General features: G+C 40.3%; 5 protein-coding genes across 5 annotated transcripts; all 5 read left to right on the top strand.

Moving 5' to 3' along the window:
- Window positions 1-39,796: 39,796 nt before the first annotated feature.
- Window positions 39,797-41,431, top strand: JUN (Jun proto-oncogene, AP-1 transcription factor subunit). The gene has a single exon (XM_009813739.2). The coding sequence runs from the start codon at window positions 39,884-39,886 to the stop codon at window positions 40,826-40,828; it is 945 nt and encodes a 314-aa protein (XP_009812041.2). The 5' UTR covers window positions 39,797-39,883; the 3' UTR covers window positions 40,829-41,431.
- Window positions 41,432-62,519: 21,088 nt separating this feature from the next.
- On the top strand, window positions 62,520-64,781 carry LOC104258595 (CARD- and ANK-domain containing inflammasome adapter protein). Its single transcript, XM_009813740.2, has one exon. The coding sequence runs from the start codon at window positions 62,520-62,522 to the stop codon at window positions 64,779-64,781; it is 2,262 nt and encodes a 753-aa protein (XP_009812042.2).
- A 2,091-nt stretch (window positions 64,782-66,872) lies between these two features.
- MYSM1 (Myb like, SWIRM and MPN domains 1) lies at window positions 66,873-83,941 on the top strand. The gene is made up of 20 exons (XM_059821678.1): window positions 66,873-66,946; window positions 68,603-68,678; window positions 68,881-68,951; window positions 69,969-70,046; window positions 70,181-70,207; window positions 70,717-70,795; window positions 71,499-71,597; window positions 72,215-72,978; window positions 74,173-74,303; window positions 75,528-75,631; window positions 76,586-76,663; window positions 77,798-77,886; window positions 78,210-78,264; window positions 78,349-78,399; window positions 79,137-79,211; window positions 79,498-79,686; window positions 79,933-80,065; window positions 82,103-82,208; window positions 82,328-82,385; window positions 83,226-83,941. Exons 1-20 carry the CDS (start codon window positions 66,873-66,875, stop codon window positions 83,388-83,390), a joined length of 2,502 nt encoding a protein of 833 aa, XP_059677661.1. The 3' UTR covers window positions 83,391-83,941.
- A 7,100-nt stretch (window positions 83,942-91,041) lies between these two features.
- Window positions 91,042-91,977, top strand: TACSTD2 (tumor associated calcium signal transducer 2). The gene has a single exon (XM_009809689.1). It carries the CDS (start codon window positions 91,042-91,044, stop codon window positions 91,975-91,977), a length of 936 nt encoding a protein of 311 aa, XP_009807991.1.
- A 9,898-nt stretch (window positions 91,978-101,875) lies between these two features.
- OMA1 (OMA1 zinc metallopeptidase) lies at window positions 101,876-123,746 on the top strand. Its single transcript, XM_059822108.1, has 8 exons — window positions 101,876-102,395; window positions 102,816-103,044; window positions 104,118-104,291; window positions 104,387-104,494; window positions 106,720-106,848; window positions 111,293-111,367; window positions 113,268-113,417; window positions 120,899-123,746. The coding sequence occupies exons 1-8, from the start codon at window positions 101,887-101,889 to the stop codon at window positions 121,118-121,120; spliced, it is 1,596 nt and encodes a 531-aa protein (XP_059678091.1). The 5' UTR covers window positions 101,876-101,886; the 3' UTR covers window positions 121,121-123,746.
- Window positions 123,747-144,179: the final 20,433 nt, after the last annotated feature.

Below are 144,179 nucleotides of genomic sequence, written 5' to 3'. Positions count from 1 at the left end.
CAATAGCAAATGACCAAATGCTGCTGCTGTCACACATTTCATTTGGGTCATTGCTGCAGCCTCAAACTTATCATTTGTGCTGGGCAAAGACCTCCTGATGCAATTAATTCCTTTTAAAGAATTGTAAGGACAAGTAATGTTCATGAGGTTGAGTGCAGAGTTTCACCTTGTCGCCTGTGTGGGCGTCCAGGAAGGCTGCACAAAGCAGTCATTCAGAGAACAGGAGGGCTCTCATTGACAGAAACACTTTCCAAAACATTCTTAACTGGAATTTTGGTGGAAGGTGTTACACAGCTCCAGATATTTGTTTCTTTGTTTCCATAGGAACAACAGCACAGTGGTTTAATAATAAAACAACATCGATCCTCTGAGTTTGAGAGAGTTCCTTGATTTTTGTTTTGAGTTAAAAGATTTAGTTTTCCATGGGTTTCCCCTCTCCCCAACAAACAAGCTGCACAGTTTAATGCCCTTTCAATACTTTGGGGGGGATCCAAAACATTAAAGACAAGTCTTGCAAAACTTGTATTAGCCTGCTGCATGTTATAAGCCAAGCACTGCATTAAATACATTCTAAGAAGTCCATAGACTTAGGTTATTTCATATCAGATCCTTAACATACGCAATTCTTCAATAACCCTTTCACTGTATTATGGAGACTTGACATAATGTCATTGGAGGGAACGGAGCCCAGAAGTTAGGGTGTAAAATGTTGTCAGCACTTGAACTTCTAATCCTAGTTGCAAAAAGAAGGGAGGAAGTAAAAAGGTGGTTATTCACACAGCTTTATTTTAAAATTTTATTCTACCTAATTCAGACCTCCTTTCCAGTCTGTAGGAAGAGCAAAACTCTTCCAGAGGGTGATTCAGAGCAGAAGTTTACTTGAAAAACTTCTGCAAAAGGCAGCTTAGAGTCATCTGTTCATTAACTACACAGAGAACCCAGAGACAGTGCCCTCTTATGTTAGGCACCTAAATTTATGTTTAAAGTTGGACTGCATTTACATTCCCCAGGGATTGCGTGTAATTTTGCTCAAGTTACTGTACCTGAAAGTGGTAGGTTTGTTGTGTAAAAACCTGAAATTGTGACCCTCATTTCACCAGTGGTTTTGAGACTAAAGGAATTCTCTTCCTAATGTGACACCAATGTATGCTCATACCTTAATCCCAAACCTGCTGTACGTATTTCAATATGTAAAATTCTTATTAAAATATCTGTCACCAGCCGGAAGTAGAGATTCTCAAAATACATAAAGGATTTCTTGCCTCTCAGTGGGATGTGGATGTTTCGGTACATTCTATGCCTTTCCTTCTCCTAAGCATTAGTATCACTAATATTATTAAAAAAAACATGGAAATTGTGGCCTAGGTAGCCGCTCTGCTAGAAGTGAATCTTGTATGATAGACTATGGAAGAGTATAAGGAGAATCTCAGCACTAGTAAATACTAATCATGCCACTGGAAAATAAATAGAGACTGACAAATTATTGTTGACGTAATCCCTGTGAGAGTGTCTAGACTAAGGGAGTCAAACCTACTGTCCGTAGGCTGAAGCTGGCTCCCTGGAGTCTTTCCACCAGCCTACAGTTTCTTGTGCAATATCCACTGCAATTCAGCCGACAGGCACCTGCTTGCTCGTAGTCCGAGAAGGCCAGAGAATGTAGACAGAGAGACGGGGATGAATTCTGCTCCCCCCAACAGCTGTCTTGTCTTTCACTTCTGCTCCTCCAGCCCAGAAGCAATGCAGGAATCCCCCAAACATCTACTACATCTCCATCTCTACACCAGGCGCATCATCTCCAGATTTGGAGAGCATCTGATTCTCTCAGCCTCACTTTTGTGTTCACAGGTCTGAAAGCAGTTACTTTTCCACAAGCAGTGCCTTCCTTTTGTCTCCTGCCAAGGGAAAAGAGAGTCAAGATGCAAAGGAAAGATCTTTTTTTCAAGTGGAGATGAAGAGAAGGGTACTGGAAGAAACCCAAGCAAAAGCCAGAAATAACTAACATGGAGAGAAAGGCCCAGAACAATCAAAAGTTGGAGGAAAAGCTGGCACAGAGATTCCTTGAGGAAGCAACCCCTGAGGAGTGAGAACTAAGAGACACAGAAATGTTTCATTAAGGCATCTTCTTCTTTAAGCAAAAAAAGTCTTTTTTACTTCAAATGAAATCTGTAACATTCAAAAATAAATAAATCTCTCAGCAGTGTGACGGGAGTGCAAAATGTGGCTCTTCACTCGTCACCCACAGACTTGAACTGAAATAGTAATTTGGCCCTTGCCAAGGTGTACAACCACTTAAATAGCAGTGCTGTAAATCAAAAGGTCCCCACAGTCTCCGCACAAGCAAGAGTTTGAAGGTCACTAAGCATGATGCAACAGTCAGGCATGAAATATCTCTAACCAGACCTGGTCCTTGTACCTTATCATCAATACTGGTGGTGGTGGGGGGAAATCTATGATCCACCTGTGCTCCTTCACATCTGTCAGGATGGGGTGAGATAAGGCAAGCAGAAGATAACAAATTGCTGCAGTACAGTCAGGTACAGCCACCCTGCTAAAACATAACAAAAACAGCTTCCCCAACCAGGGTGGAAATAATGATAACTTCCCTGAGATTTGGCAGATCAAATAGTTGTGGGCAGTTTTGACATTTCCTTAACATTTAAATCTCTCATCAGGCAGGTGACTTCATTCTTTATGCCAAATAAACAATCCAACGCTTGCTCACAGTAAGGAGGCTCTCGTAGTCATCTCTATGCCATCACATCACCAACATCAAAGAGTAAGAACACCCCCTTCCCAGTAATGAAAACACCCCAGTACCTGCGGTAATTCAAGGCCTGATCCACCTCCCATTTTGTGAGAGGTGGCACAACATGAACGTCAACTGATGCGTGAGCTGCCAGAGACAGTGATTCCCAACAGAACCTGCTTTGCTCTCAGCGATTGCACAGGGCCTCGATGGCCAGCTGTGTACACCACCATCGTGGAATGAACGGTCTTGCTGTTTTCCAGGCAAGTGACTATTGCTGCCAGTTTGATTAAACTACAGATGCTTTGAGAGGCTTAAGTAAATCATCAAAATGAGCAGAGCAAGCAAAACTATCAAACACAAGAAATCATTAGCTGTCCTTCGGCTCAGGAGGGAAGAGGCTCCGCAGCTAGTTTGAGTCTTGGGAGAAAAGCACTTGACTACTCGGGGAGAGAATCCAAATAAATGCCCTTTCCTTGGGGAACTTATGGCTCATTCTCAGCCTGCCTTTCAGATCAGCCTCTATTTAAGCTCTTTCACCGAAGTTTTGGCTGAAGCCCACCACCTGAGTGTTGCTTTCCCAACAGAGAAAAAGCAGCTGCTTTCCCAAGGCCTGAGAAGACCTGTCTGGCACGTTACACTGTAGTACCCAGGGCAGAACAGGCAACCTATAAAACAGGTAGGGAACCCTCTTGACTCGTGTTGATATTACAACTCATCTACACAAGCAGACCTAATCTTCAGGTTTTCTTCCAGCCAAACAGTGCTTTTATTTTTTTAGTTGCTTCCACCATCTCTATGTTACCAGTGACTAAGACCAAAGAGAAAACAAAAGTACAGAGAAGGAAAACAAAAAAACCCTCTGTCAAGAAAACATTCCCCATGCCAGAAGTATTAGTTAACAGTCTGATTACTGGAAGGCAGTCTAAAGCCCTGCTTAATTAGAAGAAAAAAAACCCAAAAGCTAACAACAATATGTGAATTAACTCCTCCTCAACCTTTATTGGGGGCTGTAACCTTTCTGCAGAGGGAACCGTCCTCTTGGTTAACGTATCCCCACTACACGGACCGCATGCATCCTCCCTGGCGCCAAGAAGGACTAACCGTGCTCTGAGAGACAGGCTGAAGACCCATGAGACCCAGAGACCCCTACTGCCAAGGTAAACCCTCTTTTTTCATCTAGATATCAATCAACAAGGAAATTCAGCCCTTTTGAGCTATTCTCAGATTTTGTCTCCTGTTTACTTATATCTCAAATGGCTCCCAAAATGTCTCAAATTCTCCCAACTCCAAGTAGACATGGTGAGGCTCCAACTTTTTGCTTTGAGTTCTCCAGACGAAAGGCCATACTCAAGTGCCAAATACCACAGGTTTCTAGTGGCCTCCAATATCCTGAAAATATGTTATTTTTAGTATGTGGTTGGCAGAGAAAGGAAGTGTTAAATCTTGGACCAGTATCAACTCTGAAAATTAGCAGCTAGGAGCATCCTCTTTGATTATTTATTCCACTTTTCCATATTCGAATAGCCCCAGAGGAGCAGTAATGATGACAATCACTGGGAAAACACCTGATGATAGCAGGTTAGTACAGAGCATTTGCCCTGCTCTCCCAATAAAAACATCCTAGAGTTTGTTTCCTCATTTTTGATGAGCAGACTCCTGGAGCAAGCAGGATGGTCTGTCAGAAAAGGGCCCCTCATGCTTCACTGCAACTCCTCCACTGCAACACTTGTAAAAGAGCAGAAGGAGACAAGAAGAAAACCCCAGACAATCCACTTCCAGATGCCTTTATTATTGTCTCAGAGGTCCTTACAGTGAGAGAACAGCCTGTGGAGTGCGGAGTCAAATTGCTTGTGTTTACAAACACAGCATGAGAAGTGCATTACAATTTGTCAGTGCTTGTAGAGGTTTCAAGGCCTTTCCTCTCAATATCTGCTAGCTTCTTTCTAAATTAAGAAACGTGATCTGCTGCAGTTTTAACAGCATTTTGATCTCGATTACATTTGGCATGGTGCTGGGCCAGCCCCATTTAAATCACTGGAGTGTCTACAGGCACCAGTCAGCATAAAATCGGAATTCACGCCACTTGCCCGAGGGCTGGACACAACCTAAGAGAAGGATGGCTGAACAGGACACAGTTCTAGCATCATATTTCTCATTTATTTGATACTAAATCAAAATTCAGATGTCAACACCGGTCTTGAAGCACTCTGGGTTTGCCCACGCTGTCAGACAGTAGCTGAGTCAATGGCTGTGAGGTCTTCAGCACCATCCTCAACAACCAGCACATCTCCTGCACTGCCCGACAGTCTCACACATCTGCTTCCTGCCCATTGTGTCCAAATCTTGTCCGCCCGCAGCGCCACGCTGGGGTCTCTCTCTGTCATGCTCCCTGCCCATTAAAGGCAGCAGGAAAGCTTGATCTGTGAGACATCAACCAGCTGCATCTGCACAGGGAGTCGCAGAGCAGGAGGGAACCCATGGTGCTGCACTGCAGCTAGCATACGCATGCTTGCTCCCGAGGTGCAGAATGTATGTTGACATCCTTTAAAGAAGTTGTTTTCTTAGTGGCAATCAGTGCAAAGCCATTGGGAACCTCTTCCCTTTGCAAGCCATGAGGCTTGGCTTCCATCTCCTCTCACCTACCAAACCCGCCGGGCTTATCATCGCCATCAACCCGCTCCTAGCAGCAGAGGTTTGGGTTTTGATTCTGATTTTGGTTGCCTTGCTGTAGCAGGGATGAAGACTTAGCTCCAACACGCATGGAACAGCCTCTGCTAAACTACAAAGCAGCATTCAAACACTGCTCCTCATCCCCCAAGCTCCTGGCGTGACCCCAGAGCATACTATGAGGTCTGGAAAGGGCAGGCGCACCAGGGCAGGGCATTTCCTCCAGTCAAGGACAGCACAGACAACTGTCACACATGCACTGCACCAGAGGCGGTACACAAATAGCTACAAAACGCAAAGGGAAGCCTGCAGTGTTGCTAACTAATAAGGTCAATACAAACGACATCAACTCCTTTAGGTCAGAACGAATGACAACTGGGACATGCCACAGAAGGCTGCATGGAGAATTCACAGATGGACAGGCAATCTCAATTAAACTGTCCTCCCCTCTCATTCTCCTCTGAATTACTGCTCTAAAACCCCTTAATTATCTAAACTCAATTAGTCTTAGAATATTTGAAGCTTCCTGTTCAGACTAATTTCTCTCTCTTTCCTCATTTGGAGTGCTTGACTTGCATTAAAGAACACTTAGTGCCTGTGGTAAGGAGAACTTTACAAAGGCAGGTCAGGACTTCGGGGTATTCACAACCTCCCCTCTGTCTTTCCAGTGCCTGAGAAGATCATGCACTCAGTCTACACATACATCTATCCAGATGAAATTTCAGCATCTCTGACATGCTTTTTTTTGTTTTTATACCTTAAGCCAAACATTTTCATTGCTAGTAGCAACTATCACCCATTGCAGCTATTTTCAGTCCTAAAGATTTCCATATGTACTTTCCAAAATTATTTGCAAAGCAGTAGTATTCTGTTACTGCTATTATTATTCCTGGGAACAAAAAACATGGTGTTAATTCCAACAAAAAAGAACATCGGTGGCAAAGCTGATAGTAAGACAAGACAATAGAAGGAAGCAGTTAAAAGATTCCCTTTCATTTCAGTGATGCGACTTCTTTGTGCAGACTGAACCTGCACATTTTCATTCAAAGGGCAGCAATAAAATTACTGAATTTGGAGACTCCTACTGTTTTATCCTCTGCAATGATGGAGACCAATGTCAAGATTTCTCTCACTGCATCTCCTTCTGCTAGAGCCTTGTAAGAAACCTCAATCATAAGGTTTTCTGCCCCTCCTGAAGTCCAAGTATCTCATTCTCCATCCAAAATATATATGAACATAGGGCCTTTTCAGGCGGGGGAGCACACAGGACAAGGGCCCCAACTAGTAGGGTTATTGGTAGACTCACACCTTCAGGATTGCCTAAAAACTATTTGATCATTTGTGTAGGGAGATGGACAAAAGGTACCTTGTGTCCCTCCAGACAAGGTTTAGAGAAAAAAAAAATATTTTTAGCTGCAAGGACATGTGCACATGGACCTTTCAGCTTCATTATCTTGATTCAATCAGATTTTTAGATGCACCTGTGCAAAATATGTACTCTGATTTGAAAATTAACTACTTTAGTTTAGTTTAAACCAATTCAAAAAAAAGCTTAAACTTACCTTAAAATGGTTATCTTGCTTAACAGGTTGCACTAAATTTACATCACATCTGTACTTAAAGCAGTTCACTGATGCCTCATGCCTCTCACGAATAGGAAACTGAAGCACAGACAGATTAAATGCATTGCTCAAGATTAAATAAGAAATCTCTGGGCAAGCCAGAACTGAAGCTAGTCTGAGTCCCGATTCAGCACATTAACCACAAAGCTGTCTCCATTAATGTACTTACTGCCTATGCTATGGTTGCTGTGTGGGATCGAATGCAAACTGCTTCACGGCAAACTATTGGGGAACCAGACATCTCCTCTAACTAAGGTGCGGTAGCAGGATTACACTTTTCCTGTTTAAGAGGAAATCTCTCTCTCCAGCCCTCCACAAACAGAATTGTTCTGGCCGCGAAATGGCTGGAAAACAAGAATTCCATTTTGCAACCATTTTTGAGGTTTTAGTTTTATTCTTGCATTGGGATAATACCAAAATTGAAAAGTAGACTTTTTTTCACCAAAGCCAAAGAGAAAAGTCAGGTAAAAAAAAAAAAGGCAGAGATGCAAAGCTTTCTCTCCCACGTCCCTTAGAAGTGTTCTTATTGAGAATACCATCCATCCCCTGTACTCTTAGATCCTCATATCCTGCAGTCTCTTCCCTCCAAAACGTTTATCTCCGAGTGAAGGTTTCCAAGAGACCAGTTTCTTTGAAACTAATACTTTTCTACTTAAAGTTCTGTTATTAGCAAGGCATTTTTTTCCCAGCATTAGCGTGACATTTTCTTTAGGCATATAACTACAGAAGGAGGAAGCCATAAACCACATGTTAGTCCTGAGCCTCAAGATGCAGATCATAATGCAAAGAATCATTTTGTGCAGTCTATAGTTGAAAATGTTTTGCAGGCTTGCTGTTGTGGGATGGCCCATTTATCTTTTCAGGTCATGTTTGGGTTTGGGTTTTTGTTGTTTTGTTTTCTCTTCATAGCTGTTGATGCACAGGGAAATGATTAAGCTTTTAATTTGTTTTTTAAGTTTTTATGCTTCAATCTAAAATACACACTTCATATGAACCAGGCAATAGTGTAGCTCCTCTTTCAGGGGAGCATCAATTTATTGTTGTACCTATTTCACCTTTTACAGGGGATCCGTGTACAGACTTTGGAAGTATGTAACTTAGGTTGGCAGCACAGGTATGTTCCCACCTTCCAAAAGCCCAGCTGGGCTCCAGCGGCTGTTGCTGAAAATGCCAGGTTGTCATTTTATCAGAGAAATTTCTGCAATGTTAGATTCATATAAACTTAAAGCCTGGCCCTACAGGTATGAGAAACACTTTAGCTGAAATACTATCATTCATGCAAATTATAAAAACCTGTGAATACTGATTATTTCAGCACCCAGACAGGGATAAGAAACCCTTTGGCTTTGACTTGGGTAAAAGCCTCCTTCTTTTGCCAATAAAACATTGTGGAAAAGACTAAAGTAAAGCTAAAACTATATAAACCAAAGTTATTCTAACAGCTTGTAAAGACAGATGAGAGTCATTATATTATTTATGCACACGAGGGTACTGGAATAGCATTAGATGATTTACCCAGGATCAAACAATGAGTCAGTGACACACTTTTCTGCTGTCCAGTGAAAACACGGATGTACAGTAAGCTGAAAAGAATTCATTTATTCCCCATATCAAAAGGATAAAGGAGAGAGCATTCCCCCTGCTATCCGAGCTCGTGGTTCCAATAAGTGTTGATAGAACTGAATTTGGCAAGCAGGAAATTAGCTGCACTAGTCACATATGCAAAGCATTTGCTGAAAACAAAAATCTTGAGTTACTCAATTAACAACAGTTTTCACTTGCTGAAGCCACAGACCTATCTATCACAGCAGCAATTTACTCCTTGCTACTTTCTTGAGAAGTTAGAAGGATACAACCCATTCAGTGTCCAAGGCACAGCATAATCAGTCAGGACATTGTGCAATGCCAGAGTCTCGCCTCATGTCTGCATTCAAATTGCACGAACTGAGTGACTTGGTTTCAGTCAACACCAATTTGGATGGTGGGATTTTGAATTGTTCATGGATCAGATTTTAGTGGGCTGATAGGATCAACACGAAGAAGGAACAATTCAGCTGAAGGCTTGTCAACCCTCAGAATGCCCTGAAGTGGGCCATATCCTGCCATAAATATTTGCACAAAAATCCTGCTGACCTCAGTGGTGGTTCTCAGAACAAAATGATGGCAGGATGTGGTCACAGTGATCTTTCTAATAATAGGTTTTCCATTGAGATCAATGGTCATTGGGCCTCATTTCATTGCCAAAGCTTGGTTCGGAGCTCTAAAGAGAGACATTGTTTTCCTGCAGCAGGGAGTACACAATTGCCAAATTTACTTCTGGCAAAGGCAGAGGTTTATTTTTAATGCTGAATAACACCAAAAAAGTCTGATATTAATTAAAAGAGTGTCTTCCTTCTGCATATCTCAAAAAAAAATATTCCAATGTTGCTGTTGGAAAGACAAACAGAAAACATGAATATATCCATATTTAAAGTCAGACATAAAATAAGCAAAACCCACTTTTCTGTTACCTGAATGCAATTCTAAAGTGAGTTTTGCATGCATGGAAGTAGCAGGTGCTCAGCTCTTCAGGTAAGTCAAGTCAACTTAATATAGGTGTTGGAAGACCCAGGCCCCCAAATCAGTTCCTCACAGGCACATTCCTAAGTCTGTAGGCAGCACCCTTCACTCCATTTTTCCTGAGCCTATCCTTCCCTTGATGTTCATTACAGCTTTGATGCCTATATGTAGAAATCCTTATCTTCAGGATGCTAAAGGATGACTAAATGTTTTCCAGTGTTTTATTCATTATCTCAGTTCAACTTTAACTGATTTTAATCTTGTGGTTCTCCTATAAAGATAAGAAGCAGCCTGCCAGGGAAATAAGCATTTCACAGGTTAACAGCACAACTCTTCTGAAGAGGAAGCAGGTTTGTTTTCTGCCTTATTTTCTGGAAAATGTTAAAACAATAAAATGAATGAGAAGCAGTGGAGAACAAGTTGTAAAGGAGCTAATTTCCTGCTCGCAGCAGCTCTGATAAATTTCAATCTTGGATGACAGGGGCTGTGGAGAGCACGGGGAGGGGCAGCTCTCTTCCTGGAAAGCCAGACAGGATAGGATTGATTTGAGACATCTTCATTGCCAGAACAGCCGGTATTGGCTAATCATCAGAAAACAGAGACTTCAACCTACAGGAAGCGGAGAGCAAGGAAGACGGCTGAATCAAACCTTCAGGTTCCAAATGTGTAAACTAACAAAATAATAACAAAAAAAAAAAAAGCCCCTACTCACACACAAGCCTTCCTGGAGACTGACAAATGCCAAAGGAAGTGCCAGTGCCCTGACTAACAAAAGAATCCTAAAACGCTGCAGGCTCCGGTGCCAGCAGCAGCAGCGCCGGCACCCAGTTAAAAGTGGGTGGCTGCCTGACACGGCTGCTGCCGGATGGAGCGGACAGCTCAGCATGAATCATGGGGCAAAGGATTCCTTCAGTCCGGGAGGAATCGGTACAATACACAGCCTGCCTGCTGCTTTTTTTTTTTTCTTTTTCTTTCTAAATACTCCTGACTTTGAGAGACCAGCCGTTTCCTTCCTGATGTGCTCTGTGGGCGTGCAACCGGCGGATGACTACTCATTGATGGCACTGTGTGTATGTGAGCGAGCGCATGAACGCGGCAGTGAGAGGTGCCAGACTGAAAACCCCCAGGGACTGAACTCTCCTGGGTAGCCGACACAACCACTGCTTTGACGGACTACTAACAGAGCAGATCTCCCATCATTGCCCTCTCAAGGGGACCGGTTCACCCAGGTCATGTGCTTTAGACACACACACATGAGATTAGTACGAGTCAAACCTACAGCAGATTTAAGACTTTTGGAAATGCTTCCCGGAAGAAGGAATGTCACCATCTCCCTGGCCACAAGGCTGGAAGCAGGGCAGAGGGTAACAAAGTTTTCTTACACCCCTCCGAAAATCTACAGGAGCTCCTTAATTAGGGTCACAGGCAAAGCTGGCTTTGGTTTACTGACTCCTCTTGCCCCAGAATGGGGAGGGAAAATGCTTCCATTAGGCTAGGCTGACCATGGTATCTTCACGCTCATCTCTGTACGTCTGGGAACTATTTGAACCAAGCTATCTTGAGTCTGGAGAACCACCTGAAATTATTCTCGCTGGCCATTCAGACTTTTGGTCTCTCTATACACCCCAGGTCTGTTTTCAAAGGTAAGGTTAACATGGTAACAAGCTATCTTCTGTAGATACTTCGAAAGGTAGAACTTTGATCACAGTCTCCAGATATGAGACCAGCACTGTGGAAGCTGTTAAGTCCAAAAGACTCACTCAACATTTCAGCTCTATTCACTGCTATTACCTCTTGACATGTTCCTTTAGATAAATTTTGATTTGTGCTTTTCATAGTGTAACTCTACTAAACATGTGAGAGAAAGAGATTGAAAACACAGCCAAAGGAAAAGTGGTTTTTAATCAGATATATACTGATCCGATACTACTGACATCAGTTGGAGTCTTTGCATTTATTTCAGCAGACCCTGCATCAGCTCTATCACTGACTGGCAGGCCACTCTGAGAAGCAACTGTTTGAAAAGGTAGTCTCTTATGTGTGCTACAGAACTGTCTACACGGAGAGAAAAAAATGAGACTAAACGTATCAGAACACACAATGCAAGAGAGAAGGTCTTGTCAAGTTGGCACCCAGCATTCAAAGAGCAGGAAGGCCACACTTCAGCCAGACCCTATGGCTTGACAAGGGTGACAGTGACATGCATCTCTGCTCACATCAGAAGGAAGTAGCTGCAGCAGCACTCTGACACCCTGACCTGACTTCATGGAAGCTTTTTGTACCTTCCACCGCTCTGCTGCTGAGCTTCCAAGTTCAGTTATTACCAAAGTCTCTTGCAGCATTGCTTGACAGTGATCTTGCATCTGCTCTTTCCCATCAGCATTAGCAACATCTTGTCCAGCTTCAATCTTTCTCCCTACTTTTATCTGCTGTTTCTCCCATCAAGCTTGATTCTCTCCATGTTTTATCCTTCTCCATTAATCCTCTTTTTTCTTTTCCTGTACTTGCCTCTCCCCTGCTTTTGCAGAGGAAATTGCCTAGTGAAAGTCTACCCCTGAAGACTGATTTCCATCCCTTTCTGTCCCGCCACCCTTCTACCACTAGAAATTCACCTCTGTAATTTAGCTATAACCCACACTCATGATCTTAGCAGTCTTTTCAGCTCCTTTGATCAGCCCTCAAAACTGTTGCTGCCCAAATACTCTCTTTCTTCTATCCCCACTTTTCTCTCTGCGTTGGACCTGGCTTATCACTTCCAAGAGAAACTGATAATGCACATTGTGTTCTTTTTCTTCTCTGCCAATAAGGCCCTCTCACATCCCATAAAGAAACCTCTTATCTGCTTTCCCTCTAGCCTCTCCACTGATCCACAAATCACCTTTGTTTTCCTTTTGCTCACCCTTACATCTTTTCTTCTGCTCCAGTGCTTATTTTCTTTCTCTCTACAGCACATGCTTGCACTTGTTTAAATTTCTGCCAACTTAAAAGAACCCAAATCCATTCTTTGCCCAGCTTTGCCTTTTTCAGTACCACCCACTGCGTCCCCCATCTCCCACCTCTTTGTTTTATTTCTAAGATCACTGGGCTCACCATTTGCAACAACATCTGGATTTCTCCTCCTCCAGGTTCATGCCAGACTCTGCTCAGTCTACCTCCTGCTCCTTCATTCCACCAAAATCGTTCTTCTCCAAGTTTCAAAAGGCACTTGCCAAAGTTTTAAATCACTACTCCATCTTTTCTCTCCATGGCTTGTCAGCCAACTTCAGCACTTCTAATCAAGCTTTTGTGGAAGTCCTGTCATCCCTTGGCTTAGACGGTTCCTTCCTCTAATGATTCCCCTCCTCCCACTCCCATCACTCTGTGCACATGTTCTAATGAGGACCATCCACTGGCTTTCCGTTACCCATCTTTTATGGGCTTCTCAGTTTCATTCTCTACACAGAGAGCGCAAGAAGCAAAGAAGAAATCTCATCCACAGCCATGCAAAAAAAATACAGCATCTCTATGCAGACAGAAGTCCTCTGCACTCCAGACCTTCACCTCAAATTCAAGTTCCATCAAATACATGCAAACGGCACCGGGAGGTTAGAGTTCGACTTTAAAACAAGAGAAGGGAATGTGACGTTCAAAGAATAGAGCATATCACCAGCTTGAAAACAACTACGAACATGCTCACTGCATATTATTGGCCGTATTCTTAACTGATTAAATCTTTATCAGCTGAGAAACGTTTCAGATGTACCTAGTACCCTAAGAGTGGCTGCAGAGGCAGTCGGTGTCCCTCTCTACCCTCAGTCTCACCTTTTCCCACTCACTTAATGAACCAGCTTGCAACTCAGACTGCTCTTTGTACTTGTGTTTATCATGAAAATCAAGGCCAGCAACAGCAGCAAGTTAATGTATTTACTTTGGGAAAGGGTGAAAGGAACAAGTTCTGGTTATGGTATCCCACATTTGGTCAGGATCCTGCTTGGCTGACGAAGTGTGAATACTGATAAACTTCCTGGTTGTGCCTATTTAGCCATTCTCTGCCATGGCTCCTGAATCAATCCAGCGTGGGTGAGCTGTGGGTAGGGGAAAGTTCACGGTTAATTGCTCACTGCTAACAGAAAAATGGTTTGCAAATGAGTTGCTATAATCCCAAAGAAGTGTGCCTCCAGTGCCTATAATTTGTAATGGTTCCATTGTACTCTTTTAACAGGGGTTTCATTTCCACTAAATAGTTTTGATTTTGTTGACAGCAGAGTAGGATGCATCTTTGTGGCGTGACAATATATCATCCTTTCTACCCACATTATTTTTCCTTCTGCCCAAATCATACACAGATATTGATTGATCAAGGATCCATCCGTCACTTATCAATTAGAAAAACCTGGAATGGGAAGTTAAATGCAACAGACTAAACAAATTGAAGTAAAAAGTAAATTCTTCACATCTGTACTTCCACTATGTCTGAAAATTACCTGCTGCAGGAGATAAGTCCTTATATAACAACATCATATAAACAATTCTCATCCCGTTTCTGTGGTTTCAAGAGTATAATACTCATATCCTCAAAAGTAACACTTAACTTTATCTCCACATCCTAAAGTGATTCAGTCTTTGAAAAAAGAGTTCTGATCTGAGTTCATCTGACATTTCCAAATCTCATACAAGAGGCTGAAATAGCGTATTGGCATTTACAACAAAACCACAGCATGGTTGTTCCATAAACCACTCCTCCCGCTTCTAAGACCCAGTTGCCTTCAGTGGACCACCACTTCAAACCTGAACTTTGCTGACTGGCTTAACAATTTGTTCCTGGTATCATGTGATAAGTTTTTGAAGCTCACATGCCTAATGGGGCATTTGCTGCTATTACAAAAAGAAGAAAAAAAATTAAAAGATGTAGTAGAACATGAGGTTCCAATTGTCTGAAAAACAGAAACATCTGTTGGAGTCATGAGCAGTTGATTAGTGGAGTTCATTTCCAGGGTAAGGCTTCGGTAGATCAGCTCTAAGTATATCATTGTAGTCACTGGAAACGTTACAGAAAGCTACAAAGAATAGGCAGGAGAGAGATAAACAGTTTCTTAGGGTGCTAGTATCCTTAAAAGCCAACTATAATGCATCGGTCTTCAGCACTTCTTTACATGATACCAGCAAGTGAAATTAATAGCTGTACTTAAACCTTGCTTTTATCCACAACAGCTAAACATCTGCCAGTCTTTCAGTTATAACCTACACTATTTTTGAAGCTTGTAACTACAGACTGTAAAAATTCTTTCGGAAGATAAAACACAACGTACAAGCTGTCAGCCTGAGCACATTTCTTACTTGCAAAATAATCAGACCAAGTTGGGTTCAATCTACCAGTCAAGACAATGACAGAAACATTAGTTGTTTTTTAAAGATGCTGCTTTTCCAGCTCATTACACTAACATAAGGATTAACATCCTGAAACATCTGCACAAAAAACAGAGGTTAATTAAAAATGCTAATTCAGACCGTGTGCACTCTAAAGCTCCAGTGATATTGGACAGATAGCTGAGCTGTATATACTACTTTCATTAAGGCTGCTGTTGCAGATCTCTGCTCATAACACCACCTTGGTGGTGGCACCCAGGAGCACAAGAAGCCACCAGGAAGAGGATGCCTTTAAGGTTAAGCCTCTCTTTCATTAGCTTGAATATCTAATTGAAGGTTTACTAGAAATCTTAGCCCTAGCTCTTGTTCAATTCCTGGTGTCAGTGGCCTGACCTAACCTCCCAGTTTCCTAGTGCTCCATCTGCATCCACCTGTCACCTCATGCGTATTCCCCATCCAGGAATGGGGTACTGTTACATTAAAAATAGCAACTAAAACTTGGTAGCAAGCAATTTCACTTCCCCTCCTGACTTTACTGACTATTTTGTCTTTAACAAAAACATAAAATAACAAATACAAAATAACTTGTAAGATTGGTGGGGTTTGCATTCAGGTATGTAGTTTGATTCAACATACTGTGCAACCCTACCATGACTTTGGGAAGACTGTTTTATTATACAGAAGTTAAAAGGTGTCCCCCCTTTTATCACAAAGGATGAACTTCCAGGATGCTATAGCTACCTAAACAAATGGCAGTTAACTGAGGGACAGTCAAGGTTTTGAGTTCCTTTCTGTCTACCCTAAAGCAGAAGACTCTCTTCACACTTTTTAAAGTAAAAATTGTATTTTATTGTGGAAATTATTATCAGATGTCCCTAAAAAAAATTGTTTCCATCTGAATAAATCCAATTTTTGCAAGCATTATTCTACCTTTCAGAAGATATTGCACACCCACCCCTGAAATCCCTTCCATGCTTTTCAGGTCTCTGTAAGATTCTTCTTTTAATCTTCCTGTCATTAAGATCCTACTGTGTGCCTGTTTTCTCTTACCTAAGCTTATAGACAGGTGGGGAATTCACCTGAAAGCACTGTTCTTGAGATGCTAGTGAAAGCAGAGATGATCATTGTTCCTAGACAACAGATCTGATCGTCCTTCCCTATTTGAACATGTAATTGATTTCCGAACCCACATGGTACAACGTGTGGCGAGCCTCCGTGGAGTGAGCAAAGTCCAAGCATCAACCTAGCTTGGCTTTTCTAAGCACACAGTGTGGATCCTCTTTCCAGTGCTCCTTCCTGAGAATTACAGTCCAGCTGTTTCATCCAGGGGCGTTCTGTTGACCCTGATGATTCCCCCGTAACTTGCATGCACTCTTCCCCGTAACTCCAGCTGGAGAAGGAGCCCAGCTCACTGTGTGGGCTGTATGATAGTGAAAACACAGCAAAGCAGACCAACTGTGAGTTTAGAAATATGTGCAAAGATTCTCTTGAAAACCCAGAAGTCAACTGTGTGCAGATTACCTTGTCTCAGCTTCCTCACAGCTCTAGCAGATTCTCTGGGTTTTATTAGGTCCTCTGTGAGGGTACAGGATCCAGGCAGATGCAAGGAGTTTCTTATGAACCACAGAGCTTCTTCAAACCAGCTTGCTTTCTATGAATTAGACTGGCCCTTTGGCTAAACCTAACTTCTGTGGAAAATGAATGAACTTCATTTATTCTCCCCTCCCACATAGCATGAGACTTCCTATGTGAGGGTTCCCCCTTTGTTTCTTCAACAAATCTTTTTACAACCCCTTCACGGTATACATGAACTGACTTTTACAAACTAAACTGAACTCACTGGATGCAAATCAGATGGAACATGAAATCCAAAAACCTACACAGGCACAGCTGTATGCCTAATAAGCTAATTATTGACCTAATAAACTCAGGCCCTTAGCAGGGGTTATTGTTTCAGGCCACAAGCTACTTTAACACGAACACTTAACTTTTCTCTAATAGAAATAGTTTACACCTGGCTATCTTGACATATGAGCAGGCAAAGCTGAAGTCCATCCACAAAAGACCAATAGACCTGCCCTAGGTCACTCCTATCAGGTCTAGAGACTTTCACTCCCTTGTTAACTTTACTAGGTAAGTGCCACCTTTTGTCCAAAACTGCAAGCGCTTTCACGGATTGCCATTAAGATTTAATGACAGACTTTGTTGCTGCAAAGACATCTGTTGATACAAAAATTCCATTGCATCAGCTTCCTAATATCATAAAATTAACTCAAATTTATATCAAAGACCTAAGTTCCCAAAAATATTGGTGATGCTGCACCTCTAGCTCCATGATTAAGATGACAAGTTCTTAGCAAGAAATAAGGGCTGAGATGAAAGATCTTTGGTGAGCCACATTACCAGAAGCCTTGGGGACTCAGATGTTAGCTTTCTCTCTGCCATGATTTATGAACAATAGAAACCTCTAAATGATCTGCTCATCGGTGAGTGAGCTGTGGTACAGCTCTGTGCACTTTTACATCACAGATGGAAGATGCACTTAATCAGTGCAGAAAGAGGCAGAAGTGGAAGACACAGCTCTGTCCCTTCTCCACATCATCCACTGTGCACACTCACTGTCTCTCAAAGTGCAAACAGCAGACTTGTGCTACTGATGCAGAGTCATTGCTAGTACTGCTACAGAAAACACACATAAGCCTTGGATGAAGAGTGGTTCGGGGATTTATCTCATTATTGGGCTTAGGAAGGGTAAATAACAGCAACACCCAACTGCCAGGATCTGTCTCATTTCTGCCTTCTCTTCCTGAGAACAGACGGAAACAGCTCCTATAGGAGGCTTCGGACTAGACAGAACAAAGTGAAGGGGCACGTTCCTTCCAGCACTGAAAAAGCCTCTAGGAGCCACAGACCACACAGAGAGGAGGAGGGACTGCTTGGTGTCGATGTCTGTATCCGTTATGAGTAAGTCAGTGGTGACCTGACAAGAAGGCCTGAAGAAACTGGGGTGTGGCAGCTCTTCAACACAGCAAGAGGTCCCAGAAGCCTACACAGCAGGTTTCCTCTGGGATAGGCTGGAGTATGAGCCAGGGCAGAAGGTTCCTGTGCCACTTTGAGATGGGCTCCAGTCTCTGCCAGAGCCATGTGACTCATGGGGGGGCATGGAAAGGCAAGACTTGGCAACCTGGGCTGTCTCACACAGTAGTAGGTTTTGTTCTCCACAGGATAACCCAAGGCCTGTGTGGCACGTGGTCAAACTCTTCAGTAAAGGACTGCAGTCCTTGTCACTCTCTGGTCATCTTCTTAATAGCAATGGACCATATCACTTAATTCATGTGGCATACAGGGCTGGACGCGTCCCGATTCTCCCCTGCTCCAGCTGCCCAAACGATGGTTAGCAGGCCGCAGAGGAGTGATGCTGGTGGGACTGCGAGTCTCCTGCTCTTTTTCCCCCTGCGGCAGTTAGACCTGCCAGGCCCCAGAAGCCGGCAATATCCGCCTGGGACAGGACGCCACTCCCACGCAGCACGGCGAAACCAGGACTGTGATTCACGAGTGGAACCACTTCCCTTGGGACAGCTGTAATGGCTCCCATTTCCTGCTCTCTACCCTACCCAATTTTTAAGGTTCCCATCCTCACCACAAGAATCACACAGCTTGCACAACAGCTGTTGGTCTGCTGTAGTTTACAGCCCAGCACTTCAAGGTGTTTCTGGTTAGTACCTTTAAAAGCTGGGCTGTACCCTCTTGTGATGAGAGCCCTAGAAAATGCCACCTTCCTTTTGGTAAACTCCTTTAGTATCACTGTATGTTGCTCTTAGGGCCCATGAAAAAAACTCAGGCCCCGTGAGTTGTATTAAGCACCCTGACACTATTTTACTACTTTGCCTTTTGCAATGCAAATGGCATATAATTGTACAACCTGGAGAATACAGAGAAGACATCTCACATGCCTGGAGATGACATATTATATTTTCCCTCTCAAAAAGAAACCTGAAGCCATGATATTTAAAAAAGCCTAATCATACGTTGCGAAGTTTTTGGCAGGCCAGATCAACTATTCTTACTGAAATCTTTTTAGAAGTGGATAATACATACATGGTCTAGCTCCTGCAACACACTGAACACCCTGACCTGTGGCTAGCACAACCTTGTGTGCAAAGTGGCATACTTGGTTGAGTAACCATGTTGAAAGGATAACATGACATCTGCTTACCATTTCACTTCAGTGGGACTGATGGCATGATTAAGGGTTAAGCAGGTGACAGTGGTCAGTATTATAGCCTTTTCTGAAAAGCAACCATCTCAAAAAGGTTCAAAGTATGATACCCCAAAAGGAGATACAAAAATAGCATTAATCATTTTTACAAATCAGAAGATCATAGGATAATTCATGTTGAAAGGGACCTCAGAAGGACATCTAGTTCAACCTCCTGCTCAAAGCAGGGTCAGCTATGAGGTCAGACCAGGTTACTCAGGGCTTTAACTAGTCCATTTGCCTTTAGGATGTCTATTGCAGGCATTGAAGAGTTCTGAGTTTTGTATTAAAACAGAAGGATTTGCACTTAGTGAAAAAGAAATGGTAACAGCCTTAGAAATATCAATGAATATGATCCACAGGCTACCAGGAGTCAATTAACAATAAATGTTTTCCCAGTACTAACTCCTCTGTTCTGATTTCCAACATACTATGTTAAAGCAACAAGAAGTAAGCTGAGCTGTGACAGTTGATTCTCTAAATTCTCCAAGTTTGATTTTCACAAGTGGCAATGACATCGACAGCTTTGAACACAGCAGCTTGTACTGTTTACATTGAAATACACTTACTATGAAAGTGTATTTGCTTACTGACCAAATACACTAACACTAAGATATTAGCTTTATATAAACTACCTACAGAGCCCATCCCTGGAAGTAATAAGCTATTTGTTAAAGATTCCTTAGATTCTTCGTGACGTTTCCTGATAATGGTCCCATTTATAAGCACAGATTACATTTAATATGCATGGTTTTAACAACATTAGCTGATTCTAAAGTGTGCTTTAACCCATGTTATCAGAATTGTAGTTTAATTCCTCATATGGTTAAAGGGCAAATTCAGATACCTTTAGTCAGCTTTTTCCACAACAAGTCTCACTGAATTAACTGGAGATTGATGATTAGAGAATGAACAAGGGGCTGAGACTGCACACACGGCTAACATGAGTGTTACCATTAGACAGTGGGACTTCAGACCACCTCTGTGATTGAAAGGGCCCCAGTTTTTCTAAAGCTCACCTTCAAAACATTCACAAGTTTTCAGTGTTTTATCAGTATGGTTAAAGCAGTGAAACCTTCTGAAGTAGGTAGGTTTATATTTTCTGATATGTGACTCTACAATTCAACTGAATTCACATACCGAAAGGAGAATATGTCCTTGATTTCCCTATAACTGTGTTCAGACAAAGGAACGCAGTTGGAATAGTCTATAAAAAATATTAACATCACTAAAGCTGACAGAGTTGCTCTGCTACAAATCTGTACATAAACAAGGACTAGTGAGAGCCCCATGCAGAGCTGCTGCATTTTGTACTAAGAAAAGCAATACAATCACAGGTTGAGAACGGCACTACTAAGCATGAGATGGGGGTTGTTAATTCAAATTGACTGTAGTTCGCGTGCATTCAAGTGCTTTGTGTACATAGATAACTTTTCTAACAGTCAAAAAAATTCTCAATTTTTCTAAAATTTCTAAAAGACCTAGACAGTTTAGTCTGCTTTAATGATACATTATAGAAGACAGGACACTTTGCAGGAAAGTTGCTTTTCACTTTAAAAACTGCATGTGCGCCATGTGCACACTTTCTGAGTTCAGAATAACTACTGTGCTTCTGGCAGTCCTCCCACTATCATTTCATGCGTGTGTCTTCTCAACAACATACACCCTCCAAAGCTCTGGGTCACAAAACGTGACACATGGCGTATGTTGGAACCACTACCAGCAGCCAGCCAAAAATGCTAAGGAGAAGAATTTCTTTAGTAAGCAGTATTTCCCATATTCCAGCACAAGCTTTTCTGACTACCCCCTACCTTGTTTGGCAGAGGCAAGAGCATCCCTTTGCCAACCAGGATTTTGGTAAATGTTCCTCTGCTATATTTGGTGTCCAAAACCTATAGCTGTAAATAGTTTTTCCTCCCGAATTATCAAATTCCATAGCTGTTGGTCAGACAGGCCATCTCCTGCCTCATCATACCAGAGCTGCTATCACCCTCTTCCTTATTGCCTGATCAACGTTTCTCTCTAATCACCCTCTTCCTTATTGTCCGATCTCTGTTTCTTCCTAAATATCTCCTTTACTACCATTCAAACATGTGAATAACTTGTTTTAACATGTTTTACATGACAGACATATTTAAGGAACCAACAGTATAAAAACAACATTAGAAAACACACAACAGATCTCAGCTAACAATGTGCATTAAAGAATGCATGGCATTCTCTCTCTTTTTTTTTTAAACCTATACCATCTTAACCCCACCTACTAAATCCACAGGCACACACCTAACACTGGTACAAAAGGAAAATGAGCTAGAAAACACCTTAAGATCTCAGAAAAAGAGAAGATGGGGATAGTATGACAGATTCATAAAGAAAAGCAGTATTTCATCCTTGTAACCGTGGAATCCAGTTTTGTAATAATAATTGTTTGTGCTGCTGACTTCCTTCAACACCTGTGACCCTGTTTGTCACGGTCTCATTGCCTGCTGGAAACTTGGCAAAAGACAAGAGAAGAGATATTAGGGAACCAATGCTACATCCTGAGAGAGGCCATAAAGTCCAAAGGTTGAACAGAATTGCCAGGAGCAGTCCGATAAACTAAGGAAGTATGTGCCTCTGAAGAGACAAACTGCTGTGCCTGAGTACAACATGTTCAAACTCTGTGAGCTGCACCCCAACGTCTCGCACGCTCGAAAGAGCACACCATCCAGGGACTTCTCCCAAATAGCCCCCTTGAAAAAGAACTATTTTAAGCCCCTTTCTGAAACGAGTATGTGACCAGTCGGTGCACTGCACATGCCAGAATTTCACAGATCTTAAATTTGAAAAACACTCCTCTTTATTTTTTTCAAATTAAGCTAGGATGATTTGTTGATTTAATAAAAGGAAAAAATCCCATGTAAAAACCCTTCTGAATTAACATATTCAAGCCATTCCAAAATCTGGCTCCAGTAAAGAACTTGTCCTTAAAAATCTATCAGACTGTAACTAAGCTTGTAACTTGGCATGTGAAATAAATAAGCCAATAATCAGATCCTTCAGAAATTTTCAATTAAACCTGTAAAAATATCTAATAAAATATTCAGCATTTGAAGAGTTTGTATTCAGGAGGAGAGTACAGCAGCTTCAGTTTCATGTTAGGAAGAGCATGGGGCATTAATAACTAAGGGGGTTTTTCCCCCCTCTTCCCTGCCCACCACTCACTCAGTTACACTAGCACAACTTTTTATGAAGGCACACTGTAAATCTGAGCAGAAAACTCTTTTCTGGCTTTCAGAACAAATCAAACCAAGAACACAGCATGGCCCCACAAAGAACTGAGCAAGCACAAGCAAAGAGGCAGCACAGGAATGGCAGCCAGGGGAGGGAGGAAAAAGGACGTGAATTGCTTTGAGCTCATATTGCTGCTGAGTATTTTCTATTATAAAACCATAACCTAATATGCTTTCAAGACTATGGCTCTGAACCGCTTCACACGATGCACCTCCTTCCCTACGCAGGACCCTACAGGGATCTATACCGTTGCAGAAATGTGCCTGCATGGAGAGGCTTGCAGGCTCAGACACTGCACTCTATTATACTTTTCATTATTCACTGCTTATTCACTAAACAAGAGGATAACCCCAGCAGTGCTTGTAAACACAACGGCTTCCTTGAGAAGCAACAGCAAAATCCATAAGTACGGCTCTCCTTGTAAGTAAAATGCCTGACTTGGGAGGGCTGTCCTCCCTGGGGAGCTCAGCTGTGGGAAGCGGGAGCAAGGAACTGCCTTTTTAGGACTGTGGCTGAGCAGAGCTGGGAAGCGCTGGGGCAGGAGCAGGGCTCCGGCAGCAGCTCGCTGGCCTTATAAGGAGAAAGCCAGGTATTTCCCCAGCCCCGTACTAGTTGCTGCACAGCCAGTGCAGCAAGGTAAGGCGAGGCAGGGCTCCCCAGCGAGGCCTGGCCCGCCACCGGCCAGGGGACCCTTGGCCACGGCCACACTCCTGCTCGGTTCAGACCTACAGCCCTGCCGTCTCCAGCCTCCAAGCATTTCAAATAGGCCTTATTAGGAAGCAGAGAAGCTTAATTAATTAGAAAGATCATTTTCAGATCTGTAAAGCCAGATGGTTTGTGGGTGAACCGTACTCGATTTTAATGTGACATTTTAAAGGCATTCAAGGCAATGTTTTGGAGCGCGAGTCTCTAATGTCAGGCATCTTTTTAGCTACCTACATAAGAAGGCAGGTTTTCAGAGGTGATGAGCAACTGGATTTTCTGAAGGCTTTAACAAAAGGGGCAGGCCACTCAAAGCCTCAGACACTCAGCAATTTGTTTAAGCAAGCTTTAGGAACACACATGATTAAGACTCCTCTCCAGTTGCCTAAAAATTAAGGCTGCTTGACAGAAAAGCAAAAAGATTTTAGTTTCATTCAGTTTGAGTTACATTCCTTTTTATTACCTGTTTTATTTTTCTGGGGAGCAAAACAAACTAAACCACTTCAGGCCAAATCCATCTATATAGGATATACGTGTAAGCACCGCTGACTGTGAACTGTCCCATATAGTTGCTCTTTTTACTTTCCTGATTCTAGTTTTTAGAAGTAAAAAGAGGAGGCTGTGAGTAAAATAGGAAAAAAGTACAGTTTTCCCCCAATAATGTCCATTTTTAAATTTCATGTTTAAATCCTTCTCAGAAAATGGCAACAAAAATGGAGTGTCCTTGAATATTTTTCTTTGGCCAAAAAAAAGTAATTTTCCTTTAGATATGGTTAAAAAAATAATTTACAGTATAACATTAAAATGAGACACTACCCATCCAGGAATAATACAGCATCCCAGTTCTGAATATGAAATGGCATACTGAAATTCCAAGAATTACCCATACAATTTGCCATCTTTGTTTCTTGAGGTTAAACTTTGATAACTTCCTGCCCTGAGATGCTGAATAGTACAGGTTTAACTGAAAGCCACAACTTTTAACCTAGAGATATGAGAATGGCCTGATAGTTTTGATCTGTACTACTTTTTAAACCCACAGACAAGTGTCTGCTCTACATCACAAAGTACTGCCATCATTAGTGCCTTCAGGTAATAATTGCAGCAGGAAGACCAAAACTTTGATTAATCTTGCCACATCCCACTTGCAACATATTAGCAAGAAAACATGAGGGAAGTACTAATTACCCATGGATAATCACAGGGCATCCATTTCTAGGATTCCTTATGAGAGGCCCATCAGGAGAAACGAGGCCACAGACAACATGAAAAATTACATTAAACAACAGAAAAATATCTAGAAACATGACAAACTTATTCAGTATGAGCTCAGACATTGCGTAGGACTTTCTCTAATTGTTGATTGGGCTGGGATTGCATTTCTATAGCTCCAAAGCAGCACTAGGGTAAGACTACTTTCATAAAAGGAATAAAAGTTTTGACACCAGGTTTCATATTGTAAATTTCTCCCTTAAAATAACTTGCTTGCCAAAGCAGTTCAGCTGCCAGAAAGGGAGAAAAGCAGGCAAATTATTCCCTTAAAAGCAATGACTGTGCTATGCTGCTCAGGTACACGAGGCATCGCTCCAGAACTAGGGAACGCTGGCTCATTAAAAGCGATTAAAAAAACTCTGAGGGGATTTTAAAAACAACAACTTCCAAAAACAAAACATGCATATATACCACATGCATTTGTTTATGCAGCTGTAATGAGTGATGAAATCCATTTATGAGCTGAAGTCACAAGATTCTAAGCAGGTCTTTGTTTAATCTCAGTAAGTCATGACATTTCCCTACTACTTATAATAATGTGATTTGGAGCAACATTTTCAAACTTATGCACCTGGTTTTTAACTGTGCTTACCAGTTGCACTTCTCCTCTGCTTCGCTGGAAACTGAGCAGTCTACTTCTGAGCCACCGCTTTGATTAAGCATCCTAAAGACAGATATAGAAACCTTGCTTTAGTTTAACATACGCCTGTAGTTCTTGAATTCAGCATATATTCTGCAATTCTTACTCAAACTGAGACTCTGTGCAACCTGCAAAGAGTGTAAATAAAAATCAATGAGACCATTAGTGGAATGAATACTTACAGCATTAGCCCTTCTATAACCACAAAGTCTATCCAGATGGATGCCCTTAAAAGACTTAAGAAGGTTTGCTATAGACAATGGCTTTTGTTCCAGCATGTTGCTGTGACTTGGAAGAATAAAATGAAGATAAATGCAGCTGTTTGCTGCTTACATGAATGCAGCATTAGTGCCCCAAGTAACAAAGGTAGGACAGAGTACGCAGGGGAAAAAAAAAAAAGATTCAGCACAAATAACTATTAAATTACATATGTTTTATATATTTATAAACTATACTAGACTTTAGATGTATCATTATATAGCTTGAGCAGTATACGAATCAGTAATCCTGCATATAAATCAAGACCACATTTTTAGCTTTGAAATTAAGGAGAAAAAAAAAAGGAAAGAAAAAAGGTATTTGCCACTGCTGCTCTTGCCATTACACTTCCATTAGCTTTGCAAACAGATCTGATGTTTTGTGAGAATCGGATCAAAACTAAGTGAATCTAGGTCCACTGTTAATATAATCAGACTGACTTTTTTACATTTCTTTTAAGAAGGGAAAAAAGATTAGACTCCTGATCTGAACAAAAAGTCAATCTACCTAATGCACAAGAGCAGGACATCCCAGACGTAGAAAATATTCTCTTAGCCTTTAAGGTCTGAAGGAAAGTGTTGCTGTCTACACCCATTCTCCACTCTGTTTCTCATGTTTGGCTCATCCAAGCTCTGCAGAGTCCCAAATGAGCCAGGATAACAGGTGGATTTTACAGCATGTCACCAAACCAAGATGGTAGAAGGATATAAGGAAAACGCAAAGATCTTTCACCTAGAACGTTTTGTTCCAAGCAACCTCTTGTTTATATGCAAAAGCATAAAGTATAAGACAATTTCTTCAGCAGCTTGGACCCAAACTTGGGAAGTCTCTAAAAAGACCAAAGCCAAATATGCATAACCAGCGAAGTCAGTGTATCACCCAACTGGCACAGAGTATGTTCCTATACCTTGCATTTTTTACCATTATTTTTGTTGATGTAGGAAAATAATATGTACTATTGCCAGTGTCTTTCCTGATGTGAAAAAAAGTCCTAAAATGATCATCAACATGAAGCAGCCAGGGAAGCACTGCAACTCCTGAGATAGGAAGTGGGACTTTTTCTGCCATTTTCAGATACACGCACCTATTGGATGTGGTTTTGTGTTACACACAAGTACTACATGGACTTGAGAAAAGAGATGACATTCTCAGTAGGACAGTATAAACACTTTTTTGCCTTCCGTTTTCTTAGGATGGCCGCGTCACTCAAATAAAAAAGTCACACAACATATACAAGCCCTATCAAAAAAGAATCTGTAATATTCTTAATGCCACATCAATTTATATATGCTAAATATATTCATGGGAAAATAAACTCAGATGTAATCTTCCTACCTAAATTCTAAGTCTATAGGGATTATATTTTATATTCCCCCATTTCCAAAGTCCTGTTCAGTTATTCTCCTTTAGCTTTTTGGGATCTACTATACCAGTGTGCCAGAAAGAAAATTACTGTAACTACTGAAGTCAGAGTAACAACTGAAAAACACGTATCAGTAGAAAACTTTATTTAATATGCTAGTCCACATGAACTAAACCCACTGAAAAGCTCTGAAAAGGCACATTAAAAAAAAATAACTGTGAGAGCGTTAAGTAAACGGTTCCCTTACTGGATTTGCTATAACCGACTAAAACCTTTCTTCCCCTTTCCACATTAAAGGAGAGCCCTAAAACCACATTTTGCATATTTTATTAGTTCAAACCTTTTCTAACACGGTTCCCAGGGCAGACCAAGTCTAACAAACTTTAAAAAATGAATCTAACATTGTTCTGAAATAACAGTATTAGAATCTGGTGGAGTGTGAACAACAGGACTATCAATAAATGTCTACTCTTATTCCCAGACCCAGAATGGAATTCTAAACAATTTTCAGCCCCTAAGATTCACAATTTATTGAACCTGAACCTGCACACCAGCTTTAGTAATCAATGTTACCCATCTCATGCCTCTGACTGCTTTCATCAGAGAGAATAATTGCACATTTGGAGAAAGAAAAACATTTTTGTGACTGTTTTAAAAATCGTAGTTGAAAGTTTCTTGAAAGGTCAGAAAGTTAAGAGTTACCCTGCTAGAAACAGATTAGCAGGCAGAGGGTAGGCAAGGTGGTCTGGGGTGTATGGGAAGTATAATCTATCAGATTGATAGCACCACTATGTATACGGTACAATTATATCTTATCTTCCCAGCCCTGCAACCAAAATAAACCACATCGAAGTCTTGGAGTCTGATTCTGTTGTCTTTAAGTACACACCCCTTAGGGTGGCGACCCAGGACACACCACACATCTTTTACTTCATGTAAGACAAAATCAAAACAAATATAATCAGTATTTTTCCTTTTAGGACTCTCACTGAGACTCTTTGATGTGTTTTCCCTAATCATTTTTTCTTTTTAATCATCACACTCAGGGGTTTCTCTGAGCTTATAATGGTCTAGTTTTTATGTAACCTCTTCCACGCGGGCGCCTTCCCAAGCTCCCAACACAGCAACTGCTGTAACAGTACACAGCAACATTACACCAAAGAATACCTTGTCCAAATGAAACCAAAAGGGAAATTTAGATGAGTACATTCTGCTTCGGTTGGAATTTTGGCTCAGACACAAGAGTCAACACTCCTGGTCTTGCAAAAAGAAGCTCTAATGGAGATACTGAAAATGAAAGTATCTCTTCTACTTCAAAGCTGAAAATCTGGCCACTTCTATAACATGTTTTTCTGCTCTGGGAAATTTTACTTATCTATACCCATTCATGAAGGGGAAATCCTTGGTCCTACAAGTGAGCTGTGTGTTTGCCGTTCACTTGACTAGACCTGAGACTCCACCAGCGTGATTTAGTACCAGTGGTATTAAACCAGTTAAATTTCTAATTTCTATACAGCTGCTTGCCAATTTTTCTTTGTCTTAGGAGCAATTATTCACATTTACATTTTATTTTGATTCTCCTTAGCAATATCCCTTAAACAGATTACCATGTTCTTTTCAGTGTTACCCAAGAGATGCACTGGTGTATGACAGTTCTAAAATTTTCCAGATCCACTATTAATAAAATGCCTAAACTTAAAATAGGCACCACACAAAACTCGCATAACTGGAACACCTATAAAATGCCCTGTAAACAGCTGCCCTGCATCTAAGCTGCCAGTAGATTCATGAGGTTCTAGAGTTAATTTCCATTTATCAGCTAAGATTTACTGATACCGCTGATACTCGTTTCTGTTGTTCTCTGCTGTGCCTTGTCAAGACACTGCACATGAAGGAAGCAGGAGCTAAGACAAGAACTGGAAACATTTTCTTCACGTGGGAAGGTGCCCTGCTAAGAAACTGCTTATTGAACCTGACAGCAAGCGTATAAACAACATTAGAGGGACTGCTCACACATGTACTCCCAATAAAGGGGAGGACAAGGCGGTGAAAGTCAGAGCTATTACAAGACAAATACACATTAAAGACACTGTTTTTAATCTCCAGGATACTAAAATATTTTTGAGAGCTCCCAGTGTTTGGGGGAGGAGGGAGGGAGAGAAGCGGGTAGGGGGAGCGGTAAGCTCTACTGAGACTTTTCTTATGGTTTGTATCACCTTTGGTGGGAAAATCATTCTAGAAAAAAGCAACAGAGGATTTTGAAACTAACAGAAAAGCACTTGCTAAAAGGTAGCTTGGTCTTTGAAAAACTTCCCATGAGGCCTGAAAAAGCACCCTGGGCATGCACTTTACCAGACAGCTTTGCATATGAAATGCTGTTTGTTTCAAAAACAGTTGTATATTTTTACCAGGGGGGTTATTCCTGTCAATTGTCCCCTGATTACTGATCTGTGAGAAGCAAAAAAAGGAGTCAGAGCTACCACAAAGATATAAGCATAACTATTAAAGTTTATGGGATTTTTGACATTCCCCCTCCTTAACCCTTGAGTGAATGCTGCCGTATGTACCTCCTTTGTTTGGCTGTCTGGTGGGCCACCTGGAAAGCATCAGCACTCTAAGAAGAAAACTGCTATTGTTTATTCGGAATTTCCTTAAAACAAAATATTGCTGTCCATTACCATTTCCCAGAAAGGTATATTGTTCTATCACCACCCATATCAAATTCAAGTGCAGAGACATGTTTACGGTACGTGCAGCGGCTCAGATAGGCTGGGCTGTTGCAATCCTGTTGCAATCCTGTGCAGAAAACAGAATGTTAACGCTGGCATGCTGCTCCCACGCCCTCCCCTTTTCAGGCTTTACATTAACTCAGTGACACCCTGCTAGGCACAAGGTTTATTTACACAACACAAAGTCTTGAGACAAGCCTTTGTTCGACTGCAATGTTGACAGGCTTATGAAGCACTACCGGCTATAGCAAAGGTGTATTAAGAATCAACTGAGGACCACGTATGAATGAAATGTTTTGAAACTCGGTTGATTGAGTTTCCAGCTGCAGTGCAATTCTCTTTTAGCCAGAAGCTGTTGGGACAAACTAGCGAAGCGCCTCGCTTTCGTGGAGACCAGTGAGTTGCATTAACACAGTGGTTCCACAAGGACTTTAATCCGCGATATGCTGGTGACACCCTGAAAAGAAGCAAATGCCTCTTTCCCCAGCCATTCAGGTTTTTTGCTGGGATAGATTTAAACGGGATGTATTTCCCAACACACTTCACCTCAAGGCTGTGTCAGCGCAAGGGAGGGGACAGCGTGGGAGCAGGAAGAGGGCAGGAGTGCCTCTTTTGTCAGCAGTGCAGGCCGAAAGCACTTGGGGAACTAACAACATCATAAATTGTGCTGATTTACATCTGCTAAAAAGCCCTCCTTAGTTTTCCTTAAAAATGATTGCTAGATGTATAGCATTTTAAAACTTAACATATGTGTAAAAACAGGCAAGAAAGCTTAGGTGCAGATTTATTGGGTGAAAGTGTCCAAGGGGGCTGTAAGCTTCACCTCCCCAGGACTAGCAATACCCACTCCTGCGACGAGGGAGGGGCTGCTGCACTCACCCGCTTTCCCAAAGGGTGTATGATGCAGAAGAGTTCCTGTGTTTCACATTATTATCTTCCCATCAAAGTTTTGGACTAAGTATCAAGGCATTTTCTTCAAAGAAACTATCTGTGTGATTCTGGAGAGGTGCTGATCGCTGGGCCTGAGCTTCCCCCTTCTGGGAAGCTGACATGTAATACTTCCTCCAGCACAGCATTTTGACATTAACAACTCCAAATCATTGTCAGAGCCTCTTGCAGCAGAGACTTGAAACATAAAGAAAAAAAAAAAGAAAAAACCAACTCCAAAAAAAGCAGACCCATAGCAACGGGAAGATATTTGGTCAAAATGTCAGAGAGTGACCAGAGAGTGAAAATGGCATAATTCTAGGTGCCAGTATATGCTCTACACAGTCCTAGGTCAGATTCAAAACACATTACAAGGCTGACGAACCAGTAAAAATGTCAATGGTTGATATCCTAAAAGCAAATGGGGCCAGTAACAAATATTTTATACCAATAAGTTAATCCTAGATCTTCCAGATGAAATTCCATTCCTTTTCTGTGCCTTTTTTCCTTAATGCATTTGTTAAAATAAAAATAGTTCATACCACTTGTACAGCATTTGTTCCACACAGATCTGCATGCTTTACTAGAACTTCAGTTTCATTATGCCCATTTTACAGGTGGGGAAACCAAGCCACAGAGATGGAAAAAGTGATTAAGGGTCATTCAGCAGGGAGGCAAAACCAGGGAAGACTGCAGTTTTATCCCATTTGAGTTTATTCTGTTCTCCTGTTTTTCTCTACTGGTATACAGAAAATAACATTACTTCTCATTAAACTCATGAGGTTACATTAAAGAAGTGAACAAATTTTTTGCTTCACTTCGTACATTCTCTTGGTTGTCTTGAAAGGTTGCCTATTGGTTGTCTATTCCCCACCACTACTGCTACAGGGTAAGGTAGATACTTTGCAGACCAATAACATAAATGTGAAATACACCACTGTTCTTATTAATATTTATGTAATCATCTAGGGCTGAAATTGGCTATCATTGAATTGACCTCAGATCTTTGACATAAACGCCTATTTGAAGCACCTGGCAATAGGCTGTAAGCATCCACACCCAGAACTGCTTTGTCTGGGCTTGCAGATTTGCCAGCCACACACCTTTTCCTACACTGACTGTAAGGAACGCAGTAACTGGAAAACATCAGCACAAAACATGCTTATATAGAACAAGGCTATGTTGTACCATTAGCTCTTACAACACGGGTGCTTAACCGCTCTCACATGACTTACCTGAGTCTAGAGCCCAGTCTTAGCTGAACAGAAACCTCGGCAAATAGGTGCACACTGCAGCTGATACCCGGATCTCTGAATACCATACAGCCATTTTTGGAATGTCTTTCTAGTTGTGCTCCCTAAACAAAACAAAAAAGTAAAATTTAAAAAAATCTGAATTTCAGTTAGCAGCCATCAGAGCCCTTAGGCCTTTGCTTTAATATTGTCCTTTTATCCTAAAAATTTTCCTTGATCTCATGAATTTGTTTCTAATATATTCAAATGTTACGGCTTTTTATATGTTTCATATGTTCTCAAAAGACTGAGTAAACAGTCCTGTGAGCTGACCAATGCGTCTGCTAAGTGCACTGCCAGCTGTTCATGCAGTACTTCCTCTAGCATATATGTGAACAGTGCTCCTGAACCCATTGTAAAAAACAAGATCTCAGGTAGGGATTGATACTGATTCAGGACTAAATTTTCCATCTCTGCTTACTTCTGAAACAAGGGAACATATAGACACTGCAGTATTGGCAATTGCATACAATTTTTTGTGAAGAAAAGAGGAAAGAACAGCAATTTTGAGGGTTTCAAGTATCCTGGTTCTTCTCCTGTTGAAGTTCTAAGGGACTGCTGTGGACAAGACCAGGACGTTCCCATCCTGTGAGGGGACAGGGCTGCCCAGACCAGTGGGGAGCAGCTATGCAGTCGCTGTGTGATATGTCAGCTGTGATCAGAGATCAGGTTGTTTATTATTAATCAGATGGGATTGAGGATGAGTAGCAGTTTAGTAGCATCTTCTCCAAAACTGAAGTCCTTAACTCTGCTCGTGCTTTCGGGTACTGCCCTACCCAGGCCGTGCCCTTTCCTTCCTACAATGCCTTCCTTGGCTAATTGGCAACCCTAACTGCTCCCACACCATGACTCCAACACAAATGACTGTCATCCAGAGTGAATGTTTCCATTTGAATTACATGAGCAGGCACTCTGTAAACTTCCCCACAGGCTCTGCCACTGTAATCCCTCGGAAGGAGCAACCTGCAGGACCTACTTTCACTGTTCAATCCTTTCTCTGTTTATTGCTCCTACTGTCAGAAACATCACTCGAATTCAGACAGGTGTCCTTACATCTGTCAGCCACCAGCCGCTGGTGACATTCAGCAACAGAAACTCATTGTCCATGTCCAATCCTGAACCCACACCGTCGAGAAGGAAAGCGTGACTGCTCACTGGAAATCCCTAAACTCTATGGTGCTTTACACAAGGCATTTTTGGTCTCACGCAGACTCGCTTCCTCTCTTTCTCCTGTTGCAAGCACTGCTTTATCCCAGGTTGCCAGGAGCCTACTGTTCCAACAGCTGCTAAGACAGAGTGAGGTGTCAACTTTGACAGGATGCCAGATTGTTTATTAATTAAAAATCCAAGCATTTTGTATCTGTTCTGAGACCCTAATCAAAACTGAGCTATTTTACCAAGGGCTCTGAATGGTTAAATCCAGTTATTCTGAGGCTTTCAGTCACGATTGGCAAACATATATCAATGCATTTTGTTGCCACTACTTACTTTAATATGAGTTTATTGAAACATCAAAATGCCAGAAAGCTAACTTTGGTTCTCCACAGTGAAACCGCGCCTCAGTAAAACCTGAACGAACGCACACTTCCAGCGCGATCTTTGCCCCCAAACACAGTAAATATCTTTATATCTTTTCGAAGGTGTTCATCTGCCTCCCCACCTCTCAGCATTAGTATGCTTCTTTTTGTACGGTAAATTTTTTCATGCTGCCAGCTCACAATGCTGAGCACAGCCGTCTGCTTCCCATATGCCACACGTCCTCCAGTACCTCCTCTACTACTTACCTTCACTCTTTGGGCTCCCACTGTGGATCAACTGCTATTCTGCCAGCCTTCTTTGTGTATAGAGGATTTTTCCAACTGTAAGCTCCACAGGACGGCAGCTTTGCCCAATTTTCTATTTCTCAGCACACCGGCTGTGCTATGGTATAGAAATAATGAACAGAGACATTAATGGTGTGACATTTAGATCTGTAACACCCCAAAAAGCATGGGGAGCAAGGCCCTAGGGTTCCTCTCAGATTCATCTCTAGACAATGTAGTTAACTTCTATTTGGTCAGGTTTTTGATAAAAAAAGGTAAAATACGTGCAGTTGTTTGAATAAAAAAAAAATATAGTTCATTACTTATTTGAAAACATATTTCTGAGCACTTGCAGTGACCACTGAAATCCTCTATAAACCTAGCTGGGAATGGGAAAAATAATAGTGAGAAATCTAGTATAACTAACTACTGGGTAAAGAGGAGATCATCCTATCCACTTTAGAGACAATCATATCAAATCTTTCATTCATACATTGCTGCACATAAACATCCAGGGTTTGAATTGCTCAGGCAGCATTCTTAAGAAAATGGAAGATGTTTTTAGTGGTTCCTCCCTTACTTCTGCAGTCTTTCTCTGTGTTTACAGTCAGTGTTGCTGTCCTGCCCCAAAGGTAACCCAACAGGTCTTGCAAAGACTCCTAACTTTGCCCCACCTCCATCATTCACAATCTTGTCTCTCTAACCTACTCATTTTCCTCCATTCCACAAACTAGTAGTTTCAAAGAAATTCAGAGATTAATTAAAATGATTGGTGGGATGAGTAGGTGAGGGGGACAGGCTAAAGGGCTTGACAAGAAGAAAGATGAAAAGGACTAAACGTGTATAGCTTGGTTATGCGATGACTAATTGAGGGTGGAGGAGATGGACATGATATTCATTTACAAGTGCCTGTAGTTCTGAGAAGCATTTTTCATGTGCATACTGAAGTCTAGCTCAAGACTTGCGTTCAGTCTTGTTGTACAGATCTGGTTCCAGGGTCCTTCACTTCAAGCTGTGAGTCCCGTTCTTTCCCCGGCCTACGCATTCTCACCCCTCCCTTGTATCCTTGAATATTTCTTTTTTTTTCTTTTAGTTCAGCTCAACTTTCAGCCAGATTGAGTTCCTGGATCTCTACGTGGCCACACGAGCCCTACTGGGGGCAAAGAGTGAAAGGCGAGGCCACGGAAGCTGGGAGTGGATGCGGTGGCACCTCTTTGCCACACCTCTGCTGCGCTGCAGACTTAGGTGGACTTGAACCGATGACAAAAACACACCTTGAGGAACCGGGGAGGAATTGAGAGCGGGAGCACCTGTGAATTATTTTACTTCCACTTAGCCTAGGGGAACTCTGTGCCTTGTGCCCTTTCACTCCCAGCTTCTTTTACTATACTCTGACGTAGTAAATAAAAGAAAAATATTTGCTGCTTCTGACTCTTCAAACTCTTGCCTCCCCCAGTTGGGGAAACCTGCTCTATAGTAGCAAGTGAAAAGCAGTATGAGAAGATCCAGGAATTTGCACTCTTATTCACTTCAAGCATGAAGGGAGTAAAAAAAAAAAATAAAAAATCCCTATATAATAAAAATAATTCTCTATATAATAAAAATATTGTGGAAACATCTCTGATGTGGGGAAAAAGCAAGATGGTATAATACAGCAAAGTTTAAAGAAAAAAAAAACTGTATGGAAACAAGCATTTTCTTTCTGTGAGCACTGTTTCCAATATAAAAGAGCAGAAACTGTGATTTATCCTTTTTTCTTTTTTTTTTTTTTCAAATGGTCTAGAAATAAGCCAAAAGCATTTGTGATACAGGAGTGAAACAAAACAACAAACCCATTTATTCCTGGACACCAAATATAATTTAGACGGATGTGGTATGTATAAGAAATTTTAATTTGTCCCTGAAAAGCCATTTAATTATTCAGATTATCTGATTGCCTCAGTCAATCTTGTATTGATTGATTAGAGGACTTTATAAATCAAAATCTGCATTACTGCTGCTCAAAGCATCTGCCTCTCACAGCAGCAGAGATATATAGCTCATTTCCAATCCCTCCCCACAAGTTAGTTTATTGAGACATGTAAATGGCTACGGTTTATAAATGGGTTGGTAAGTGTTCTTTCATACTACTAAAGGACTATTTACTTAAGGACATCAGGAAAGGGGAAAAAAAGCCCTAAAGTAATAGCTGTTTAATAAATCAGGGCATAGTCACCAAAATTCCCAGCTCCTTGGCTAATGGCCACGAAGGATCACTGATCTGCTTCTGATCTGCGGCACCCAGCGAGTCTCAGGTGGCAAACCTGGGGCACTCGGCTGAAATCTAAGCCAAGACCTCCGTAAGCGCCCGCTCACCAGTCGGTCCCGAATGAGGTAGAAAATCCCCTTGGAGCAGCAAAGAGCATTTGTCTTTGATTTCGGAGTTCTCCTGCTATGCACAGCCTTTATGACCAGCTTGACTGTCTATTGCCAGCCTCGACCAAATAACCTCTAAGTGAGTAGCAATTAACATAATGAGTGGACTGATGGGTGTCCCCCATAGCTACAGGCCTCAGTAGCAACATGTCTCTGGCAAACTGGAATGTCTAGTCCTGAAACTCCACCTCTGTAAAAGGAAGGAAGTAGAAAACTAAAACGGGTGGGGGATTAAAAAAAGAAGAAATTGAATGACTTTACATTAATATGTCCAGCCTGATCCAACAGTCACTGAAGCTAATGAAAAACTTCTTCCATTGGTATCAGTGGGGCTGAACTGGACAGACTATAAAGGCAGTTTTTTAGGTTATACAAACATGTATTAAATAGAGTTGTTAAAGCTACACTGACCATGTTTCTTGTAGTCTGAACTTGGCTTTCTAGGACAAAAGAAACATGCAGAAAAAAACCCAAAAGATAAAACAAAACAACAAAACTATAACAAATTAAATGTGTCAACAAATAATCAGAACAAACTTAACCAGTATTATCTGTCTATACAAAAAACTGACTAAAGCAAAATATTTGCACGGCTTCCTATGTAACAGAAAGAAAAAAAAAACTTTTTAGCTTAATTTTAAAATAATTCTTATTTTACAATAAAAACTTCCACACAGCAAACTACTTAAAATTCATGTCTTATATTTCTCCAGAATTTCTTCCTTGCATAGACAAGCCCTTTATAAACATCAAAACCGCATGCTGACACAACAGAGACAGATCATTTATGGACTATCTCAGGGGAGTTTTAACGCAGCAAGGACCGCCGCATCAGGTCCGACTAGATACCCTATCGCTGACAGGAGCCAGGAGTGGAGACCTGGAGAGGCACACAAAACCAGGGCATGCACACAGCAGTTGTGCCTCGGGATGCTCTCCCGAGTACAAGCCATTTGCAGCTTTGGGATTTCCAGAGCCAGAAATGCACTGCATTCGATAGTCCTTAAGCGATTTCTCTTCTGTGAATTCATCTAATCACTTTAAAATCCCGCAGTCTGCACAGCACTCTTGCCAAGGAGTCCCACAATTTAACTACAATTCTGTGAAGACATTTCTCTCATTTGTTCCGAACCTGCCGGTTGCATTTGATGCCCCTTGGTTCATGTGCCAGAAGAGTCAGTCACCAGCCTCTGTTTATCTTGTATGTAAAGATTAAAAAGGAGTTCAACAACTGCTTCTAGCATTCACTGCATTAATGAATTTCAGAGATTTTCTTTTGCCTATGCAGTAACTTACTGCTGTTTGGCAAAACTGTTTGCAACTGAAGCTACAGCAGCAGTTGAGTAGTCTGAGCTACCTGCAACGCAGACAGATGCTGCCTACGCGAAGGTTGCGTCTGTACTGACAGCATACAGCGAGCCCCCCGTTCCCAGCCAAAACTTTGTATTTCGTGCCATGGACTATTCGCACAAATGTACAAAGAAGTCTGTGTATTATTTGCATAATTCCAGTTAGCATATAAAGTAACACCAGTGCCCACCATGTGGTCAAATGAATATAGTGGCCAGAGACAGGTGGGAACACGAGGGGGAAACGGGGAAGAAAAAAAATTAACAACTTCAAACAGGGGAGCTAGACCTTCACTTTTCTTTCACAGCTGCTTGTGTTTCTGTTTGCTTCATTGTTGCTTCCTATACTGTAACTAGTAATTATGTCATTACATCTAGGAAAAAATAGCACTGGAGAATTTGAAAGTGTATTTTCAAACCTAGATGTAAGTTTGTCAGCTTCACGTATCGTAAAAAGTGATTTAACCTGACAGACCAAGTTCTTCACCGACATAAAAAGCTGGACCACCCTACAACAGCAGATAACAGCTTGGTGTTGCAAGTGTAAGGAGCACTTGTTGCACTGTTGGCAACATGATACAACAGTACACCCCTTCAGTCCCTGTCCTACCCCGTATTGTCACTGCCTGTCTTTAAATAGCTGCTGCACTTTATTCCAGAGGTAGCTGCCTGTCAGCATTCACAAATTCACACCTCCCAGAGAGAAGGGTGTGTGCGGGGCAAGGTGAGGAGGGGGAAGGTAACAAAAATGAATCCAGGCAGTAGGGCACACCCTTTTATCAGAGATACGTACTCTACCGATGCATGCCACGTTCAGCACAGAGCAGCACAGCGCACCAGAGATCACCCATCTGTTGCTCTGAGGCGAACCTGCCAGCACAGACTTTTCCCATCAACGAGGATCCTTCAACTGCAGCCTTTATTGTCCCTCCCGACTAACCTGTACTTCCACAGTAATACTAGGGCACTCTTCCTAAAATTAGGCCGTCGCTGTCCCCTCCCCTTGGAGGACGAGTTTAGAGAAGCCCATCTGGAACCAGGCTTTTCCTGTCAGGTTTTATTCCCCCCCCGTTATCCTGGCACGCTTCTGAGACCGGGAATTGACACCGCCGGTCACTGCAACGGCAAAGCCGTGCCCCTGCGTACGCCCCCACAGCCATCAGGCGGTATCGGCCGAAACCCGCACCACCCAGCCCCGCGGCTCCCGCCGGGCTGCCGGGGGGGGGGGGCGGCCCACGGGGGCCCTCAGCCGCGCCGGAGAGCGGCCGAGCGCTCTCCGCACAGTCGGCGGCGCCCCGGGAGCCGGGACGCCCTTCCCGCACGGCGGGGCTCCCCCGAGAGCCGCCGGCCCCGGCCCGAAGGCGGGCGAGGGCGAGGCCTCGGCCGCCGCCAGCCGCAGGCACGCCCGGCCGGCGGGGAGGGGAGGGGAAGCGCTGGGCCCCTCGGCGGGGCGGGCGCGTCCTCGGCGGGGAGCGCCGCGGGCGCGTGGGCGGGGGCCGCCCCGCGGCGGTTGGTGCCCGCCCTGGCCCCGTGCGCGGCCGCCGCGGCCAGAGCACCACCCCCGGCCCTGCCTGGAAGCCGCACGGGCGGCGGGACCGCGGCGAGGAGGGGAAATCACGTGAGGCCTCCCCCGAAGCGCCACCTGAAGGGCCGTACCACCGGCGACGGGGGGGCAGGGGAGGACGGCGGGCCGCAGCCCGCCGGCGCCCGGCGGAGCGCGGCCCGCCTCCCGCCCGCCGCAAGGACCGGCCGAGAAACGCCCCAACGGCCGCGGGAACAAACAGGGGGAGGCGACGGGTTGCGGACGACGGCCGCAGCGGCGCGAGGGGGCAGAGCGGCGCCCCCGCCCCGCCGGCGGGCGGTTGGTACGTGGCCGTTAAGGAGGCGCCGCCGGCGGCCAACCCCGCTCGCGCTCTGGACGCGGTAACCAGATATTCAAAAACAATACGTCAGCCCACAATGCCCCGAGCGGCCGCCAGCATTACCTCATCCCACAAGGCCCCGCGCCGGCGCTGAGAAGCTTCTAGGGGCGGGGTGGCCATGGCGACCGGCTGATATGCACCGGGCCGGGCCAGCGGCCCGCCTCCCCCGGGAGAGGCGGCGGCAGCCAATGGGGAGCCCGCGGGGTGACATCATGGGCTATTTTTAGCGGGCTCCCGGTCGCTGATAAGTGAAGGGCTCCACGCCGGGAGCGGGCTCAGAGCGCGGGGCGGGCGGGCAGGCGGCAGCGCGACTCCGGCCGCCGGGTGGAGGCGAGCGGAGCAGGCACAGCGCGGCCGCGGCCGGTACACGGCGCGGAGCCGGCGTAGAGCGCGCAGGAAGGCGGGGAAAGTACTCGCGGCAACTTGTGGCGGCGGAGCAGCGTCCCGGCCCCGCGGCAGCAACAGCAGGAGGAGGGCGGCGAGGCGCCCCGCCGAAGCCCCGCGCCGCCCCGCCAGGCCGGGCGGACTCTCAGCGCGGCGGCGCCAGGGACCGCGGGCCCGGCCCGCGCCGGGAGGACCCTCCGCGCCCCGGCGAGAAGTAAGGCTCTGCTTTCCCCTTCCCCCCTCCCTGCGCGGCCGGGAGGGTTGGGGTGGCCGCGCGGAGCGGGGCGCAAGCGGCGGCCGGGCAGCTTCTCCGCGCTGCCGCAGCTCCCGGCGCCACTCCGCGGACTCTGTTCTATGAGTGCAAAGATGGAGCCTACTTTCTACGAGGATGCCCTGAACGCCAGCTTCGTGCCGCCGGAGAGCGGCGGGTATGGATATAATAACGCCAAAGTGCTGAAGCAGAACATGACGCTGAACCTGTCCGACCCATCCAGCAACCTGAAGCCGCACCTGAGGAACAAGAACGCCGACATCCTCACCTCCCCCGACGTGGGACTCCTCAAACTGGCCTCGCCTGAACTGGAGCGGCTCATCATCCAGTCCAGCAACGGGTTAATCACCACCACGCCGACCCCGACGCAGTTCCTCTGCCCCAAAAATGTTACCGACGAGCAAGAGGGGTTCGCGGAAGGCTTTGTGAGAGCCCTGGCGGAACTGCACAACCAGAACACCATGCCCAGCGTTACCTCCGCTGCTCAACCTGTTAACAGCGGCATGGCACCTGTGTCCTCTATGGCCGGCAACAGTAGTTTCAATACGAATTTGCACAGCGAGCCCCCGGTGTACGCCAATCTCAGCAACTTCAACCCCAACGCGCTCAACTCCGCACCTAACTACAATGCGAACAACATGGGCTATGCACCTCAGCATCACATAAACCCCCAGATGCCCGTGCAGCATCCCAGGCTTCAGGCTTTGAAAGAAGAGCCTCAGACTGTACCTGAAATGCCAGGGGAGACTCCTCCCCTGTCCCCTATTGACATGGAGTCACAGGAGAGAATCAAAGCCGAGAGAAAACGCATGAGAAACAGAATTGCGGCATCCAAATGCCGGAAAAGGAAGTTGGAAAGGATTGCCAGGTTGGAAGAAAAAGTGAAAACTTTGAAAGCCCAAAACTCAGAGCTGGCATCCACTGCCAACATGCTCAGAGAACAGGTTGCACAGCTTAAGCAGAAGGTCATGAACCATGTCAACAGCGGGTGCCAGCTAATGCTAACACAGCAGTTGCAAACATTTTGAAGAGACTGTCTTAAAAGAGAACTGTGATATTGTGGTATAACTAAAACAAAAAACCCAGAAGTGGCAGATGCGTAAAGCTAATGGTAAAAGCTGAGAGGCTGAGTCCTGCCTGTGCTCTGCAAAGTGCATGTCTGGAAAGACTGGCGAGCCTTCAGCTTGAGTTAGTAGTGAGGCGGCCAGCACCACTCCGAGAAGTGCTGTTCCTGCTCAGATGAGACGTCAGATCTTCGTTTAACATTGACCAAGACCTGCATGGACCTAACATTCGATGATCATTCAGTATTAAAGGTTAAACTGCAATAGAAACTGTAGATTGCTTTATGTAGTATTCCTTAAGAAAAAAAAAAAGTGGGAGGGAGGTTTGTGGGAGGCTGATAAACAAAAAAAGAACTATTCTGCCTGCCTTCAAGTAAATTGTGTATGTACATATCTTTTTTTATTTTATTTTATGAAAGTTGATTAATGTCAATAAACTACTTCATGACTTTGTAAGTTATTTTTATGTTGTTTATTTGGGCACTGCCCAGTATTGTTTGTAAATAAGAGGCTTTTTTTTTTAGCACTCTGAGTTTACCATTTGTAATAAAGTATAATTTTTTAATGTTTCTGTTTCTGGAAGAATTCTAGAAGGTTCTATTATATTTAAGAAAAATAAAATAATTAAAATGCATTTCCCCCTCACACTTTTTTTTGCTAGTACCTGAGTTGGGAAAATGCCCTTTATGCTGAACTCTAAAGGGTAGGGATTATGTTAAACTTACTCTGTAACTACAGGCATGTCATGGGGAACGTGTGCCGAGGAGAGGGAGAAACTAGAGCTGATCACTAAACTAACACGACTTTTTGAGTTGTCCTGAAGTTGTAGTTCCCGATCGTGACCTGACTAGCTTGCCTGCCATATTCTAGTGGCCCAGGTTAGCTAACTGCAAGCAGGTTGTAGAGGGGTAGAAAGCCACTGTATGAAACTGCTCCATGAGTGGAGCAACTGGCTACTTGATCTGACATGCCTTTTATTAAACTAATGCCCTCAAGACTTCAAAAATAGAAACATTCACCTTTATTCCTCTGTTGTTTCCTAGGTAGGAGGTAATCCTTGATTGTTAAGATTTATGACAACGCTGCTGTCAACAGTAAAATAATTTTATATTCCCTTCCCTATCTTGAAATCCTTTCCCTTTTGGGTGACACTATGGGTTCGAAACTTTTTAGCAATAGAAAAGCTGGAAAAACTGAACCTAGTGGGAAATGAAAAGAGCAACTTGCTGAAAAACAGCAACTCCTGTTGCTTGTTTTCAGCAACTTGCTGAAAAACAGCAACTCCTGTTGCTTGTTTTCAGCAACTTGCTGAAAATAGCAACTTCTCTGGCACTTCCCATGTATTTTTTATAAAATAATCTTGGTTTTTAGTATAATGACTATAAATATATACCTTAGAAACGTGCTACTTAACTCATCGGGGGTGGAAGGGGGAAACAATTACTATACCAGGATTTTCAACACTGTACCAAATTCATTTAGTTTAATGAGCATATATTTGAAGGGAGACCAGATGTTTTCCTGCTTGCTGTTTAAAGCCAAACAACTAAGAGGAAATAGATGCTATCAAAAGACAGCCAGATAATATTAGAAATTAGTTATTAGTGAATGCTAACTTTTTCGAGCAAGCAGTCTTAAAAATGTCTTTTTTTTCCTTAAAATAGGAATAAGCATAATTTTAATTGAAGTGACAGTCTTGTTTAAGGTCACTTTGCAAGACGACTAGATAATCGGATATATATGCCTTTACTGTTATCAAAATGATATCCTGAAACTTGCAACTAATGTAGTTAGTTCCTCACAGGAAGCATGGAAGTATCTTTCCTCTAACTTTTTTTTCCCCCCATATTATATGCATTTTATCATATGAAGGGTTGTTTTAATGTTTAAAATATGATAATATGGTACTCTCCTTCCACATCACAATCCAAGTGTCAAGGTAGGCACTGTTTAGATGGTGTTTGCTGCTGTCAGAGGAATACAATTGTAACAACACCAACCAAACAAAGGGTTACTAGGAGGATACTGTAGTTTGCCAAGAGTACATTTTGCTGATGTCAGCAACCCGGAAGGTAAGTTGATTTTGACCATATGTAGGAATAGACAGCAGAGGGATAATACACAGCACTGCTGGGTGTGGTTTTACAGGGATTTAGCAAGTGCCAACTAGCAAAATAAGCAGGGCAAGGAGATTAATTACCTGCAAAGGTGCATGTTTAACTCTCAACAGTGCTAGGTTATGGAATAGATGTTACTAGCAAGCATTTTGCTTAATCACCTAATTACGTAAAAAATAAATACATTATATAAAATACTATGTTAATTAAATACAGCTGAGTGACAGTCTACTCCACCCTATCCTAATACGCACGCACAGACATTTAGCATTGCAGTTATGTGTTTTTTCTCTCAAGTACGACGTTCCGTAGCACAGGCAAAAAAGTTACTGAGTAATAGCACTGCTCGTTAAGTGGGCATCGTCTGACGGGTTGGTTTCTGTGACATGAGTTACTTGACTTGGGCCAGCTCAGGAGGTACTGGTGTCCAGTCAGAGAATCTACCATTAAGCAAGGTGGTTTTTAGTGCCAGTTTCAGAAGGAGAAGAGGGGCAATTTAGATGAACCCCTTCTTTGGTCCCACATCTCATCTGAGGATCAGGCCCAGGACAGGGCAAAGTAAGTTTATATTCCCTCCACCTCCATCTGTTTCATAAACAGGGTGGTGGACTATGAGCCTGTTGCTATCTTCCTCACTTCAGCATAGATTAAAATTCAGCACAGATTAAAATTCAGCACTACTCTTAGTATATTACTAGATCACTTGGTGATCAATAAGCACAGCTGTAATGAAAGACGTGCGTGCATTTGTAGGTGGTGAAATGCAAAGTTTTAACACTTACTTAACTGCCGAGATTAAAATTGCCTAATGCATTATGTGCCTTACTTCTATAAGGAATAGTCAGTTCTCTGAGATTCACAGAGAAACTCTCTTTTTGTTGCCCCAGCTGTACTCACAAGGGAATATTTTGCAAATAACAGCATTGTGAACATGTATTTTGTTTGGCTGTGAGTGTTGTCAACGGATTCAGGAAGTGAAGTCAGAAAAAGGCAGGGTTTCAAACAGGGCAGGCACACAGAAATGCCTAGGCAAAGAGCCTCTAATCAGAACAACATGTTTGGGACACAGAAATATTAATTAGAATTTGGGTCTGTACTAAAACCAACAAAACCCTCACACTTCTATCCCATGAACAGAAGTGAGCTACAAGAGGGGTCTGACCATGATTACTCACTGAATAATTTTAAATCCAAAGTACTTGTCATTACAGAAATAACAGTAACAATCTAACTTACTCTACAGTGGGAGAGTTACATACCAGCCAGTTTCAATCTCAGAACACAGTAGCAGTTTCTAATAGATTCCCTATCCTTGAATTGCCTATGTCTCCGTATGTCTAAAAAATACTGACCTCAAAACATGGCACTTTAAATACCAGCCTAAGCCAGTGCATACCGACAAAGAGACACCTTAACTATCTTTCCATTTTACAGGAAGCTGTCAAGAAATACAGACAATATCCCTCCAAACCTATGTGAAAAATGACTGGCAGTTTTGTCCCATGCAGAAGCCTAAGAAATCCATTATAATAATTACTTTCTGAAAAAGTAAATAGGCCTTTCAGTAAATAGGCCACATTGCTGCCTATGCATTAATGATCTTATGCCCGCCAACTCTGCAGGAAGCAAAGAATCTTAACTTACAGGCACCCAGGTTACTGTAAAGCAGTTTTACATCATTTATCTAGTACCACGCAGCACGTATAGACACTGCACTGTGGAGCGTGGAGCCTGAACCAGAGGTGAAATCAGAAGTTATAAAGCTGGATCAGCACAGTGCTTTGCCTGAGTGAATAACCCTGACCGAGGCTCCGGGGTTATTAGCCCAGGCAGTGTTACTGAATAGACTGCGGAGGCAGATGGACCAGCTCAGGCTGGAACAAGCAAGCTTGGGCATCTGTGGAGTACACCATGGAGTGTGGTGTACCGTGCCCGTGAGAAGTACAAGGCAGAACTGAAAAAAAAAGAACACTTATCTTTAATATCAAGCCTAGCGCCTTCTCTGTTCTGCATCTCATCCTCTCTACCCCTGTTCCCGAGACTCAAGTATAACAGCGTATTGCTACCCACATCAAGAAACTAAAACCAGTTCAGGCAAAGTTTGCTGTGTAGAAAAAAAAAAAGTTGCAAACATCATAAGCAAACACAAAATATTGCTAACAGGCAGATGGACAGCAAGGAAATAATATTTGAAATTACCATATACACAAACCCATTACAAAACAAAATATACCTTAGTAACATCTAGCATTAACTTAGGGACAGGGAGAAGGAAAGTAGTATTAGCCTTATGACTAAAGAAAAGGAAAATTCAAAATGTAGGCGGTTTGCTTTTTGAGAAGGTAATTCTTCCAGAGGAGTGCTTGTTCTTCCGAATTACCCACACTGCCAACACCAGTGTCTGCACCCAAGGACTGAGGCAATCCTAATTCTACACATACACATTATTGTTGACATGAACATTATAATATATCCTCTGAACAGAGAATGGTGCTTCTCACAAAGAAAACTTGTAGAAAGTCATCATATAATTTACCGTGAAAGCCTCTGACTACTTAAACAGTTTTAGAGTGGTTTTGCACAGCAGGGCCCTCTTTTACAATTTTGCACATTATTCTTTGCAGTACATTTTTGTTAAGGAACAATGGAACTATTAACATCAAATTAGATGTTCATCATGGTCCCTTCTGTCCTTAAATATTCTGAAATACTAGAAACACAGTTACAATGGGGAAGAATGGCTTTTTTAAGAGTTAATTAAATATTGAAAACACTGCTAATTTTCTTAGTTATAGAGTAACAACAGACATTAGCAGAAAACAAAACAAAAACCTAATTCAGAAAAATGAGTAGAGTGAGTAACCTATTTTTGGAGTCTCATACAGAACTTGATAGGTTATGACTGACCTGATTAATCCAAATATCTGTAAAATACCTAGAAATGAACTCTGTAAACAGAAGTGGAGGAAGAACTAATGCTTCTGTTCCTCAGCCTCAAAATTATTTTGTGGTTTGAGCCTTGCATTCTCCAAGCAATCTTTAGGTTGATTCCTTAAACAAAAGGACCAGCAGCTTGCTAGAAATTCCTCTGAACTGTGAACTTTGTTCCTTATTCTCTTTTAAATTAAAACCAATTCCTGTGAAACCTGTGAGCATAATACCAAAGATGTGGGAAACAGGACTCAATTCCAGCAGATGGAGCTCAAAAGCAAACAGTCCTGGAACAAGCTGCACAGGTGCCTGCAACAGAAGCCTTTGCTCCGATGGCATAGTAGCCAGAAGAAGTCTTCAGATGAAGCCTCCTATCATGCAAACACACTAAAAAAAGATTAATTTTAACAGCTTCCCTGAATTCTTAAAAAAATCACTGCAACGAGTAGGGAGATCCTGCATGATTTTAATCACAGAATAACCACAGCTATTTCAGAGGACACTAGGGGTTCAGAACCGAGCGTCCATAGCTATTTTTCTCAATTCTCATCCATGATGATGAATTAGTGGACATGACTTTTAGATGTCTGCTGTTATCATGCCTTGTATGTCTCAGATAACAAGTCATGAAAACATGCACAATGCAGGCATAATCCAGTGAATGTTGCCATTCAAACTCACAAAGCCATTCATAAAGCACTCATATTGAAAAGAGATAACTTAAGAAGTTTTGAATCTGCACTGAATGGATTATTGGTAGGTTTAAAAGCATGGCCTTAGCACTACTAAAATTGGAGCCTACCTATTTCAAGAGATGGGATTCTTAAAGTTGCTGACCTCTGTTTGCTGCAAATCAAAGCACCTTGGCAACTGTAAAAAGTTCACATTCATTTGTGTCCAAAAGTATTTTTAGAACTTTTAACAGTAGCAAAAATTGTGAGCTGCTGCACCCACCTTGCAAGCTCTGGTTGTTTTTTTATTTGCATCCTGAGAAGTCGAACACAAAAAGTTCCTTTTTAAATGAAGCCATAACACTTTAAAGATACAGCTCAGGATTTATTCAGTTTAACTTCTGACACCTAATTAAGTTATCTAGGTTAGGAAGCACCACAGGTTCTCCTTATGGTTAACAGAAAAGCGCAGGCCTCTTCAGAGAGTGATTTGGGTAAATTAAATTGCTAATTGGAAGTGCCTATGCCCCAGCAGTCTACTTTTTTTAACTTAGAGCCTCTAGTCAGATAGGATGAAACCAGGATGCAATGATTACCTGATCAAAATCAGGAGACACTTCCTTTTACTAAACAGAAAAATTCTGCAAACATCTACCACGTGTTAGTGATGAACAAATTTTGGTATGCAAAGTTTTACTCTCCTGCATCATATACATAATGTACACTCTTTTTTCCCTATACAAGCACTAAGGTATCCCCAAACATTAACTGTTCAAAACTCCCTACAAGAAGTCATTAAAAACAAGACTTACTATGAACCCTCCAATGGTGTCTTAGGGCCCCAGTCAAGATATGAACTTTATAATGCTAAATAATCACCCAGTGTCTGACCCAAATACCTGACAGGGAGAAAAAGAACCCAAATTCTCAAGGCAAAATCCATCTCTAGTTTTCTTGTTTGGCTTACCTATCATACAGATTGTCTGTTCTCCCTGCTTCCTGACAGAACCAGATAAAGTATTTCTAAATATATATATTCTAATTAGTTAACATAGTGCTTTTATATGCAAAATTACATAAAAGCTATGTAAAGCTATATGGAAAGTATAGCTGACTTCAGGACTGACAGTACAAGAGTTTAGTTAGTCTGCAACGAGGTTACTGACCAAAGCTAACCCTTGAAAAGTTAACAGCGTTTCCTTCTTTAAATGATGGAATGTAAGCAGAATTTAGTGGTCTTTGCCCAAGTTCCCTCTCCTCGAAGCAGAGATTTCTAACCAGTATTTTTCCAGTGCAGCACTGCAGGTAGCAGCTCATCTTTCTCTAGTTTCCCACTACATCAGTTTTCAGGGCTTTGACCTGTGAAAAAGCAAGCTGCTTTTCTCCATGCAGATTTATCTGTGCTTTTAATATGTTAGCTTGGTTAGAGACTTCTGATTTTTATTTCCCACTTCTGCACTCCCAAAACCACCTAAGCTTAGTATATTTAGGGAAGTGCCCCTGACTAAGCTTCACAACTACTGACAGCTTTTGTTTCTGTGGAGTTTTGCAAAAGTAACAATAAAGTTGACCAATTTGATTCTTTCTGAAAATACTGATTGACAGTTACCAAAAAGCAGCTCAAGTCCTAAAGATGCTGGATATACCAGTTTTGGATATCAGGCCACTGATAAATATTGGAAAGAAAACATGTTTAAAAACCATAGTATTCTTACATTGGGAAACATGGATGTCAGAATTTCCAGAGCAGAAAGAAAGAAAGAAAGAAAGAAAATGAGCAAGGGCAAAACATTTTGTCCCAAGAGACTTTTTTTCTTATCAGGAATTTGCTTAGCCTCAGGTGAAACTTTTCATCAGAAAGTTACAGAGCCCTAGCTCTTTAAAACTGATTGTTTCAAACTGGTAGACAAGTATGCACAGTCTTACTTTTTTAGTGTAACCTGGGGTCTTGCTGCATGACCTCGAGTAGCTTTAGCGGTGGTGTTTTAAGAAGCTGCCAATAAAGCAGTTCAGGTTTATATGCCAGTTTGTGGACTGCAGTAGCTAAACAGTTGGCCACTATTGCTACAAGGGCTGCTGCTGCCAGACGAGCACTGACAGATCTGCCTCCTGGCCTTAGGGAGCCCAGCTTTGATGTGTGTAAGCACTTTTTTCACATTGGTGCCAGCCTGAGCAGCCACCTTTTCCCTCCTCCTTTGCCTCTTCTTTTTCACTCCCTCATTTGTGCCGGTAGTGCTTTTCGGAATATTGCAGGATACTTATTTTATTCTGTATTGCTTCCTTTATTCTGTTAACCATGCAGCTCTACAAACACCTGGAATGATGGGGGGCAGTAGGGGAGGTGCAACATAAATGCAGGTACAAGCAGTAGGGATGTGGCATCTTCTGAAAGCAATGCTCACCAGCGATCTTCAAATTACCACAGACTGAGTCAGAACTCTTAAATTCATTCTTCCCAATTTAAATTACACTACAAAAATGTCCAGGCAGATTTTGCACCAGTTTTACTAACTTAATTTGAATTCACACTTTTGGTTAAACAAGCTCAACTTCCCATATGGACAAACCTATAAAATGTGGTTTGACTTTCACAGTGAACATTTTGCATGCACCCATTAACTTGAACGAGAACTGTGAGTCCTTAGTATACCTGCTTATGAAACTGTTTTTGTTAGATGACTAACTTTATGCATATATATTTAAAATTATTTAAGAGGGCAGTGAGGTTATTATTCAAAGTCTTATACATGGAATTTCTTGCACATGTTCCTGATATTGGCTTCCACGTCTGTTTTGAATTTAGTTACAAAATACACTACCACACCCAAAATTAGTTTCAAGCTATTTTCTTGGCCCCCTCTGTTCACTGCATTATCATTCTGTGCAGAAATTGCTTCTGTGTTTTCACTGGACAGGAAATGCCAGATGGGCAATATGAGAAAGGCTTGGTTTTGAACTTAACGTCAATTGTTGTTGCTTCCATGGTTATGGGCCTGTGTGTTGAATGTGGCAACTTGGTTAATGAAATGCTCTCACAGTTGGTATCTGTAACATCTATTTGCTACTAACAAAGCCAGGTACATTTCCAATCAAACTCTAAAGGTAACAATGACAACGTATGGTGACAAAAGCAACAAAGTAATGAGCTCAGCCAAGGCAAGATCTTGGGAAGTTACTCTTACTCTGTTAGAAACAGCTCAATTCCCAAATCTGTTGCAAATTAGGAACACCAGCAGCTCAGTTGAAGAATAGTGCTGCCTGATTTTCTGTAGCCTTTCCAACAGTATTCTCTCCTGAAATTTAGTTCTAAGTGTTTTGACACATCCACAGTCCGATCTAAGAAGAAAAAGCCAACGTTACCCCTTTGGGAATACACTGCCCATCATAGCACAGAAGTGCAGGCCCATCAACCTGTGAAAGCACACTACTAACGATCTCACCCTTTCCCTGCCTCTTTAGGAGGGTTTAAGTTCTACGGTGGCAACAGTGAACTAAGGGCATTAAGAAGGAATAAAACTCCTCATCTTGTACAACTGTATAGAAAGAGGAAGAAGCAAGACCTAGCAATTAACATACAAAAATAAAACCAGATTCCTCAGTGTTTCTGGAGTTCTGCTGATACCACATCAGACAATAGCGCAATAAGTAATGAATTTGAGTTCAAATTCCACCTACAGCTTTACATGAGGAGCTGCTTCGTAGTCCCACACAAGGGAGATCTACAGTGCAGAAGAGAAGTACCGAACTTAATTCTCCTTTTTCCAGGCTGTCCAGGTCTTGGCTTAAAAAAAAAAAACGAAAAGCCCCAAACCAAAGAACTATGTCTTGGCCTAAATCCTCCCTCTGGCTTGGATCTTCAGAATAATACGGACTTCATGGAGATCTACACTCTGATTTAAATGACGTAATGACTCCATGAGTCTATGAGTTTAAAAAGAGAAGTTTTCTAAGTATAGGTTGAAAACAAACAGAAACTCCCCATGTAGCCAGGAAAAATTATCACTTTTGCCTATACAGCCAAAAATTATTATCTATAATGACGAAGCTCCAAAAATATATGAAAGGCTCTTTAAATTCATGAGAAGAGTCAGAATAGAAGTAGAGCTCTCAAGTACTAGAGAATTGTTACTGGCTTTCTATTTCTTCTATTGTCATTCATCAGTATTTGCATAATCTAAAGCCTCTCACCTATGAACAATTATATATTAAAATGTATTTTGATTCATGTATTAAACTATATTAAACTATATTTAAGCATTGCTGTATTTTGATCTAAAACTGGAGTACTATGATTCACCGCATTACAAAAAAGCTGTGATTCTCTAAGTTCATTTGCCTAATATATGCTTGCCATGCATAACATCACAAGCCTCATCCTAATCTTGAATTTAGCTATTATTTGATATTTTATGCGCTGTGATTCTTTCCTTAAGTCTGAAACCTTAATTTAAGCCAGCTGTTCCACAGTAACTCAACATGTGTGGGATTTTCCCACTAAATGAAAATGATAACTAGGTTGTTTTTTTTTTTAAAGAGATACAATGTCCGTTGTGGGATGGCTCCTTTTAAACAAAGACAAAGAAGCTATCAAAGTTGGTTCACCTGCACAATATGAAAATGATCCTGTGCAACATAGCTGTATGTTACTTTCATGCCTTGACCATGTTACAGTTTAATTTACAAAGTTATGTTGGCTTTTTTAGCTTTCCATTTTTACTGAGCTATACAGTTTGTTTGAAGCTGATAATTAACACGTGAATATTAATACATTTGCCCTCTCAGCATCATGGTACGAGTCTGTTCTTTAAGGTAGTAACATACTGCTGACACTGAAGTCCGTATCCAGTAAATCCTCCTCTGAGCACAGTGGTAGTCCCACCGCCATTCACAGACTCCTACCACAGTGCCTGAGGTGCATGTGAATTGCTGTCTGTGGTAACCTATTTTGCCTCACTTTTATCCAAAACAGTATGTATCTCAAGAACAGAGAAAGAATGTAAGCAGATACACCTAACTTAAAAAGTTACCTCCGCCAATTGCTTATTTCGTTGCTTGACAGCGATGGCCACCTTTCTAACAAAGGCTGCAGAAGAGGGTGGGTGATGAGTCTCTACTATCCCCTCCATAAGGTCACACAGTAATGGCAGCGTCCTGTGCCAGCACACTGTGCTGTGGACCGGCTGAGCTGGATATACATACCCCAGCCTACTGCCCCATCTCTGGGAGCCATAGGGGCAGAAGGGTGGGAAAAGTAATGGGTTAACCAGCGTAACTGCACACAGCAAAGCCTATTTATCAATCAAAGCTTTGTGTTTCTCTGAACAACATTTTTTTTTCACCAAATATTTTAAAATACTTATAATATATATAGTATTTTATGCAATATATTGGTATGAGAATTAACCATGCATATGCAGCTATAAAGAAATTCTACATCCTGATATTAGAAGCACTTGGTTCCCTTACATCCAACATAATTTATTCTAAAACAACATTTTTTCTTCAAGTTAATTTTCTTCTGAATAGCATACACTGAAGACTGTTGGTGTTCATGGGGGAGGGTGTATACATATACATATTATCTATTGAATGCTACTGGTATATTATTAACATACAGAAAATTTTAGCACTGAAATATATAGTTCTTCAATGCCATTTCGATCACTAGAATATGGGAAATGGGCTGTGGAAAAAAATGCACTGTCATACCAGATGCAATGGCATGTAAAGGGTTAAAAATCAACGCAGTATTTAAGAGTAACAGAATGTTTTCCTGTAAAATCCTTCTATGGTGTGATCTAGGGGAAGGTCCAACTTAAGTGCTGGATGTTCATACAGGATTTCCTATGACTAATGCTGTCAGCATTCAAAACTTTTAATTTAAAATGTGGGCGTTATACACAGATAGGAAATTTACCATTTAAAATTTCTTATTCAAAAATGAATGGAAATTACACTGATTTTCAGATTCATTTGCTGTACGTGGCATGATAGCATAAAATAAGGAAGTCACTAAGTGGCATATGCTGGGATCGTCTGCCAAGCTTTTACACAAGTCTTTTATATCTGGATAGGATTCACAGGAAGCTTGTACAGGAAGACCTTTTCCTTCCTTATTTTTGAAAAGCTTTGTTGGATGGAAATGATGCCAGTTAGTAAAAGAGGGGAAGGGGGAACAAATTACCATCCTGGTGGGTTTGGTGCCAATCCATGCAAAACTGAAAGTCACATCTAGATAACATTAATGCAACCTGTTGTAAACTAAACTAACAAAAAGCAAGCCTACAGAGCACAAAAGATATTTAATAGTTTTTGATTTAAAAGATTCAAAAAGAAAGTAATACAGGTACCAAGCCAAAACAATATGGAAAGTGCAAATCTGCGCTGTAATCTGCTACAATTAAGCAAATTTGTCAATATTTCTAGCAAGCATGCCATTGCCATGTATACTCACTCTCTAGTAGGTTTGCTCTGAATTCTATCGCAAGCTCTGGCTGCTTCAGATGAATTTTAAATAGTGATATTTTATTCAATTAAACATGAAGGTACTAATATAGCTTGAGCTGTCACTACAATATCCCTTCTTTCATTTCTTAATGTCGTGTTGATGCCATTTTCATGATACTATATTAACTTTTAGTTGAAACTAAGCTTTCCCTATGTCTTGTGACACAAGGGAAAAAGAAGGTTGATTCTCTAGCTCATCTCTTTACTTATTGTAGCTAATGCACCACACAAGCACTTGTTAAAAATCACTATTCTTTCCTTAATCTGGGTCTTCTAAAATCCCTAGCGGGTATATTACTATTCTGTGTACTATTATGCTATAGATATTGAGCCAAAGAGTTTGCTTCACTGAGAACGGTAACAGCAGAAAATATACCTACAGGTAGACTACAATGGGTGTAGATGTCTCTTCAGGATCTTCCATGTCACCTGGCAGGAGTCCCAGAAGTCTCAGAGAACACAATTTAACCCTGAGAGTTTTGTAAACCCAGAACTGCTGTTTAGGCAAGGGAAAAAAAAACAACAAAAATAAACCTTAAAAACTTTCTCAAATAGGGAATGCTTCTACTGCACCATAAAGGAGACAGAAGTTGTAAATGAGTGGCTTGATGATAGAGAAATAATGGTGGAAGAGGAGACTCAAAAGGGCATAAGGTAGTAATATTCAAAGGATGAAGAGGAAAGTAGTACAGGGGGCAATGGAAAACATCAAAAGCATTAGAAAGAATGACTGAAGAGCATGCGGCTCTTGTAAAGACTGTTGGTGGAGGTGTGCGATTCTCTCCAGCCAGACATCAGAACCAAACATTCAGAGTATGAAAGCTATTATTAAAAAAAAAGGATGCTAGTATAATGAGTCAAGCTTGTGCTTTGTCCACAGAGTAGCTACGGCACAGGTAACAACCATATGTATTCATCTGCTCTGAGAAAAGGCATTCCCAGGGGAAAGAAAACCTATGCTGATGTGTTTTCAATTCTCCTGTGACCAAAGCTAGTTTTAAAAAAAAAAGTTTCTTTATGCAGCAAACATTTCTCTCCTCACAGTGCGGACTTCAGGAGTTAGGAATAAAAGAATTAGTTCCAGGAACGGGAATAGAGAAGTCTGAAATGAAAGCTCCAGTTCAGATGAGACTGCACATGATTTGCAAAGCGATGGAAACTGAGGGGGCAGCTAGGTCATGCCTTTCCCCTGCTGCATGAATCACTCTCTGAATGGAAATTTGAGTAGGAAGACATAATGGCTTGGGAACAAAGAGAGCTGCTGGAACATCACAGGTGCAGCTGAACAGAGAAGGATGTTTTGGGATATGCCAAGGAAAGCAAACACCATGAATCTGGAGGAGTTGTCAGGACTTTGTGATTTAGGGAGCTATCCAAATCAGCAAGGGTATTTCTCACGGAGTCAGACAGACAGGAGAATAGCTGAGGTCCTGATTCAGTGTTCCAATTAATCAATTCCTTAATGCTAAGGCATAATTCAGAATTCAGAAGAAGATGGGAGGTGCTAATGTCCTACTAAAGTTTCTGGGAGTAAAACTTACACTCCGCTGAGGCACCTCTCTATAGTTAGTTGTATAATTACATACTTTGCTGAATTGGAACTAATGCGAGGTGCAGGAATCCAGATCCTGACAGACAAGAAGACGCATACATTCTGGGGGAACCAAGATAGTCAGTCAAAGCCAGCAGATTCAAACAGAAGACAGGAGAAGCTTTCAGAACTGGAAAGAGGAGGTAACATGTGAAAGAATCAACTCTACATGCCTCAGAAAACCCTCTAGAAATGAGAAATACTGTGAAACGGAACAAAAGCTACTCACCAAGTTACAGAATTGTGAACAGATTAAAACACTAATAAGAAAGAAACAATTACATGCCTATGATTTTCTAGCATTGCTACATTAGGAAAGTTAAATTCCATTTTGATGTACAACAAACATAAACTGAATGCAAGCAAAAATCCAAGATGATTTTAACTAGTTGATCAGGATGGAGTACAAATGAATGATCATAAAGGTAACCAGGAAAAAAAAAATAATTAAATGCTTCCATATCTTTTTCCAGAACAAGGAAGGAAAAAATACCAATTTAAAAAAAAAAAGTGGTTACAAGCAAGACCCTTGAGTAATTTGAATTGTCTAAAGACTATGAAAGTGCTATAGATAGGGAGACTTAGACAGAATAGTGAAGATGTACTGGTAATAGATATCTGAATAGTAAGAAAAGTAGAATTTAAATGACAGTTGTATTTTAGTCATTTAATACGAAATAACCAAAATCAACTTACTTCTTCTCTAAATATAAAATTCTAGACAAAGAAAAAGTAATGAAGACAAGCTAAACCAGCACTGCCAGGCAATCTTTCTCAATCCTGAGCTGCCTTGCTTTTCCATACAGCAGTGAACAATGCTATTGAAAAATTGAGAAGCAAAGAAGTAATGTAGGAATTACAGTCACTCAAGGGTCACAAATAAGCTTGCACAGGATTTTTTTAAATGGTGCTAATTGTTATCAGTCTTCTGTAAAACTACGGCAATAAGTAAAACCTGAAGGACTCGCAATGTAATAGCCACCTTTCCAAGCTCAGAGAGCAGGGAACACAGGAACCATTTTCAAGGTAAACAGACAGATAAACAAGAAACAAAGCTAGAATATTAAGGAAAAAAAGAAAAAAGTAAAGCTTATGGAGGCCTGAAGTGACAGCTGTGGAGAAGGCAACAGATGCAGGGAATCCTCCCTGTTGTATTACAAGAAGTCTATCAGGAAGACCAATTAGACTCAGTCAGGCCCAACTGTTTCAGTTGCCCTCTAGTAGATTTAAAGAGGGAATTAAGTGAGCCTCTACTCACTACTACCTGTTCTCCCACTTGCAAGACTACAGTATCTTTTTGCTGCTGGTGGTAAGCAAAAAGATGGTGGTAAGCTTTAGAAACTAAAGCTTATCATCATTCACTCAGAAGACATACTGCATTTTATTCAGTAATTATAACATAATTTTTCATAACAGAACAAAAAATACTGATATAGTTTTCCACACTGAATTGAAATAAGTTTTATATTTCTTCAAGTTCAGAAAAAAACAGCTGTGGAACTAAAATAAATAGACTCGAAAATTCTTTTGACGTAATAAATAAAATTTATACACACTTCACTGTAAATGGATTCCTCAGAGAGGGCAAAATTTCAAAGAGTGTGTGTGGAGACTTCATTAGCAAGACATTGTTTAGGTAAATGTCTGTACTATGTCTGATGCTTGACATCTAACTTAATAAATAACAGCAATGAAAACTGGTTTATGATGTGGCAGAACATTATTTCCTTTCAAAGTCACATTAGTCTATTCATATCTACAGCATTTTATAATCAGTAAGAACAAAATTCTGCTTGCGTACTGGTGTAAATTCAGAATAGTTTTTCACAATTTACTGTACATCTACAAAGCAAATTTGGCCAAAAGGCTTCTGTGGGAGATCTAGTGGCACCACTGTATTCACCTTCTGGGAGTAATGCTGCCAGTAAGGTTAGCCCGATGAGTACAGGGGATGTAACAAGGATCTTGGTCTTCAACAGTTAAGATTAGGTTCTGTAAAGTATTTCCTTCTGTAAGATTTCACTGACAGAGTGTATGTTCCTGACTCAAAACCACAAGGGCTTGTTTGGTTTAAAATGGAAAAAAAATCTGCCCATTTTGGAGAAAAACCCTGGCCCTCTCTCCATTTGGTTTTGCTGATCCTTGAAGCTGCCTCAGCATTTAGTAACTCAATACTTTTACATCATTTAGATTTTATGCTAATGATATGAGGGCTAGCATTTTGCCATAACTGCTTTCTATTAGCGTTGGTCTGAAAGGACACATTTAAACTTCTAAAATTATAATTATTACAAAAATCATGACGCTGATACAACTTTAAGGCAATGAACTGGAAAATGGTACCTCCTCATGAGTAAAATCAATATTAGTGTCAGTAGATTAATAGCAAAGTAGTTCTTAAATTTAAATAAAGCTTGTGACAGTAAACAATTCTGCAGAATAAGTATGTATAGAAACAAATAGCTAGTAATACTCACCACTTAGACACAAAAATGTTAATACCTTTTTTTACTTTGCACTATGAAAATGACAGTAACTAAATATGTATTATTTCATTATATCATTAGTAACATTTTTCTGTTTGTTTCAAACCAACATTTATTTTATTTATTATGCTCTGAAACAAGAACATTGCTTTTCCTTAGCTCTGTGAAACCAAACAAGAAAGCTTTCTTTCCTTCTACCTTCACTACGCAGCTTCTCAGAAAAATACCTGGCAAGTAATTCCATGAAGAACTTTGGAAAAATACTTAAATCTAATTATTCAAAAACCTGAATGGCAAAAAATGGTTTCTAAGCAGTTTGGTCACTCTTCTTAAACTTCACTAATACATGCATGGTAAACTGAAAAACATCTGAATCCTCACCTTGGCTGAGTTACATACGCTAAGCCTCGTTCCTTCGATCCAGATAGACAGCCTGCTCTCTCAGCGTTTACAGCCATCAGTGGCACTTCGCAGATGTGTATTATCCATTTACAATAACCCCAGGTTGGAAACTTCATGAAAGTACACACTAATCTGCGGAAAAAAGAACATTTCGCATTGTACGGGTGCAGCGCTTAATACGATGTTAATTTGTTTTTACTTGAGGAAATAGTACTATAGTGTTGGGATAACATTGTGACTTTTATCGGAAATTGAATAAAATACTTGAATTATTGTATCAGCTGTTGTACTATTACTTAGTATTTTGAAAGCATCCATGAATAGTGGACAAAGCTGTGAAGCTGTGCCTTTTGTGAGGTACCTCCTTCAAGAATAGGGCCTGGCACAGGATTCTGCAGGGGTGCTTATGCCCTGCCAACGCATAAGTTGCAGAGAGGGTAAGATGGGAGCCCAGTGTGCTAGTCTGAGATGCCAAACATGAGACTGGACAGTTCAGCTTTCCCCTCCCTGCAGCAGGCCCCTGATGATACGCATGTTCTATGTGTGCCACTACCACTCAGAGGACGGCACTGCTCTAGGGAACACCTCATATTTAAATACCAGCCAGGGTAGAGATTTCTCAGCACCGGGAAGGTCCCAAGACTACTCTCTCCAGAAATATGACTAACACAAACAAGATCACTCAGTGCTGAAGCTCCCCTTTTGACTTCCCTAATTCACTGCAGTTAATCTTTGGGCAAAACTAAGCACTACATTTTCTCTCTCTTGCAGACATTCTGACTAGTCAACTTCTCTTCCAGTGTTATAGTAAGTCAAGTACGCCCTAATCATCACCATGAACACTTCTAACACTGCTGTTTCTCAATCTAGCTATACCTAAATAAAGTTCAACCTCAACCAGCTAGGCCACACTTAGATTTCTGCTTATCCAAAACCAAGCTTTATTCCTGAGCCATGTTTATTAATGAGAATGCTTTGATTATCCAGATATATTTCTCCATTCCTTATGATGTTTAGACAATGATGTTGGCTTTATTATCTCTTACAGACTAGTTATTCTACAGTGAGATACATTCCCAATGAACAGTTGGCATTACTGCAAACAATTGTCTTAAATGAAATTAAAGTACACATTGGGAAACATAAAAATATCACGGTGAGTGAAACCATGTTATTAATGTTTGGCTTTCCATCAGTTTTATCAAGAAAATGCCCCAGAGAACATAAGAAGTTACTGGAAGTCATTCAGTTGCATTACATGGCGTTTCAGCAGAAGACGGTAACCACAGCTGCAGGCTCCAGGCGCCGAGTGGGAAAGCCTCGGTGGAGGACTGGTGACCTCTGCAGGTTCCTCACTCCCAGGGCCCCGGCACCTCACCTCTGCGTTTAGCAACAAGCAAGGTGCAGTTTGGGTTGCTTTCATCTCTGAGAAATTAAAAGAGAGAAAATTAAATGTATATGTGGTGATGACATAGCAACATAAAATAAGCTGGAAAACATGGGCACGTGTTAATTTAAGAAATAAATGTTCATCTTTGAGAACTCAGAAAACAATACTTCAAAGGACAAAAACTTCAAAGCACTCTGTAACTTCAAAGCACTGCACCAACGTTAATAAACACTTAGGACATGTCTGTGAGGTAGAAAAAAATTTCCTTTTTTAATGCTTGTGTAAACAGGGCACAGAGATTAAGTGATTCGCCCAAGGACACAAGTTAGTAGCAAAACTGAGATTGCATGTCAGAAATAACCGGCTCAAGCCTCCCAGCTACAGCTGGGTTAAAACAGTTCCCTATACGGACACTTAGTCAGCAGAGGCCCAAACAGGGATCTTTCCTATCAATAGCATCACCCGCCCTTTTTAAGGCCTGCTCTAAACTCTACCGTGTTGTTTTCAACTGATATCCTCCCACAAAGTCAGTGCCAAGTATACATAGATCTACCTGAATTAATGTCATCTTACATAAACGCAGTCTTACTTCTGCATTTAACAAGGATATTAGAGCTTAAGTGGTCTATGTGAACATTTTCAGTATTTCTATGTCATGACAATCTACTCACCACAGGCTTCTTGACAACACAATTAAAATACAATCAGCACACCTACAGCGTGAAGTTTCTCTCATGACACTGTTGAAGCTGAACCTGCAATAGTACCAATCAGAAATTTTTACTGAGACCTTCTAGAGTAAAACATAAAATTTCCTCAAAGCATATAAGCTGATCTGCTATACATCCATACTGCTGAACACAAAGATCCTTAAGTGCTATCTGACAAAGAAGACAGAAGCAAAACCCATCATTTTCTTTTCAAAATAACCTAATAAGGAACAGTGCTTGGATATGGGGAGCTAAAGAAGCCAGCAGAAATAAAAGTGGCCTGTGAAGTACTTAGCAAGAAAAAAAAAAATCACCTTACGCCCCTCAGACAACAAATAAATGCAAAAGAAACAAAGAAGGCCAAAGATTCGCCTCTTCTTCTCTCCAACTTATTTCTTTTCTTAGATCTTTAGTAATACTAAATTTTGCCATTCCTATTTTTAATGAAGAGCTTCCTGGTGATCCCACGTGTTTGTGGTCTCATGCACTTAATTAAAGGAGAAGAGGTGTGGAACCTTTATAATTTTCCCTTCTTTGTATGTCATTTATATGTCAAATAAATAGACTTAATAAGTTAAAAAGATATAAACAAAAAGCATGCTTCAAATAGCCAGTTCTGAATCTCTTCTCAACTGTTTGGGGTTTTAATCTTTTTGTGAAGTCATTGTTGGAACAAAGGCTTAATTCTAAAAGTAGTTAAAATACTAATTAAAAAATAAAGGCTTTAAAAACGTAATTTCTAAAAACAAATCCATACAACAAACTTCCAAAATTTTCTTGTCAAATGTGATTCTTGTTTTAATACAGAATTTTGTCATAAGTCACATACTTATAATGAAGCACTTTTTTTTTTAAATGCAAAATTATATTTTGAAGACTGTGATTTGCATCTAGTAACAAGTCATTTGCTGCGTAGTATTTCCCCAAAACCAAGTCCCACAGTGGCTCTGAAAGAGATGCTGCCTGCATATATTGTTCAAATGTTCCTCCTCAAGGCCAGTTAGGAGTACTGCACCCTTTCATTTGTACTGTTTACTAGTAAAATTTCTGTATTCAGAACACTAGGAAACTATCACCATACTAATAGACTCTTAAAGAATATCACAAATTCTGGTTTTAAATTTTCCAGGAGTTCCAAAATTCTTATGCTGCCTGTATCAATGATACTGCTCACGTAACATTTTCCGTTGCCAGGACTCAAAACTTTCCTGTGAAAGTAATCAAGTATCACTATCTCTGTTTTGCATGGGAACAATAATGATGACATAAAGATCCCATTTCACCAAACTTTAAGTAAGGGCTATTAATTTACTCGAGACAGGGATAGAGCTTCAGTACTTTGTTAAGGCAAATCTGAATACTAAATAATTTGCAGATCACAGACCGAGTCAACAGCAGATTTAGGAACACAATTCAGACCTCCTGACTCCCTACAATAAACCATAGTTTTCCATGTTATGCGTTAACAATCATTAACTAAATAACAAAGGTTTTGCTATTCTTGGTCTAGTGCCCTTCTTTGCATTTCAGAGGAATTATTGGGCTCTTAAATTCGCTGTCAAATTTGCTGACTTGGTAACTGGCTGCCTTTCAAAATATATATTAAAAGTCTTGCCTTTCCTGGCTATTTCTTCAATAAATCTTTTTTTTTTTTTTTTTAATAGACTAAGCTTTGCGATCTTACTTATAAAACTAAAGTCAACATAAAAAAATTAAAAATCTTATCAGTCACATTGTACATACTATTAAAGAAAATACGTGCAAGGGCAGCAGGACCCAACAGAAAGGGCACTGAACTAAGAAACAGATGGCAAAATTTCCCATTCGCTTAAATAAGGTCAAGCTGTCAGCTTTTCAGCTCATTTTACTTCTAGCTCTTGCAGAACTCTGTAATCTCAATTTCTCTCTCAATTGGTTTCAAAATGCATAGATGATTATTATTTTATTTCCTTCTCTCCATATGGAATTTTAACACCAATAAGTTAAGTTAATTACAGCTAGATCCAAAGGTCCTACACCCATATTGAAGACTATACATATTCACAGATTTGAAGCTCTATTTAATTATACTTTAAATGTTGCATACTGAATCACATGTCTTGATCCACCTCATGTAAAAGAATTAAGTTCCAGACAGACTCCAGGTTACAGCAGGAATGACAAGCTACATAGCCTTTAAGTTAAATATACCTCATAGAATGAAGTTGTAACTCATATTAGAAAGGCTGGATCACTTTTTATAACTAGCTGCTTATACAGTTCATTTTTATCTAGGTCTTTATGTTTTTATTTCATTACATTATAGGGCTTTCACCTACGTAGCTGGCACTGTGTACTCTTTCATTTAAGATCATACAAGGTATGTAATCATGGCAACAGTAACTATGCTGTGAATTTTCTTTTGTCATGTTTAATAGACTGGTCAATTAGGCACCTACAAAAAACAGCTTGGGCAGAGGAACAGAGGAACTCGATAAACAATATCTTCTATCCAAATATCAGACTCACAAAAACATTTTTTTCTCCCTAATCATGCGTAAAAAATCTGGAAGAAGTCTTCCAAGTGGAATACCTTTACATATCACAGATTTTTGGTTTGTTATTAAACTTCACTTGTTGCTAAGGAAGAACAGAGAAGATCAAAGGACTTCTAACAACTAGAAAACCAAAGGTGAGGGAGTTTTGAGTTCTTTCTCATTCTTTAAAGATTTATCACTGAACTACAACGGTTGTTGGTTCATAGTTCTATGACAAGAATGTGTGAAATGAGGTGAGCCTGCTTTGCTATTTCATATTTAACTTCAAGCATCAAACAATAGCTCAATTCACTTTGTGATTAGCAACATGATCATGCATTCAACCAGCCTGTTTACAAATCCATATGCAATTGAAGTGCTAAGGACTAAAAAAGAAGAGCTCGTGGAAGGTATAAACGACCCAGACCATCTTCTGAACTGGCTGATAGACAATGGTATTTTTACCCAAGAAAAAAAGATGGTCATGAGTTTCTACAGGACACGAACCGAAAAGAACTCTCGAGTTTTAGACATACTAATTTCTCAAGGTGAACGAGCCTGCAGGCTCTTTTTTTATCCATGTTTAAAGCAAGTGGAGCCAAAACTTTATAGCAAGATGAGAAAATACGTCAGTGAAGTCAATGAAAGCATTGGAGATGCTAGAAGACAACTGGTAGGATATTTACTTGAAAAAGACAAGGTTTGGTTTGAAAATAGCAGTGAACAGCACCAGGAAAAAAAAGACAGTCCTAGAAGAAAAAAACAAGAATGGGCTATTAAGAAGAAAGGAAAAGAAATGCAACTTTCAAGGGCAGCAAACCCTAGAAAAGATCATGCTGATGTTGGCATCTTTGATGCAGTCGCTAAAGGTGATCTTTCTGAGCTAGAGAAAACATTGAAAGATAATGATATTAATGCACTAAACTCTTCAAGTGAAACACTTCTGCATGTTGCAGCTGCTAAAGGACATCTAACGATAATGGAATATTTGATCAGCAAAGGTGCAAAGACAGATGTGAAGGACAAGAAAGGAAGAACACCACTGCACAGGGCTGCTGAGAAAGGCCATGGTGATACAGTGAAAGTGCTTCTCCGATGTGGTGCTTATGTGTACAGTTTGGACAGGGAAGGCGAGTCACCACTTCATTTGGCTGCGCGGAATAACCACAGTCACATACTGAAGATGTTCCTGAAAGAAGAGGCAAGAAGCTACAGGAACCAGCACAACTTTTTGCACATGGCAGCTCTTAAAGATGAGAGTGGACTGGCAAAAATGCTTTTGAAGGCTGGTGCCTCCACTGATGGAAAGGATGAAAGAGGACAGACTGCTCTCAGTTATGCTGTTTCTCAGGGGTCTGAAAATACTGCAAAAGTACTGCTAGAAGCCGGAGCCAGTGTTGATTCCAACATGGCCGAAAGAGCCTTCAACAGCAACCACCCATCCATCTTCAAAATACTACTAGAATATTCTAAAGATTTGTCGTTTGAGATAATGGAATCAGCTCTTTTTAGAGCTGTACAGAAAAATCTGCATGGTGTTGTAGCAGCTTTAATTGACAAAGGTACAGATATAAACGCCTACAATGAAATGCAGTACACTCCTTTACTCCTGGCGTGTGAAACAGGCAAAGCCGAATCAGCAGAAGTTCTAATCGAAAAGGGAGCAAGCTTTGGAATAAGGACTCCTGCTTCAGACACAGCTTTGCATTTGGCAGTTCAAGCTGGGGCTGCTTCCATCACAAATCTGCTTCTGCGCAATGGGATGGAAGTTAACCTTATGAACCAAGCCAATGAAACCCCGCTCCATGTCGCTGCATTTCATAATAAAGGAGCATTAGTTGGCCTTTTAGTTAATGCTGGGGCCAAAATTAATGCTGTCACTAAAGAGTTTGTTACTCCCCTGCATATTGCAAGTCAAAGAGGTAACACTGATGTTGCCCAACAGCTGTTGCACCATAAAGCCAATGTTAATGTTAAGGATAAGCAGTCAAAATCACCTTTACATTTTGCTGCTGAAAGGGGAGACATAATAATGGTAGAGATGCTTCTGAATGCTCATGCTGACCCCAACGCACAGGACAAGGAGAAAAAGACTCCCCTGCACACTGCAGCTGTGACAGGACATCTCAGTATCGTGAAAGTTCTGTTAGCTAAAAAAGGAAGATTTGGGGCTAAGGACATGGATGGGTGTACTCCGATGCACTACGCAGCCATCAAAGGAAACACAGAGATCGTAAAAATTCTTCTGACAGCAGGGAAAAATAAAAATATTGATGATAGAAACATTTGGAGAAAGACCGCACTGCATATTGCAGCGGAATATGGACACAGTGACCTGATAAATCTATTACTGAGCTATGGGGCAGGCATTAATGCCTTAGATAGCAGCAAGGATACTCCATTGCATTGTGCGTGCAAGGCTGGTCATTTTAATGCTGCAAATTCCCTTGTAAACTGGTCACAAGGAGAAAAAGCAAATTTACTAGCTGTTAATAGTCTCAGAAAGACTCCATTGCAAGTAGCAGAATTTAGTAAAACAGAAAATCAGGCTCAAATTGTAACACTTTTGAAAAGGAAAATGTTAATAACAAAATGAAGATGTAAACCAAAAATTTCTGAATTTAAATGCAGAATTCTCTTTTAATGCAATTTGGATGGTGCTGTTGCCCAGTATGATTGAGAACTATGTTAGGGCTGGCAGAATTAAGTTAGCAATCAAAGGTGGCCATGGAAAAAAAGGATCTTAAAGACACTGTTAAACTTGTAAGTATTGATGAGTCTTTTGCTTCTCTCACAAGTCTCATAGTTGGAACCTATTTAAAAGCACCAGTCTTAAACACATCGTGTATGACAACCTCTAGTATAAATCAAGACTTAAAAAAAAAAAAAGGTAGAAAATAACTTTTCATGTGTCTGTGAACATTAGCCTGTATGGATAGCTTAGTTAAGCATTGTTTGGTAAAATCACATTTTTAAAAAGCCATCTATTATGAAGAAGGAGACATCTGTATCCTCAAGGATATAGAGCATAGAGATGTTGGAGTAGATAACCCTAGTTTTGTTTAGCTTAGGCAGACCTAACTGCAGAGTGCTGCCAGAAGAGATTGATCTGCCCTCCCTTTCAGTCCAGTCATGCATGCCTGCTCTAGGTTGTATGTGTGAGCTGATCCAATGTGTTCCACAGCTAGAACTGATGAAGGGGAGAAGCAGGGTAGCAAACAGCTGAACAGCACTGGCTCTCCTGAGGGTACTGTAGTACTAACTTGGTTTATGCTGATTACAGTATTGCTCTCTGAGCTAACTGGAGGTCGGAAGGCATCTCCCTGCAAATTTCCTAGTGTGGGGTTGCTTTACTCTAGATTTACTAGACCCACTCCCCATACTAATAAATCCTATCAAGAGGCTTGGTATAAACCAAGCAAAGGAGCAGCACGTGCCCAAAACTTTGTTAACACAAAGATGTTGTTTTCAGGACACTATGATGTGCTACACTGACATACAATATTGGGCTGGACCCTCTTTAGACATTTCTATATCATACCCTATGACATGGCGTTGACAGATCCCGAGACTATAACAATTATTTTTCTTTCTATCTTTCATCACGCCGTTTGTCTAGATTTTGCATTTTTAAGTAGAAATAATGAAAACAATCATATTTGCTGTTTATTAATTTCACTTCCAGATCAATTCCAGCACAAAGATGAAATATTCAGAATAAAATGGTTTCAACAGAGTTTATTGGTTCAAAATATTTGTTTCTGTTTTAAGGGATGACAATACATTTTCTTGAGTCGATGGAAGGTTCTCTGTGGTCATTTTCTATATAATGACAATCAACCCTCACGATTCTTCACACTTCCCTTCAGTATATGATTAGATGCCCAATTACCGTGAAGGGACAAATACTTCTTGTGAAATGAAACACGGATTTAAGAACGTATGGGAATAAACTGTGACTTTCATAGCCATGTTACAACGCAACCCACACAACACGCTGCTGCTGTTATTTTCTAGATGAATGAAAAGACATGACCGCATGCTTGGAAGTACGCAGACAGAGGCTAGCAAAAACCCGACACCTGCAGCAGGATGCACAGAAATAGCGTCCCTCTTCCGTCAGCGCATCAGGCTTCAACGGGCCTGGGTTCACCCCGGGCAGCTCGCAAACCGCCGCTCGCCCGGCCTGCTTCAGAGCCGCAAGCGAGGAAAAGCGAACCGCCAGGCGGGTTTCCGTCCACCCCGCGGCCCTGAGGCACGGCTTCCCCCCGGAGCACTCCCACCCCACAGCGAGCGGGGCAGCCCGGAGGAGCAGCAGGCGCCGGGGCGCGCGGCCTGGGCGGGCTCCAGCCTCCCTCTGCCGCGGCCCGCTCTTCCCCCTCACGCTGGCGCTTCCCCCTCAGCCCCCGCGCTCTCCCATCCCTGCCTGACACCCTCCCATCCCTGCCTGACACTCTCCCCTTTCCCCTCCGCTCGCAGCCTGAACGCCGGCCCTCAGCGCCCGGCTCGCCCTCAGCTGCCCCCTGCGCGCCCCGCCTACCCCAGCGCCATCTCTCCGCCTCCGCCCCGGCTTCTCCTCAGGGCGCTGCGCCACCGAGGGCTGCTGCGCACGCGCTGCCCTCCGCGCATGCCCAGTCACCGGGGCGGTGCTCCCGCCCTTTCTCGCGAGATCGGCAGGGCCGGTGTCATGGCGGCGGCGGAGGACCTGGAGGTGGACATCGAAGGGGACCCGGCGGCGGTGCCCGGAGAGGCGGCGCCGGGGTGAGTGAGGGCCGTACTGCGGACTGGCAGCTCTGCCGCTCCGGGGAGCGCGTTCCCCCGGCGGGCAGGGTTTGTGTGGCCGCGGCGGCCGGGGTTTGCGTGAGGGGGCGGCGAGGGGGAGAGCGGCCCCGGAACCCCGCGCGGTGCCGCCCCCGCGTTGCCGCTTGCTGAGGGGGCTGCCCGCGCAGGGCCGCGCTCGCCCGGGGCCCCGGCCGCCGCCGGTGCTTCCCGCCACCGGGCGCCTCAGGGGAGAGACCTTGGAGTCTCATTGAGGGCCCGTGGCGGGGGGAAGCGCCGGTGTTGAACACCATCGGGCAGGGCACCGAGAACGGCGGCTATGAAATCATTAAAGTGAGGTGAATGCAGAACTGCTGTCATCGGCTCCAACAGGACGTGAACTAGGGGCACTTGGTGGTGCGACTGCTGGGAGGCTCCTTTAAAATGCATAGACAGAAGGTGCTGCGTTGCATAACTGGTGGTGGACTTGCGGAGGCAGACAGGCTCAGAAAACTGAACGTAGGAAGGGTCAGAAAACTGATTCAACAAATTCACGGTAAGGGATCTGTAAACAGATGCTGAAGTGAACGGGCAGCAATTCTAACACTACAAATCTAGCAGTTGCAGGTACTGGAAAAGTATGAGAGGGTTGTCAGAGACAGTGGCTGACCTCCCGTGCTGCCCTAGAGTAGCCTCTGCTGTTGCCACTGTTGGAGATGGAATACTGGGCAAAGGGGACTGTTGATCTGACCCATTTCTTGATATGCTCCAAAAGAAGCAGGACTTATATTGGTTTCTGGTTGTACACAAGATTTACTCTTACCTATAAAGAGATGTTTGAATTGCTGGCACAAAGCAGTTTGGAATAGTAGGTGAATTTAATTTTAGTAGCATTGCAAGGGATATAGGGCTAATTACTTTCAGAACATTCAGACTTTTCTGAAGACTAAAGAATGACAAAAAAATTGCATATATTACTGAGGAGATTTTATGCTGCATTAAAATAGAAGAAAGTTGATCAATGGTGTTAATCAGTGACAGATTTCTAAAAGTAGTAAGTAGTTATTTACAGAAAAGATCAAGCATAAACTGGATGAAGTCCATAAGATGACTGACAATTCTGTATGACAGGATTCTATTAAACCTCGTGTAGGTATGAGCTTTCCTCAGGAGGGAAACACATTTTTCATTATAAGGGCATGTTTTTACCTTATTTAGGGAAAGGTGGAGAAATGTTAAGTGGAGATAATACAACTCAATAACCCTTTAAATATTAAAAATATAGTTCTTTATTTGTCCATAAAATTCTAGTTTCTTTCATTTGTGTATATTTTACATGGTCCCTCCTGCTTTGGGAGAGAATTTTTACTGTTCGGGGTTTGACTGGTATCACATGCGGTCTGCAATGAGCTAGGTCAGGAGTTGCTACTGAGATTACTGAGAAAGATGACTTACTGAGGGCGATTTATGCTATGTCTAATGGAATATTATAAGAGAGTAGCATATAGTAGTCTGCAATATATTATTTTAGTTTTAGTATCTAATTCTGTTATCTTCTGTTAATGTTTTTGTTACTTACGACACCATTATTTTAACTTTGACAGCATTTATTTTGTTTGAATATGTCTGCATTGTTTTGAACACTGGAATCTTTTTCAGAGATCATGAAAACACAGCTTCAAGCTTGCTGCAGGATCACTATCTTGATTCATCTTGGAGAACTGATAACAGTCTTGTAAGTATCTTTTAAATGAATGGTACTTCTAGGAAGGTTATCGGAACTTCTGTTTTCTCCATTCTCTTCCCTCCATGTACATGTTCTTTTAGGTTTTTAATCGGTGCTTTTTGTTTACTTTTAGAAACTATTATATATTCTTGACACTCAAGTAACAGCATGACAGAATTCAAATACTAAAACATATTTGTATTGTTTGCAGCCATGGACGTTGGACAGCAGCATTAGTGAAGAAAACAGGGCTGTCATTGAGAAAATGTTGCTGGAAGAAGAGTATCCTTTTGCTGTTTGTTGTATGTTTTCCTGTATTACAACAGAAAACTTCCTGTTTCCAAAGGAACTCGACAAATCTTTTCTTGTTAAGGTAACTGAAGCACTGTCATCTTGTAGGTAGATTCCAGAAATCAAGGAGGACCCTGAATTAATCATCTAGCTACCTGCAGCTTCCTCTGATGCTTCTGTTTCTCCAGAAAATTACTCCAAAGCTTGTCAGATTTAAGCTGGCACTGGCACCAAAAATAGCAATATTCCTCCCCACTTCAGTTGCTTGTTCAGTGCCACCTCCAGCATTGTGCTGATGCAGCCATTTGTGTGGCTTCATAGTGAACCTGATCAAACAGCTGATCTGGCTAAAAATAGCTAGTTCTTTTTGCTGAATTGTTCTTCGCTTGGACTGGTTTACTGTCTGATTTTTGTCTGGCTGCGTTCATCCTTCATGCAAAATGAAATGGGAAGGAACAGCTGCTGCTTTTTTTTTCTCCTTTTTTTTTTTTTTTTAAGCAGTGTTGGCTTAAATAGTCTTACCAGTAGTAGCATTTCTGGCATAAGCTGACCTCACAGACTAGGTGGGTTATAGCAATAGTAATCATAGGCTAATTTATTTTCATGTTCTTTTTGTAATTGAGTGTAGTAATTAACTTCAATTAATTAAATTAAAGTTTTCCTAATAGAATGAATTACTGAGGCTTAACTTGAATATAGATAAGGTATCAGTACCATGAAAATTCCTTTAGTATGTTTTTTAAGTCAAAAAAGAAAAATGCTGTTGTAGAAACGGGATACCTAGTCTGCTGCAAGTAAAGCGAGCGTGGGGATTCAGAAGTCAAATGTTGCTTCCTTATGCATTAAACTAGGAGGAGTGTGTGAAACTGTATTTCAGTTTTGAAAGCAGTGCAGTATTTGCTTCTACAATTGAATAATTATGAACCAGTATAATTTATATGATTATTAGAATTCTCATGTATACAAATATCTCAGATGCTTTGAAAACTTACTTAGTAACTATTTCAGATATTATTTATCAAATAAATCACTTCCTGAAAAAATATGGCTCAATCAAAAGGAAGTGGAGAAAAGATCTACGAAAAGGTAAGCTGTTCTGGGAAAAATTCTCAGTTAGATGAGAAAAAATGAAAAGTCCTTCCAAAATAAGGTTATTTGCTGAGATCTGCAACAGCGTTACAATTATTAATTTTTACTTTCACTTTGTTTTTTATTTGCAGCCCACATAAGAAAACTGGAAAAGTCATGTACGTACATTTTAATGATTGAGTTGCATTTATAAGTGTTGCGTCTAATTTTTGTTAAGTTATTGGACGCTATTTAAAAAAAAGTTACGGTTCCTTAGTTCCTTTTGTTTGGCTGTACAAAATTATTTAAGAGACCTTTCAATGCAAAGAAATATTGTTGTGTGTAATAATAGGCCTGTAGTAAACTTGTTTGGGTTTTGCAGCACAGTGGTCCTTATGAAACAGAACCCCTTGTTAATTCTAGTTGGCTTTCTTGCCTGAACTTTTCTATGTATTTCTGTACCATTAGTTACTGACGAATGTTGTGTTGCTTTGAATCTTCCTTTGTGATGGAGAAGCTGACATGATTCTTGACGTTTTATTTATCAGCTGCATTCACATTTAAAACAATACCTTGAGTTTTACAGAAGGTGGGGAGTAGTCCTCCTGTCAGAAATTGCCTTCAGTTACTGGGATTTGAGAATATATATTTTTAAGAAAGCACTGACTTCTGTTTCCTGTTGGCCTAGGGTGCGATCACCTACAAAATCAGCTAGCTACCCATTAAAGTGGACATCGGAAGAAAAAGAACTGTTCAAACAAGGACTGGTGTGTTTGTTTATATATGTCATATTTTGAGTAGAAGTAATTTGTTTATCTTAAATAACAAAATGATAATTAATATAAATAAGCATGTTATATTTATCTGCTTCTGCTTTTGTACTTCTAATGTGTTAAAAATAATTGCCATCTACTAAGAGTGTAATGATAAATCAGATTTATACTGATGAATCCCCAAAATGGCTTTGTTTACCAGATTTTGTTCATGTGCGGCTGATCACAAAATATCTCAAATATACGGCTTCATGAATTGTACAATCATAATGCTGTAGTTAACTACAGGAGGTATAGCGTGTGCTTAAGACAAATCAGCTAATAAAGTGAAATCCTTTAACTACTATTGTAAGGTCTTCAGAGGTTATATGATTGTACAATGCTGAATGTAGTAAGGTTTGCTTTGCCAAGTACAAATTTGGTTCAGTAGGATTCCGTGGCTTAGTAGGCAGCATAATTTACAGCGTGCATGAATTGGCTGAAGAAGATCCTGTAGTTAAGAAGAATATCAATAACTAACTGTTGGATGCAGTTTTCTTCTTGGTAGACTATGAGTAATGAGGTTCTTTACCATAGGTTTGCTGTACTGTTTGTGCATTTGTAATGAATAATGGAGTTTTTTAACTCTTTTGGCCCATAAAGTGCAGCGCCTGGAATGTTAGAGTTTGGGTAACTTAAATGTGCTTTGTTGTACTAGGTGAAATTTGGCCGCCGGTGGACAAAAATCGCCAAGTTGATTGGAAGTCGTACTGTTCTACAAGTAAAGAGCTATGCTCGGCAGTATTTTAAGAACAAGGTAAATGGAGTATTTCCGTAGTTAGCAAAAAGGCTGTTTGCCAAGTATGCTGTTGTACATGGAGCTTGATTTTAATCTGTCTTTTCAGGGTACTGCTGTTAAAGTACGTGCTCTATTTATTCCCGTACTTAGAAAAGTGGAATATGCTTATTTGCAGATTTAAATATGAAGTCAGACCTGATGTCAAATTCCTAGAATGACTTCAGTATTTTTATTGCTGGTGTAACTAAACAATAGATGTAGTATAATTGTAGTCCCTTATACTGTTGGTTGTTATTCTGAAAATACTTGTTTTCCCCTCTACAGCTGTTTCTGCTGTGTGTTGTAGTTTTAGCTTTAGCCTCATTTGAGACTTTGGGAGCATTTAAGAAGAAATTATTACTATCTAGTGTTTTTTTTTCTTGATGGAAATACATGTTAATTTACACTTGGGCTAGAAGTATACCTATAATGCTGTGTAAAAGTAAATTACAATGGATTAAAGTGTATTAAAAGGGTAAGATGAGGAAGAAACACTTCTGAATGTTGGCTGTTCAAGTAAAATAGTTCTGACTATTTGGGAGGCAGAGTGGATTGTTTTATTTTTCCCTCCTAAAAGTATTTTATATTTTCCAAAGGCAAAAAATGGTGATTCTGAAAAAGAAGTGCAAAGTCAGTGTGGGAGCAGTCTTCCCATTGCAGATGGGATAAGCGTAGAAGCATGGTCATCTGGAAACTTGAGAGGCCGTGCAGACCCCAATCTGAATGCAGTGAAAATTGAAAAGCTGTCAGATGATGAAGAAGTAGACATAACTGATGACATGGATGAACTACTTTCTCCTACCTGCCAGCAAGAAACTGGGAAATCTGAATTATCTGTTATTTCAAAAAGTCCAGCTGAAGAAACGAAAGGAATGGAACATGTTCTTTCATCTGTTGGACACAGTTCTGCGATTTCTTTACCTAAAGAAGATCCTCAACATACCAAGCAAGATACAGTGGATGCATTGGTATTTCCAGGGGTTGCAGCAACATGTTCTCAGCACCTGAACGGTGATAAATCTGTGCACTTAGACTACCAGCAATACAATAATTTTATTGAGAAAGCTGAACCAGGCAGACTAGTAACATCTCGTGGTACTAGACAAGTAACGGATCAGGAGCTTAATGAGGAACAGAGAGATCTGGCTGATAATGGATTGCTTTTTCCTTCTCCCTGCCAAGTGGATGAAGATCATCAAGAAGAAGCAGAGGAGCTTAAGCCACCTGATCAAGAAGTGGAGGTTGACAGAAGCATCATTCTGGAAGAAGAAAAGCAAGCTATTCCTGAATTTTTTGAAGGGCGCCAGGCCAAAACACCAGAGCGTTATTTGAAAATTAGGAATTATATTTTGGATCAGTGGTAAGATGTATGAATTTCCTTTACTGAAATAAGTGATTAAGATGACTCATGTCCTGCTTTGTTGTAGTTAAACCACTGCTTACCACTAATAGCTTACTTCTGAAAAGAGTAAAATTAATTTTATGGTAGTATTGTAAAGATTGCCACTGAAGAGCACTGATTATTAATGCTTCTTTTGCATCTTCCCAGGTTTTTTTCTGCCATTCTGGAAGCTAAGCAATGAAAATATTTGAAGCATTATGAAAATGAGTGTCCTATATTAGAACAAGCTGCACCCATTTTGGTTACATTATTTTCTTCCAATTTTTGTCATCCTATATATAAGAATGCATATATGGTTTTAAGAAATGGTTCCTCAACATAACTGATTAAATTAATTCCATCATGAGGTGTGTGGCATTGTAGTAGTGCCTCTACAGAAGGGCAGCTGGAAGAAATAGTCTGTGCTAGAGCAAATAAAGTTGACCAAAAAAATACTTGAAATTAAGGATCACCTTAATATTTTATATTCCATCTCCAAAGAATCAGTTTAAGGAACTTTAGTGATTTGCGGTAGGAGGCTCAAAGTACAGTCTGTTCTGTTAACAGTTTTGTTTTGTATGCTTGCTGTGTTTGTTAGCTTGCTTTTAAGTAGAAAGAATTGCTGAGTTTAACTCTGTTTTCATTCAGTTGTCTTGGCTATTGATCGCTTATTCTAGTTGCAAAAAAGCTCTAAAATTCCGTACCAGAGAAGCGTTCAACTGAAATGATTCAGTATCAGTTTAAAAGCAAGTCATAAGTGCATGGAGAGTGAAAACAGGCTTATTTATTACACCAAGGAAGCCTATGGTTATATGAGCTATTTAGACTAATCTAATGCAGACTTCTTATATCAGTTTAACAGCGTCGTAGTACTTCTGAGTAATTCATTGCTTCCTGGCACCAGTTGTGTTGAAGACTTTGTTTTAACACATGGAGCAAAAGTTTCACTCTGCATAAGTATGAATGGGTATGAATAACCCTGAAATAAATTGTACGTGTTTTGTGAAGTTTATATTCTTGCTGTGATTGCCCTGCGTAGTGGTGCCTAGTGTGTGCATCGCGGAGGGAAAAAAAACACTTCAGTGGCTCATCTTAACATCAGCTTGTCACACAATTCCTTCCTTCCGCCATGATTTGTTTTACTATTTGACAATGTGCTATACTTTATTTTAGGGAGAGGTGTAAACCCAGATACCTGAATAAGACTTCAGTACGTCCAGGCCTTAAGAACTGCGGTGATGTTAACTGCATTGGACGGATCCACACATACTTGGAATTAATAGGAGCAATTAACTTTGGCTGTGGTAAAGATATTTTTATTGGAATCAATTCAGAACTTAAATTCTAATCAGTACATGCTGAACGCGTCTGTTGTTGACTGTCAGCTTTTTTTATTAAAATGATTATTTTCATGTGAAGGGTGAACATTAAGGTTTGTAGATCTGTCTTTAAAAGAAAAGTCGTAAGTTCACTTCATTGAAGTGTGGATGACTGCACTTAATTGGAATCAAGCATCCATGTGGATAATCTTCCAACTTCTCTGTACTCTTAATGTCTTAAATAGTAACTGTTGTTACATTTAAGTTCTGTAGAAGAGAATATTTGTTTGGATGTGTTTAGTACAGTCATGTTCCAACCTATATGGCTGTAGCCTATTTTGGTATTAATGCTGAAGGACTACTTAATGTTAGGGTACGCTGCTCGCAGAGAAAGGTGCACGTTAATCCTTACTAGGAAGGACGTTCTGAGCAGATTGTCTCTCTTGACCCTTGAAAATCTAGAGGAGTTTGTAACCTGCTTACAGGCTTACGGATTTTTACACAAAAGACCTTTTTCTTTTGTCCCTTTTCTTCTTTTTTTTTTTCTTTTTTTTTTCTTCCCTCTCTCTTATGTTTACTGCACACCAGCTGGTGGGGTAGTTTTTTTGTTTTGTGCTTTTCTGTGTGTCCTGTGTTGGGTTTTTTCCCTGATAACCTGCTGTATCTGAAATTCTGCCCTCCCTCTGCATAAGACAGAATTCATGTTATTGTTTCTTTTCCCATACTGAATTATAACCATTTCCTAAATAAAAAACAGTCTTTTCATCCTCAGGTCTGGTTTATGTGTTCATCCTCAGGGCTAGTTTTTACAAGATTCAAATGTTAAAATTAGGTGACATGTTAAAAGTACATATGCACATATAACTTAATGGTTTTTCAGAGTTTCTGGATTGAGTTTGGTCCAACACTGAATGACGGTCACCTAGGAGATGAGGAATGGCCTGCAGATAAATTTTGTCTGAAATAAATTAACAAGAAGGAAGGAGGTTTTCCTGTCTTAAAAATGCTGTGGTAGTGGGAGAGGGCTATAGTCAGTCAGTAATAGGAACTTCGAGAGATGTCTTTTCATTGTGGGTTGTTTTTGTTGTTGCTCTTTTCTTTACGGTATTTGTCGTAACTGCTTATCCGTGTCATTCTTGGCTCTGTACCAGAAATAAGTTGCCTCATACTTTACTGAAGTACAGTGTATCTCTCTTCTGTATCCTGTAGAACAGGCTGTCTATAACCGACCCCAACCAGCTGATAAAACACGGTCCAAAGAAGGCAAAGACACAGTGGAAGCATACCAGCTTGCTCAGCGCTTGCAGTCCATGGTATGTTTTTGTGAGGGAGGTGCGGGCAGCAAAAAACATTCAGCGTGGAGAAGGTCTTTTCAATCTTCATTTTCAAGCTAGGGCATCTCAGGAAATTTCTCCTCTTGTTCAGTTTGCAGTTTCATTAGAAAGCCCTGTAATTCGAGTGTCAGTCTAAGTTCTGCTATCTGGCAGGTGTCTGCCCTAACTTCTGCTATCTTACACATTTGATATCTGTTCAGGTACTTAACTAGGATTGTGTTTCAGTCTTTTCCCTGCAGCCCCACCCCCTTCCTACCCACCTCTCCATAATTTATTAGCCTGAATTAGCCAGAAAATAGTGGAGTATGTTGGTAGCATGTGATTAAGTTGCTTGCATTTTAACTGTTAAGTATACTAGGTATATGATATGACTTACTGAGAGCCTTATGCACACAATTAGTAGTAACTCATTTATAACTACATGAATTACCAAGGCTTGCCAGATTTAATTTTCATATTCACATTGAATGTAGCATTTTTTAAGTACTTCATAGCAAAATAAATCAGTTGATGAGAGGAAAACTAAATCAATCCCACTAAAAAAAATGAATTGAAATATAAAGAACTGTAGCATACACTAGATGTAAACATACCGGTTTTATAGCTTTTTCTATTGTCTGAGCTATAATTCAGCGATAGCTAATAATGCACTGTTGCTGTCAGATGTTGATGATCCATGGAGCATCAACCAGGTGTTACGCTTTACAGCCTTAAAAACAGAAAACTTCACTGATGATGTTTCATGACAGACTGTGAACTAGTTAATTCTACAAAACCCCAGGATGTTCTTTCTTTTCTGGAAATACATCGTAGTGTTAGTAACATTCATGCGGCCGTAACCTTTTGGACAATGTTCTTATGGCTGACTAAATGAAGTAAATGCAGTTTTTTCAGGAGAATTATCCTTGACTCATGTCAATTTGCTTGCTGCAGCGTACAAGAAGACGGCGAGTGCGAGACCCTTGGGGAAACTGGTGTGACGCAAAGGATTTGGAAGGACAGACATTTGAGGTAACCCTTCTGTGTTTTAAACTTTCCTTAGAGAATTAATTCTTGCTAATTGCTAGCAGGTGGTGGTGCATCAAATATACAAGGGAAACAGTTGTGTAATAGGTACTTAACCTCTCTTTGTAGAAGCAATAATTTGAAAATAATGTAGCAGCTGTTACATCTTTAGGCTGCTGATAAATACAGCTGTGCTTTAGTGTTTACAAAGGTGTTCATGTCGTGAGCATGTATGGCCTTACGCTGCTTTATGCCTGTAAAGCTCTTTGCCTTGTCTTGTAGGGGATTTCATGAGCCTTTGTTTTCAGTTAACTGCCTTACTAAAGCTAACAGTAGGGGATAGGAGAATAAGATTTAAATTTTATTTTTTCAGTCCTATATGCTTTCTTTGTGCTTATCATGCAGGTGATAGGAGTTCTAATATTAATTCTGCTACTAGCAATATCCCCAGAAATACTGTGGTTTATGAAGTGCTTAGAAAAATTCATATGAGTTTAAGTATTTTATAGAAGACTTGGAAAGAAAATATCCACTTGTCCATATCTACAATTTCAAATTATACAAAAAGTGAAGAACTGTAAAAATCCTGGTTTTCTTGTATAGAAAACAACTTAAATTTGCAACTTTCAGTAATGAGTATCCGTAATAATTATTTCCATAATGTTCTAATGCCATACCTGTTTCTGAGTAACTGTGGTTAATAATTCTAACACTTTCTGCAAAATACATATTTGGATGGAAATAAAGGTTGGAAACAGTCATCCCTAAAGAGGTGTCACGATGAATTTTGGCCACAGGTTGTCATGGCAGATTTTTCTCCTTAGTTACCACACTTCCATTTATGTGCGGTTTGTGACATGGGCTGTGATTTCACTGAATTTGATTAACGTGGGGAATATAAGAATTCTCTCATCAGCCCCTCTTGTGGACTAGATCCCTGATTGTCATTGCTTTCACACTGCTTAATTCTGCTCGGGCTATTGCCTTCTATCTTGAATAGTCCTGTAACACACAAAAATTGATAGCATATCAAGAGGACACTGATGTCAAGAATTTATTCAGGGCTGGTTTTGGAATCACTACCAAAAGAGCACTTAAGACATGAAGACAGATTTTCATGGTTTTTAATTTTTTTTTTAGCATCTGTCTGCTGAAGAATTAGCAAGAAGAAGAGAGGAAGAAAAACTGAAACCTGCAAAATCTTCTAAAGGTTCAAGACAAATAAAAAGGTATTATTTGATGTACATCATGTTGAAACATAGATCTTCTAGAAATGAAACAAATGTCTTGGGTGGTGTCAGGCTGGAAGGCTGCAAATCATTATTAGGTATTACGGTCTGAAATAACATGGATGCATTTCAAATGCTTTGTATTGAAATTCATGAGTGCGGGTAGTGAAGTTTCTGTATTTGGGGGAAGTCATCCTAGTGTGGGATGAGAAAATCCAGTAAAGAAATCAAGGTTATTCCTCCTCTGCCAAGGAGACAGTAGGAAGCTTGAAAAGTTTCCTGACTGTCCTACATCTTTAGAGAAATTTTCTTTCATTTTATAGTTCCTTTGATCCCTTTCAGCTGGTACCGTGCTGTTTATTCACTGAAGAAAAACAGGTATGTCCCTATGAGTGAATAATCAAGAATGCTTTATTGCTTAGGTTACTTTTCTTATACTCATTATCGCATTTATCATTTCAGGAACCTTTTCAGGTGAAAGTGTCTTCTGAAGCACTTTTAATAATGGATTTGGTGAGGATTAAGTTTTATCTTTCATAAAGCTATGATGTCTATCTTGTGGGTTTTTTGTTTGGGTTTGTTTTTTTAATGGGCAACATAAGTACTGTATTTATCAATCTTCGTATGTTAACTTCTTTCCATTCAGACCTAGAAGTGGGAATCTAGTATTAAATAAAGCCCCTAAAGAGGAATGTTTGGTTTTGGGTTTTTTTATTTTTATATTGTGCTTAGTTTTTCCAGAAGGTAAATGGGTTGTACACTAATAAGAGCATTACTACTTACTACTCTCCATCATATGTTAAATATAATTTGCTTAAAGCTACTTTCTAAAATAGACTGCCATTTTGAAATCTTGCAGGTTCCTTTTCTGCTAGTCTCGGAGTTGATTTTGTGTTTATAAAGCAATGTGTGGGTTTTTAATAGCAGCAGATTGTACCAAAATAGGTGCAGTTGTTCAGCACTGCGGTGCATTGCACAGGCTTCAGTTTTTGAAGCTAGCATGTGCGAAAGCGTTATACAAATGCACTGTATACATGCGTGTGTATAATAAGCAAACGTAACATTTTCAATTTGCTTTAAATGAAGCACTGGGTGTTTCAGAATCATTAGCTGTCCTAAGTTTCCCTTCTAAATGTCATTGAGAAGTTATGGACTTGTAGCTGTGAAGCCAATGTATTCTGTTGTGTGCAAATCAAAACTAGGAGAAATTAAACAACTTGAACTTTAATAATTGTTTAATATCATTTTAGCACTCCCATGTGTCTATGGCAGAAGTAATAGGGCTGCTAGGTGGAAGATACTCTGAAGCTGATAAAATTGTAGAAGTAAGTGTTTGTCTCTTTACATTTTCTCTAAAATATTAAAACTGTTATGATAATATATGTAATTCAAATAGATGTAAATGTTATTTCTGAAGGGAAACTACTTAAATATATTTAAGTCGAAGTTATTTACTGTAGTCTAGAAATGTTAGAGTTATGCTTATGTTCAAGTGTTGGCCTGTCAGCTCAATCATGAGGCAGATCTGATATATGACTCTTAAAATTCTTTAAATTTTATTTAACTGATGGCGATTTCTTGCATTTATCCATCTGGAGACTTTTTTAACAGGTTTGTGCAGCAGAGCCGTGCAATAGTCTCAGTACAGGACTGCAGTGCGAGATGGATCCGGTATCTCAAACGCAGGCCTCGGAAACGCTGGCTGCCAGAGGATACAGCGTTATTGGATGGTACCATTCCCACCCGGCCTTTGACCCCAACCCCTCAATACGAGATATTGACACTCAAGCTAAATACCAGGTACTTGCTGGTCTGTATGTTAAAAATAAAGAAATAGCAAAAAAAAACAAAAAACCAAACCCTCAATGACCCTAAAGCCTCCCTGGTATTTACAATGTTAATACACATTATTGCTCTAAGGCATCTTAAAATAAGTTTATTCATAAATTGACATAAATTCTATTTGTTTAATTTCAGAATGCTGTTGTGAAAAAGGCTGTATTCCTTCTATGTGTTTTTTTGTGTCTGTTTTTGATTTTTTTTTAGAGTTACTTCTCCAGAGGTGGTGCCATGTTCATTGGAATGATTATAAGTCCTTACAACCGAAATAATCCTCTTCCATATTCTCAGATTACTTGTCTAGTAATTAGCGATGAGATCAGTTCTGATGGTTCCTACCGTAAGTACTGATATTTTATCCATTGTCTTAATTTTTCTTTTCCTTTTGGATACTAAGGGGAAGAATGTTGTCTGTTCTTGAACTTGAGAAATAGGTATTTATATATTTATGTTAGTAACTTGTGCTGTACAAAACGAGGAATTTCACTTAAAGAGTAATCCTGCAAGTAGTCCCTGCTGTCATGACAAGAATATACAGGTATAAATAGATAGAAGATCGGTTTTTTGTATTAGTATTTCCCAGAATCCATGAAAGAAATTAAAGGGTTGGGACATGGGTCACTGTTTCTTACATACAGTATCCATATGAATAGCTGGGAAGCTGCTTCGCATGTATTACTTATACTTTGCTGCGTTACAAAATTCTGAACGGATCCTCTGATTGAGGAAACAGAAGTATACCAGCAAAGAATTGGCTGCTATAGCGGCCAAAAATCCTTGTTTGAGTAACTTGGCGTTCAGAAGGTCAAAGGATCAAACTCGCCAGCTGTCCAGGAAAAGACAAGATATGAAAGATGAAATGCTGTGCTGGCATGGATCCCAACCTAAGAGAACAAATTCTTGATTAAAAATGTCATTGGCATTTCATGAAAACGGGATGTTTTCCTTTCTTGAATAGTTAAAAACATACCATATAAAATTTGTGGTATTTCAAGTGATGAGCACATCTTCTGCTCGTTCCCTGACATTAATTTGAGGAAAATTCCCATGATAGCGTGAGTTACGGTAGCTGCCTTCTCTCTCTCCTCCTCCCTCTCCCTGGTTTTGCATCCAAACTCCGAGGTTTCCAATTTTCTTGGCAAGGCAATAGCGGCGGCCATGTGACCCGACAGTCCCCCCGCTGTTTTTTCCTGTGGAAGTAAGCAAGGGAGACCATCTGCCTGCGGACTTGCTTCATAGTCCAAGGGGAAGCAAAGTGGTGGCCACATCTGTGCAATAATTCCTGTTTACCATACTGAGAGTACCATAATTTTATCCTCCTTTCCGACTGTAGTGCGGAGTTAAAATACTTAGAGACTTTATCTGCCCTTAGAAGTAGCCATTTCTTGGTCACGTACGTTTTCTGTCTGAGAGGACTTCGTATTTATGTTTATCTCCTGAAATCAACTTTTTACGAAATGGTATCTCCTCTAGCTCTTCAGAAAAGTTTTATACTGTGGCAGTAGCGCTACAGTACTGAGCAAATGAACAAAAATTAGTATTTCATATGAGCCATAAATATTTCTGTAGATCAGTTCTTACTCTTGGAAATAGGTTCTGCACTGAACACTTTCCACGTTTGAGATGTGTTCAAATAGCAAGTTGTATTTATTGCTTTCTTTTCGCTTACTCTGAGGTCTAGTGGGGAAGCACGTGGTTCATCTCATTAAATTCTTACAATCTTGGAAAGGCTTTTTTATTTTTTTAATGACTTACTGAAATTTACAGTCTTTTTTTTTTTTTTTTTTCCTCCCTGAGTTTTGGTAACTGAATTATGTTCTGCAAGTAATTTTCTGGTGTTCCTTTAGAATACTTTCTAAATTCCTCTTACCCCCACCTGCAATAAACTAGAAGAATTTCTTCCTTTAGGAACAAAATTCCTCTGAAAATCCAGAACAATAGTCAGCCACTTCATCAGCCAGTACATACATGAAAAACAAAACCTTTTGTATTCACTTAATAAGCACGTTGATCTTAGTACTACTTACACTGGTGCAGTCTCTCTAGGTTATAAAATCTCAATTTATTTCACCATTTTTCTGTTATGTTGTAGATTTCTGTGTGCTTCCTTATGGCATGAGGAATTGGTGAGGGCAGGGAGGAGAACAGGTTTGTTCCCTACTCCCACCAAAATTAAATTGGGAATCCAAAATACTTCATACATTTACTTTAACCTCCTGAATGTTGGCAAGTGACAGGACTGCAAGCTTCTGCAGGCAGTAATAAATTAGGAACAGTTATGGGGAAGGAAGGGATCGCACCTAAAACTAAAAAAGAAAAAGAAAAAAAAAGTTGAGTGTACTAGAAACACTGAATAATCCTGTCCAATTGATTACAGGCCTGCCCTACAAATTTGAAGTACAGCAGATGTTGGAGGAACCTCAGTGGGAATTAATATTTGAAAAAACGAGATGGATAATTGAAAAATACAGATTCTGCCACAGGTATATGTCTCCTTACATGATAAAGAATAGCCAGTTCAGAATGTTGGCATGTTTATTATTGATGTTTCAGTAAAGACGTGTGCTTTTTACAGCACTACTATCTGTTTTTCTTTCCACAGCAGTGTCCCCATGGATAAAATCTTTCATAGAGATTCTGACCTGACTTGTTTGCAGAAAGTAAGTTTTCTTCTTTTAGCTTTTTTAATTTTAAATGTTTTTTTAAAATATAAATCTGTTTCCTATCATCAGAAGTCACCTGAAGTTACATTTTTACAAATCAGAGATGCAAACTAACCACAATAAATGACTTCTATGGCGTAGCTTATTAACTTGCAAACAGAATGAAAATGAGGATGCTCATCTGAGAGAGTCGAGGCCAGTGGTTATGTGCAGATACCAAGTTTTAACCGCAGTTTGGAGAAGAATGAATGGCAAATTAATCATGTCTCTTCTCAGCATGCTGCATGCTTTCAGCGTCAAGAACTGCATGCATTTTGAGAGAAGATTTGGCCTTCCTAGTCCTTTGTTCGATCAGTAAAGTAGTGCTGTGCCGTCTTTGTCACGCAGAAGTGGGAACTTTAATTTTCCAGTCAGTGTAGTCATTGCCATGGAGTTCTAAATAAGTACAGCTGTAACAGGAATTGCACAAACAACTCAGAAAACCTGCCCAAAGCAAAAGATACACAAAATGTATACACAGTAATATCCCATGTCTATTTTTTTCCCTCTCAACATGACTTTCCTTATCATCAGCTTAAATCTAAAATTGAGTTGGCAGAATACTCTTGAATTTAGCTGCTGGGTAATTGGTTTTAAAGAATTGGGTTTAAATCACACATGTGTTCCTATGGGACTGTTCCTTTCTAAAATTTATATTGTACCGTTGAACACTTTCTGTAGTGTTAATCCTAAATAAATAAATATAAATCCCTTTGGAATACTTCTCAGCTAGAAGGGGAAAAAATAAACTCAGGAAAAATGACAATTTTAAAAAAATCTCCTTTTTTTTTCGACTAGCTTTTGGAGTGCATGAGGAAGACTTTGGGCAAGGTAACAAACTGCCTCATTGCTGAAGAATTCTTGACTCAGATAGAAAACTTATTCCTTTCCACATACAAGAGTGAGACAAAGAGTAATGCCGAAGAAAACGAGAATGAACGTTCAAATGAATTGCCAATGTAATGGCTTTAACAAAACAAAATTACGGAATTTCGTTTTTCTTTTTTCATTTTATTCCCCTCCTCCCCATTACGTCAGCTCTTTCAGAATTGTTACCCATTTTAATAGTAACAGTTACAGAACCCGGTGTCATCTTCTTGTTACGGTTTAAACATACTTGGAAAAACTCCTAATGTGTGTCACCTGGCTACCCGAGGAACGCTTAATACTAACATTTTGTAAAGAAACGCGTGCCACAGAATTAATTGATTGACCAACAGCCTGCCATTTGGAAGAAGGACAGCCTGGCAAGAATACTGTGCTTCAATCTTCAAGGAGAGTTTCTCCTCTCTCAAGTCTTTCAGTTTGGGAATCATCTCTTATTTTTTATCTATAGGTAGACATCTAACCTGGAATGGATTTCTTCCTTAATGCTTTAGAGATTGTAAGTTTGAATGAATTCACAAAAGAAAAACTTACAACTTCACTGAAATGAGATTTCTGTAGCTCACTGATGTCAAACTTTGCTGGTATCCAGTCTGAAGGTTTATTCAGTTGTGGTTTAATACATAATCTGATTTCCCCCCCCCCCCCCCCCCCCCCCGATCCCTATGATCAAGCAGCTTTTTGGCATGTTCTTTGCCATCTTGCTTTTATATTGGAGAGGCAAAGCTGGCAAGTTTTCATGACTTCTCACTAGTAGTTGTGCTTGTTTCCAGTGGAAATGGTAACGCCTGTCTTACTACAGGTTGCTATCTTTCTGATCTTCCATTCTACGGGGAGATACTATGTTGTTCTGCCAGATCATTGTGGTTTGTCCACTTGTAATTGCCGCTGTTTCCTGTGGAAACAAAAGCTCTTGATTGATGGCAAACTTAGTGCTACAAGCAGAAAAGTATTTGTCTTTTTAAAGAAAAAAAAAACCCCACCAACTTTTATATGCAGTCTTCTCTATAAGGTGCAGTTCGATAAGAAAACATAGTGGTTTGTATCGGTTCTTCAGTTATAATTTCATACAAGTATATATTCGGATAACTTAGTCATAAACAGATTGATCTTGATTGAGAAGTTTCTTGATTGCAACTTGGAAATGTCTCATGAACTATATCACTGTGAATCTTTATAGAAAAAAATGTGCTTTAAATTCTGCTTTCTAAAGCATGAGAAAACTTGACTCGTATACTGTTATTACTATTTACACAGATTTATCTTGGGCAAAGTTTCTCAGAGAGGTCTAAAATATATTTGAAAACATGAAGCAAGCAAGACCTTGAGTTTATATCTAGAGGGGTGACAACAGACTCTATTATTTTTAAAAAAAAGTATGTGTGTATATATCTAGTTCTACATAACGTAAACGGAACTTTAAGATTTTATATGTTTACATTTTTAACTTCAGCTTTTCATTTGTATAAAGAGTTTGCAAAGCTTTAAAATTGTAGAGTTGCATCCCAAGGAGGGCACTCCCATATGGGAAGCTAACATCCCTTCTTTGTCACGCCTTGTAAAAAGTTACGTCTCTTTCTGTTACGAAGCGGAAGGTGCTCACATGAACATGTGAGCCCTTGATAGTCAGTGGTTCTCCCAATGCAGATTCAAGAGTGATGGACTTTAAAATACTGGTGAATGTTCTGTGCTCTTTTCTACGTTCAGATCCACTGGTGCGCAGCTTTAGATCCCGCTAGTATGTATGATTTACAAACTTGGTGTATCCATCTATATGAGGCATGTTGACTCAGTCTGCATATATTCTGAAATGTCATCTTTGGGATTTCCTAATCAAAAATACTGCATGGCTTTCTGTATTTCTAGTTGACACTACACTCTTGGTGAGAAAGCATTCCTCCCCTACTTAGTTGTGGAGTGGTCTGTAGCGTCAGGTATTCCTTTGCAGTTTTGCATAGGTTGCTTCAGTATAAATGTAGGTACTAACACCTGTAATTAGTTCTGGTTTGTAGGAGGAGAACGTTGAACCCCTTGTGTAACAGCAATATAAAGTAGATCATGTTCTTTGTCCACATATGGTCTATTTCCAACCATTTAAGGAGGGATGTCAGTACTACCCAAGCAGTGGTAACAATGTGCGGGCCACCTCTCTGTTCAATGATTAAAACGCGTTAAAGTAACACAGTTGTATTAATTGGATTTAACAGTGATGTTCCATAAGAAAAGTTTTGAGTAGAATATTCTTTTGAAGCAGTTTGACCCTGGAGAAGAGGAGATGGTGCGGTATTGAGCCTTTGCTGTGCACATGACAACTCCAGATCTTCTGCAAATTCATTAGCAGGGTGGTGTGGGAGGAAATACAACTGCTAGTACCATCGTGATCCAGTATTATCACACGATATTGTGTGTGAATTGGAAACACCACATTTGTGATGCTAAGTAACAGTTTTGTTGGCAGGAGCCATGGTAAGAAAATAACTAACCTACTTTTCGTAATTTATTTTGACTGTGTGGTTAATAATAAGAGTTTGGAAGTTGCATGCTTCTAAGAAGATAAAGATCTATTTTACTAGTACTACCAGTTCTGCTACCAAACACATATAAGGCATTAAATATTTTTATTGGGAAGCTCTTTTTTTTTTTTTCCATACAGCTATTCCTTTATGCTAGCTTTGTTTTCATGTACCTATTGCAGACCAGCTGTTACGCCTTGCCAGGTTGTTGCTCCAGGAGATGTGCAATGGTTGAGTAGCAAGTAGAATGATACAATTTAAACTGGAAGAGTCAACAGCTTAACAAACAAACAAACAAAAACCCCTAATAGGTAACTCTTGGCAAATCCCCTTTATGGGTATGTGTTGGCTGAGTCGGGTTTTGCTGTCCCAGATAGCAGCAGTGCTTCTTCACAGGGATATATGCCTTTGTGTTCAGGGGAGGGGAATGCTCTTTTTTTTTTTTTTTAAAGTAACTTTCCAAGAACAATTCAGTTGAGGAAAACAAACCAACCCCAAAACCAACCAACCAAAAGATGTTAACACTGTTGCCATTGATATTAAGTACTTTTTTTCCTTTTGCTTGCTGCTTTGACAGTCCTGGCTGATGGTACACAAGAGTCTACTAATAAAGACAGTATATGCAGTACCTTGACAGATGTGTCCCGTCTTTGTCATATCTTCTTGTTTCTTGAGTGTCAGAGCTGGTATTTACTCCAGGTCAGTAACAAAGTGATTCAACAAAGTTTAATACCCCTAGAGGGAGCTTTGCCACAGCTGATGCAAAAAAGGGTTTGCACTAAGAGTAAAACTCTTCTTGCTAGTGCACGTAAACTTCTGGCTAGTGATTAAATTTTACAAGCAGGAGCTGTGTAGCTTAGTATAGATTTGTTTCTTTCATTTGTTCTTACAAACCCTCTGCTTTAGTCTCCTTCAGAAAATTACCCAATGATACTTTGCGGCAGGGATGCCAGGATGGTGGACCGGTGTTTTCCACACCGATAATCCTGGCTGTAGGATCACTAAAGTGATGTAATGGGTTTGTTTTCATTTCAACTCCAGTGAATTCTGAAGGTGAACATCAAATTACATTTCAAATAACTATATTCATTACCCAAATTTGATTCAAGTGTGTTGGTTCTAGCTCTATTTCTGCCAGCAGCAGGAGCCAGAGTAACTCTTTCCTGCTGTGTTAGCAGAGAATTTGGTCTGCTGGGCATTACTGAGCTACGAGGACATCACGTTACATAGGGAAAAGAGGCACCGTGGAGATGGAAAGCGAGCAGCGCGGAGGCGTAGAGTGCACCTTGACAGGCGTGGTGGGGCAGAGTGGTGTGCGCGGCGTCTGGAAGGAAATGTGTGAGAGACGCCAGGATGCATGCAGGGTGACTTCATCCAGCCCCACGGAGCCAGCGTGCGGGAGGTAGCTGGTTGTTAACATCCCAGTGAACATTGTAATCATATTTGATACCGAACAAAGTATTTAATGGCCTAGATAAAAGCATTCTGGTTGTTTAATTGGAAATGTCTTGCTGTTTTACATAGACCTAGTGCCCTATTTTTATGAGATTTAGAATTGTGCCGAGAAATTGTTTCCATGGAAGCAGAGTTCACTAAAGAAATAATGCACTCCGTGTTTCCTACAGGATTATTCCTTTTACAGCCTGCTGTTCTAAATAATTAACCCTTGTAATGCCATTACAGCTTAGCATGGATGAAAGGAAATAATACTTCTAATTTTTTCAGTGTCATAGAGCCATTACGTGTATATATATTTACATACATACATATTTTTATATATATATGTATTTGGAAAGTCTTTTGTCATTAAAGTAAGTCTGTTCTCTCATTATTTACAGAGGGGGAAATCCACCAGTACAAAAAAAGTACAAGGGAAAAGTGCGCTTTTATTCTGGCAGTTTATGCAGCTCTGTCAGGAAATTTAAACTTATTCCTCATTTGCCCTTCTCTTGCCTCTGTTCTACACTGTTTGCTTGGTGATGGGTATATTCTAAAACTGTCGTCGTGCTTCTGGCCATCTTTGACGAAAGACACAGCAAATACAGTTTTTAATTAAGGTAACAGCGCTGAGAATCTTCTACCAGTAGGGAAACCAGGCCATCTCCTTTAGTTACCTATGGTTTTCCTTCCATACCTTACTTTTGACAAACTCTACTTCACTGTAAGTGTGTGTAAGAAGGGGAAACTGACAAATGACAACATGAGGCTGAGACCAAGCGTAAACATCTGTAAACATCGTACAAGCACAGTACTATTTACCAAAAAGTCCTGTTACTGCCTGTCTGTACAGTGCTTTTGAGGGTCGTGCAGCTCTCAGCTGTATAGAAATGGCTGTGGCTTCACTGAAGCCGGTTGTGAGCTGTACATTTACGGCAGTTGAGTGTCCTCCAGAGAGAAGAAAAACAAAACCTACTCCCTCTAAAGTTTTACAGAATCACTAAGGTTGGAAAAGACCTGTAAGATCATCAAGTCTAACCCTCAACCCAACACCACCAGGCCCGCTAAACCATGTCCCTAAGTGCCTCATCCACACATCTTTTAAATACCTCCAGTGATGGTGACTCCACCACCTCCCTGGGCAGCCTGTTAAAATGCTTCACCACTTTCTCAGTGAAGAAGTTTTTCCTAATATCCAGCCTGAACCTCCCCTGGTGCAACTTGAGGCCGTTTCCTCTCATTCTATCGCTAGTTACATGGGAGAAGAGACCAACACCCACCTCTCTGCAACCCCCTTTCAGGTAAATGTAGAAAGGGATAAGGTTTCCCTGAGCCTCCCCTTCTCCAGGCTAAACAATCCCATCTCTCTCAGCCGCTCCTCATCAGACTTGTGCTCCAGACCCCTCACCAGCTCTGTTGCCCTGCTATGGACACGCTCCAGCACCTCAATGTCCTTCTTGGAGTGAGGGGCCCAAAACTGAACACAGTATTCGAGGTGTGGCCTCACCTGAACCTGTGGTTCATAATGTGAAATAAAATAAAGGCAAGATAGGAGTATGTAGGTGACAGTTAAATGGATTTTGACTTTAAAGGAGGGATGTGAAATTATAGGTAAATGAATGATTTACTTAGAAATTAAAAATGGGAAAAGAGTTACTAAACTATTATCAGAGAATCGTCACTAGGACAACTTGAAATACCTAGCAATTTTGATAATAATTTTAGCTGTAGATCTGTCATGGTTTAAGCCCAGCCGGCAACTAAGCCCCACACAGCTGCTCACTCACTCCCCCCAGGTGGGATGGGGGAGAGAATCGGAAGAGTAAAAGTGAGAAAACTCATGGGTTGAGATAAAGTCAGTTTAATAGGTAAAACAAAAGCCGGGCACACAAGCAAAGCAAACCAAGGAATTCATTCACCGCTTCCCATCGGCAGGCAGGAGTTCAGCCATCTCCAGGTGAGCAGGGCTCCATCGCGCATTAACGGTTACTTGGGAAGACAAATGCCCTCACTCCGAATGTCCCCCCCTTCCTCCTTCTTCCCCCAGCTTTATATGCTGAGCATGACGTCATATGGTATGGAATATCCCTTTGGTCAGTTGGGATCAGCTGTCCCGGCTGTGTCCCCTCCCAACTCCCCGTGCACCCCCAGCCTACTCGCTGGTGGGGTGGGGTGAGGAGCAGAAAAGGCCTTGACTCTGTGCGAGCACTGCTCAGCACTAACTAAAACATCCCTGCTTTATCAACACTGTTTCCAGCACAAATCCAAAACACAGCCCCATACTGGCTACTATGAAGAAAATTAACTCTACCCCAGCCAAAACCAGCACAAGATCTCAATTATTTTCTAAGAAAGGTAACTACCATTATTTTGATCTGGAGGAAGGGGAAATGGAGAGCTGTGCTAATGTGCTGTAAAGGAGCCAGGAATAACTTGAAGAACTTGCCTCATCTTTGCTCCCTCAAGTAGCATGTTTCTGCAGCTTCTTTAGAAATAGGGCTAGCTGCAACGTTCAACTCCAGACTGTGCCCTTCTCTAGTGGTAGAGAGTATTTACATTCGGAGCTTTGATTTTCAACCTATACCACGTTACAACTACTCACTGGCAGCCAGGGTAACTTCCCCTGTTCACACGGACGCAAGCCATCACTGCAAGCAGCTCAGCTTGCGTTGATTCGAAGCAGGGCAGGTAAAAGGAGCTGGTGGCAAGGCAGCGTGCAAGCTGCGTGGCTGGGAGAGTGGCGTATATGCTGTCCTGTGGTCATTACTGGTCCCAAAATAATGATTTATAACGTGTCTGACAGTGTTTGACAAATCAGATGAATGGGACTTGCTTAATGCAAACTGGAAAATATCTTTCAGCTGCTGCCAAAACACGTGGAAATGGTAATCCATGCTTTGTAGATCATTAGGACGCTTGGGAGCTACTGGAACGCGCTGTGAAAGGCATTACTCAAAGTTCAGACTGAGAAACTTCTTCCGAAACAGCTAACAACTTTGTAAGGGTAATGCAAGCATGAAAATCATCATTCCTAGTACTGCCTTGGGATGAGCGTGTGCCAAAGGAAAGGGGGGAGAGAAGCTTTCCGTGCTGGATGATGAGACTGCGCTCCTGTGCTCTGCAAGTAGGAGAGCAGCCATCAAACTGATGAACAGTCGTTCCTCCTGACTTGGCAGCTGCTCCAGGCAGCATACTGCCTGGAACTCCAAAAGGCTTTAGTTTATAAATATATGAAAGTAGAAAGGAAGAGGCCCGTAACTGATAAGAATCTAGACAGTGGAATGATACAGAAGCTGTGTGATGGATGACACAGGAAAAACCATGATAGAAGTGGAGGAATGGGATTTCTTCCAAAAGAAATGGGAGAAATTCCTTAAACATGCCTTTACATAGTCCATAAAAAGTCTAAAGAAGGAAAAGGGCAAGCTGCTTGTGCTTTAACCCATAAGGGAAGCCCGAGGTAGGAGCTATGCTTCAGGTTGGCTTTTGTCCCTTCCCTGTTGTTTCCTCATTAAGAGGGATGGCAGGCATCTGGAGGCAGGCATCGGTGCCGCTCCCTGAGAAGTAACAGATGAAAGTGCAGCTTGTTGACTTCTCTAGGATTTGGGTAGGAGATGTGGTTGTTCTGGAAGGGGAACCTGTTTGGTGGGTCTGAGCTGAATCTTGAGAAAGGGAGCAGCACGCCAGCGTGTGGAAACGAGTAGACTCCGTGAATGGATTAAAGCTTCAGATACTGTCTGCTGTCACTCGGGACTTTATCCACGCTTTTCACCTGCAATATGGAGCGTCTCTTTGGGGTTTTGCTGGGTTTGATTCTGGTGGTAGCTTCATCAGCGCAGAACAACTGTACCTGTGCGACCAACAAATGGACAGTATGTGCCCAGGACGTATCTGGGAACTGCAGCTGCACGCTGGTGGGTTCAGATCACAAGGTAGACTGTTCAACACTGACTTCAAAATGCTTGCTGATGAAGGCACAAATGATCCCCCTGAAGGAGAAGCGCTTCTGGGGCCGTCCCCGTGGGCTGTTAGATAATGATGGCATTTACAATCCCGACTGTGAGGACAGTGGTATCTTCAAAGCCAGGCAGTGCAATCAAACTGATACTTGCTGGTGTGTGAACACTGCCGGAGTTAGAAGAACCGAAAAGGGTGACAAAAGCCTGAGTTGTGATGAACTGGTTAGAACAAGCTGGATCTACATTGAACTGAAGCACAAAAGAAGGTCCAGCGCCTTCGATGTTCTCGACATAGGAAACGCCCTGAAACATCTGTTTGAGAGTCGATACAAGCTGCACCCCAAGTACATCGCAGCCATTAAGTACAATTCCCCACTTATCCAAATCCGCCTGAACCAGCATGACTCTGAGAAATCTAGGTGTGATGTAGATATAGCTGATGTAGCCTATTACTTTGAAAAAGATGTAAAAGATGACTCCATATTTCATTCTAACAGTACATTAACTTTCTCTGTCAATGGAGATGCTCTGGATATTGAAAAACTACGGATTTACTATATTGATGAAAAGCCACCGGAGTTTTGCATGAGACAACTGGTTGCTGGCGTTAGTGCTGTGGTGACAGTGGTGACACTGACTGCTGGCTTTGGCATTGCTGTGCTGGTTATTCTGAGGTGGCTGCGGACAAGAAAATACGAGAAAGTTGAGATTAAAGAAATGGGTGAAATCAGAGCACCAAATTTACAGCTGCCCTGATCTGAAAAAGGAAAGTCATCTGAAAAAAGAAAGGCAACAACAGGAAGAAAAGAAAGAAAAAAAAAGGCAGAAAATAGAAAGAGCAAACAGACTCGGTGTATGTGGATGGATTTGGAGAGGTTTTTTCCTTTCTACAGGAAATTGTACAGCGATTGTTCTAAATTATTCTAGTTTAGTAAGGGTTACTTTTTTGATTTGGGGTGTAAAGTAATTTGGGAGTCAGCTACCTAAATATTTTAAGTGAGTCCCAGTTTAGAGGCTAAGAAAACTGCTACAGCTGTCTATTTAGCGTAACATAGAATGCTTTCACTAGTACTGCAGGCCTGATTCAGCTTGCTTCAATACTATTTGAGTGGTTCTTGGTATAGCTACTTACTGAAATTCAATTACTTGCCTTGGCATAACTGGGTTATATAGCTGCTTCTCTGTTGCTGAAGACTTTTTTTAAAATGTGGGTTGTTTCTTTTTAAAGTTGCTGGAACTTTTTTTTATTAACAAATAATTTCATAAATATTACTAAATAACCAAATAAGGTTTTGATAAGATACTCTACAGCACCCGAGGCTTTTATACAGAGTCATTCGTCAGGAGACATTCCTGCGGTTGCTTCCAGGTGCAGAGATCCCAAGTTTCCGAGTTTGTATTCCGGCAGCACAGTGAGGTACTCCTACTTGTGCTCTTTAACACAGGCCTGACACTCCTCGTCAGCAAAGATCCCTTGATCCCCATGCAAGTGTAAGTTAGCCTTGGTGTTCTGCCCAAATGCAAACTCTGGTAATAGCTTTCTGTCTACCTAAATTCCCCTTGCAATTTTAATGGGAGATATTTTTCAGTGTTGTACAGCTTCACAGAAATACTACACAAGGCTTCAGGACAAGCTGAAAAAGAGCTTTATTCTAGTAGAGCTGCAGGGGGAATTTAAGAGCAGAGTGTAATTACTGAAGTTGGAATTTGGCCAAGACACTGGAAGGGGACTTCTTTGCTACCTACTTATCTGCTGAATTCCTTGTTTGGGAGGTCATATCCACCATGAAGGACATTTTAAAGAAAATAATGCTACTTGTTGAATCTTGAAATATTGGCAGTTATATTCTCCGTACTGCATATGGATGTTTGAAGTCCCATCAGTCTAATCTGCTTATGTTCAAAATGAGACCGCTACACCTAGGCACTGCAGCAGGGTCAGCTCTCCTATTCTCTTAATTAGTTTCAACATTACTAGTTTGTAATTCTAAGAACAGTTAGTAAGGCGCTACTTCTGGGGCAAGCTATTAAATATGCATCTCTGATTCTACTAAATGAATAGGATACCAGGAAAAAAGTGAAGGTGCTTTGATTCTGTTCCTGCCTTTGTTTATATAGAAGAGGAAGAGACTTGCTGTTTGGGGGTGGGAGTGTTTGTGTCATATTTTTTGGCTCAAGATACACCATTTCCATTTAATCTCATTCTTGTTCACTTGCCTGCTGGAAAAATTTGGGCTTTGGATACGTAGAATGGGGCGGGTGCATCACGTTTCCCCAAAATAAGATTTTTATGCAATTGCATCAACAGTATTAATACATTCAAAAAGTTTTGGAGCAGGGTCTGTAATTTATCATGTGCCTTACAGTAACGTGTCCAAGCTGGTTGTTTTTCAGTTGAGAATACACATTAGTACTGATAGAAGATGAAGTGAGAATTTAATATCTAGGCTGAATTTTCACAAGTCATAGGAAAATTCAGAACTTAGCCAAACTCCACACAATTTTGCAAAAATCTGGAGCTGAGTAGCCCTCAGCACTGAAGAAATGCAGGATGAGAATAAAAATTTCCCAAGTACATTGCTTAACCACTTTCTTAACTTATGCAGAGCTGACAGAAGCTGTGTCTGAGAGGTTGCTGCTGTCCTTCCGTCAGAGAAGATCATGAGATGTACCATCTTTTCTGGGGATCTACTGTGGCTTTCAACATTCTTTTAAAATCACTGCTTTTTTCTCATCTCTGTCATCAGAAAAAAAAAGTCAAGGTGAATGATGAGATTTTGTATTAAAATGGGATATAGACATGTAGGCATAATTTTGATTAGGAGAGGCAAAAGTGAGTAATCGTTGAAAAAAATCTTAACAGGTAACAGTTTCAGCATCTTTCTTTGGCTCCTGCTTTTCTTTTTAGAAGCTGAGATGGAGAAGAGAGGCTGTTGTGGTGCCATTTATATTTTTATTAATCATTAAAGGACTGCCCCAGGAAAATCATGTGTTGTGGTCAGTTATTTCCTTGCTAGTCATCAAGCACCAGTAGACTGCATGCTCCTAGGGGACTGGAAAAGCACTAGGGTCATTTAATAGGAGTAATAAGGTATGTGTCTGCAATTAATCAAAAGAATGGGAAGATTAATTGCAGTGCAGGGCTTGGAGAACCTCTCTTTGGACTAGATCATTCTACTTGAATAAGGCTATGCAAAGCTACTGTGGGATCTGGACTTGAATAAACCAAACATACCCATTGCTCCTGCTAAATACTCATTGCTCTCCTGCTGCTCCAGTCATACCACCTCTCGGGCTATATGTTAGTATCTTTTTTGCACATGGTAGATCAAGTATTTTACTGTAACAGTCCACGATGTTCAGCCTGTTTGACTTTCTGTCCACTGCTCATGTTCTCACTGAAAAGGAGAAAATGAACCCTTTGTCAGCTTTAAATTTTGCAACATTAAAATGCTTTTTATTATTCATTCTAATTTAGAAATTTCTAACTGATATTTCTAGTTATCCTTTTCCTGACTACATCACCCTGTTTTAATGGCGTGTTTGTTCATTGTATTTAAGTAATTAGGTTTCATGTTCTTTGCAGTGGGTCCTGTGGGTACGGCCAGCATGGGGAGAGCGATGGTGGGTTTATGTTCTAGGTGGCACTGGCTGACAGCTTTCAAGCAGTGCCCTGAACAACATGATTAACATCGATCTCGTATCAGTTTCTGTGGGCTCTGCTCAGGCATAAATGTATTCAGGGGATTGTTTTGTTTTGGAATGCTGTTTTAATACTCTGTAGGTATAAAGAGATACGTATTTATGCATCTATCTGTGGGTAGATACAGAAATAAACCCATAGCTGATATGAAAGCGTGCCTTTGTGCTATTACCCACCTGTATTATATTACAGAGGGTATGCTTGCTTTAACGAAGGTAGAGCTGTCTGTTGCCTGAATTACGTTCTGCAATTCCAACTGGTGAAGGCTGCTTAGAAAGCTCAAAATAATCACTGGCAGAGAAAAAAATCCTGTCTCTGTGCTACAACTCTGAAGAGGATAGTGCTGCCCTTTCCATACAGCACTACTAGCTCTATGCGACTGCACAAAGCCAGTTTTGGCCTTTGCTTTTAACTTTTAGTTAAAACTTTTTTAACCACTCAAGATCCGAGGGCAGTGCCAGAAGCAATGCCAGCACTACAGCAAGGAAATGAAAGATAAGGATTCATGGCAGGATTAAAACCCTCTTAAACTCTGTTCCCTCTATTCCCCCTGGTAAAATCCATGCCTGCTTATATATGCAAGTATGTATTCTCCAACACATTGACACAAAATCCCTGCATTAGTTTGCAAATGACTGGTGTGTGTACATGCACATGTGTTCTCACACCTGTACTTAAAGACACACACATCACTATCTACGTTAGAGCGGGCAAGCCCTAGGGAAAGCTTTGTGGCAGCAGATCCTACACTGCATTCAGCCAGCCTACAGCCTGCTCTAGCTCTTATCAGTGGCAAAATAGCCCAAACCTGCTGCTGTTCTGGAACAACAAAGAGAATCCTCTTCTTGTCCCATCTTCCCCTGATTAAGAATAATCTCTTTATGGATGTTTAGACTGGGATTATGGGCAGATTAGGTTAACGATGTGAAACAAAATGCCTGCCGCATAAACGCACCCCACCCCTCTCTTCTTGTTTAGATGGTAAAACACCAGCATGTCTGTGATGTTAAGCACTTAATGACAACTAGATACAAAATCCCCCCCAACAGTCCTTAAAATATTAAAACCTCAGGGAATCACCTTAGAAAAAACAAACCACTTTTTCAGAGACTAGTTAAAGAAATAACAAATTGGCCCTTCCTCCACTTCTCCCTAACTGGACCAGTTAATGTTATTAAACAGATAGCCTTCCTCCTGCAGGTGTAATTGTCCTTTCCAAAGCATTTCCACTGATTTGCCTCAGGGTTTTAAGTACCGCAATTACCTCTTTTTTAATGCCAAAATTAATTTTGAGTCATTAGAATTGCTATCAGAGCAGGAAAAATCAACTTCCAGAACTTTTAACAATTATTATTCAGCCGTTCTAACAAAATTCCTTGTACCAGGATTTATCTAGTTAAAATTTCATACACGCCAGGCAGCCTGACATGATTCACATCTCATTTTCACGACAATCACTATTCCCTGAGGAATAACACTCTTACAGTCCTATTCCAGCACAAATCAATCGCCACAGAAACAATTAGGGAGACTTTGTATTATCTAAATGAAAGACTGAATGAGAACGCATTTCTAATTTTCCTCTGAGATTTTTACATGTGGGCCCAGCAGTGCTGGTGGCATATGCACCCAACCTTTTTCAAATAAGTTTTTTTTAAAATAAATGTCTGTCCTTGTAAGGCTTCACATGAGAAATCTCAGCGGTTTTGCTAGTCTGGTTGCACCCAGAAAAGCTAAGTGGAATGACTAGGAAGTCATCGGTGTGGCTATGCTGTAGCCACTGCACTGTGCAGTGCAGACACACTCATTTTTACCACTGTCTGTTGAGTTCCGCTTTTTTCTTCCTATCTTCATGTGCTCTTTTCTGCTGTTGGAAATAAGATTCCTTTATAATTGCCTCAATTCTGCTGAAGGACTTAAGCAAAATCTCTTGAGTATAGGAAGTTAATTAACACTCCCTTTTTTTGGTCTCTCCAAATAAATTTTGCATTTTAAACAGCTAGTAGAAGAATTCTGTGTTATTTATTATTTTCACTGATGTTTTTATGCAGGTCAGCTGCTTTAAAAGCAGTTTACAAATTATGTGCAAGAATTAGAAGCTAGGAGAATAAAAATTATTAAGTGATAGATTCTCAGAATTTCTGCCCATTTTGCAACTACTAAGCATCCAAGTTGCCCTCTAAAGTGCAATGGTTGTCAGAGCTGGCAAGCTGAAAGCAATACGTAATGCGGGAGTTCATTTTCATTATTTTCACTTAAGACCCTCTAAATCAGAAGTTCCTAAAATGTATTTAATCTGAATGTTTGTACGTTTGGTTTCTTAACTCGCAGTTATCTTTTCCATATTTATCTTACCCCAGAGAAGAAGAAAAATAGCTAACGCACTTAACTCTGGGTTGACTAGCATCTGGGGCCAGCAAGGTACACAACACCAGTGCAAGTCAACGTAAGACCTGCAGCACTAGGTGATTCCCAGGAATGCCAGTGCTGAATACATGGCACTAACAAACTGGACATCTGGGATATCAAAATCAGTTCCCTAGTAGGGAGGGATCCAATAGTCTTTCGTGGCTTTTACTGAGAGTCTTTCACTAAAATACTGTAAAATAGCAAGCAAAGACCACTCCTGCCTTACAACCTCTTCACACTTTTTGGAAAGAAAGGACTGTATTGAATTTTATAACAACTTTTAGAGGAACAGTTTTGCAGTAACCTGTTTGGTTGAGTAACTTATCTTCTGGATCTTGAATCTCCCTTTTTTTTAAACATCAACAACATAGATAATAAGCAGAAATAGTTATTACCTATTAACAAATTCTTAACTAGTAACTGGTATGTCAGTGGTGCAAGGGAGGGCCAAGGACAGTTAGTACACAATACAATACACTCACAGTGGATCAAGACAGGATATTCTAGTGAACAACATTTGGAAAAGTCTTGATATTTATGAAAAGTGTTGCCCAGTCTTTCAAGTACACGTGAACTCCTGGGATTTCAACTGGCCAAAGTGGCATTAAATCCAATTTCTGACTTGCAGAAGGCTGACTGATGGAGTGCATTGTTTCTGCCAAGACTTTAGCCCAACACTAATGAGCGGAAGTGAATTACTCTGAAACTTGAATGACAAAACCATCAATTAATACTTAGGTTTCACTTGGATTTATATAAAAGCCAGGTATTTTATTATTTTATAGTAAGTTTTTAATTTGAAGCTGAAGACTGTACATTTTAACTGACAACTTTTTAAATGAGATGATCAAAATTGGTAGCAGGGAGACTTTAGTACCAAATTGTTTCCACCTGAATATACAGAAAAATATTTTCTTTTACATTTACAGTTAAACTGTATTTCATTACTTTTATTGGATTTGACACTTGCTTGTGTGAATAATGTCATACATATACAAAATCTCATTCAGTTCAGTACAACTACTTATACAGAGAGATACACAAATACTAATGGACAGATCTACACAGGAAAATTCTACCTTTTAAAGTGTTAATCGGTTAATTGTGCTAAGGACTACTGCACCATGTATGTATATTTGTACAGTGTATATGGAGAGCAAAAGCTTTGATAAGCTCGAATCTAGTCAGTCAAGGGGTTCTGATATTAAGCAGTTTCCTCCACAGGAACTTGAAGCAAAGGTTTGGGGACAGGTAATGAATGATAAATGACTCTGTAAGCTCCATCCTACCATGTACAGAGTTCACAGGTGTTTCATATGCATTTCATCTTCGGAAAAAAAAAAAGACAGCTGTGAAAATGCTTCACGATCTGAACTCACTCTACAGATCAGTTTTTCAGCAATGAAATTCAGTGCCATGTTAAGGTTCATCAGAAAACCTATACATCACTTATGACCTCTACGTGGGTCTTACACAGTCTTAAGGCATGAAAGCTTGCCTTCTGGTCTTCTTTAGAAATGTGAATCACAGTCGTCTTCTGAAGAAGAGATAAGGCTAGAAAGCAAAATCTCAGCTACAAAATAAGTCTTAACCTAGCTCTCTAAAGCACAGAACTTTCTTATTTCCTCAGAAAAAAATAGTTCTATGTATATATATTCATTGAAATTCAAGAGGAGCCATGGTATAAATGACTAGTTAGAATGTTTTTTTAACTTTATGTCTATTTAGAGAAAAACACCACTTTATAACCATCCAATTGCTCAACTGTTTACCAGATTTTCATATAGAGAGACATTTAGTGTTGGTATCTGATAGAGAGATCCTGTAATTACCTGTGCTGTATTTGTTGCTTGTCTGCTTTGAAGTTTTAATTATAAGTGATACCACTTGAGGAGGCTTTAGAAGTGCAGAATGTAGAATACAATTTTTAGCCTCGTCCTTGCACGCTCAACATCCATTGAGTTTAACAGGAATTTAGGCGAGTCAGGAATGCAGAAATAGCTCCTACACCCTCTATGCAGACAGAGTTAAATAATGCAATAGGAGAAACAAATAATAGCAAAAAGAAATACGCAAAGAAAAAAACCCAACATTTTCAGCTGCCTTGAAATAAAGACCGTGAGGTGGAAGAATGAAATTTGTTCCACAGAACAAATGGTAGAAAGTGTTCATGCTTGGTTTAGGAACGGAGAATTCTAGGTAAAGACAACAAGAAAAGCAAATACAAAGTCTAAGAAATAAGGACATTAAGCATCAGGAGACATTCATGAGTGCTTCTGTCTCAGTTCTTCATTTCTTAACAGCTGAGACACACACAGGTGTTAGGTTAGACAAAGTGCTTTTCTGCTGCCACAACTCAGCTGTTTTTGTGACTGGAGCTGAGAGTCGCAAAAATTGATGCCTTGCTAATTGACTGACGGATTTTACTCTTCATGCCTCTTATGATAATGGCAGCTGGGCAGGTCTTGAAGGAATTGTGTCTAATGAGAACAGACTTTCTAGCTATCACTATGTAAGGTTTCTTCTTGCCATGGTCTCCAAGATCTGGTCACTATGCATTTTCCTTGGCAGTGGACATCAACGCTTAAGAACTGTCACAGGAGAGGGCCTCAGCAATAAAAAGGGATGGACTAAGGAGTATCTCAGCAAACACTGAACAATACTTGACTGTGCTCATACACACGAGTATGCAACTGCTGAAGGCAAAGACCTGCGTTTACCTGTCGCAATGCAAAATTTTGTTTACATGCAAAGCCCCAGGGCTTGTATGAAGCCTGGGCTGTCCTGCCATTACCACACGTCTCAACCTCACCCCTTCATTCAGCGAATAACCTGTTTTTCACATCACATTATTTAAGATATAGTTCTGTCAGCTAGATGAGGAGACCAAAAGTTACATACTAGGTTAGCAGCTTGCCATCTTCTTGGATTTGGGAAAAGCCAAACATCACCTCCCCCCTACCACTGCCACAGTACAGCTGACTGCTCCTTTCCACCAGAGTGTCACCAGCTCTCTCTGATAGCAGGAAGCACTTTTTCAGGTCTCCAAAACCAGCTCTGAGAGCTCCGAGAGCTGAAGGGGCCTAAAGGTCTGGCTCGGAACCTCTTAACAGCCATGCCCAGCAACACAGCAATCAGGGCCAAGCCCAGCCGTGAGGCGGGGCAAGGCAGCGCAAAGGCCTCACCGCAACACCGTGGGTAAAGCCAGCGGAAAGGCAACACCGGAGAAGGGACGGCAGCAGCAATGCTCGGCGCCTCCTGATCGGACACCCCCGCCCTCCTCTCCCCACAGCCGAGCCGAGGCCGCCCCGGCTGACACAAAATGGCGGGTCCGGCCGCCTCGGCCGTCCCCCTCATCTCGCGCGCTGGGGTTCGAGGCGGGGGGCGGAGCCTCCGTGAGGGCGGTGGCGAGGGGACGCGAGGCGGAGCGGAGGCCGCCGCCTGAGGGAAGGGGCGCGGCGCCGAGGCCGCCTCTGGGGCGGTGCTGGGCCTGTCCCGCCTCCCGCCCTCCGCCTCGGCCCGGTATCGGCGGCGTCTCTGCGTCGGTCCGCTCTGACCCCTCCTCCGCCTCCGGGGGTGGTGAGTAGGGGAGTCCGGTGGAGGAAGACTTTCCCGGAGCAAATCCCAAGGACGCCTAGCTGTGACGGCGGCCAGAGCTGCCCCCCCCGCCCCGAGCGGGAGCCGCAGTGACACGTCTCTCTCTACCCCCCCCCTCCCCCCCGCCATATCACGATAGTCGCGCCAGCACCGAGGTCAGGGGGTGCGGGATGCCGGGCGCAGAGGGCCGGCAGCCGAGGTCAGCACCCGAGGGTGGCTCGGGGCGTCAGGCCGCCGCCAGAGAGGGCGGACAAGGCAGAGGCGGGTGGAGCCGGCGGTGCGGTTCCTCTCTCTGAGGGAAGCGGCGATGCCGCCGCGGGGGCTGGGGGGGGGAGCGGAGGCCGCTGTTAGAGCCAGCGGGGGAAAATGCCGCCGCGGGGCCCCTCCGGCGGGGGGTGGCGGGGTGCGGAGGCCTGCCCGGCGGGAAGGCGTTTCCATGCCCCGGGAGTAAGAGGCTGCCGGCTGGGAGACACTTGGTTTCGCTGTGTGGAGTCGTTTTGTTTCTAGGCCGGGTGCAGCAGCTATGTACCCTGCGTTCACGAGCAAAATAGTAGCAAAATGCTCCCATTTTTCCTCAGTATGTATGAATGGCACCTGTGGCAAGGAGGCCAGCACGGAAAGGTGATGATGCACACATATCTTCCACAAGGGACACCTGCAGTCATTCTGATTTGGTGGTAATAAAAGCAAAAGAAAAAAAATCACACTTTGTTTTATTCTCAGTGATGCAAGACATCAGCTTTTTCACAGTTGAAAGCAGATTGGTACCTTAAAACTGCAACACGATGCAGTTATAACTGTGACCTTTTTTTGTGCAATGCAACTGTTGGCAAACAAATACATGGTATCTGTTCAGATGAAATGAAGTAATGTTTCAGAATTTTGTGTTTGGGTGGTTTTTTGAACACCTCTGTGCTATTTTTTTCTTTATTTCAGGGTAACCAACCAAAGAAGTTATGAATATCATCTGTCATCTAAAGTTGCCGGGCAGGAACTGTATTTTCTTTCATTTGGCTTCTTTGACCAAGCAGAGGAAGTGCAATAATCTCTATAGGCCTTACTCAGGATATTGCCGAACTCAAGTCAGTTGTACACGAGATAGATGCCAAAGGCTGGATTTGAGTGGAAATACTAGAAACTGGTTTTTGACCGGAAGCCCTGACTCCTATAGAAACTTCATCAGTAATGGACTGAGATGTCTTTTGAATGTCCCCAATGCAGAAGCATACAAGAATGCACACCACAGTTTGGGAAGGTTTTGCTTCCAGTCTTCTTGTCCATTGGGGGAGAAGATCACATCCCTCCAGTTCAGTTCTTTAGGGCCACTCCCACGTCATTTTTCTGCTTGGAACATTCAGATCATCAGGTCTTTTCACACATCACCGTCATTTCAGGCCGCACCAGTTCCTCTTTTCTGGATTATTGTTAAGCCGGCTCAGAAATTATTTGCTATCATTCTTGGCAGGTAAAATACTATCTTACTTCCTCTCTCAGTGTAAGACCCCATTATGCAAAGATATGTGCATGAGTTTGTGGAGAATGGTAGGTGTATTTGTAGTGTTTTAGTATCTGTGCAAAATTTTGTAGGACTGGGAGCTAGGCTGACAGTTTGCTCAACAAGAATTTTTTTCCATTATCAGAGGGATTAGATGTATCTTTTGCTCTTTTTGTTCTCATTTACATGTGGTAGAGGGAGGTGAACCAAGACAATAAGGGGCATTCCTTCTCCTGTGGGAGGGAAGAAATGGAGTGGAGTAGAAGCCGATTACAGTATAACCTTCCATAAGCTTTTACGTGAGGCGAGACTGTAGTAGAGAATACAGGAAGGGCAGACACTAACAAATTCCTTTCTATGTCCTAAGTTAACACTGTTTGTATCTTACAGGAGTATAAGAAATTGGTGGAAGGCACTTCCTCCTAATAAACGGGAACTTTTTAAAGAAAGTGCAAGAAAAAATAAATGGAAGATACTCCTGGGTGTCAGTAGCTTAGGAGTTTTATTTGTCGTGTTTTATTTTACTCACTTGGAGGAGACACCCATCACTGGGCGTACTCGGCTGTTGGTGTTTGGAAAAGAGCATTTTAGGGAACTGTCAGAGATGGAATATGATATGGTAAGATTTTAAAGAAAAATTCAAAATACTCTAAAACTGTTAATACTTTTTTTTAGCGATGAGATAGTCCAATTAATGAGATGGGCAAACAAACCTTGTGGTGGCCTTGATAAGTTTTGAACATCATGCTCAGAACCCTGCAGAGCATCCCCATCAGTTACCCCTTCCTCTTGTCCCCACCCTTTTTAAGAGTTTGCTTTCCATCAGCAAACTGCTCAGGGGCACATGGTAGTTAAAGAGTACATTACATGTGTGTAGCAAACATTTCTAACTCTGTTATTGTAATATAACAAGAAATACAGAAATCCGGTAGAAGCAATAAAAGCATAGGTAATAGGTATATGCTGAGATCTCTCTCATTTTCTGTGCCGATTTGAGCATTCTTTGGCACTTGTTTAAGGTCCTCTCTTCTAAGCTGTCATTTTGTAAGGTAATACTCTCCACCTGCATTCAATTCTACTTCTTTTTTCCATTGGATCAGCTCATTTTTCTTTAATTGCTTTCTTTTAAACTGTCCATTGCGCTCATTTCTGTAGCTTTGAGTTCTGCGGCTTTCTGTTCTAAAGCCAGTGAAACTTGATAATCCATATACAAATGTCACTGTATTCCTGTCTGACAGAGAATGTGAGTTAAGAACAGAAGTGCAAGGGTATGTTCAAATTACATCTTTTGTATAAATTTGTCCACCTTACAAATTTCAACAGAAATATACAGATACAAAAAAGTTATAAATTCAAAAGGAAATTCAGGAAGGTCTAGAAAGGTTTGCCAAATTGTGATGGCAAGCTTAACTGTGTACTAGGGAAACGCCAGATACAGGAGGTTGTAGGACCAAGTTTATACCATCTTATTTTTGATACGTGGTCAGTTTATGTACTTTTAAGTTTATTAAATCTTAATTTGTGCATCTGAAAGCCTGAACTGTAATATATTGGCTTTGGCTATGTGAAAGAAAAATGTATTAAAACTTAGATTTAACTAAGTTGTGTGTAGCCACTAAATTAGTTTACCAATTAGTCATGTACTGTGTGTTTGTTCTGCATGGCAATCAATGATTTATTATTTTTTTTTAGTGGATGGAGGAATTCAGAAGTAAAATGTTACCTGAGACAGATGCACGCTATCAGGTTGTGGAGAGAGTTGTTCGTCATTTATCTGAAAGCAGTAAGGACATCCCACAGGTCTCAGCACTCAAGTGGGTCATCCATGTGGTAGACGAACCAGGTGTAAATGCTTTTGTGCTTCCAGTAAGTTGAACCCAATACAAAAATTATTAGTAGTACTGAAACAGCATTTTGTTTATATGTCTTCTACTTAATTTTCACTCTCTTCTTGTTTACAGAATGGCCAAGTGTTTGTTTACACTGGATTGCTAAATGCAGTTTCTGATATTCATCAGCTGTCTTTCATTTTGGGACACGAAATAGCTCATGCTGTGCTGGAGCATGCAGTAAGTATTTAACGAAAGCTGTCTAAAATTCTTAAATGAATTCTAATTACTTTAATTAAGATTTTTCCTATCATTACCAACCACAGTTTCAGTGTGACCTTTCCAATTAATGAAAAATTGAGTTTGAAATGAGAGTATTCTGCTACAGTATATCCTTACTACTCACATAGTACTTAATAACTGGCAGAAGTCCTGTAGTAGTCAGTGTTAGCACAAAGTCTGCCAGTGCTTTTTTCATATCTGTACAGGTGGACTACGGCTCACTGTTAGCAATCATTTAGAGCTTGGTCTGCAGATGCCTCTCCTATAGTGCAGACATAAGGAACTAGAGGCACTCAGCAACTCGGTTTGTTACTCCTACACATGTTAATATCTACAGAAGGGCATATACTTTAATAAATTGTTCTAAAATACATGATAGTTTTATTATAGTAGCACACAGTTTTAGATTGCCAAATTCTAACTGCCTGGAGCTTGATTCTGCATTTGCAGATGATTGCTTTCACAGACTTAATTCTTCCATATCCTGACATGGATGTGTTGAAATTGGTAGTTCTTTGCCATTTGAACAGAGTGGATGTAATAATTTTGTTGTGCTTTGTAGGTACTACTATGAAAAAAGAGGATGGTATAGAAATATGGTTCATATTGTTCTAGGTTGAGGTGATTTGCTAGAAGGTGGTGCTTTGCATCCAAATTGATTTCTTTCTGTGCATGTCACTTTAAGAAGTTGTATTCATTACCTATCCATCAGTTTTAGAAGACATAATGAGAAGTTTGCAAACATGAAGATCCTGCTAAAATTGCAAAACTAATCTGGAAGTGGGTAAATACGCTTTGAAGGCAATGGAAATACAGAACTGCTTTACTGCATCTTGTATGATTTTGGATGAGCAACAGTTCACATAATAGTTTCTTGGGCTCAGTTGAGCCAAGTAACTTGTTAAACTTCTAAAAAAAGTATTTCTAATAATAAAAAGAACTTACCTTGTTTGTATGGAACCTGTGTCACTCAGCTGGCATGGAGAAAAGTATTGCATGGTCCAGCTTGTAAGCTGTGCTGGTTTTGGCTGGGATAGGGTTAACTTTCTTCATAGCAGCTAGTATGGGGCTGTGTTTTGGGTTGTATGGGGCTGTGTTTTGGATTTGGGCTGGAAACAATGTTGATAAAGCAGGAATGTTTTAGTTACTGCTGAGCAGGGCTCACACAGCACCAAGGCCTTTTCTGCTCCTCACACCACCCCACCGGTGAGTGGGCTGAGGGTGCACGGGAAGTTGGGAGGGGACACAGCTGGGACAGCTGACCCCAACTGACCAAAGGAATATTCCATACCATATGACATCATGCTCAGTATATAAAGCTGGGGGAGGAAGAAGGAAGGTGGGGACATTCGGAGTAATGGCGTTTGTCTTCCCGAGCAACTGCTACGCCCTGCTTCCCTGCAGATAGCTGAACACACTGACGGGAAGTGGTGAATGAATTCCTTCTTTTGCTTTGCTTCTCCGCGCGGTGTTTTTTGCTCTACCTATTAAACTGTCTTTATCTCAGCCCACGAGTTTTCTCACTTTTACTCTTCTGATTCTCTCCCCCACCCCACCTGGGGGGAGTGAGTGAGCAGCTGTGTGGTGCTTAGTTGCCGGCTGGGCTTAAACCACGACATAAGCACTCGGACCAATTTGTCAAATAGAGCTCTGAAAAACAGAAGAATTTCAATTTCTTTCTTCAGGATCTCTCAGTTTCTGAAATCAAAGGAATGCAACAGAAAATAAAAAATAAATATATTATGCCTACTGTCGTCTTATCCCATTAGTGTTCCTGTCTAAATGGTGGCTCTCTCCTCTCAAATTGATGTAGAGAACAGTCTTCTAGGTATTTTTATAGATTTTTTTTTTCATTCCACCTGAGGTGTTTCATGGCCTTTTTACTGAAGAACTCTGTCTGCATGCTGCCATCATCTTATTTCAAGCTTTGAATCTCTCAAACTGGGAGATAGCCAAAACGTATTTGCTCCAGCTGTATTTATGCAGTTGATGTGGATTCTAGACTGAAAGTACCTTGTATCTAACTGGATTTTTTTTGTGCGAGCAGGGGAGCTTGTGCTTGCCCTGTTCCCGTGGCTGCATAGAAGAAAAATCAGTGATTTTTAAAGTGTTTCCAAATTCTATTATGTTCTAAAGAAATGTCAGACAGTAAGGAATGAAACCGGGACAATTTCTGTTTGCAGGCAGAGAAAGCCAGCCTGGTGCACTTCCTGGATTTTCTATCACTCATCTTTCTCACTATGATTTGGGCCATCTGTCCCCGTGATAGTTTGGCAGTTGTTGGCCAGTGGATTCAGAGCAAGTTGCAGGAGGTAAGGCTGATGTTTCGTATTATTCTTCCTGAGTTACATGGAAAAACATTTTTCATCTTGGGGATATAGTACCACTAAATAGTATGTTTGGGGAAAAAGGCAAGAGGAGAAATATTATAAGCAAAAATTAATAATTGAGTATGTTTGTGAATGAAATATGTTTTTGTAAATCTGCCTCTGCTTTAGTTGATACATATTTTCATTTGTCATCTTGAAGAACTTTACATCTCCCTAAACAACTGGATTTAGCTGGACAGGCTCCAAGTACTTGCTTGCCAATTAAGTTAGATGATTGTCTTTTTGAAGTGTAGCTCACCCTTTAAAGTTGTGTATGTTGAAATGCCATGTTTTTATTTTGAGTAGTTCTTAAGTTGTTTCTAAACCAAATAAAGTATATGGAATTCCTTAAACACATTGTTAGTGGTAAGAATGGTTTCCAAGGTAAGAAAATTGAGAATCTAAACACTCTTTTAAAGTATAAACCATGCTATAATAAAACTTACTGAAATGATCTTTTCAGGCAGCATATATTTCAATAAAGTAAAATTCAGAGGCTTTGTGGTGCCAGTTTTCTTCAGCAGTCTAATTTACTCTATGCCTCTGGACAGTTATTGATCCATTTCTTTTTAAAAAAGTGGTGTTTTTTAAGAAGAAATTTTGCTTGCATAGTAAAACTTGAATCTGAATTTAAGTGAAAGAGCTCTTTGGTTTCTTTGAGTTCTCTCAATGCTCTTCCTGAGATTTCCCCCAGTTCCTCAAAAACATGAAATTAAACATAACCAATCTGTTTTGGTAGTTCTTATGCTAATGGGCAGATGTGTGGATTCTGAACATATCCAATCTCTTTAGAGCTAATGTATTTGTACAAGTAGCTAAGAAACCAATACATTGACGAATGCTAGCCAGCATTTTGAAGAGGTGAATAACAAAGTGTGAATCAGTCCTGAGACTGCTTATAATTTAGACAGCAAGATTTAACTCCCTGTCAGCATCTTTTCTCGTCTTCTAGGCTAACAGCAACTGATATTTTGGCATTGTAGATTGGAGTTGTGCTTTAGATTGCAAATGGAATCTGTGTTTAAGCTCATAGTCTTAGTGTGCTGTGGGAAAGATCTATCATGTATGTGATTGTACTGTAATGTCCTGGTTTAAAACTCTGGTCAAACTCATCTTCGGTAACGTTAAACATATCCATATATAATGCAGAATAAATAAGTGGTTAATACTGGCAAAGCTTTCATCCCATATACAAGAGATGCTGAATAGAAATTTTTGTTTCTGTTAGTCACCCGGGAGTGCAACGTCTGTTTGTTTGCTCCATTCAACGTTTGCCTATTGCGCTTACGTGAACATGAACCTTTCTGTGTGTTTTCTCAGGATGTTCCTTTTCCTCTTTTTAAAGTTTTAGCATCTCACTCTATGAAAGGGTTATTTAAGCCACATTGCAGTACTTGCTTCTGTTTCATTCTTTTATGTCCTCAGAGGCTTAACGTTTTTACCTACTGAGTATTTACCTACTGTTTATTTTTTATTATTGACTATAAGTACTTTCCAGTGAGTCTTAATAGGCCTTTTGGCATCTTAGCTTCACTTCTGCTTTTTTTTCTCCAAAGCTAGTGGGTTTGCTTGCCTTAAGAAATTGTTAAGTTCTTTTATGGGATTCATACATTGTTGTTCTTTAGTCATGTATTTCTGAACTGAAACATGTTGGCTTTGGTTTTACAGCAGCTGTTACTTTATATGGGAACTAAAGCCTAGGAATTATTCTTGGAATAGCACAAAGCATGACTCTCAGTTTTACTTATGTCCCGCACAGTATTATGTACAGTTACAGTACTTCATGTTTCCTTTGTTGTCCACCTCACACCATCAGATTTGTATTTCATGTGGAAACTGGTGATTTTGGACAGCCAACTTAAATGAAACTTCCTTTTCTTTAACATACACAGACAGCTCTGGTAATTGATTTGAAATATCAAATCCATCTTCTTTATTATGTCCAATTTCTGACAAGGATTTTAGATCAGAGTTTGAAGATCTAATATTTCATTCCAGCACATTCACAGAAGATTTAAAAAAATTCGGTTTTCAGTAGCAGGTGAATAGTATGTATGTTAGATGCCTCAGGACCCTTTTATGTGACCACTGCTGAGACTTTATTGGCTAGAAGCACACTGTGAAAGAGAGCCCAGGCTTTCTCAAGAGATTCAGGTTACCTTATAGTTTAAGTTTTAGATATGAAGAAGAAACACATAGCATTCTCAAAAATTGCAGAGGATGCGTTTCTTATATGTTAATGAAATTTTGATAATGATCAGTACATAACAAATCTGGAACCATACTTGATCATAAGCTATATCTAGCATAAGAATTGCTATATGGAATTACATCGGAGTCTCTTTAGGCTCATAGTTTGTCTGTGACTGGCCAATAGCAGATACATAGAGGAAAAGTAAAGGAAGTAACAGCAATTATAGGGTGATAGGAAGTAACAGCAATTATAGGGTGATAGGAAGTAACAGCAATTATAGGGTGATAGTTTCTTCAGATGCCATCCCTGCTTCCGCAGTCTGCAGCAGGGGTAGATCCTGACCTAAAGATTGCATTAGTGTTGTGTTTATTTTTAAAAATACAGCCATATTCTTGCAGGCAGTATTGGGATAGATATACAGGTAAATAGTAATACCCTGGTGTTTAACTGTAAATGCAAATAAAACTATTTAAGGGGTAAGAGTTTAAATGCTGATCTCTTTATTGCCATCTTCTTGCTGTCCCAGATCTTTCTGTCTAGATGGTCTATTAAGACACATGCATTCAGACCATTAATTTCCTAGTTCTTAAACTTCTGCAAATCTTTTTTGAGATGGATGCTACCTCTTCTTATTTAAAATTGTTGTAAATCTCCCAGAGAAGAAAATCACTCGTGATTGTAACTGAAGAAATAGGAAACTGCCTGCTCGTGTAAACCTCTGTTCCAGTTAGTGCTTTGGGTAGTCCTGTTGCCTGTTACCAATTTCATTTCCCTGAGAAATGTTTAGTAATTAAACAGATAGTTTATCTGGCTAACTGGGAAATGGTGCTTCAGGGATATATGACAAGACTAGCCAGGGATTTCTTTGCCATTTAGTGAATATACGCCCTCCACTAGACCCAGAGCACTCTTCAAGGCAATGGAAATATATGTTCCACTTCAAATAATGACTTTATCTTCAGAGGATTATAAAAATAAATTTATAATTGCAATGTTTAAGGTCTGTAAGGAAATGAAGAATTTAGAAAGTGACCTCGTCTACGCTTACTTATAAACCAGTGTTTGTGGCTTGAAAAAACCTCTAGATGATCAGCTTTGGTTGGCTTTTATTTTTGACCTAGAAAAGAAAAACTATCAGTATTACTTCAGAAAGAAGCAAGAAGTTGCAGGTATCTTTATGTACTCAAGGGATCGGACCACTTCTTTTGGTATTCTTCATTTCTATCTGTTCTTTCTTTTTTTTTTTTTTTTTTTTCTGGAACGTATAAGGAGGACATGTTTCTTTAACCAGATAAAGAGCTGATAAAACCTTTTTCTCTTTGCTAACCATGCACGTCCCCATTCTTCAGTTGATATTTCCTAATCGATGCCCAGAGCAGAATGTTGTGACATGTTCCTTATCTCTGCAGGAGCAGGCTGTTTTAACAAGTCCTGATTTGCATTTACTGTAACCTGATATAGTAGGGCAAGGCTGCCCAAATCTACATGAATTATATATGCCAGAAGATCCCGAGTTATATGACTAAATAACCATTTGAGAAAACTACCACTCTTTCTTAGTGTGTGTTAATACCATGTCATACCCTAGAAAAAAAGAGAGAGGAGTTGGTCAGATTTATGTCTTCTAGTTTGATTTCTCAAGGGCAATTTGCAACTTGTGTTGGGGGATAATTGTGACATGGGAGTGATTTCTGTGTGAAAATGTTTATGGCTACATTCCATACTGTGGGCTGTTTACCATACCAAATAGATGATACCAGGTTTAAAGACAGTCCTCATAAAAGTTTAAGGGAGCCACTGGAATTTTTTACATATAGTAAAAAATCTTAACGCCAATTTTTACATACATACAAAAATCTTAATGCCAATAAAAGTGAAGTGAAAAAATTCTAGTTTAAAGTTGACATTGACCTTCAGGTTGCTGCAAAATGCTGTGAGACTGGCTGATGAGAGGGGCCATGAAAATATGTGTAATTTGAATTAATTTGAATTAATTTCCAATGAATACAGGATCAATGAGTTACATGTAATGGAATTAAAGATTACATTAAGAAAATTAATACTGATCACATGCTATGTGAACACGATAGATAAACACCTTTTCTTATGAGAAGGTTAGAAAAATATCTACAACGCTCTAGCTTTGTACACATTCAAAACCAAGAAATAGAGCTTTGGTGTGCTTCATTGCAGTTTATGTTTGACAGACCGTACAGCAGAACATTGGAGGCTGAAGCTGATAAAGTGGGACTTCAGTTTGCAGCAAAGGTAACTACAACTGGTTTGTTTATTGGCAATTTACCAGACATTTTTCAGTTTCTATTATAATTGGAGGGAGTTTCACACTTCATACAGAAGTAAACTGTGTGTGGGAAGGTTCCCAAATTTTTAAAGATATGTAGATTAAAGAAGTAATGGGAAATAAAACAGTTTATAGGGAAAGACAAAGTCATTCTGGCTAAATTGCGTGTAATAAAATTGAAGTTCGTAAAGTTGTGCATTATTAACTGCACAGTATACTTTCTATGTTGTTTATTACTATTAGAAAAAAAGCTACATATTTATAAAGAGGGGAATGCCAAATAGTGAACTTCTGTAAGTAGGATATATTTAATTGTATGTAAAGGTATAAATTGCCCTTTAGATTTTTGTTTCACTTAGTTTCCATCTATTGTGAGAAGTTCTGAGGAATGCTTTACTACATTGTAGTGCACCTGAAATATTCTGCTCTATAAAATCTATTCTCATAATAATACAGTAAAATTTAAGAACTCTTTGACATTGTGATTATATTTTCTGTGATTGCTGATAATTACAAAGTATATCAATATTATTCTAGTATTTAAAGATTTAGTCTAAATACAGCCGTAAAAATAATGTGGCTTTGCTAAAGACGGACAAAAATTTGGTCAGAAACTACTCAGCATTTTTTTCATAATTTGTTTTTTCAGTCACTTTTTTTTGTCCCTGTGGATTTTAACTCTAAATTAAAGAAACTAAAACAACTCTTTCATTTCTAGCTAAGTGCAATAGAGCTAGATAAGTGTTAGATAACTGTGAGAGCAGCACCATCTAGTGTTAATATTTCATAAGGAAAATTTCCTTTTCTTAATAATTATTAATATTTCTTCAAGGAAGAGTTTTTAAAATTAACTTTGATTCTGCGATTGAAACTGCATTTGTAGTTTAAACTCATCTAAGGGAATAATACAATCCATGAAAAAAATTTAATTGTTGCGTGGGTGCTCACTGCTTTGTAATACCTTAAGATGTAGGGCCATACCAGAAAGAAGTGAGCAAAGTGGTATCTCAGTATTTCTCTACTTGTGCAGATAATCTTTTTATAATAATAATTTTAAGAGATAAATTCAAAGGATAAAGCACCACTTCTGTATTTCTGGGGGAAAAAAAGTAATTTTCTTACCTTCTGAGTACTTGTCTCTTTTTCTCTTATACCAATGAAAATTAATGTAAGAAATCTTGTTCTTTTTTTCCCCTCCACTTAAGGGCAAATATAAAGGAGTCTGTTGGTGATATACAAATGCCATTCTTAAACTCAGTGTTCCATGACTTTCTATGGTTAAATATATATGTCTGTGGAGAGAGACAGGAATTTTGCAGAATTACTATTTTTATTTGTTGTGGATTACACAGATCACCCTTGAAAAAGGCAGTGTAATCACCTACAGAAAAGCCTTTGCAGTTCATTTTTAGAGATATTTAAATATGAATTATTATCACTTTATATTTTTGACTTTAAACTTCTTTCTGTAAATTTGCCTAAATCTGTGGAGATGATTAATTTGTTCTGCTTTGCTGTGTCTCGCAAATAGAATAAGCAGCTGAGTTTTTTTTTTAAAGAACAAGTACATGCCAGAAATTGTGAATCTCTTTTTCTCCTGAAATGCTTAATTCAGGTGTAAGTTTTTTAAGATCAGTGGTATTACATAGATGATAAAAGGAACAAATCCAGCATCTATCTGGATGAGTTTTTTACTGCATTTAGATATTTTAGATAAGCCTTTTCTTGTCAGGTATGAGGGGGACCATCTAAACGGGCTTTAGAGATTTAAAATTTGAGATGTCTTTTGTAATTCAATATCCATTAGAATGTGTATTGTATTACTTAAAAAATATAGTGTTGTATACATTTCCTTTCTGTTTTCAGGCTTGTGTGGATGTACGAGCAAGCAGTGTGTTTTGGCAACAAATGGAATTAGCAGAAACCATTCAAGGGCAGCCCAAGTTACCAGAGTGGCTCTCCACACACCCTTCTCATGAAAATAGAGCTGAGCACTTAGACCGGCTTATCCCAGAGGTGAGCAGAGTTGAAGGAAGTGTGTCTTTTTCTCTTAGGAAGGTTGCCAGAATTACTTTGGTATTGATTCACGAGCTACTTTGGTATTGATTCACAATCCACTCTTCTAGCATCAGGCTTATCTTTCTCTTTATCCTTACAGAAATTTTCTGTTAAAAAGCTCTCAACCTTAAAGGTTTTATTAAATGAGGAAAAATTAAGATAGCACAGGTAAAATGTAATTATGTTCTAGGGTTTGTTGTTTTTTTTTTTTTTCTGATTTCTGATTGAAGTGTAGTATTTATGCTTCTGAATGCCCTTCCTGGTTTACATGTGACATTGTCACAGTTCTCATCCATTCTTTTCTCTTTTTTGCTATTTTGGTAGCCAGTTTTTAAGTTGGATCTCTAAACTGTCTTGACTTCTTTTGCTTTGGTAGCTAGCCCTAGGCTGTCAAATAGAGAATGCTCCATCCTATCCTGTCTCTCTAACCGATGTGGGATTGAATACACCTCAAATAACTGGGCCTCAAAAGAATGTCAGATCCTCGGTAGAAGATTTCTTAATAGTCCTAGTTATGATAGGTCTCTGTAGATTTTTGCAGCCTGCTTTTTTCTTCACGTCTCCGTACCATCACATTAGGGAGCAAATTTTACCGCACTCCAAGGAACTTGAGCTAATTCATGCAATTGCCTATCAGTCTGCAGTCTCTCCTCTGTTCTTCCTTTCAGATTTCCTCTCAGAGGAATGCCTAGTGGATAGCTACTTGGGGATTCTCTTAATTTGATGTGCTACTCGGTGGTAGCTTAAGAACAGAGAACTGTTCCAAGTTTAGTCATCTTAGTTTGCTTACTATTTCTTTAAATAGTGGGGTTTTAACTACAGAAAAATAGCATGGATTGTATTTTGCCTAGTTTTTTCTTTTTAAAAGATGGTGTTAAAGCACTTCACAACAGCACTGTTTTTCAGCAAGCTAAACTGTGTTTGGAAATTCCCTTTCTTATAACCCAACTGGTAATTTTTTCTTCTTACTCTTTTTTTTTTTTTTTAATCTCAGTCAGTCACTTTCAGTCTTTCTCAGTTCCAAACTGTAAAGACAGTTGAAGATTTATTGGCAGAGGGAGCACTAAAATGTTGAGTTGTTTGCTGATTTCAAAGGAGAAAAAAAGATTTTCATGAATCCTATGATGAGAATGAATGCAGTAAATATTCTAAATAATGGCATAAATAAAAATCAACATTAGGGGTAGGAGGTTGGAGACTGGCTAGTCTGAATGCTTTAAATTAATATACACAAATTCTGTACTTTGCAAAAAGAGGTTGTGAGACTGTTTTGATGGATTTTCTAACACATTAGAGCAGCTGAATGGAAAATGATACTTGTTGTGAAGCCTCAATTTTAGTTAGATTGAGCACAAAGGGTTCAGGATCCTTTATTTTCATACAGTTACTGACTGGCTCATGAAGTGGTAATGAAATAAATTACTTCTGATGTTCTGTCTACCCCAGGGCTGAGCAAATAAGCTAAATAACTGAGCAACTGTGTAGAACTGGCAGTCGTGTTATTTCTCTCTTATTTTGTAGTTTAGCAGGTGGAGCAACCTTCATCTTTTTATAGCCACTCTTACTCAAAGAGTGGTGGAGGCTAGGAAATTTTCTTCCAAAAGGTAATTGAGGAGGAGATGTTTTCATTTGTCTTTTACCTTAAACAGTCTTTGGAATAGGATGAGAAAGCAGGGGCTGAAGGCTTCCTGTTTTTAGCAGTTCACTAGATAAGTGAGGTTAATACTACAAAAGTGGAATAAAAATGAAAGAAGGTATATAGAGGTGTTGTTGGAGGCTTCTTGTCTGAAGCATTGACCCCCCTTCATCTGAGAGCTGCCTTCTTGAAGCTGGATCTCAGGCATTTAAAGGGAATTTCAGGGCTTGGTTGTTGTTCAATATCAGCGCCTCTTTGTTTCATTGTTCACATACTTACTGTTCAAAACAGCTTTATGTCTACCATATATTAATGGCTGTTAGATATTCAGAGCCCAGGGGGAGAAGCCAGATTTCAAAAAGGGCCTTTTTATCTCTCTAGTATCTCTCTGTGAAGAAACTGTACTACTTAGACTCAGTATCAGATCCATTGTGAGCAACAACAAGGGCTTAAATCCTAAAAAAAAAAAACCTCTGCTGAGTTTTACCTTTGTACTTGACTTTGAATATTACTTCAGTTAAAATTGCCCTTCCTCTGAAGATATGAATGAAATAGATGGGTTTGTTTTAAAGATGCTGATAAAAATGTTGTTGTGTTTCATATGCTGATGGTTTTGAAGCAGAAATGGTTTTCAGGACAATAGAATATCTATTATTAGACCAGCTACTGTAGCGGGGGGTAATAGGGGCAAGTTTTTGGACTACTCAGGCCACACAGATGTTTCTCTACAGACTTCTAAGCAAGTTCACAATAAGATGCGATCGTATAAAGTGAGAATTTTTCTTCAGGTAATGAAATGGCATGTCTCAATAAGGTGACTTAACAGTCTTGGGAAATGTAGGTTAAAGCAGGCGTATCACAGGGATTCTCTTTTCACATAATTAAAACTCATTTGATTTGCTCCCTGTCTCTTAAAGATCTTGCGTCTGGTTTTCTGAACAAGTTGGAAGCTACAGCCAACCTGAGGAATTAGTAAATAAGAGAGCTATAAGAAGTTATAAAGTGGCACTGTCCTGGAAAAGAAATAAAGGAAATCAAAAAGATTTACCATGTTTTTAAAGGATTTCCCCCTCAGACTGGGAGAGATTTGGACTGTAAACTCAGAAAACAGAATAAAATAAATAGGAAACTGAAATCTCCTAGATTCCTACGTGGAAGGTGGTGAGATGCTCGGTAAAGGCCTATGCGTTTTATTTTCAGAAAAAGAAATCTTAAAATAATTCTGTACTAGTGGGAAGGATGCTTACCATTGTTCTGGAGAGAAAAATTGTGGAAGTGTAGTGCCAGAGAGAAGCTATAGGATCTTCTAGTTCATCTCTGAACCTTTTATTTTAATGTTCTCTGACTTGCTACAGTTTGTCTACCTTTTGCCTAGTTTGCTGTCCAAATAGAACACTGTACATCAGCTGAAGCCTCAGCTATACTGAATAAAGCAGAAGGTTATCTACTGAGCCTTGCTTGCAACACAAAAATTAATCTTGACGTGACATTTGCTTTTTTGGCATCTTGTTGTTGGCTCACATTCCATTTTTGATTCACTGTAACTCCCGTTTCCCACTCTTTCTTGTGGAAGTGCCTTGTTGAGATCGCTTCAAGAGTAATACTAAGTTGTGATATGTCACCTCTGCTGCTTCTCTTTTGTTTGCTAGGTCCATTAGCTTGTCAAAAAAAAAAAAAAAGTTAATTTACTTTGGCAAGATCTGTTCTCGTCAAATCCGCATTGGCTGTTCATTTTTTCTATTATTGTTTGGATAGTTACTGCTTATTCCTCAGCCTGCTAACTTTTGGGATATTAAAGATACGTTTATTCCGTTTCCTTTTCAAAAATGGGTTGGTATATTTGCCCCTTGCTTACGATGTGAAGATTACTTCAGATAGTCCTAGTACTAGAATGTAGTAATGAAGCCCTATCAATGTGAAAACTTAAAGGAAAACAAAGAGTAAAAAATACTGACCTGTGTTTCTATCCTCCCAATAAAGTTGTTAAATATTTTGTCACCATTTTCCTTTTCTGTGCCAACAGAAGCGGTGAAAGATTTGAAGTATTAGCATTATATAAAGGTTGCTTTTCTTCTCTGTCAAGTAACAAACCTATCCATTCTTTTAATCATCTTTTCACTACTACTTCATTTGTAGAACCTGTTGTCTTCTCTATGCCTTCTAATTGTAATTAATTTTGCAACTCAGCATTTCTTTTTTTTTTTTTCCCCTACATTCTTGTGCTATTTCTTAGTTTTTGTCAGAATTGCAAGGTCAGAGCATAAGTCAGCCCTGCCGAGGTAATCGCAGTTTATACACAATCCTTGGCCTGGTTTGCAGACAAGAGAGTGACGTGGCTTTTATACTGAGAGAGCTGACAGCCTGAGAGGTAGGATGCACTCCAAAAGACTGTAAGGGGTTGAGATGTAGCCGTGAGCCTGGTATCTGTGACAGTGGTGAAGGATTAATACGAAGAGCTAAAAATTACTTTTTTCTGTATTTGTCTCTGCTGGTAGGCTTTATATGAAAGCAATAGGACAAGGCCTCCTGAATTCTTGTGCCAACCCCCCTCCCAGCACATTGCAGGAGGTGACTGCAATTGTATTGATAAGAAAAGCAGCTTCACCTTTGTTGCTTACAAGCAGTAGTTTTGATGTTTTATTTGAGATCTCCTGAACCGGTAAGCATGCAGGTGGTCTTTATTCTGAACAGCAGTACTTCTCTCTTAAGGTTAACCTGAAAAGAACAGCATTAAAGTATGCTCAGTTCCCAGGTGAATCTATGTACTCACTCTAGCTAGTTAACCTTGTCTCAGTTCTGTCCGTCTTCTTCATGGAGAACACTCTTCAGTATAAACAGTCAATGAAACATGTTCTTACCATAATATCGAAATGCATGTGCTTCATTAAGAATGCTTTTACTTGGCCTCTTACCCAAACTGTCAAAAAACAATTTACTTGAGCAATATTAAATTACTGGATTTGAAGTTGCTAGTGATTTTGAAAGTACGCTACGGCTGACAATGTTGGGTTGTTTTATCATCCAGGAAAAATGATACTGTAAACTCCTCAGCCTGTTGCTGGCATCTTAATGACATTACAGAACTACTGGCACAAAACAAAATAGTAGGAGTCAACTGAGCCAGGGAAAGAACACTTTCTAACTAGGGTTGAATGTTGCATGGCAGTCACAAACGCACATACAATGACTACTTTCACTAGATTCTGTAGTTATAGCTGTCTTTAACAGCAAGATGACATGTCAACATGGCTTTCCATTCTCTTAACTGTAGTCTTTTTAATGGCACATGAGTTGATGGTGTTGAATAGATGTCTTCTACCTCCTCGGACAGCTCTACATCTAGCAAGAACACAAAGACATCCAGAGGGTAAAAATGTTAACTCTGAAGTACTGTTTTTTACCTTTGCTGTTGTGACTTCAGTATTCTAGATAAGTGAAACTCTAGGTAAGTGAAACCGTGAAAATAGGCCAGGCACTATATAGCCAAGAAAACCAGCGATGTAAAATTGCTAAATTAGTTTAAAAGAGGATTACGTTGCCCTTTCCAGGATACAGCCTAAATCTTTATATTTCCATTGGCCTGAATAATGCTGCTTGACATTAATGCAGTCTTGCAGCAGCTTATGTTCTGGAAGAGAACAAGAGAAAACTTTTGGTTTGTCATAAATGTCAGTTTAGAAATTAATTGGTCACTGAAGCGGAGGAGTGTTCAGCGGTACAGTTACATTTGGTGACTACATGGACGATCATGCTGTAGAAAAACAAATACTGAAAGCTTTATTTGTGTTTTTTAGAAGTTAGACAAGAGGAATATTTGCATGCCTAATCCAGACTTGTGTATCCACTAATTTGAATGCTACATTTCAGCAAGAAACAGCTGGAGAAGCTCTTGCTACATTCCTGGAATGCGTCTTTTTCCAAAACCAGTTGTTAAATTTAAATTCTATTTGTTTCTAGCCATTTACAGTAAACTCTTTATCAGTTCACTGTAGTAAAGTTAGGGAGAAATATGTTTTGGTACCTCCTTATACAAAGAAATGAGTTAAGAAGCTCTGCTCTTCTATTTTAAAATCTGCTGTAGTAAGATGTTCCCAGTGTCTCCTGTGGAAGAATACCGAATTGTTTCAAAATGATGGGCAAATACTTCCGCATAAGTGTACTGGAATATTTGATTTGATATTTCAGCTAAATCTAGTGCATATAAAGCAGATTAAAATTTCTGCTCTGGTTTTTAAGTGCAGTGGTAGGGCTGCTATGAAAACTGTTACTTTCTTCTTCCTCTTTAATACATCTAGAACAAATGAATCAACCCACGCTAACAGTCCCTAGTACTAGTCAGGAGGCACCTGGCTATGACTCAGGACAGGTCTGGCCATTACTTTTCAAGAATCCACGGTTATGAAGAGAAGTGGAATAAAATGTACATTTGAACTTATTTTCCCATGAAAGGATTAAAAATAAAGCTGGATGTTAATCTGCCCATAGCGTTACGCTGTTCACTGAGGCTAAGATACAGATTATACTGCATAAAAGTGACCATTGATTAGTGCTAAATATCAGGCTGGTTTTTGACTTGGTGTTTTCTTGGTGTTTTATTTTGCAAATCTTGAAAAAATAGTTCTCAGCGGAGATGTAGAACCCTCTAAAATTCTACATAGAGTATTTTGCTGTATGATACACAGGAACTTGCTTTTCTTGATTCATTTAAATGGGTCTTGTAGGAGGATCCATGGATACTAGTAGATCTGTGTACAACCGCTTGCAAAGTACTGCATTGGACTTAGTTGTGTGGTACCCATTGTTAGCTCTAAAACAAGCTGCCTGTTTTTATGGACTAATTAAAGTATGTTCAGCTTCGTTACAATGAACACCAACTTAAGCATCCGTCAAAACAGCTGACTTTATACTGGTTTATATAATTTCTCCACAGTGACTTTGAGACGTGAGATTCATCCATTGTCATACCTTTCTCTGATTGCCCACAAGGCAGTGATCTGGGGGGAGTGTGCCTGCGCTAATGGATTTTGATTCTCTGGGAAATTCTTTGGCTCCTTTGTGCCTCTACTTACTAACCTGTAGAATGGAAGCAATGGCACTTACTCAGTGACCAGGAGTAATTTAAAGTTTGGTCTCTTAGTGCTAATCTTTTTATCCAGATAAATTTTTACCTTCTAGAGACATTGTTTTCTCAGAACACTTGGAAGCTGTGTATTCAAATGCTTCTTGGAGACGAGATCATTTGTGTAACTGGACCTTAACTATGCTGATTAACCATCTGGAACTCTGCTCAACAGTTAAATGTCCATTATATTGTTGGAGATTTTTCCCTCCTTTTTTGAGTCAGTCATCTATATATAGCTACTTCAATAATAGAACATATCTGATGAGGTAAATTATTCACAGCCCTTTTTTTCTTGATGCAGTCATTTTAATTTACATGTGAATGTAAATTAAAAGGTAAAAAGTACTGATATGAACAAGTATCCAAAATAGTTGGAGAACTTCCTATTTATTTATGCTGTACCTTTTAGAGTATCCATTCTTTGAAAGGCTGCCTGTGAGAAAATTATTTTCATTTTTCATTCCTCATTTTTTTCCATTGTTTTACCATATTGCTATGTTTCTTCTCAGGAATTCCTGGTTTCTGTTGAAAAGTTGTTCAGTAACAACTCGGGCTCAGTATTATACTCACTAAGCTTTGTGTACAAATGCAGACCTTACGGTAAAAGCCAAATGGCTGACTGAAACCTTTTTTGTTTTTCTTATTTAAATGAGCTTCATTTGTTTTCCTATGTATTCACAGGCTCTTAAAATAAGAGAGAGCTGCAATTGCCCATCTCTTTCTGGACCAGATCCTCGCCTCATTTTCAAACTTAACATGCAACATCTCCTGGAATCATCTAAAGATCAAGAAATCCCAAATTCTACAAAGCAAGATCTCTCAAAACCAAAACTGGATTTTCCTCACACTCAGAAAGTGGAAGATATGCCAGTAACTTTTGCAGTTAAACCTACAAACCAATGATAATAATTTTCACTTTTTATGCAACTTGTGGTCCCTGAAGGTCTGTCTTATAACGCAAATTTGTCTTTGAACCGTAAAGAAGATGTAGCCACTTATATTCTATGTTTCTTTTATGTGACCTCTCACTCAAAGCAATAAGGAACCATGCCCACACAAGAAGAGCAGCGTGTTGGAGCAGAAAGTTTCTTATTCATCAAGAGTTACTAAAATAAATCACTTCTCAGGGGAAAGATAATCTCTTACAGTCCAGTCACACAGTGTAATTTTCAGCTTTATCAGGCTCACCTTGATCAGAGGACAGATGAGCCAGAAGCATCCCTAAAGCAGAGGAAAAAGTACAGTTTTCATCACTTAAGTTGTCTGGTTTATCTTGCTGTAATTTGGGTTAGATCTACTCAGCTTCATTTGAGGAATAATGAGGAGAGCTTACCGCCTGTTCCACATATAGTATGCTTAAAAATATTAAGCTGAGAAGCGGTAATAGCCTATGGGCTAGATACACCCCCACTTAATTAGATGGATTTACTGCTGGGATTTTTCTTCTTTCTAAGACGTTTTAGAATATGGATTGATTCAACATTTTTCTTCAAAGCACCCTGAAAGGGTTGCACGAAGTTCAATTTAAAAAAAGGAGTTAAATAATTTTCAAGGAAGTCTTTCTTCTGAAAGAAACACTGTATAAGAACAATAGCTTGTAGCACTAGAATGCTTTGCAAGGATGGCTGGTTTTTTTTAAATTATTAGGGTGCCTCATCAGAGGGCAGTTTTACTGCAATGACATTTGATTTGGATATATCTGTTTGGATAGAAGTGATTGCTGATGTGGAAATATATTACGTAGTAGACAAATAAGGCAAGGTTTCTTGACTGCACAGCTTTTGCAGCTGTACCTTATCGTAAAAGGGGACTTCTCTTCAGGAACCTGGCATCTAATGCTGAGCATCGTCCCCTACTCCCAATCCCCCTGAAGCCATGCATTTTATACTGCGGAGACCAATATGCACAATATCGGTAAAGCTCTGCCTTTCATGACGGGCTAGCCAGTATAGCCAGCATGTCAATCTTATTTGCACATGTTTGAGTTATCCTTGCATTGCAGTTGATGAAAATATTGAAATGTCGCTCTTACAGGAAGATGCAGAAAGAGGTGGCAGTGAATGAAAATAAAAAAGGGAAATCCCGTTTCTTTATCTGTTAAGATGTATTTGCTATTAGTTTTTTTGTTACCCACTTGTATTAAAGCAAAGATCAGTTTCATGTATGGTAGGGTTTTACATGAAGGGGACATTCAAAATGTTTTACAGTATATTGTATTTTGAAACTTTATTTTTAATATGTGGAGGGAGGCAGACTTTATCATATTTCTTCAATTAAAGCAGAATGCCAGCTTTTAAAAAGGAAAAAATAACCTATTCAGTGCTGTCAGTGAATATAGTTGGAAAAAAGGTTGTGAAACAAGTAGTTCTTTTACCGACTTCAGTTGAACCAGGGTCAACTACCTACCTTATTTCTATTCAGAGGTAAGTTGATCTAGCTGTAATGTTGATGATGCTAGGTCTATTATATAGGTCTAGATTGGCGGCATATTGCTTACAAGCTGTTCTTAAATCTCTGCTCAATACTGCTGGCAAGAGGCAGAAGGTCCAGCCTGACCATTATTCATCCATCCATTTTTATTCTTAGTGACAGGAGGTTTTGTAACAGACATTCAGTGATGTGTGGAAGCATTTGGACATTGTCACCTGAAGGTAAACAGAAAAATACACCATTTAGATTTCCCTGTGGACCTTATAGTTTATACTGCAACACCAAGACCCCAACACTGCTGCCTCTCTCGTGCTCCAGTGTCAAAGCTTGTTTTGTTATCTAGGGCTCGTGGCTGACATGCAACTTGATGCTTGTGTCTGTTAGGACTAAGGAGAACACAGAAGAGTTTTTGTATCATTCAAGATAAGTATGAAACTACACAAATGTCATATTTCTACTGTCTGTTTTAAGTGACTTAAGTATTGCAGTGGAATGCTGAAGATGCAATTTTTAAGTTCACCAAGGGAGATTATTTTTTTTTTTTTTTTAATTTGTATGTAAGTAGTCTTGTAACCATGATGATGGTGATGTGAGAGAAAAGGTTTCAAGGGAGAGGTAAGAGCTTATGTTAGACCGACAAAGAGCTTATGTACTTCTTCCAACTGTACTGGTCTAATAAAACATCTCTCTCTCCTTACATGTGCATACATACACACATATATATATATATAAAGCACACACACAAACACAAGAGTTAGATCTCCACGCTAAAACACGAAAGTCCAAAAATGGGATGTTGAAAATTTCAGGTTTTACTTTACATCTTGAATTATCCCTAATATTTTTCTCAAGTGGTTTGGGAGGGGTTTCTTCTTTCTGCTCCTCTTGTGTCCAACACAAAATGCCTTGTGCTCATCTGCCTCTTCGAGGTCACTTTTTCCTTATATTCTTACTGAATACTATACATTACAACTGTCTATATTGTTAAAGTATTTTCTTTTTTCTTTCTTGAACAGGAAAACTACAAAAAAGTTGCTTTCCAAAGGTTTGGGAAGTCAGAGTAAAAATTGCACTTTTTAAATTAAAGAACATACAATCATTTTAAGTTGTGTGTATGTATTATAATATGTAATATGTAAACTATACTATATTAATAGATTATTAATAATAATAACTATAATTTCAAAATATATCCCTTAGGAAAATACTACGGTTGCAAGCTCCTGATGATCTGTAGAGACTTTTCATTGCAGTTGTGCAACTTAGTATGTCACAGGAAGAATAGATCTAGAAGTGTTGTTGAAGGCATTCAGTCCTTGAAAGATGCATGTCATACAAGAGGGAGACTAGTGGCTCAAGTGAAAAAAGGTAAGATAGATCACTAAAAATGTATCTGCATTTCCACCACCAGTACCGCACGCTGTACTTCAGCTTCCTGTTGAAAGACTAAGTATATAGTACAAATTTCACTAAATCTGTTAAAGTGTTGAGAGATTTGATAATCAGGGCATGTGTATACAAGGCAGTCCTGTAACAAAAATGGCTCCTTATAAATTTTGGGTTGTTGTGTTTACTCTTTTTTTTTTTTAAAACTTGAAATACGTAAGTGCCAGGAAAGCAAAGCAAACAGCTGTTATAATGCTCTTTGTTCTTGAATTCTGTTTGTAGTCATTAAAAGAGAACAATCCTGCAAGCTTTATGCTTTTTTTTTTTCCATATATTATGTAGGCTGCCACAACATTTTTTTTTCCAGTGTGGTGTTGGTATCTCAATACCCCTGGTTGAAAAACTATTTCCAATATAACAGTCTGTTGTAAGCGATTTTACTGACATCAAAATTCTCCCTGCTGAAAATCCATGTTGTTTTTCCAGATACTGGGGGCTTTTGAAGGGGGAGCAGATTGATTACAAAGTGTGGTTGGTAGCAGAGGTAGCAGGATAAGACTTTCCTGTCAGCAGTACGCTGTGGCTTTAGGTTTCCAGTCCACGTTGCAGAGTGTGGTTTAGTCACCTGCAGTAAGGGCTGATATTAATAACTTGCATTTCTAGATCACTTGAAGCACCTCATAAATACTAGTTATGTTTTTCCCTAATACCTGCATAGGTGGACTTTCTAACAGTTTTGGAGATACTGAAGCACAGTAAGATGGTGATTTTTAGCAAAGCTTCAGAGAAGATCGGTGAAAAACTGTGGGGCTAGAACTCTGGCTTTCTGAATCATTCTTTAGCTTACTACAGCACACTGCATAACGTCTGTGTGTCTAAAACCAGAGTCCTCATAGCAAATTGAAGTGACAGGCTTTGGATGATTGTTACATTTATAGTTTGTCACCTTCCGATGTGTATCTAAAGAGCTTGGATGTACCTCTTTATGCATACTTGACTTAAAATACAGTTATTTGTTCCTGATGTAGTTATTTCATAACTACTTTCTCTTACGTGTAAACTGGTTATTGTTTGTTTACTGCCCATCATCACTAAGGAGCTGATGCCTGAATCTGTTGACGTGGTGATTGTTTAATCTCAAAGGAAGTTTAACCTCTATTTTGTGATTCCACCACAAAATCAGGGTTTCTTGTGTATTTACTGTCACCCTAGCTGTAAGATAATTCTGCATAAAAATTGGCTACAGTTCTTCCTTTCCTGTGCCCCCACCCCATATTTTTCTTGTGCTAGAGGTGCCTCTGCTAGAAACAGCAACGGCTGCTGAGAGAGGAATCAGGATAAGCAGAGTGGACTCTTAGCTAAGTCAAATAAAAGATGGAGTTGAATGTTCCGCCTGTGATAACTTTATTGCTGGGGTTGGCAGTTATTGGCAGAGCTGTGAAGAGAACTGACTGAGTGTCTGGTGTCCCTCATTGCTGCCTACGCATATTGCAGCCATCCAGTAAACGTGCTGTTTGATCTCATGGAGCCTAGGGCTACATACCAAACGTTGGCCTAGCATGAAAATCCTGGCTATCTTGTTCTGGCTGTGCTGGTTCAAGTCTGCTGTTCTTGGTACGAGCCAGGGGTTCTTACCCTGATCTATGAATGGATGCAGAGAATTGTTATCTATAGCACATAAATTCATTATAACTATTAAACTGAGCTGAAATGGAACCTGTTGACCTGGAAGTGAATGGCTCCATAACATTTCATTAATCCTTTGGGATGTTTAATTCCTGCTAATTTGATATTTCAGATATGATCTTCTCTACAGATATAATGGCTTAATTAGTATACATTACATGATGTCTCTTCACACTACAGCGTGTACAGTATTTATCCACTAGAAAAGTAATTCAGTAGAGCTCAATTATCATACATTGACTAGAGGATAAAAGTTGAAAAGGACATGTGCAATATTCATTATATTTTAAGTATAAACATTTTTCAAGCAGTCTTCTATTTATTGATATCTTCTAAACCTTCTAAAAATGATATTCCTAAACCTTTTGTTACAGCTTACTAAAATATTTCAATTTAAAATGGGATTCTGACAATACTGGATTAAACAGCAAATCATAACCAACATTTGGTGGCACAACAGTTGATAGAAACCTGATGTGTAACTTAGTCACCTGTATAATATCCTTAATACAGTCTTTCATATTGTCGGAGACCAGCAAAACAGATGTGAAAATACATGTTTGAAAAATAACTTTCTATTTGATATGGTTGTCTTCTGTATCTTAATTTGATAACAACACTGCTGACTGACAGCACTTCTTGGTGACAGAACCCAAAGCATGTGGTAAACAGATTTATTTTGTAGCATTCAGCTTCCAAATCTTTTAGCTGAAGACACCTGTTTCAGCTCCATATAACAGTTCAGGACAGCGGTTCAAGCTGGAACTGCAGGGAACAGGCAAAGAGAAAGGTAATTAGTGTTTGGTCATTTTGCAGCTGCCTTCCTGTGAAGTCAGTGGAGGCACAGATATGTAGAAGCTCTGATAGCTCATTTTAGAAACAGCTCATTTAACTAGCGAAAGTAAAAATTTTGCTTGTGGCATATGGAGTACGATCAGACTTGCCTACTTTTTCCTTCAGCTTTCACTGGCCTGTAGATTTTCATGGGAAAGATGTTTGTTATAACTGTATTGGGACGTATTGCAAACAGCCTCTTGATCATTCTGTCTTTAATTTCTAATGGCAGGTACAAAGACTGTTTTCCAAGGTGACTTCCATCAAAATGATAAAAGTTGTGGGGTTTTCTTACCTGTTCATGAGTGACATCATGGTCAAGGCCCGCCAGTTTCTCTCAAGTTCTTACCATGCCTTTTCTACACAATCCAATGTAGAAAAGTCTTCAAATGCCACAGAAGTTTAAGATGAGCAAACCAACATTTCAACATCAAGTCAATGTAAAAAAAGGGTGAAAGGCGATACATGGATCAGCAACAGAATGTATTGAAAGTGCTAAATGGGCTGGAAACTTGATAAACTTGCAGGAAGCTCTAAAGTACTTGTGCTGGTTTCCTTGCAGGTTCTTCACAGTCTAAAATACCACTCGACCTTTTCAAATGGCTATTCACGTTAACCTAAGGGGCCACAAAAGATGCAAGAATCTGCTGGAAAAGTGGTATTTCTTAACTCCCTCGCTGCCTAATTTCTAGAATTGCATAGAGGATTGGCTCTTTGACCCAATTGTCGAATAAAATATATTCCCCAAAGTTTTAAAGGATTTTTTTTCATGTAGGTATTGAAGTTGGTTTTCTTTTGTCAGATCAGTGTGTACAGAATAGTACCCAAGTTTAGATGACTCCTGCCCCAACCCAGATGCTCCCCCTTTACCACTCTCTGCAATCTAAGACTTGAGGTAATTAAATTTATCTCTTTTTCTCTTCTAGCAACATTGATCTATATTGTATATTTGGACTCTAGAGAATCAGAGCTCCTTACTCCTGCCTGGGATATGTTGTTGTCAGATTTATTCTATGCGTGTATGGAATAAATAATGAAGGAGTAAATGATGAAGGAATAATGTAGCAAAGCTGCAGCAGTGCCATTTGTTAGCCACAAGATGGCAGCTGGGCTGCCTGAGCTGCTCTTGAAACTGATGCGTTGCAACACCTTCATTTTTAGTCTGGCTTTAGTAAATTATCAAGGTGATTTTTCCCTTTCACTGTTAACTGCAATGACTCTTCCCTGGAGTAAACTCGAAACATCGTCCTTGTCAGCCTTCACATGAATCTCATGTGGTTCTGTTGAAGGCTTTCAGTTCTTCTTTATCTGGATAGCAGATAACTTTACAGAAAGCTGCTCTCTGGCAAGCCTTACTTTCCTTTAGCAGAAATGATCTGAAAAGGGTGACTGGCTGAGTGAAAAATTGTACATGCAAAAGTTAAGTATGTACCATTGGATTTACACTTGTAGTAGGCAGTTTTGAGCCCCTGTTGCAAATCTGGTCTGCTTTCCTCCTACTGTAGGGTAACAAATGAAGACAGGACATTTTATTTTGGTGCTGATGGCATGCTTGTCTCTGTCTAATGATTAAAGCAGGATCTGTGCTCTAAGGAGATAAGAGATATGCTTCCACCTGTGTTGTTGATATCCTGGGACTTGTCTTATTTTTCTTCCTCTACAACCTGTTAGGGAGCAGCGAGAGTGAGGCTGCTCCATGAGGGAAAGTGAGCCAGGAGCTGAGGGTGACTGCGGTACCGGCTAGTCATTTCACAAGCAGAGTGAGCAGCACAGGGTTGGTGATAGAACTGGGTCCTGTTGACAGTCCAGTGATCATCAGACAAATTCTAGGTGAAAGGTCTGGTGAAAGGTCAGAGTGGGGGCCCAGCCAACGTGTCAGGATCAGCAGGGGACAGGGCTGTGTCCAGGTTTACCTCCAGCGAAGCTCATCAAGGCCTGGGGGCTGAGCTGAAATGGAGCCTTGGGTGGTGGGTACCTGTGCAGAGGCCCCTGCTGAGACTGGTCACATTTGGGCCCTGACACAGCCATGCTGGGATGGACAGGCCTGTTTGACTGTATAATGTAAGAATGGTCTAATGGTCACATTCCTAGCTAAGGAATGGAGACTCCAGATTTCTATTTCCTATGCCATCTTGCAAGGGTCACATAGATTTTTAGCATGTAAGTTTCTCTTTTGTAAAACAGGAATGTGAGAGAAGAAATTAATTTAAGTTATGAGATGGCAAGGGTGTATCAGGATGGATATGTATCCGAGGTGAGGAGAAAATGAAAATATTAGGATAGGCTGTTTTTATTTTCTTCTCTAGAATTCTGTTTTTAGAATATGAAGGATAATGGAGATAGGAAGAGATAGCGGTTCCTTAACATCAACCAGCCCTACTTGTTCAGGAGAGGATGAAATGAGGGGACTCTGGTTTTGTTTTGTGGTCTCAGTGCTTAGTGTTCTCTCTCTCCCCCCATTCCATGTGAGGTATTTCATGAGCTAAAAGGGTGAAGGGGAAGAATTGAGCTTGGTATTTGGAGGAGTTGAACATGTGTCAGCTGGATTTCAGAGACTGCCAGGTATATGAAGAGTGTCTTCAAATTCTGAGCCTGGAGAAGGTTTCTGTGTCTTCTTTAAGCACTTTAATAAAATGGTAAATGATTCTCAAAGCAATCAGAACCTCAGCTAACATTGTGTTTGGTGGGGTTTTGCCCACTTCTTTGCTGTATCCTCAGCTGTTATCACCCTCCCATTACTTTGATAATACAGATGAGGCTATACTGGTCTGCGTTTCACCGTTTTTTTCAGCCAACAAGTTAGAAGGAAACAAAACCCTTGAGAAGCAACAGGGTCCAATTTTCACTGTTGACAATGAGGCCTCTATTCTGCTCACATTGAAATCCCTGGCAAATGTCCCAGTAGTTAGATCTGGATTACTCCATCCTTAAAACAATATTCTTCGTTTTGTGCTTTATCCTCCGCTTGTCAGAATCAGCTGATTATGAGCTCCTGCACAGATGACATTTTATCTTCAGTAAGCAGGAAGGAGGCATGAATTAGGGCTTAGAAAAAATGTTCAATAATTAGCCACAGAGGAAGGAAAACATTCAAAAAAAAGTACACAGAAGGAATTGACTTAGTTCATTTGACTAGGCTGGAAAGTTCAGCTGTAATGATAGTGGTTAAATTAATTATGATGATTTGGTGACAAGGAAGCTAGCTTGTCCCCAAATGATGTGTATTTTTTTTTTAAACCAAGATGAAGTAACCGCACACTGCTGCTGCTGTGTGTCAGAATCATAGATATCACGTATTCCTTGTATGCTGCACACTCGTTCAGGGTGTCATGCATGATGGCCCAATTTGATCACACGCTAACCCTTAAGCCAGAGTTCGGATAAGCCTGTGGAAGGCTTTAGTGCTCTCTCTCTAAAGCCTTCATTATTGTGAATAAGCTATGATGGACACAGCCTTGGACAATATGGTGGGTTGTGATCTCTGGCATTAAAAGGGCAAATTCTTATATTTGAGCTGAAGGTAGGGGAAGCGTGTCCTGGGGCTGTGTCGAGAGTACTACCCTATCTTTAGTAGTGACTGCTATCATGAACGCATCTGATCCTGCATCATCTTCTACTCCCGCACCTGTGTTACAGTTCCACCCTGCCTTAGTTGCAGCTTTAATGACTGGAGGTGTTTGTGGGCATAGCTAACATAACATACATACATATTACACATGTCCCTGTATGGTATTGGAGAACTTCTCATAGCTGTCTCAGGGTGTAGTATTTACATGTGCCCCCAGCTTCAATTCCTCATGGCTGTTTGGTCTCTCTTGTCATTCTGGAAAACTATTTTTAATACTAACTTTTGACATGCTGACCTCTCTTTATCTTTGTTGTCAGTGCAAGAAAAAGGATCCAAGGATCCACTGAAATGACTTTTCTGTATGGCTATGGAAGCCACTGAGACTTCTTGATTTTTCTCTGTGAGCAGGTCCCAATCTATCAGGCTATCCCTGAAGAAATCTCCGTCTCTTAACTTTGGACTTTCAGTTTTATCGTTTTAATGTTTCATAGTGCCTGTGGGACATATATGTCAAGAGGCATCACATCTTGGAGGATGTTTATTAATGGCTGTCATGAGCTGATACATCTAGGACTTTAAGAAGGAGGACCTTGAATTTGATGGGGATAACAAGGGCAGCTAATAAAATGAGCACAGCATTAGCAAAGAGAAGTGTTCAGAAGGTTCTCATGTGCTGATATCTGATATCAGTTTCCCAAGCGATTGCGGATTTGGGGGTCTTAAACTTTTCCTTTTATTGCCATTGATGTGGAGTCAGGCTGTAACTCATTGCCAGCATCTGGCAGTGTAGCTGTCAGGCATGAGTGTGAAGGGATATGGCTGCCGATGGTCAGAGCGGTCACACCAAGATGCCATAATAAAAGCATAGGTATTTTAGAGGGAAAAAACCCCACAAACATTTATACTAGTTTTGCTTCATTTTAGTACACTAATAAAATGCGGTTTTGCCATGTATGACTTCGCACAGAAACACTTTGCTATAATGGTTTACAAGTTTCCCTATATCAGTAAAATGTTCCTTACAGTCATTTGGACTTGGTGTCATATGTATAAACTGTGTACACAACTCTGCCTCCTGGAACAATAGGAACAAAACACATGCATGCAAGCCTCTCTTGCAGGAGCCATAAGCACAGCTCTTCCTCTCTAACACTAAACAGAGCTGCTTTGCGACCTCTGTCTTCCTCTAAGGCTTCTTCCGCCTAACCTTTTTTTTTCCTGTTCCCTGCTTTTCTCCTTTAAACTTGGTTGCTTGTGAAAAATGTAAGGATAAATCCAGATAGTTACTCTAGCTACTACTCTTTTCTGCCTCTGTTTTAAAATAACAAGAAAATCTTTGAGTGCTAAGCGCCTAGGCGAGATGAAGTGGCTTTAACCCATGGAGCATGGCAGTGGCTGCAAGTAATGCATGGCATCTTGAACTCTTCCTATAGAGGCTTTCACCCCAGGTGCTGATACATCAATGACTCTTAATGTGCAATCTATTAGCATGTTTCACTGTAACAGTCTAATGAGTTGCAGTAATCCAGCCTGGAGGTCAGAGATGAAAGGCTTGCTGTTGAAGCTGCTTATTGAACTTGATTCCCCCATCTTTAGGTCAGAAAACTCATCCACCAAGAGAACGACCTTTGCCAGGTCACAGAGACTGATGCGCAGGTTGGCCTGTGCAAATCTGAATTCTGAAACCAGTCTTGGAAGCAGATAGGAGTGATTTCATGTTTTCAGTAGGACAAGGCTACTCTGTGTCTTTGTTAATTTAAAAGGCTAACATAGGAAATCCTGCATCTTTTAAAATAAAATTGAATGTAGAATAGAACATTTTCAGATTAGTATGCTGATAGGTTTGGACTGCAGTACCTCACTGGACTCAATGAGATCATGCTTTTACGTGTCTGCTCCAGCCCATCAGGCTGACTTAGTAAAAAGGTAAAAAAAAAAATATGCAGCAAAGAAACTGTCGATACTGAGACAATTTAATTAGGGCTTTTTGCTGCTACAAAAATTACCTAAATAGAGAATACAAAAAAACCCCAAACACCCAACACCCAAAAACCTTGGCAAAACTACAGCTTGCTCAGGCATCCTGAGGCTTTAGAGATTCTGGTGCAAAGGTACCTCATAAAGCTGTGTGTGATTTATAGAAAGGAAAGAGGGTTTTTTTTTTTTTAAAAAAAAGGGAATCTATATCTGTATCTGTCATCCCCCACAGGTGGGCTTCAAAGACCCAAAACTAGTCATCTAGGAAGCTTAAATTCTTGCAGAACTCTTTCCTTTGGTATTAACAATTTTTTAAAACCTTGGTATTATGATTAATTTTGACAGTAAAATGTGTGGATTTGCACACTGCTTGTGAAACACAAAGGTGAAGTGTCTGAGGTCCCTCCAAGTGGGAGGTTTGAGCTTTTTGCTCTTTCAAAGCCAAAGATTTTGGCCAAAGCTTTGTGGAAGAAACAGAACCACCTGCTCCACCCCTCCTTTTCTCATTTCATAGATGCCATGTGGTTGGGGTTTTGTTCCCTCTGCTTCCTTTGATTTACACTGTCACATAGACAAATCAAAGCCTACTCCTTATTTATTGCAGCTAGCAAGAGTGCGCTACAGACTTAATTCAGGATATGGACTCAAATCCTTCCCTGGAGCGGAGTACAGTACTTTGTCATTTGCAAACACTTGGAAGCACAGTGCTTCAGAGTTCCTGTAAACAAGAATAAATTCAAGGAAAATTTTGAATTACATGTGTAGTTTGAATGAATACATTGGAATCAGAGTAGCACACAGCAAGATGAATCTATCCATCATGGGCATTTAGTGTAAAGCCTGTATTTGCTTTTCTTTACTATCCACATAGATTCGATCAACATAGCAGTTCTGTCATTTGCTAAATACATGGGCTCTGCTTTCCAGGACACCAGCTCATCAGTTACCAAGTGAGCAGCCTGTCATAGGGCCTGCACAGGCCATTTGTAACTGTCACGTACCCAGAGATCAGAATCTTCCCAGAGTCCGATCCTTTGATGGCTTGGAAATAGGCTAGCTGCACTGGATAACAGGCCTTGCTGGTTAGAAGGGAGGGTGCTGGACCTGAAACCTAGACATGGAATTGGCAAGTTTGGGTCTTTTGAAGTTAGATGGTAGGCACCAGCCTGCAGTATGGTAGCTTTAAATTTTTGTATTCGTTTTCCATTGATGTCTGAGAACACAGGCAATCACTTCAACTTACTGTTTTTGGAATTCTCTCTCTTGAATCATAGTCTGCTGTGTTTCTTTAGAAGAGCTGCAGGAAAGGCATGGAAATAGTGTCACAAACCTGGCTAAAGTCTAGGCACAACAAAAAAATTCTAAGAAAGCTGCACTACTGAACTGAACCCCACCCCAACTCCAGCTCTTTCAGATGCCAGACTACTGTGTTAGTTACAGGGTACCTTTTCTTGTTGGGTTTGATTTGGTTTGGATCTTAAAGTTGGAGTTTTTTGCACAGTTCACTGCTTTCAGCTCCTGCTGTGTTTCCTTATACTTTTCTTCTTAGTTCTCTGCAGAAAGTCAAGGAGTTTCATAATGATGATGCTGCACAGCAAACACACTTTTAACATTATTTTACTGTCTCATATCGTAAAAACTGCTCTATCATGTCTTTGATCCCTAATGTAGACTAATTGAGTTCTGGTTTATTTTCTGTCTTTTTAAGATTATTATTTTTATTAAACGGGTAGCTGATACATTTAACTTCAACAGAGCAGGAATTGTATAGTGGCTGCCTGTAGTTTTAAGCCAAAATTTCCCAGGAATTTTTTAGTAAGGCCAGTTGCCATAGATTAAGTGCTCTTTAAAGACATGTTGAAATACTTCTGGTTATTTGGATTAAAGATTCCCTGAATATTATTGACATTCTAGGTCTTGTGAACTATAATACTTCTTTGGGGGCATCTGTATTTTGTCACTGCTGTAATGCCTGTCAATAAAAGAACTAGGGTGACCTAGGTAATGTCAGTCATGTATCTCTCCATCCCTTCCTTTTGTCACTAGCGAGTAGAGGGGAAATTTTCGTGTCCCTTCTTGTTCGTGTCAGACTTCTGATAAATGTCAGGTTCTTCTTCAAAAAATGATAATAAAATATTTTTGTGTCTTGTAGACCTGTTGCTCATTAATTCATTTAAGGTTTGTGATCATCTGGGAAATTGGTATCTACTTGCATTTTTTTTGTTAAATATATGGAAAAGGTGAGCTATGGATGCGCTGCGGTGGGAGGATGACCATGCCTCTGGGCCTACCTGCTTATGTACTTTTTCCAACTAGAAAGTTTGCCTAGGCAGACCTTGAGACCTGAAGGTGTCTGGTGAATTGTCCATAACATCACCTCTGGCACGGCTGTCAAAAAGCCAAGTTTTTCCTATATTTCTGTTGCTATTGCTTAGAACACCCGCAGTGTGTGCTTCGTGAGTACGTCACTGCTGTTATGCTAAGTGGCACATGAACATGTATTTCTGTACTAGGAATCCCAGCACACCTAGTATATATAGATCCAGCTGAAACCTCCTGTTTCCAAGGGAGACCCTGTTACAGCCTGGCAGATCTCACTAATGCAAGACTGTTTTGGGTATTCAGACAATAGTTCTTATCCTCAATTTTGCACCATTACACCTAGATAGCTCCCCTAAGGACTAAAACTAGCTTTTTGCTCTTTCACACTCTTCAAATACTTTATGATGACATTGCATTTTCGCTTCCCCCTCCCTACTCAGGTAGCCTCAATTCAGACTGAATCCTTGCGTTCTCTTATCATTTATGTTTTCCCATTTTAGTTTCCAGTGAGGTTTGTCAACATGTTTCTTTGACTATGCTAGAATGCTCATAATTGTGTGATTCTGTATCACTGAGTTGTTTCAGTGACATTTCCAACTTAGGAAGGAAATGCCAGACTTCCATGGTGTCTTTGCTTTTCACAGCTTAGGTCAAACCCTTCCTGAACACTAACATACTTTCTTGCATGTTAATTTTAGTTAATAGCTATTTAGTAAAACAATGCATCCAGCTTAAGATATATGATACAAATTAAGTTGAACGCCCAAACAAATTCAGCAACAGACCCTGGCCTCAGCGGGCTCTTTAAGTCCAGTGTAACATGCATTTACATTGTTTTATTTCTCTCTCAAACTGTAACTTGCTCCCTGTGGGGTTACATTGAGTTAGTTTCATTTTCACATTGTACTAGCACCACGATAGTCTTGCATTTAAATAGTCTCATTTCATTTTGATATCATGATGTCATCTCCACAGAGGCGTATTGAGACTGTCTGGAGAATTTAGCGACACTACCAAGGCAGAATCAAGCAGCACTGCCCAAGCTAGCCAGTTGGCTAGACACATTGCTGTGCTGCACAGTAAGCTCAACTTCAATTTCTGAGCCCAGTCCTGTTCTCTGGACTGATAATGCAATGTATTTTTATATCCTTTGAGCCCAGCTCACTCTCTCACTGGCAAGGAGCATATGTGTATGGGAAATAAGGTCTCTGGGAAAACTAATAGTTTTGGTCATGTGCAGGTCAGCAGTAGCTGGGAAAGGACACAGGCAGGGCTGGTTCTCTTATGTCAGTGTTTCTGCATGGCTGTAGCCGGTGGAGAATTTTCTATGGTGTCTAGTGATGATTAAAGCTACCTGCTGGAAAATCCCATGGTGGGGCAAGGAACAGTGAATCCATCCCCTAGGCACCATGGAATATGGGTGACTCTGACCTACCACCTGGCTGTTTGGGAGCCAAGAACAACTAGATATTTATGAGCAGATGCCCAGAGTGCTCTGAGAAACATGTACACACAGCTACTGCAGTGCCCCACGTACCCTGAATACCATGGTAACGCAAAGCACTTCCAACTGTAAATGCCAACATCCTAATGGCAATCCCTGTACCTCAGTCTGCAGTCTGCATTTCATAAACAACTCACAAGTTGTGTGCTGCCACATGAGAATTTGTGCTAGACCACCCTTTCCCAGCTCAACATCAGCCACTCGGGGAAGGAGGGATCCAAATTTCAACTATTACTAGCGTGTCTCCTAGGCCACGATGCAGCTCTGGGACTTTGCCCCACACCCTCAGCTCCAGCAAGCATCCTGACTTCATGGCAGCAGCAGAGCTGGTACTTTAGGTCAAGGGGTTTTTTATTTATAGAGCTGCCATTAAATCAGTCTAACACAGTCATACAGTATTTATGGTAAGATTAGACACATGACTGCATCCAAAGCAAATGAAGAGATTCTCGCTTCTTGGTGGAACATTCACTTGGAAAGAAAACCCCAGCTTTAATGTGTGGTTTTTTTCCCTGCTGTAATAAGATTTCCAGGCACAAATTCAATTAGGCTCTTTGACTCTAAAGGTGAAGTCTTTGTGGTTAGTGTTTTTCTTTTAATTATTTTGTTTGAAAAAAAATGAGTTCTGCAGCTTTTGAGCTTGAGGGTTAGTGGTTTGGTTTTAATTCTTCACAAAAGCAGCAAGACTACTTAGTGTGAACCTGCAAAAGCAATTCTGTGAAGCTGCTGGTTTTAGGCATTTCTAGAATGATGCAAGAATAAAACCATTTGTTAGAGCTACCTCTGGGATCCAGTGCCTATATACATTTGTCAAAGGACACAATATTGAATGCTTCATTTTCCAAACACTAGGCCAAGATAAATTATATCTGGGTGTTGAACCTTCCTGGTAGAAACCAGTGGCATATCAATAATAGGATTCAGCTTCCCTCTGAAATTTTAAAGTAAATATGCTAGTATCCTTGTGGGAAATAGTAGGTTTCATTTCATGGACTTCTGCAAGGAGTATTGTCAGTGGAGCCTGCTTTTTAATCTGGTCAATAGACTAATGGGAAAGTAAGTGTAAAAAGACACAAACTAAACAAGGTTGGGATGATGCTTTGGAACAAGTCTTTCTGATTGATAAAGCAGCAAGGGCATTTGGAAGCCCAAACTGATGCAAGTTCTTTAAGGTTAGAGATAAGGAAATGAACGCTTTTTAAAGGTCAGATGAGACCTGGAAGTTAAACTGAGTGGGGAAGGAAGACAAACAATATACAGAACTGAATATTTACTGCATTAGTCTTTGACTTTAGATGCCGGGGGCCAAATCTTCTCCTAAGTCTTAAGTAACAATTAGTTTGGTAGTTTGATTCCAAGCTTCACTTTTCACATCAGGCACAAGCGCAGTTCTGAAATCTGTTTGTTATGATTGACATTTTATATTGATTTTAAAGTACTTTTGCTCACTTACAAGGTTCTCAGTAGCACTTTCATGGACTGTCTTTCAAGGATGACTTTTCACTTATGCTCTCCAATGAGTATCTGCTAGTTTGCTGTGACATTCATATTCATCACAACCTGGAAACAGTTAAGGCTTGAGCTTTATGCCCTATGGCTTTGAAATCATCATTCTCCTTATAGACAGCATACTGCATCTGCTTTTTTCCACTTTGAATTTGAAAGCAAATTCTACGGTGGCTGAGATTCTCCCAGGACTTTAAACCTCAATGCACAAGTACCAGGTAGATAGCTATGAGAGCCAGAGATTGCTAGAGTCCTTATTTTTCCCTTGCTCAGATAGCCAAGATGCAAAGAAGAGTTGGATTCATCTTATCCTCTGTGTATACTACGCATCAGCAGTAGGTGCACAGTTCCTCCGCTGGCTTCTGCTGCAGAGAGACACCATACAACGATGTGATAAACATGCTAAAAGGGAGAAAAGCAAATAAACAGAAGAAAGAGGCTGTACCCCAGATGGCAGAGGTAGTGAGGATAAAAAATGGAGAAACAAGGAAGTGGAAACCAAAAAATGGAGAATTTCAGCAAAGACTGAAAACATGTGACAGATTAACATGTGTGCTGCAGTGGACAAACCATCCAGTAACACAAATGACAAAATAACAAAACCTCATGAACCTGTGTACTGGGTTCCCTTTTTCTCCTTTAGAGAATATCAAAGAAATAGATCTGCTTTCCCACCCTTTAACCCCAAAGAGTGGAAGAATAAATAGTTCAGAGACCAGGGACTATACCTAAGGGTCCTGGGTTAATTTCATTGCTTTGTCACAGGCTTCCTGTATAATCCAGGAAAATCAGTTGTGCTCCAGTCCAGCAGTAGCACAGTGATATAATCGATTCTTTATCTCCAAAGAATATGAAAATACATGTGTTAGGAACTGCAGAGCTGATTGATGTGGACAAGGACCAAAGCATGTTTGGTGGTATCATTATATTAGTACCTTGCTATTTGCTTGCAACTTTTTGTTCTTGTTGATCAAAACAAGAAAAGGTGAGAGTATTTTGGAAGGAAGATGCTGGGACATTTCATCTTGAAATACTGTCATTGTCACTACAGGAACCTCCTCACGTAACTCATACTTGAAAAGGTGTTTTTTTCCCCATCATCTCCCATTCAGACTGGACTCACCGATTCCTGAAGGCTGTCTCATTAGAAATTAATATTTTACCTGTAGCTCTCTGCCATGTAATGTGAATTAATGCTAGCCCTCAGTGACTCTACTTTTATTTATACTCTCCAGGGTTTAGTGGCTTATAGGATTATAGAGTTGAATTCAACTAAGTAAAGAAAAGGAGAGTGAGAAATCATACTTTTACTAATACTGAGAAAGGTTTATACAGCTGCATGTTTCTACTTCTTCTACAGTAAACATTGTTTTATTCATGCTTATTATAATATTTTCCTGGGTAATAATTCATACAATGCAAGGCATCTCCCTTCTCTTTTGTATTTAATTATATTTATATTATTTGTTTACTGATGGCAAATACTTTCATAGATGAAAGTAGATAAAAGGAATAGATGAATCAATCATGGAAGATAGGAAAAATGTGTATTAGCAACAGTCCGCTGTTTTTTAAAAACTGGGGCAAGCAAGAACTTGATACTTTCTGATGACACTTACTACTGTTACTGTACAAGAATACAGTATAGCAAACAGAACTGATCTTTGCCTCCAAAACTTTATAGAAAGAACAGAGCTATTGGGTAAGCTGAAAGGAGGTCAGGCTGGGAGAGGAAAGGCTCCATTGCCCTCTGCAAGAGTCACTGATGACCAAAAATGCAACCTGGAATCCTACGGTGGTCAAATATCCTTGACTTAATTATTCTGTAGAGTCAACAGACTTCCTAACAAATGTTGGTGTGAAATACAGTGTTCACACCATAAGAAAGCCGATCTTTTTACAGATTTTGAAAATCTTGTCCATTGCAGCTTCTCTTTAATATTTTGACCTATTAAATCTAATTGTTAGGCTTCATGAAAATCTTACATTGGGATCAATCTCGCAGCTCAAGCCCATCTCTATTATTTCTGAGTCCTGAATATTAACTTCCATTGTGTTTTCACATGTGTTACCTTTGCAACTATAAAGACTAGAGTACCTTTCTTGTTTTTATGTAATGCTAAATTAGGGAGAAATACATTGCATCACTAAGGAATTATTGCCCTAGAATCTTAGCTATTACTCCAAATATTGACACTTGAAATATTTACATGTATTAGTCATATAAAGATCATTATTATCGCATATTTGACTTTAATGGATGTGTTATGGCCTGTAAGGCCCTTATGCACCTTTAATTTTTGGTAGTGTATAAATCTATCGTGTACAATCAGTTCAGTATAGATCTTGTAAGGCGAGATTCCTGCTTCGCTGAAGCCAGTGGTAAACTCTCACCAAATATAAGTTTTCTCCAATTTAAAGGCCATGATTCAGAAATTATCTCAAACATTTAATAAGACTGAATATTGTGCCAAAGGTGTTTTGCTGAGGTAGGCTACGGTTCAGAAGGCTCTTGTTGGCCCAGAACACATTCCTACTGTTGGTCAATTGCCTGCTTGCCAGTTATTATTATTTTAAAAGGGAAGCCCTAGAAATTGGCCAGCTTCAATTTCTGTGTTTGTCATTCAGATGTAGATGTGCATCAGCATGTAGGCTGCAAAGCAGTCTTGCAGTACATTCTTGTTGTAGACATTTCAGGCTATAGTTTGTATTTCAATAGATGTATTGTGTTCTAAAGCATCCATAGGGGGAAAAAAAAGAAGTCCCTTTGATTTCTCCTTCCCCCCAGTATTACTGTTATTGATTGGTCCTTACTGGTGAATAATGACTTTCTTAAAGTGGAAACAGATTACAAAGTCAAATCCAAGAGCATTCAGGCCAAATTCTGCTTTCACTGACACCAATATAAATCCAGAGGGACTCAAATGGATTTAGAGATTTACACTGGTGTAACTGAAAGCAGAATTTTGCCCTTAGTCTTTAACAACTCATTAGGGATAAATAGCCTTCTAGCGAATGAAAAATGTAGCATTTTTGTTAACAGCTTCATAATGATATACACCAAGTGCTACATTGCCTTGATAATTGGAAAATTTACTTGCCTTTTCCCTTTGGTAAAACATGGACACTGTTGTAGTTGTTCCACAGTAAAATAATTGAGACATAAAATCCAGACACCGAAACCATGCCCACAGCATTTAAGGATAAGCAAAATGCAGCTATAAGCAACTAAGCCCTACTCAAAACTGGCTGAAAACAAAACTGTGAAAGATATGGTAGTGGTGTGTTCCCCAGTGTCAAATGGGGACATAGGCTTTTGCATGAGATTTTTCAAAACCTCTTTCTCCACCTCCAGCTGGAATTTTGTTCCGTGTCAGAAAATGTGTAGTGAACCTTGAAAAGTGAATGACCATGTCAAGAGTGTGAATGTCAAGTTGGATGCAGGCTTTTGACTTTTTCTAAACCCTAGCTCTTTTTTTGCTCCTGATCAGTTTGCTTCACCCTTGACAGGTTCTATAGAGAAACAACCTTTCCCTTCCCACAAACAATAGGAAGTTTTTTGGGTTTGGCCTCAAACACATGCTGTTTGGCTCAGCAGCTCTGAATACCTTTCCTATAAGGTTTCTAAATGGCAATGCCAATATTGGAGGCAATGTATTTTGTTTGCTGGGCTCTGGGCTTGAAGTTTTCCATTCTCCAAACTCCTCTTACCTGTGAGGATATTAACAAAACCCTCTTGTTTTAGAGTCAGCCAATCTGTTGTCAGAAAATAATTCCACTTAAATATAAATCATTAATATATTAATTAATGCTTTATTAACAGCATCTTTACCTGCTCTGTCAGGGACCAGAAAAAGCCAACCGCTCCCTGAGGGATGGGGAGCCAAGAGCAATAACAACAAGCAGAGCAGGGGCTTCACCAGCCAGAACCACATCCCACAGTACCTATGCAAGGCAAATAGGACAGATGCAAAGGTGGTGGCCAGGTCCAATTAGGAGTCCAGATCATGAAACATCATGGTGACAAGACAGGTCTGAGATCAAGCCAGGAAGTCAGTCTATAGGTCAGAATCAGCATTTGCCACATGGGCCCATAGTGATGAGGCAGGGCCAAGATCAAGGTCAGGGTGGGAAGTTAGTCTGCAGGTTGATGTCTGGATCAAGGAGCACCAAGGCCAGGAACAGGCATGGCTGCAGTTACATTGGAAACCAGTGCTCCTCCAGCATACCTCAGGAAGGAGCTTAAATGGAGTTTGTGGTCTCATGGGTGTGGGTGAAAGTCCCAGGTGAGGCTGGTCAGGGATTTTAGTGCCCTCAGAGCCCTGACAGTCTTGCAGATTAATGATATGGTCTCTGCCAGGCAGTGGTAAATTCCACTAGGAAATGGTAAACCTGTACATTGTGGCATATCATGGTTCAATAGATCTGTAAGAGTTTTAAACTGTCAAATGTGATTTAGAAGTTGTACTTTGATTCCTCAAGTTGTCACAAACAGCGTACAGAGCTGGTGCATGGGTCTATTCTTGGCTAGAGCAAATCACAACCCTTTTATGTTGCTTTCATTTCCCCACTGTTGTCTTTTTTGCTTGGAAGCTCTTTGCTTTGGGGATTAATTCTTGCTGGATATTTGAAGTGTTTAATCAAAAATTTTACCTGAAAATGCTAGGTGCTTCTGTACTATAAATCATCATTTGATAATATTTTGGAGAAAACATGACTAATATGTTTCTGTAGGGAAAAAGAGTTTCTGTTGCTTTGATTTATTGGCTATTTTGATTAACTTCTTCTGTGTGTTTGTTTAGGTCTGAGTAACTGAGCTATAGTATTCACACAGAATCACAGAATCACTAAGGTTGGAAAAGACCTGCAAGATCATCAAGTCCAACCATTACAAAAAAAAAAAAAAAAAAAAAAACACAAAACCAAACAAAAAACCCCCCCCAAAACACAAAAAACACACCACACACAAAAAAAACCCCCACCTACACCACACAACACCATGCCCATCAAGCCACGATGGGAGCCACAGTGGAGTCAAACCCTGTGTTTGGCCTTTAGACCAAGTACAGTTCATAGACCATGTCATTGTGGAACACTTCTTCCAAGTATTTAAGGAATGTAGCAGTTAAATGAAATATGTACATTTGTCCGTATGCCCATAGGACTAGGTGAGTGTGTATTACATTAACTACCTTAGAAGCAGTTTTTAACCAACTATTTAATACTCACCTGTGGCAGTAGAACTGATGTTAAAACACTGAGGATGCTTTGCACGTATTTCCATGGGTTTTCAGTCTTTGTGAATTTGGCTTTCCCTTTGTTGCTGTATTATTAGGTATGGAGACAGATAACTCAAAAAGCAGAAAAGTGATTTTGTTGTCCATGTCTCAAAATCTGCTTATTAGGTTAAAGTCAAACATTTCTGCTTTCTATTGTATTTGCAAAAGCAGTAGTGATAAATATTGACAAAGCTAAACAGCCTCTGGGAAGGAGCAGCCTAGAATTGCTATGCAAACATGCTTTAAAAATTACCTACAGACAATACTGCTGTATTAAAATAATAATCCAAATGAGAGTACTTGCTTGAATACTACTTGTTTTTCTTCCCTTTACATCAAGGAATAATGATGAATCTTGTGCTAGTTTTGAATGAAAATATCAATTGGGGAGTGGATTTACATAATAAAATTAATAGAGCATGGAAAGCTTTCAGCATTGCTTTCTGGTTTTCCTCTGTGTGTCACAGAAGTTATGTTTAAAAAGACAGATGATTGCAAGTTTGTTTAGGAAACAAATCCTCTGGGCTACATGTATGAGATCTTTACATATGACAGCTGGCCCAACTCACAAAACACTCAGGTTCCTCCTTTTCTGTTCCTTCTGTATAAAGAAAACCTGTAATTGTGCAGAGTGCCACATGTAGGGCAAAATGTCGTCATTTGCCTACTCTTTCATATTCACTAGCTTCATTCTCTCTATGTGGAGATGCCCTTCTTAGTTATGCTCTCCAGAGTGCCGTCACCAAAGAGAAGATGGAATCAGATATCAGTTATTCAGTCCGACGCAAAATTGTATTTCTTTGCGCTTACAAAGGGAAGATTTTGCAGGAACATAACTTACCATCTTTACACCGTAATTAACCACTGGTTAATCACTTCATGGTTTTCTGTGTCTGACCTTTCTGTTACAGCAGAGTAAACCTGTTTTTTTCCAGTGGTGCAAGCCAAGAGATCTCCTTCCAGAGTCTGATGGAAGAGAGACTAGTGTTGGAGTTGAAGGACCTAGGTCTGGAAAGCCTGCTTTCTTGTGGATCATAAGGGGTATGTCACTTACCTCCAGATTCATTGCTTCCTCTCAGAGCTGCAACCATCCATCTTTACAGTAAGCAATAATGGTTGATTTTTTTTAGTGCCTTTGAAATTCTTCATACCCAGAAATCTGTGGCTCTCCATAGAATGGAAAGGAGATCTGTTTTGCTGAGCCAACTGGCTGAACTGGCTAAGCCTCAGGAGAAAAAGACCAAGGGAAAAGAGGGAGGAGAAGAGTGATTTCAACATCTGAGCTGCTGGTTTGTCACACACAGTCCCCTTCATTTATTCACCCCTGCATCACAGTCCTTCTTCTGGAGAAAGCTGTAAGAGTGATGTCTGGTCCTGTAGCCAAAATCTGTCTTAGATTCATGCCTGATGCCTGTTTTACACTCTTCTTTTATTATCCTGTAATGCTGCCATTTTTGGATTGGTGTTGAG

The sequence above is a fragment of the Gavia stellata genome, chromosome 10 (assembly GCF_030936135.1).
Source record: "Gavia stellata isolate bGavSte3 chromosome 10, bGavSte3.hap2, whole genome shotgun sequence".
NCBI classification, from domain to species: domain Eukaryota; kingdom Metazoa; phylum Chordata; class Aves; order Gaviiformes; family Gaviidae; genus Gavia; species Gavia stellata.
The sequence above is the reverse complement of the archived record's forward strand: the minus strand, read 5'-3'. Positions and strand labels throughout refer to the sequence as shown.

Bases quoted from the DNA above. Each gene is read 5' to 3' on its own strand.
- JUN (XM_009813739.2), top strand. From the start codon at position 39,884: ATGAGTGCAAAGATGGAGCCTACTTTCTACGAGGATGCCCTGAACGCC.
- LOC104258595 (XM_009813740.2), top strand. From the start codon at position 62,520: ATGCATTCAACCAGCCTGTTTACAAATCCATATGCAATTGAAGTGCTA.
- MYSM1 (XM_059821678.1), top strand. From the start codon at position 66,873: ATGGCGGCGGCGGAGGACCTGGAGGTGGACATCGAAGGGGACCCGGCG. The intron at 66,947-68,602 runs GTGAGTGAGGGC...AATCTTTTTCAG, and splicing joins CCCGGAGAGGCGGCGCCGGG to AGATCATGAAAACACAGCTT. The intron at 82,386-83,225 runs GTAAGTTTTCTT...TTTTTCGACTAG, and splicing joins ACCTGACTTGTTTGCAGAAA to CTTTTGGAGTGCATGAGGAA.
- TACSTD2 (XM_009809689.1), top strand. From the start codon at position 91,042: ATGGAGCGTCTCTTTGGGGTTTTGCTGGGTTTGATTCTGGTGGTAGCT.
- OMA1 (XM_059822108.1), top strand. From the start codon at position 101,887: ATGAATATCATCTGTCATCTAAAGTTGCCGGGCAGGAACTGTATTTTC. The intron at 106,849-111,292 runs GTAAGGCTGATG...GCTTCATTGCAG, and splicing joins TTCAGAGCAAGTTGCAGGAG to TTTATGTTTGACAGACCGTA. The intron at 113,418-120,898 runs GTGAGCAGAGTT...ATGTATTCACAG, and splicing joins TAGACCGGCTTATCCCAGAG to GCTCTTAAAATAAGAGAGAG.